Source organism: Procambarus clarkii, chromosome 48, assembly GCF_040958095.1.
Source record: "Procambarus clarkii isolate CNS0578487 chromosome 48, FALCON_Pclarkii_2.0, whole genome shotgun sequence".
Lineage (NCBI taxonomy): Eukaryota > Metazoa > Arthropoda > Malacostraca > Decapoda > Cambaridae > Procambarus > Procambarus clarkii.
The window spans coordinates 36,136,688-36,280,866 of NC_091197.1; the positions used below are offsets into that span (position 1 = coordinate 36,136,688).

At 44.8% G+C, this 144,179-nt stretch overlaps 1 protein-coding gene across 1 annotated transcript; it reads right to left on the minus strand.

The window, feature by feature from the left end:
* Positions 1-9,377: 9,377 nt before the first annotated feature.
* On the minus strand, positions 9,378-93,052 carry LOC123764819 (serine/threonine-protein phosphatase 2A 65 kDa regulatory subunit A alpha isoform). Its single transcript, XM_045753002.2, has 6 exons — positions 92,895-93,052; positions 83,272-83,463; positions 65,520-65,739; positions 25,591-25,748; positions 24,700-24,939; positions 9,378-9,545 (listed from the first exon to the last, which is right to left on the minus strand). The coding sequence occupies exons 1-6, from the start codon at positions 92,976-92,978 to the stop codon at positions 9,393-9,395; spliced, it is 1,047 nt and encodes a 348-aa protein (XP_045608958.2). The 5' UTR covers positions 92,979-93,052; the 3' UTR covers positions 9,378-9,392.
* Positions 93,053-144,179: the final 51,127 nt, after the last annotated feature.

The window sequence follows — 144,179 nt, forward strand, 5'->3', positions numbered from 1 at the left end:
GAAGAAGGAAAGATTGGGGAAGATGAAGACCAGAGCTAACAGAAGAAAACTGGGAACCCAGTTCGGTAGAGACCTGTAATGGGTCCGCCACAAGAGTACCACGGAGGTGAAGGACCGGTGAAACATCGGGAACAAACTTACCCGCTATTTTGCGAATACCCTTCCAGATCTGTGGCAGAGGAGTTTCAGACGTAATGGTGGAGACATAGGATGCCCAACATTCACGTTTAACCATATGGATGGCCCTACGGGCCACCGCACTTGCCTTCCGAAAGAAAAGAATCGGCCGTCTACCGACGGCAGTGTCTCTTCCAGGCTGCAAGCTTACAGCTGTCAGCCCGAGCACAGTCTGCATTCCACCAGGGAACACACTTCCGTGGACCCCGAGAGGAAGAGTGGAGGGCAGCGTCGAAGGCAGTGTCATGAAAAAGGAGGAGAGAGCGAGGGAGAGGTAGAAGGGAGAAGTCGGAGAGAGCAGCGCTGAGGGTAAAGAGGTCCCAGTCCGCTTTCGCAAACTGCCACCTAGGGAAGGAGAGGGGAGGGCGAAAAGAGAAAAAGGTAACAAGGTTGGGGAAATGGTCACAGCCATGGAGGTCATCAAGAACCTGCCACATGAAATCTAAGTAAAGAGAAGAAGAGCAAAGAGAAAGATCAAGACAGGAAAGGGTGCGAGTCCGAGAGTCCAAATGCGGGGCTCACCAGAATTCAGAAGAGACAGGGAAGAAGAGAGGATAAACGGCTCAAGAAGGCAACCTCGGGTGTTCGTCAGAACATCACCCCAAAGAGAATGACGACAATTGGAATCACCCAGCAGGAGCACAGGCTCTGGCAAAGAGTCCAGTAAGTGTTTCAGATCAGGAAGAGAAAGCGGGACACTTGGGGGGAGATAAATGGAACAAACAGTGTACCATTTCCCCACAAAGATACGAGCAGCAGAACAATGGAGGCGCGAAGGAAAAAGTAAGAGGACAAAGGGAACATCAGAGCGAATCAAGAGACCAGAAGAGCTAGGAGTTAGGGGAGAGAAAGGAATAGCCACGAAAGCGACCAGGACGAGCACCAAGCATCGGCTCCTGGAGACAGACACAAAGGGGCGAAAACCGCGAAATCAGAAGTTGGAGTTCGAGGAAGTTGGCGTAATAACCTCGAACGTTCCATTGAAGAATAGACATCGACGAGAAGAGAAAAGACAACAACAGAGAACAAGGAAGAAACAAAGGCGAAAGAGCAACATGGCACGTTAAAGAAGATCAGGGTCAGCAAAGTCAGGGTTAGGGGGCATGGGTAAACTGAGCAAAGATGGAGGGAAGGAAGCGGGAGAACAGACCAGAAGTGGGCGGGCGGGGTCCGGAGGAGGAGGAAGAAGAGGAGGAGACAATGGAAAGGAGCAGTCAAGGACAGCAGCACGAAGAGGGGAAGTAGAAAGAGAGGAGCGCACCTCAGCAAGGGCAGCAACCGAGAGGGAAGCAGGGGCCAAAGAAACCTCCATAGCAGGAACAGGGGGTGCAACCACCAAAACGGGAATGGAAGGAGCAATAGAGTCAGTAGTAGGGGCCGAGGAAGAGAGCGAAGCCTTCTTACCCACCAGGGAGGAGGAAGGAGAGGAGCCAGGCTTACGCTTCTGACTTAAAGAGACCGATGTCCCAGCAACTACGTACCGGGCAACGGATTCCAGCGTCTCAACAGGAGAAGCTGAACGAGAGCACACACGACGGCCGTTAGGAGAGCGATGGACATCAGCCCGCACCGACTGGTGGCGGGGAGAGTCAATAGACAGAGGAGAAGGATGGGAAGGAGGATCGGAGGGAGACGAGGAAGAAGACACAGGAGACATGACAGACCGGGTAGAAAGAAGGGTAACCCCAGACAGAGGACCAGGAGGGGGACCCTTCGGGACAAAACTCAAAGGAACAGAGGAGGGGGCAGTGGGCGTATCAGGGTCGAAGGCCTGGAAACGGTTGTGAGTCTGAGGAAGGTGGGAAGGACGAGTAGAGGAAGAGCGCAACACGCGAGCATAAGAGACGTTAGCATAAGGCGGGAGCCGACGAACCTGGCGCCTCGCCTAAGGAAAAGATAGACGCTCCCAGTACTTCAAGGTGAGGACGGCTGCCTCAAGCTTGTAATGGATACATGCACGGGAGAAGGTAGGATGGGCCTCACCGCAGTTGAGGCAGCGAACCTGGGGAGAAGTGCACTCCGACTTTGTGTGGGGGCGAAGGTCACTCTAAGGACAGAGAGAGAGACAGTCCCAGAGAAGCGAATGGCACCATGCCCAAACCTCCAGCACTTGTTACAGAGCTTAGGAGAAGGAATGTACTCCTGGACAGAGCACCTGGCACCAGCAAGAATGACAGAGGGTGGAAGGGTCCTACCATCAAAGGTAATCTTCACAATCCAAAGGGGTTGACGGTGACGACCACTAGGGGGACGAGTAAACATGTCAACCCGGAGGACAGAATGGCCCTGGGCATCGAGGATATGCCGAATATCAACGTGGCAGTCCTGCAGATTCCGAACACCGGTCGTAACATGGGGCGCTAGGAGAATAGTGCCAACACTGGCATTTAACTGAGCGTTCTTTGAGACCCGAACAGGGGTCTCGCCAAGGCAGGATAAGGCAGCCAAGCGGGAAGCTGCATCCTGAGAAGGAGCAGCAACAACACGTGTACCGAGACGAGTGGGGTTGAAGGTAACAGAGGCATCCACAGAATCAACAAGATGCCGATGGAGGGAGAAATCGTCAGGAGGCGCAGAATCAAGAGGGAGGAGATCAAAGTATTTGGCCCACCAAGCGGAACCAAACAAGGCTTGATAGGCATCAGAACGGGAAGGAATCGAGTGAGTGCGGCCATGTCGATGACGGCGTTGAGAACCCCCCAGAGAGAGAGGGGTTAAAAGGCGCATTTGTTACAACTAGAGATGGAGCTGTGCCAGGGGATGAGGTAGTCACCACTGGGGGCTCGGGGCTCGACCCAACCACAGAGGAGGGAAGGGAGCCGAGGGGAGTAGTCAGAGAGGCCAAAGGAGGAGCAAGGTCGGGGCCCAATGCAGCGGAGGCTACAGAGCCCGGTCATCCAACACGGACCGACTCTGGGGCTTGGTCGCCCACCCCACGAGCCTGAGAAGGTAAAGGAGGAACAGAACACAACATAGGTACGAACCATAAACATTCATTCACGAATGTGCCCCCACACCCACCATGGAGCCACAATTAGAGGAAGGACACCCAACAAGAAGTTATCGCCGATCATGCCGGGGCCTCCTAGGGGTGCGTCGTGAGTATACGCCCCACAAACACCACCTTAAGAACCGTCAGTCCGTCGAGATCGGGTTCAGTGACGAAAGGGGGAATGACAATAAAAGGTTCCCCCTCGCTCTCGACGTCGGGTACTACAGTTCTACGGGTGCAAGAGTATGCCTCCTCAAGCACCCGGGCATCAAAATAGAAGAAGTCCAAAGGAATAACCAAAACACGCAAAAGGTCGGCAGGAAACGACAAGCAGATAGGAGAAGAGGGGGGAGAAATTCAGAGTTCTTCATCGATGAAGAACTCTGTAGGGTAAGGCAGGTCCTAGTCAACACCGGCTTCTACAATGGTTTCGTTGAAGACATCATAAGGAGGAAGGTGAAACGCCATGCAACCTCTGAAGAGACAACTAACACAACACCTGTACCCCCTATTAGACTATTTTACAGGAACTTCTTTTCCACAGCTCATAAAACGGAGGAAAGGGTCCTGAAAAATATTGTTAATAGAAACGTTATCCCTACAGACAAAAATCAGAAGATACAATTGACGATCTATAAAACCAAGAAAACGGCCAACCAACTCAAATAAACTCTCCAGACACAAAGCAGAATGCTTCAAAAGACACCAATGGCATCTATGCCTTCAAATGCCCACTTGGGGAATGTAAGCTGCAAAAAACCCAGTATATAGGCAAGACAACAACATCTCTTTCTAGGCGTTTAACGATGCATAAGCAACAGGGCTCCATTAAGGAACATATAACATTCCTCCCTCCCTTCACTACCTCTCTCCCTCCCTAACTACCTTCCTCCCTCCCTTCACTACCTCTCCCCCTCCCTAACTACCTCCCTCCCTCCCTTCACTACCTCTCCCCCTCCCTAACTACCTTCCTCCCTCCCTTCACTACCTCTCCCCCTCCCTAACTACCTCCCTCCCTCCCTTCACTACCTCTCTCCCTCCCTAACTACCTTCCTCCCTCCCTTCACTACCTCTCCCCCTCCCTTACTACCTTCCTCCCTCCCTTCACTACCTCTCCCCCTCCCTAACTACCTTCCTCCCTCCCTTCACTACCTCTCCCCCCTCCCTTCACTACCTCTCCCCCTCCCTTCACTACCTCTCCCCCTCCCTTCACTACCTCTCCCCCTCCCTAACTACCTTCCTCCCTCCCTTCACTACCTCTCCCCCTCCCTTACTACCTTCCTCCCTCCCTTCACTACCTCTCCCCCTCCCTAACTACCTTCCTCCCTCCCTTCACTACCTCTCCCCCTCCCTTACTACCTTCCTCCCTCCCTTCACTACCTCTCCCCCTCCCTAACTACCTTCCTCCCTCCCTTCACTACCTCTCCCCCTCCCTTCACTACCTCTCCTCCTCCCAAACTACCTTCCTCCCTCCCTCCCTTCACTACCTCTCCCCCTCCCTAACTACCTTCCTCCCTCCCTTCACTACCTCTCCCCCTCCCTAACTACCTTCCTCCCTCCCTCCCTTCACTACCTCTCCCCCTCCCTAACTACCTTCCTCCCTCCCTTCACTACCTCTCCCCCTCCCTAACAACCTTCCTCCCTCCCTCCCTTCACTACCTCTCCCCCTCCCTAACTACCTTCCTCCCTCCCTCCCTTCACTACCTCTCCCCCTCCCTAACTACCTTCTTCCCTTCCTCCCTTCACTACCTCTCCCCCTCCCTAACTACCTTCCTCCCTCCCTCCCTTCACTACCTCTCCCCCTCCCTTTACTACCTCTCCCTCCCTAACTACCTTCCTCCCTCCCTTCACTACCTCTCCCCCTCCCTAACTACCTTCCTCCCTCCCTCCCTTCACTACCTCTCCCCCTCCCTAACTACCTTCCTCCCTCCCTTCACTACCTCTCCCCCTCCCTAACTACCTTCCTCCCTCCCTTCACTACCTCTCCCCCTCCCTAACTACCTTCCTCCCTCCCTTCACTACCTCTCCCCCTCCCTAACTACCTTCCTCCCTCCCTCCCTTCACTACCTCTCCCCCTCCCTTCACTACCTCTCTCCCTCCCTAACTACCTTCCTTCCTCCCTCCCTTCACTACCTCTCCCCCTCCCTAACTACCTTCCTTCCTCCCTCCCTTCACTACCTCTCCCCCTCCCTAACTACCTTCCTCCCTCCCTTCACTACCTCTCCCCCTCCCTTACTACCTCTCCCCCTCCCTAACTACCTTCCTCCCTCCCTTCACTACCTCTCCCCCTCCCTAACTACCTTCCTCCCTCCCTCCCTTCACTACCTCTCCCCCTCCCTAACTACCTTCCTCCCTCCCTAACTACCTTCCTCCCTCCCTCCCTTCACTACCTCTCTCCCTCCCTAACTACCTTCCTCCCTCCCTTCACTACCTCTCCCCCTCCCTAACTACCTTCCTCCCTCCCTCCCTTCACTACCTCTCCCCCTCCCTAACTACCTTCCTCCCTCCCTCCCTTCACTACCTCTCCCCCTCCCTAACTACCTTCCTCCCTCCCTTCACTACCTCTCCCCCTCCCTAACTACCTTCCTCCCTCCCTTCACTACCTCTCCCCCTCCCTTCACTACCTCTCCTCCTCCCTAACTACCTTCCTCCCTCCCTCCTCTCCTCCTCCCTAACTACCTTCCTCCCTCCCTCCCTTCACTACCTCTCCCCCTCCCTAACTACCTTCCTCCCTCCCTCCCTTCACTACCTCTCCCCCTCTCTAACTACCTTCCTCCCTCCCTTCACTACCTCTCCCCCTCCCTTCACTACCTCTCCTCCTCCCTAACTACCTTCCTCCCTCCCTCCTCTCCTCCTCCCTAACTACCTTCCTCCCTCCCTCCCTTCACTACCTCTCTCCCTCCCTAACTACCTTCCTCCCTCCCTCCCTTCACTACCTCTCCCCCTCCCTAACTACCTTCCTCCCTCCCTTCACTACCTCTCCTCCTCCCTAACTACCTTCCTCCCTCCCTCCCTTCACTACCTCTCCCCCTCCCTTCACTACCTCTCCCCCTCCCTCCCTTCACTACCTCTCCCCCTCCCTAACTACCTTCCTCCCTCCCTTCACTACCTCTCTCCCTCCCTAACTACCTTCCTCCCTCCCTTCACTACCTCTCCCCCTCCCTAACTACCTTCCTCCCTCCCTTCACTACCTCTCTCCCTCCCTAACTACCTTCCTCCCTCCCTTCACTACCTCTCCCCCTCCCTAACTACCTTCCTCCCTCCCTTCACTACCTCTCTCCCTCCCTAACTACCTTCCTCCCTCCCTTCACTACCTCTCTCCCTCCCTCCCTTCACTACCTCTCTCCCTCCCTAACTACCTCCCTCCCTCCCTTCACTACCTCTCCCCCTCCCTAACTACCTTCCTCCCTCCCTTCACTACCTCTCCCCCTCCCTAACTACCTTCCTCCCTCCCTTCACTACCTCTCCCCCTCCCTTCACTACCTCTCCCCCTCCCTAACTACCTTCCTCCCTCCCTCCCTTCACTACCTCTCCCCCTCCCTAACTACCTTCCTCCCTCCCTTCACTACCTCTCTCCCTCCCTCCCTTCACTACCTCTCCCCCTCCCTAACTACCTTCCTCCCTCCCTTCACTACCTCTCTCCCTCCCTCCCTTCACTACCTCTCTCCCTCCCTCCCTTCACTACCTCTCTCCCTCCCTCCCTTCACTACCTCTCTCCCTCCCTAACTACCTTCCTCCCTCCCTTCACTACCTCTCCCCCTCCCTAACTACCTTCCTCCCTCCCTTCACTACCTCTCCCCCTCCCTAACTACCTTCCTCCCTCCCTCCCTTCACTACCTCTCCCCCTCCCTAACTACCTTCCTCCCTCCCTCCCTTCACTACCTCTCCCCCTCCCTAACTACCTTCCTCCCTCCCTCCCTTCACTACCTCTCCCCCTCCCTAACTACCTTCCTCCCTCCCTCCCTTCACTACCTCTCCCCCTCCCTAACTACCTTCCTCCCTCCCTTCACTACCTCTCTCCCTCCCTCCCTTCACTACCTCTCTCCCTCCCTAACTACCTTCCTCCCTCCCTTCACTACCTCTCTCCCTCCCTAACTACCTTCCTCCCTCCCTTCACTACCTCTCCCCCTCCCTAACTACCTTCCTCCCTCCCTTCACTACCTCTTCCCCTCCCTAACTACCTTCCTCCCTCCCTTCACTACCTCTCCCCCTCCCTAACTACCTTCCTCCCTCCCTTCACTACCTCTCCCCCTCCCTTCACTACCTCTCCCCCTCCCTAACTACCTTCCTCCCTCCCTTCACTACCTCTCCCCCTCCCTAACTACCTTCCTCCCTCCCTTCACTACCTCTCCCCCTCCCTAACTACCTTCCTCCCTCCCTTCACTACCTCTCTCCCTCCCTCCCTTCACTACCTCTCTCCCTCCCTAACTACCTTCCTCCCTCCCTCCCTTCACTACCTCTCCCCCTCCCTAACTACCTTCCTCCCTCCCTTCACTACCTCTCCCCCTCCCTAACTACCTTCCTCCCTCCCTCCCTTCACTACCTCTCCCCCTCCCTAACTACCTTCCTCCCTCCCTCCCTTCACTACCTCTCCCCCTCCCTAACTACCTTCCTCCCTCCCTCCCTTCACTACCTCTCCCCCTCCCTTCACTACCTCTCCCCCTCCCTAACTACCTTCCTCCCTCCCTTCACTACCTCTCTCCCTCCCTAACTACCTTCCTCCCTCCCTTCACTACCTCTCTCCCTCCCTAACTACCTTCCTCCCTCCCTTCACTACCTCTCCTCCTCCCTTCACTACCTCTCCCCCTCCCTAACTACCTTCCTCCCTCCCTCCCTTCACTACCTCTCCCCCTCCCTAACTACCTTCCTCCCTCCCTCCCTTCACTACCTCTCCCCCTCCCTTACTACCTTCCTCCCTCCCTCCCTTCACACCTCTCCCCCTCCCTCTCTCACTACCTCCCTCCCTCCCTCTCTCACTACCTCCCTCCCTCCCTCTCTCACTACCTCCCTCCCTCCCTCTCTCACTACCTCCCTCCCTCCCTCCCTCCCTCCTTCCCCCTCTCACTACCTCCGTCCCTCCCTCTCTCAATACCTCCCTCCCTCCCTCTCTCACTACCTCCCTCCCTCCCTCCCTCTCTCACTACCTCCCTCCCTCCCTCCCTCTCTCACTACCTCCCTCCCTCCCTCCCTCTCTCACTACCTCCCTCCCTCCCTCTCTCACTACCTCCCTCCCTCTCTCACTACCTCCCTCCCTCTCTCACTACCTCCCTCCCTCTCTCTCACTACCTCCCTCCCTCTCTCTCACTACCTCCCTCCCTCTCTCTCACTACCTCCCTCCCTCTCTCTCACTACCTCCCTCCCTCTCTCTCACTACCTCCCTCCCTCTCTCTCACTACCTCCCTCCCTCTCTCACTACCTCCCTCCCTCTCTCACTACCTCCCTCCCTCTCTCACTACCTCCCTCCCTCTCTCACTATCTCCCTCCCTCTCTCACTACCTCCCTCCCTCTCTCACTACCTCCCTCCCTCTCTCACTACCTCCCTCCCTCTCTCACTACCTCCCTCCCTCTCTCACTACCTCCCTCCCTCTCTCACTACCTCCCTCCCTCTCTCACTACCTCCCTCCCTCTCTCCCTCTCTCACTACCTCCCTCCCTCTCTCCCTCTCTCAGTACCTCCCTCCCTCTCTCTCACTACCTCCCTCCCTCCTCCTCCTCTCCCCTGCCTGCCTGCCTGCCAGCCAGACAACCCAGCCCACCCACCCTCCGCCCTCCTTCCCTTCCTGGCAACCAGCCTGCCTCCCTCCCTCACTCCTTCCCTCATTCCCTGCCTCTCTCGCTCCTTAACCAGTTTTCCGAGAAATTTTAATAATTTCACAAGTGAAATTATCTAAACAATTGTGATGGGCTGCGAGAGTTATGAGAAGTGGTGTACAACAAATGTTAGGGCGAGGCTTTCAATTGTTTATCTCTCATTGAAAAAGATTCACATTTTATGTTCCGCAGACAAGTGAACTCAAGGTTTTAGATACATTATTTTAGGATTTAAATGTTGACTTATACACCAGCATATATGGTATTCCCTACTTCAAAAATTAAAAAATTCCTCATACTATTTAACCACTCTACAAATCACTGAAGTCCTATGATGGAAAGTTTGGTTGATTACAGTACATCACTAAGTCCAATGATGTACCATATACATACTGTTCGTTCACCTTAAAAGGTCACCTACCAACCATCTTAGCAGAGCAAACATACAGTGAATAAGGACCAACCTTATCATATGGAAGAATGTTGTTCATTATAATTTTTTCCTTGACACTGGGATCCATATTCTGACAAAATTCATCGACTTTCCTAGCTGCTGCTGCACGCACCTGTAAACACGCAAGACAACTTTAACATGGGCAAAGAACATATCACAATTACACAGTTGGAAACACAAAATTAAATGAACGTAACATTTCAGTCCATCCTAGGACCTAATCGAGTCGTGACATGATTATGGCCGGGAAGGGACTGAAATGTCCCAAAATGAAATGAAATGTAGGTGGTGTCAGTGGTTGGCACTGGAGGAAGGTGGTGTCACAAATATAATATTGAAATATACACTAAATTGTTGTAAATTTGAAATACATGAAGAAATTAAACTGTTTTATTATTAATCATCGCAGTGCGCAGAGTGCCTTGAGGTGCTAGGTCGGGGGTGCGTAGAACGCCTCGTTGCACTAGTAGGTATAGCGTAGCATTTAACACTTCCTTGTGGCTACACGGGGTTCACATCAGCTTCCTCAGGGCTCTAGTAAACAGAGGCCATTTTTTTTTAAATCGTGGACAACATTACCAGGTGTGAGAGCCTCAGTACTGAGTGAGCAACCAAGACTAGCGCACACAACATGAGCTAACAGCACTGCTGTTCAGCTTGTGACCACAACATAGCCTAAAAATGTAAAAATATATATGTAACTGGTATTATTTAGCCATGATAGTATTACAGAATGGCCTGACTGTGATAAAGACTGTGTACAATGTTCAGATATCAGTGAACACAATGTTGTTTAAGATGTTCTAGCCACAGCACACTGTCATTGTTTGGTCCATCTAAGAATCTTGAAATGACTTCTCGTGTTCCTTTACAAAATAAACTTGTAGAAAATTGTTCATTTACAGGATTTAGTGACCAGGATTTTGATAATAGCAGCATTGTGGTGATAATTAGTGATTTTCATAATATGGTGGGAGGAGGAATCTTGGTGATGAGGGAGGGAGGTAGCATTAGCTGCTTGGTGTGTGGCAGCCATTCTTGTTGTTTTGACTCCTACTGGTCCCCCTCCCCCCCACCCTCATTACTACTGGTCCCCCTCCCTCCCTCCCCCCACGTAGCTAGCTTAGTAGATTGCCAGCCAGAGATAGGCTGCAGAATTGCCATCTAATACAATAAAGCATTCATGAAACAAGTATTTTTATAACTTATTATCCTAATAATATTACTAAAAATCTCTAACCAAAAATATATATGATGATGTACATCCAGAATTTAAGAAACAAATATGGCAAACAGGGTCGAGTGTGATAGGCTTACTTGATTGAGCCCGTCCCTTCCCCACCACCACCGACAGACCTCCCCCCTCCCCCACCCTACATCCTATACACGCACTCTGCTTCAAGGTCATGTAGTTCAACTGTCCATAATTCATAAGTAAAAATGTAACTGAAAACTCACACCCCAGAAGTGACTCGAACCCATACTCCCAGAAGCAACGCAACTGGTAATGTACAAGACGCCTTAATCCACTTGACCATCACGACCGGACATAATGAGGTGATAGCCTAAGCTATTTGAACCACCCCACCGCCGGCACTCGGATAGTAATCTTGGGCATAGCATTTTACCAAATCACCTCATTCTTTGGGGCACACGTGAGGAACACAAATGCGAACAAGCCTGAATGGTCCCCAGGACAATATGCAACTGAAAACTCACACCCCAGAAGTGACTCGAACCCATACTCCCAGAAGCAACGCAACTGGTAATGTACAAGACGCCTTAATCCACTTGACCATCACGACCGGACATAATGAGGTGATAGCCTAAGCTATTTGAACCACCCCACCGCCGGCACTCGGATAGTAATCTTGGGCATAGCATTTTACCAAATCACCTCATTCTTTGGGGCACACGTGAGGAACACAAATGCGAACAAGCCTGAATGGTCCCCAGGACAATATGCAACTGAAAACTCACACCCCAGAAGTGACTCGAACCCATACTCCCAGAAGCAACGCAACTGGTAATGTACAAGACGCCTTAATCCACTTGACCATCACGACCGGACATAATGAGGTGATAGCCTAAGCTATTTGAACCACCCCACCGCCGACACTCGGATAGTAATCTTGGGCATAGCATTTTACCAAATCACCTCATTCTTTGGGGCACACGTGAGGAACACAAATGCGAACAAGCCTGAATGGTCCCCAGGACAATATGCAACTGAAAACTCACACCCCAGAAGTGACTCGAACCCATACTCCCAGAAGCAACGCAACTGGTAATGTACAAGACGCCTTAATCCACTTGACCATCACGACCGGACATAATGAGGTGATAGCCTAAGCTATTTGAACCACCCCACCGCCGGCACTCATATTGCATATTGCATATTGTCCTGGGGACCATTCAGGCTTGTTCGCATTTGTGTTCCTCACGTGTGCCCCAAAGAATGAGGTGATTTGGTAAAATGCTATGCCCAAGATTACTATCCGAGTGCCGGCGGTGGGGTGGTTCAAATAGCTTAGGCTATCACCTCATTATGTCCGGTCGTGATGGTCAAGTGGATTAAGGCGTCTTGTACATTACCAGTTGCGTTGCTTCTGGGAGTATGGGTTCGAGTCACTTCTGGGGTGTGAGTTTTCAGTTGCATATTGTCCTGGGGACCATTCAGGCTTGTTCGCATTTGTGTTCCTCACGTGTGCCCCAAAGAATGAGGTGATTTGGTAAAATGCTATGCCCAAGATTACTATCCGAGTGCCGGCGGTGGGGTGGTTCAAATAGCTTAGGCTATCACCTCATTATGTCCGGTCGTGATGGTCAAGTGGATTAAGGCGTCTTGTACATTACCAGTTGCGTTGCTTCTGGGAGTATGGGTTCGAGTCACTTCTGGGGTGTGAGTTTTCAGTTGCATATTGTCCTGGGGACCATTCAGGCTTGTTCGCATTTGTGTTCCTCACGTGTGCCCCAAAGAATGAGGTGATTTGGTAAAATGCTATGCCCAAGATTACTATCCGAGTGCCGGCGGTGGGGTGGTTCAAATAGCTTAGGCTATCACCTCATTATGTCCGGTCGTGATGGTCAAGTGGATTAAGGCGTCTTGTACATTACCAGTTGCGTTGCTTCTGGGAGTATGGGTTCGAGTCACTTCTGGGGTGTGAGTTTTCAGTTGCATATTGTCCTGGGGACCATTCAGGCTTGTTCGCATTTGTGTTCCTCACGTGTGCCCCAAAGAATGAGGTGATTTGGTAAAATGCTATGCCCAAGATTACTATCCGAGTGCCGGCGGTGGGGTGGTTCAAATAGCTTAGGCTATCACCTCATTATGTCCGGTCGTGATGGTCAAGTGGATTAAGGCGTCTTGTACATTACCAGTTGCGTTGCTTCTGGGAGTATGGGTTCGAGTCACTTCTGGGGTGTGAGTTTTCAGTTGCATATTGTCCTGGGGACCATTCAGGCTTGTTCGCATTTGTGTTCCTCACGTGTGCCCCAAAGAATGAGGTGATTTGGTAAAATGCTATGCCCAAGATTACTATCCGAGTGCCGGCGGTGGGGTGGTTCAAATAGCTTAGGCTATCACCTCATTATGTCCGGTCGTGATGGTCAAGTGGATTAAGGCGTCTTGTACATTACCAGTTGCGTTGCTTCTGGGAGTATGGGTTCGAGTCACTTCTGGGGTGTGAGTTTTCAGTTGCATATTGTCCTGGGGACCATTCAGGCTTGTTCGCATTTGTGTTCCTCACGTGTGCCCCAAAGAATGAGGTGATTTGGTAAAATGCTATGCCCAAGATTACTATCCGAGTGCCGGCGGTGGGGTGGTTCAAATAGCTTAGGCTATCACCTCATTATGTCCGGTCGTGATGGTCAAGTGGATTAAGGCGTCTTGTACATTACCAGTTGCGTTGCTTCTGGGAGTATGGGTTCGAGTCACTTCTGGGGTGTGAGTTTTCAGTTGCATATTGTCCTGGGGACCATTCAGGCTTGTTCGCATTTGTGTTCCTCACGTGTGCCCCAAAGAATGAGGTGATTTGGTAAAATGCTATGCCCAAGATTACTATCCGAGTGCCGGCGGTGGGGTGGTTCAAATAGCTTAGGCTATCACCTCATTATGTCCGGTCGTGATGGTCAAGTGGATTAAGGCGTCTTGTACATTACCAGTTGCGTTGCTTCTGGGAGTATGGGTTCGAGTCACTTCTGGGGTGTGAGTTTTCAGTTGCATATTGTCCTGGGGACCATTCAGGCTTGTTCGCATTTGTGTTCCTCACGTGTGCCCCAAAGAATGAGGTGATTTGGTAAAATGCTATGCCCAAGATTACTATCCGAGTGCCGGCGGTGGGGTGGTTCAAATAGCTTAGGCTATCACCTCATTATGTCCGGTCGTGATGGTCAAGTGGATTAAGGCGTCTTGTACATTACCAGTTGCGTTGCTTCTGGGAGTATGGGTTCGAGTCACTTCTGGGGTGTGAGTTTTCAGTTGCATATTGTCCTGGGGACCATTCAGGCTTGTTCGCATTTGTGTTCCTCACGTGTGCCCCAAAGAATGAGGTGATTTGGTAAAATGCTATGCCCAAGATTACTATCCGAGTGCCGGCGGTGGGGTGGTTCAAATAGCTTAGGCTATCACCTCATTATGTCCGGTCGTGATGGTCAAGTGGATTAAGGCGTCTTGTACATTACCAGTTGCGTTGCTTCTGGGAGTATGGGTTCGAGTCACTTCTGGGGTGTGAGTTTTCAGTTGCATATTGTCCTGGGGACCATTCAGGCTTGTTCGCATTTGTGTTCCTCACGTGTGCCCCAAAGAATGAGGTGATTTGGTAAAATGCTATGCCCAAGATTACTATCCGAGTGCCGGCGGTGGGGTGGTTCAAATAGCTTAGGCTATCACCTCATTATGTCCGGTCGTGATGGTCAAGTGGATTAAGGCGTCTTGTACATTACCAGTTGCGTTGCTTCTGGGAGTATGGGTTCGAGTCACTTCTGGGGTGTGAGTTTTCAGTTGCATATTGTCCTGGGGACCATTCAGGCTTGTTCGCATTTGTGTTCCTCACGTGTGCCCCAAAGAATGAGGTGATTTGGTAAAATGCTATGCCCAAGATTACTATCCGAGTGCCGGCGGTGGGGTGGTTTAAATAGCTTAGGCTATCACCTCATTATGTCCGGTCGTGATGGTCAAGTGGATTAAGGCGTCTTGTACATTACCAGTTGCGTTGCTTCTGGGAGTATGGGTTCGAGTCACTTCTGGGGTGTGAGTTTTCAGTTGCATATTGTCCTGGGGACCATTCAGGCTTGTTCGCATTTGTGTTCCTCACGTGTGCCCCAAAGAATGAGGTGATTTGGTAAAATGCTATGCCCAAGATTACTATCCGAGTGCCGGCGGTGGGGTGGTTCAAATAGCTTAGGCTATCACCTCATTATGTCCGGTTGTGATGGTCAAGTGGATTAAGGCGTCTTGTACATTACCAGTTGCGTTGCTTCTGGGAGTATGGGTTCGAGTCACTTCTGGGGTGTGAGTTTTCAGTTGCATATTGTCCTGGGGACCATTCAGGCTTGTTCGCAAGTAAAAATGTATTTGTTTAATTACTAAACAGGAAGCAATAAAACATGTTAATGATTATTAATGCACCGTAATACTGTAAACTTCAACATGAAAATCAAATATAATGGCATAAATATTATGCAGCTAAGATATAAATTTTAATATGGGAAGGAGGCTTTGGTCGCCTGGTACTTTGTTGGCAAATAAACACACTCACTTCATAACACATACATACATACATACATACATACATACATACATACACACACATACATACATACATAGCGAGACATGATAGCTTAGTGAGACAGCGCTCTCAACTCGTAATCTTAGGGTCCGGGTTAGATTCTGGCTGATGGCAGAAACAAACTGGGCAGAGTTTCTTTCACCTTGATGCCCCTGTTACTTAGCAGTAAATACATACCTGGGAGTTTGACAGCTGTTATGGGTTGCTTCCTCTGTAATTACCAAAGTGTAGTTACAGAATGAGAGCTACGCTCGTGGTGTCCTGTCTTCCCAACACTCTGTCATGTAACACTTTAAAACTACTGACGGTCTTTGCCTCCACCACCACCTCACCTAACTTGATCCAACCGTCTACCATTCTGTTTGCGACAGTGAATTTTCTTATATTTCTTCGGCATCTGTGTTTAGCTAGTTTAAATCTATGACCTCTTGTTCTTGAAGTTCCAGGTCTCAGGAAATCTTCCCTATCGATTTTTCAATTCCTGTTACTATTTTGTACGTAGTGATCATATCACCTCTTTTTCTTCTGTCTTCTAGTTTTTGCATATTTAATGCCTCTAACCTCGTAGTTAGGCGTAGGGGGGGACCTCGTAGCCTGGTGGATAGCGCGCAGGACTCTTAATTCTGTGGCGCGGGTTCGATTCCCGCACGAGGCAGAAACAAATGGGCAAAAGTTTCTTTCAACCTGAACGCCCCTGTTACCTAGCAGTAAATAGGTACCTGGGAGTTAGTCAGCTGTCACAGGCTGCTTCCTACGGGTGGAGGCCTGGTCGAGGAACGGGCCGCGGGGACACTAAAAAAAAAAAGCCCCGAAATCATCTCAAGATAACCTCTCCTCGTAGCTCTTGCCCTTCAGTTCTGGGAGCCACTTAGTAGCATGTCTTTACACCTTTTCCAGTTTGTTGATGTGCTTCTTAAGATATGTGACATGATGGAGGGTGCTGAAGTGTACCGAAAACAGTGAAGTGGACCAAGATGATGATTTTCCACCTTATCAATGTAACAATGCTGAAAAGTTACAACACGTATCTTGTGAAAACAGGTAGAAAACCATATTTCCGTTAGTTTAGTTTTCAAGTTGTGAAACAATTACTATATTGTAATCACCCCTGGCATACAAAAACCCATTCGGGACCCAATATTGGACCTTGCTCCTGCACTCTGGCTCGCTTACAGGGAGGCCTTTCTGGTACACCAAATCAAGAAATTACCACCAACTGGAGTGCGTGCAGCAGGCCAGCGTCTGTGCGTTGTGTGTTACAGCACAAAAATGAGGCTACAGAAACATAAATTGGTGTTAACATGGTGCGAAGCGTGTGCAGTCCCTCTGTGCCATGGCGACTGTTTCGCACAGTATCACAGTCTTCAGGACTACTAAATGTCTAATACTTGTGTAAAAACGTGTACATATCAAGTGAATTTTAGTGTATATATTGAAAAAAAAAACAAATATGTTGTATAAGTCCTGTAAAATATAACATTTTTGCGTGCATACTTGTGACAATAATATGTGAACGCATAGTGAATATATACCAGTTGTATTATAATACAACATCAAGTGACAGTAATTGGAACAATACTGTACTAGCGATTTTTTTTTTTGTAAAATGTGTCATAGATATTGTAAATAATGGCGCAGAAAAAAATTCGCAGCAACTCGGGCCTCTTGAGCTGCCGCAAGCGATGGCTCCCTGACACAGCACCTGAGAGCACTCTTTCTCAGTGACGTCATCGGCGAACTTGTCGGCTCAATTACGTTATTGGTAAGTACAATAGAATTTTTTTATTATTTTTTCTGTGCTCAGGGAAGACAAATGAACATTTTAAAAGGACGAAAAAAATTTAGAATTTGTTTTTTTCTTGTGCACAAGGTTGTAAAAGTCCTCAGGACTCCTTAGTATCTTAAGGAGTTAAGGGTTAATGGAAATAAAAAAATTGAAAAAACCAGCGTTGAATGTAATGAAACGCCATTTTCTGGGTGAGTCCCGGAGGCTCCCCGGAGCTATCCCAGGCTGATATGCTAATGTCAGACTTTGGCATCAGTCATGTGTATGGAGTTCTTAGGCCTACCAGGGACCACGGCCAGAACCGGGCCCCCTCAGAGAGGCAAGGGGAGCAATGGCCTATAGAAGCCCCCATGGGGTTGGAAGCATTCTATGTCTGCCATCGACCGGAACAGGCACCCAGAAAGGTAAGCGCCTCAAAACAAACCCCTATTCTGGTTAAAATTGCTACCAAAAGCCGAACTAGTGGATAGAACTCCCTAAAAGAAAACAAGCAAACTAGTGTGACGTCACACGCTCGCCGCTGTCTACACAGCTCCCTCCTCCCTGGGAGGGGGAAGGGGGAGCCCCAGACCCTCCACGCCGGCTACCCACACCTCAGTTCTTGAGGCTGGATGTCAAAAATGCGAAAAAAATGCCGACCGGAGGGAGGGAGGGATGCCGGGGAGCCTCCAGGACTCGCCCAGAAAATGGCGTTTCATTACATTCAACGCTTGTTTTCTGGGGGGAGCCCCGTCGGCTCGCCGGAGCTAACTACCTACAGACGGAAAAAGAGGGACTTACCCGGGAGGCGGTCGTCGCTCACTCCTCAACTCGCAGCAGAGACAACTGGCTGCAACCGCCGACCCAAAGCAACACAGGCCCAACGAGGCCCAGGGACATTCACAAGGTAACGAGCAGCCAGGACCCTGTTCGACCGTCAAAATCCCCGCGCCCGAATATCAGACCAAGACATATTCCCAAAGACGGCAGCAAGAGCCACGAACTTACGAACGTTATGGGCACAGGGATAGACCGCAGGCTGGCTGGACTTAATAACCCTGCGGGCGACCTGGGAGACCCGAACCTGCGAACAGGGAAGAAGGGAAACCGGATCAACCCACAGCGCGTCCCCAGACACAGAAGCCGTGGCGTGCAAATAACGGCGAAGCGCCACAACCTGACACAAAACATGATGCACCCCCGGCCTGACCAACCAAGCATCAACCACCCATGGACCCTTCCGGAACGCAGCAGTCTCATTCTTCGCCAGAGAAGAAGGAGACGGCTGCAAACGAACAAAACAATCACCACGACCAAAAGAGCAGAAACCCCTGTGCCGGGGGAGAGCATGAAGCTCCCCTACCCGACCCCCAGAGGCCAAAGCCAACAAGAAAAGTGCCTTGGAAAAACAATCCTGGACCGAAGGGGCCACAACGAAACGAGTAGACGAAAGGAAAGCGAGCACTCTATCCAAAGACCAGGACGGCTCAGGCGGCGCATGAGCAGGCCGGAGGTGAAACAATGCATGAGACAGCTTGCAAAACGGCGCAGACGTAACATTGATACCGAAGGCAAGCTGAAGCGGCTCCGCCAGCGCCGCACGATACGAGGCGACAGTGTTAGGCATAAGATGACGGTCCTGAAACAACCATGAGAGGAGGGACAAGACCACCCAAACAGACAAGGAACTAACACGACGAAGACGCAAAAAGAAACAGAAGGACCGCCAGGAAACTTCATACTGCCGCCGAGAAGAAGCCCTCAGGTGGGACACCAACAAGGAGGCCACCTGATCACCATAGAGATGATGATAGACTCTAGTAAAAAAAAACCCATATGCGAAGACTCAAGGAGAAGATTGAACCAGCCACGTGACGTACCGGCCCGATCTGCTGAAAGAGGCAGAGCCGCGGGAAAACCCTCGGGTTCGGACACCGAGCAACCAGCGCCTGGAACCAAGGTTGGGCCGGCCACCAAGGGGCCAGAAGGACAACTCTCCCCTGGTAAGTCTCTAAGCGAGTCAGGACCTGGAGCAACAGCCAAACTGGGGGAAAGAGGTACAGGAACCCCCACCTCGACCAGTCTAGCCGAAAGGTGTCGACCCCAACGGCCTCGCGATCGGGGAAGGGCGCCGCATAAACGGGAAGACGCCGCGACCACGCCAATGCGAAGAGGTCCACCTCGGGGCGCCCGAACGTCTGGCAAAGCCAATGGAAGGACTTGTCGTCGACCGTCCACTCCGTGGAGAGGGGAACGAAGCGAGACAGGGCGTCAGCAAGACGTTGGACACGCCCCGTACGTGAACCGCCAGGAGAGCCAAATCCCGAGAACTCAGCAGACGAGTCACCCGAAGCGACCAACCCCAAAGAGACAAGGACCGCATCGAACCCCCGCGGTTCAGGCAATTAACCACCGAAGAGCAGTCCGAATGGAGCCGAATTGTCGATCCGCGGGCCACCCGAATCCTCCCCAGGGCAAACCACACTGCCGCGAACTCCCGCACCGTGCTGTGAGCTCGACGGAAGGGCGGATCCCAATGCCCCTGGCCGGCCTGGTGAGCACTGGTTACAAAACCCCAGCCGAGAGACGACGCATCCGTGTACACATCAAGCGAGGGCTCCGGTAGGCGCCAAGGCACTGAACCCCGAAAAACCCGAAGAGGAAGCCGGTGACGCAGCAACCGACGCAAGGCCCCCGGGGGTCGAACTATGCGATCACGAGAGGCGGAAGGGGGGAACCCCGAAGGAACCAGAACAGCCGATGAACCTAAACCTGACCCGGCGGGTAGACCACCATCACGAAGTTCAGGCTCCCGCACAGCCCTTCGAGCAACCACCGGGTGACCCGAGGGCCCACCAGAAACAGACGAAGGCGGGACCGCAGGCGCAGGAGAGACTCCGGAGGGAGAGACAAGGTGGTGGTTCGAGAGTCCCAAACGAGACCCAGCCAAGTCCGAACCTGAGAGGGAACCAGATGGGACTTCCTCCAGTTCACCAAGAACCCGAACCTGGCGAGCTGGGAAAGAACCAAATCCCTGGCAAGCAAGCAAGCTGACCGGCTGGGAGCCCAAACCAGCCAGTCGTTGAGGTAGGCCAACACCCGAACACCTAGGAAATGCAAACGAGCCACCACAACCTGTGTAAGGCACGTGAACACGCGAGGTGCCAGGTTCAACCCAAATGGGAGACAACGAAAGCGGTAACTCAGATGCCCCACAACAAAACCGAGCCAGTCCCTGAACCGTGGATGAATCGGGACATGCCAATAAGCGTCCCGGAGGTCCAGGGACACCATCCAAGCGCCCGGCTCCAAGAGGAGCCAAACCTGAGACAGCGTAGTCATCCGAAAGGAGGGGCAAAAAACCCAGGGGGATTCAGACGGGACAAGTCCAGAATAAACCGCAGGTCCGCGCAGTCCTGTTTCGGAACCAGAAACAGACGGGAAACCCATCTGAGGGGCGACGTCGTTTCGACGACGCCCAAGTGTACCCACTCCAAGATGACTCGACAGAGCGCAGGGGAAGAAACCTGCCCTGCCAGCCCCGACCGCCCCCAAGGGGGGAGGGGCCACCCAACGCCACCGCAGGCCGCGAGACACGACCCGAAAGGCCCACGAATTGTGGGACCAGGCGCGGGTGAACAGTGCAAGCCGCCCCCCCATCGCCCTGTCAATGGGGCAAACCGCGAAAGGACCGGCGACCCTGACGAGACCCAGAACCCCGCAAAGAGCAAACACCGCGCCGACCAGACGAGGGAGGGTCCGCAGGAGGAGCTGAACCCGAACCCGACACCAGAGGCCTACCACGATGAGAGGAACCCCGAGCCCTGGCACGACCCTTTCGGGAAGACCCACCCCGGGACCCCCGGAAAACCAACAAGTCCGACATCGGACGACAAGCCGCTGACGCAGCCTGAATAAACTGCGCCACGGCCGACTCCATAAACAGAAGAGGACAAAAAGGTGAAGAACACCTAAGAGCCAGAGCCCAAGCAGATTCCACGGAGGAACCCAGCACCGTCTGCCGACACGCGAGACGGGAAGCATAAAACAGGGAAACCACATCCCTCAAAATCAGCGTGAACAGCTTCAACAAGGCAGCCGACGAACGCGCAGCCAAGGACAAGGTGCCGGACCCCGGGACGGACCCAAGCGTCCTCACATCCTCCACAAGCCAATCCGAGGACAGCTCCAGAAGGGAAAAGAACCGCAAGGCCGAAGCCAAAAGGCCCCGGGCGCGCAAGTCCTCCGCAACGAGCGCCACCGAAAGGGAGGGAACCTGCACATGGAGCTGAATAACGCCCACATCGCGGGGAAGGGCAGGGGCAAACAGGTACTCATTCAGGTACTCAAGCTCGCCCCCCAGGAAAACCTGAAGCACCGTGGAAGCTTCCCGCCACTCCAGCGTGCGGGAACGACAGAAGGAATGCCAGGAATCCAGAACAAACAAGGGACAGTCTGCTAGCCAGGACGACTGCGGAACCTCGTAACGGAGCCAGAAAGGGAACGAAGTCCCAAACCTGAACTCGGACGGATCCATTTCCGAGGCATAATCCGGGTCACGCAGGAGGTAAGATGCAAAGGCCGCTCGCACCACACCAGGTTGGATGCGATAAGCCGAAAATCTCCGGAAGGACGGAACCGACGTACCCTGAGGAACACGGAACCGAACCCGGGGAGGGGCTGACACCAAATCCAACTCGTACGCAGAGGGGGGAAAAGAAAACCCCACTCCTTGTAACAATAAACCCCGCTCAGAGGCAAGAAAACCCAGGCGGGGTCCAGCGGGGCCCAAGGCCCCCCAAGTCAGCCCCTCCCCAGCCTCGAGGCCGAGTCCTCTCCCCAAGCTCCGACCCCACAAGACAAGGACGGAGCAGCCGGAAAAGTTGGAGGAAGGGGGGTCCACTGGTCAGACCCAGAAGCTTCGACCAGGAGACAAGACTCGAATGCCTCTGCCGCCCCCCGGAAGGGGCACCCCCCGAAGCTGCCCGAGTCTCGAGATCAAGTAACCCCTGCTCCGACCCTGAAACCCTCAGACGCTTCGGAGCCAGAAGCAGGGGGAGGGGGGGGGGGGACCAGAACGAACAGTAGGGGAAGGACGAGGAGGTGCGGACTGAACCAGGATCAAAGCGACCCCCACCCCCAAGTCCGGGTCTCGAAAAGCAAAGCGGGGCAGCCCCGGGGCATCTGGGCGAGCAACCAACCGAGCGCGTTGCAACAGATGAAACCTAGACTGCAACGCACGCGCCGCCTGTACCCAAAGAGATTCATCAGAGGATTGGGTAAATTGAATCACAAGCAAGCAGCAACACTCACAGGACTCAGGGTCGAAAGTATCACCGACCCAACAGGCAGCATGGCAGGGGCAAAAACAATGAGGGTCACCCTGAGACAAGGGGACCGAGCAACCCTCAAACTCGCACACAGCGAGTGGGGACTCCGGGGGTCACATCCATCGAACCCACTCGCCCCCTAGGGGATTCCCAGGGTCCCGAGCGTTTACTTTAACACTTTCGCGCTTTCGATTAGAGATAACTCGTCACTGGTTTTTCTTACGATTCCGCATAACTGCCTACTTTTCTCGTCAATCGAAAAAATATTTCTATAAATTCCATTTTTTAACCGAAATGGATGGGGATACTTTTGTTTTGTAGAGAATTTATTTGCGAATTTTTTGGTACCAGAATGAATATTATATCACATAAACTTCTATGAGTAAAAAAAAAATACACAAAGTATGTTTGGGGGTGTTGCGAGCGTGTGGCAGTGGGTTCCCTTTAGCCGTTGATATATCCAACACGTGGGAAATATTTGTATGTTTTATGTATATGTCTGTGTAGGGAATTTTACTGCGATCACTGTCATAAAAATTATAAAATGTTTCAACAAGTATAAACATGACAAACATCAAACGAACGAAAACAATGCGTTCGTTTCTGCCGCGAACGCATACTGAGCGACGTGGTTCTATATTTGGCGCTTCTCTTATACATGCTTTGTACAAATGTTATACAGTTCATCTTATAGAAAATTTTATTGCAAACACATTGGTATAAAAAAGAAATACGTACATAGAAAAGTAGGGTCAGGAAACGTATAAATGTATAAACTTTCCAAGCATGATTGTGTTTTCGCCAGTGCGCTCGCGGCAAACTACTCTCCACTTCACACACTCTTGCGGGTGGGCAATTACCAATATTAAACATTCATATGCAAATGTCCGTGTAGAGAATTTTATTGCGATTCCAATGATACCAAAATTAGCGATGTAGGATAACTGTAGGCTTCGCAACCATTAAGAGAGTGGAAACATTTTGTTGCTGTTTGGCGCTCTCGGCGAGTGATCTGCATAGTTTTTTATTTGGTGTTGATACTCCTTATGCTTGGGCGGCAATTTATAGGTATGCTCTTATAGACAATTTCATTGCGAACACAGTGATACCAAATTTAAATACGTGCGCCTTCAATTATTGTCAGGACAGTCAAAAGAGTGTACACTTTTTCGGTCTTACCGCGTAGGCGCGCGAAGTGCCGAAAGCATCTGGGGTATTTTTTTTTTTTGAGCGCCGAGAGCGCGAAAGTGTTAAGAGGACTCACGCTCAGGTAGTCCCAGGCAGGGTGCTGCAAACCGGCGCCCAAAACTACCAAGCAAACTTCTATAGCTGTACCCCAGGGACGTGTACACTCACGGGGACCTAGCAGGGGGCGCCACCGAGGAGAACAGTGGAAGAGCAAAAACTAATGGAATAATATGACAGAATAACCCACCAGGCAAAAACAAAAAGAAAAACAAAACCCCGCAAGAGGACAGCGAACCCCAAGGAACAAAGCCGGCCGCTATGTCGGGAATACAAGCTGTGCGGCACACCCTTCGCCCCTACCAGTGCAAACTGCCTCTTACCTGCCGGTAACAAGGGAGAACAGAACACCCAAGAGCCCAACAGGCGGTCGAAAAACCGAAAGGTAAAACGGACCAGCAGAGGCAGACCCCGAGGAGCCTGTGGAAGGTGGCCCCAAGCCCCAAGGGCAGTACTTACAGGGCACCTAGGGAAGGCAGCCCTAGGCGCATGCAGCCCGAGTACTGAAGATAACTCCTGGCTCTCGCACCCACAAAACAAACACCACACGCAAAGCACAGTGCAGTAGCGACACCGGAGCCAGAGCACACGACCTTCGCCTATAGCATCAGCCTCAAGAACTTAGGTGTGGGTAGCCGGCGTGGAGAGTCTGGGGCTCCCCCTTCCCCCTCCCGGGAAGGGGGGAGCTGCCCAGACAGCGGAGCAGCGGCGTGTGACGTCACACTAGTTTGCTTGTTTTCTTTTGGGGAGTTCTATCCACTAGTTCGGCTTTTGGTAGCAATTTTAACCAGAATAGGGGTTTGTTTTGAGGCACTTACCTTTCTGGGTGCCTGTTCCGGTCGATGGCAGACATAAAATGCTTCCAACCACATGGGGACTTCTATAGGCCATTGCTCCCCTTGCCTCTCTGAGGGGGCCCAGTTCTGGCCGTGGTCCCCGGTAGGACTAAGAACTCCATACACATGACTGATGCCAAAGTCTGACATTAGCATATCAGCCTGGGATAGCTCCGGGGAGCCGACGGGGCTCCCCCCAGAAAATTATATTATTGTTGAAAAATTCCTAAAAGCAATGAATTGGAGAAAATTATTAATAAAAGGAATACTCATAATTTGGAACAATTATCAACTTCCTTACCTCTTCTTTAACATCGTTTAGTAAACTCTGCAAAATAGGAACAAGATTGGTCTTGGTGATTTCTGGTCCCACAGCCTTCTGGAGATCTATGAAGTGATCTACTACCATGTACCGCACCCTCCAAGACTTATCTTCAGTGGCCTGGCATAGTATAGGCATCACACGTATTTTCTCATCCTTTTGCTGGAGTAGGCCAGCCAAACTGATGCATGCCTCCACTGCCAACAACCGTACCGATTCCTGCCAGAGTTGCAGGGTGCTCATTAGGGTGTGTGTGAATGACTCACGCTCTGGTGAGGAATACAAGGTCACCGATACATTGTCGTGAAATGAGTGTGCCTAGCTACATTATATACCCATCACTAAATGAACATGGATATTTTCACATGAAAATAATTTCAAACCCTTCTTGAGCTTAACACAAACAAAAACACTAAATTGTTATCAACATATGCATGGCTTGCAATGCCACGACACCTCCATAGGACAGTTGTCTATCTTGAGGTAAACAGGGAAAGAATTAAACAATCATGGATCAAGAATGAAAAATCAATTACTGGTTGAGCTAGTTAACTTGATTACTAGTATAATTAAATTATCATGAGTATCTTGTCATTCAGTGGGTTCATAATACACATTAATTTGTTGTATTTTTATCTCTTAACATATTGTAAGAAGCCGTTTGGATAAATGGCACAAGATAATACTGTATATCTGTTTTCAAAACAATGGCGTGTGTAAGAATAGTCCCGAATTCAGGTGTCTACAATGGACTGAAATATTGTCCCTTTCAATTCATTTTATGAGTTATTTGTTTTAATCACATTACTCTGACAGTCTTTGTATACATTAATTAATTCCCCGACCAAATCCTTTCCATATTGAGCTCACCTGCCCATCCTGTGCCAATACTTGAAACATGGGAATGAGATACTCCAGGTACTCCACTTCAACCACTTTGGCAAACTCTCCCAGCTTCTCCGCTGCCACCATTCGTACTCTTGGGTTATCGTCCTGGCACAGCGAGCGGAAGTAGGAACGTAGCTCAGCTAAGAGGAGTTGTGTAAGAAAGATGTAATATTTTCAACAATAACATTACAGATAGTAAGAATAAAAAGCAAATTATATTACAGAAAATCTATTGGCCCATGCAGGTTAGGTCCTATTTATACCCAACCACACTTGTTCATATATCTGTCTAACCCTCATTTAAAACAATCCAGCAATTCAATGCCATTATAGTACCCAGAAATTTACTTTAGCAGTCTACAAATATATTCCTAAACCAGTACAGCGGTACCTCGAATAACGATCGCCTCAAATGGCGAACATTTTGGGTAATGACCGGCGACAATTCGTCTCGTGTGGCGAATGCTCGTTTGAGTAACGTCAACACCACATGGTGGGGTCGCGCTGCTTCCAGCACATTCCCGACCGCCACTGACGACAGTGTTGTATTGGTGTCGCACACAACCAGTATCCCTCTGCATAGCTCCACATATAATTGTGATATTCGTAGGTATTTTGTGGTTTTGTGACTACAATTCTGAATGCACGATGTCGTCCAAGAAACAGCCTGCGAAAGAAAGTGTTGGCAAGGGGGAAGAAAGAAGCAATCACTCTGGAAGTGAAGAAGGAAATTATAACAAAGCACGAGCATGTTGTATGTGTGGCTGATCTTGCCAGGGCTCCCTCAACAATTTCAACCATTTTGAAAGGGGAAGGATAAATTTAAGACGCTTGACATGGCCAAAGGAGTTACCAAGGATACCAGCAAACGTCCAAAACTCCTAGATGATGTGGAACGGCTACTGCTGGTGAGGATGAATAAACGTCAATTACATGGCGATAGTGTCTGAAGCTATCGTTTGCGCTAAGGCTAGGATGCTGTATGTGGACCTTATCAGGAAGATACCAGGTGCGTGATTTGAAGATGAGGAGGTATTTAAGGCAAGCTGTGGCTGGTTCGAGAACTTTTAATTAGAGGAGCGGTATACACAATGTTGTGCGACATGGGGAGGCTGCCAGCTCTGATAAAGCTGCTGAAGAGGCTTTTGTGCCACAGTTCCAGGAATTTGTTGATCGGGAGCAGTTCCTGTCCCAACAAGTTTTCAACTGTGACAAAACTGGGCTGTTTTGGAAAAAAAAACTGACGAAGAGGACCTACATCATGCAAGAGGAACAATCGTTGCTTGGCCACAAACCGATGAAGGATCACCTTACCCTCGTGCTCTGCACCAATGCAAGTGGCGATTGCAAGGCCAAACCGCTGCTCGACTACCACTCTGAAAACCCACGCGTGTTCAAGGCATTTAACACTTTAGTGCGCGCGGCACTTGCTGAAAATAAAGCGGGTTGTGCGCGCGGCGTTCTGGGCGCTCAAGCGTAAACACAAAAAAGTGTATAATCTTTTCACGCTCCTAACATCAATTCTCGAGCTACGTTTTTCATTTTGGTATCAATGCGTTGGCAATAAAATTCTCTACAAGATCATATGCATAAAATGTCACCAAAGCATTTGCTATCCCACCACGAAGTAAATAAACACGAAGATGACTCACCCTGACACCCAAACATGAAGTAAATGTTCATACTCTTTCGTTTGTTGCCAGCCTCACAGTCATCCTACAGCGCTTATTTTTATATCACTGAACTCGCAATAAAATTCCCCACCCAGACATATGCCTATCAATGTCTAATTATGTTCCGCACGAGTGTGGGAACTGGGCGAAGCGTTAGCTGTGATTTCAGCAGCGACGACACTGTTGTGATGCAGCGCTTTGAAAGTTTATACTTATTTCACTGTCCTGACAATATTTCTTGAGCTACGTATTTCATTTTTATAGCAATGTGTTCGCAATAGAAAGTTCTATAAGAACATGGGTAGAATTGGCCAACAGAGCGTCAAATAAATTTGCGGCGAATAAAATCTTACGCGTGTTTGTACCCGTGAGCGTAAAAAGTTTTTACTTTGCTCATGTTTTTTCAAGTTTATACTTGATTCACACCGTTTTTTTTGTTTGTATAGTGTTCGGAATAAAATTCTCTACACAGACATATGCATATAAATGTAGAATCATGATCGCGGCCAACACAAGAGTGTGTGAAGTGGGCGATTACCCTCGTTGTGTCACCAACTCAATAGTCTCTCCTCTAAGTTACAATACATTGCCGTTTTCTCAAATAGGCACTGTGCCTATTAGAGAAAACAAAAATTTATTGGCAAACATTCATACAAACCCCAAGTCGATCGAGTAGTAAATACCCAATATAAAACACGGTCCGTAAATTTACGTCGTGATCTGACAAGCGGTTAAGCAAAACGCCCGTAATTCCAAGTGGAAAATCCAGGAAAGTGTTAAGGGGGTCTAATCACGGGAAATAAAAAAAATTTCCGATTTTTTTGAAAATTTAATCATGGAATGGTTATAGAAGGGGCTGCAACTGGTCCAAGTTTCAGCATCACACCCTAAATAGAAATGGAGAAAAAAAAATACAGAACGTATTAAGCAACGAATTTTCAACATTTTCAAAAAATTTCAGGGAACACATGTCAACTAAAATCATTTTTATAACACTCAGATATCACATTAGCATGTAATAAAGGATTTCAAATAGGGGTTTTAGCCAAAAAGCGTTTAGTGCAAGTGCCTACTAGTGCCCATTGTAGTGCCACCTTGAGGACCCACAATTCGGACCAATTACAATGGGTTAGTATGTTTTAGTGTTATAATTGGATATTTTGTAATAAATAATTGTAATATATATGTGCAGGCATATATATATATATATAATATATATATATATATATATATATAATATATATATATATAATATATAATATATATATATATATATATATATATTTGCATTTTTTTTTTCCCAATTTTTTTTTCCGCTTGTTATCAGGGGATATGCATGGAACTTACACACCATGCTGAACGGATGCCTATCTGCAAGGGTGCCAATTATGAACGAAATTGGTCGACGTCAAGCTCGGCTACAGGTGGCCAAACTTTGATCTTATTTTACTCAGGTAAGTAATTTACAACTTCAAGGTGCTTCACAGGTTTCATTTATTAATCAATTTACATGCAAATCACACTTTATATGTAGAGTTTCTGCTTCTACAATGTCAAATAACATTGTAGTCCAAAGTCTATTTATTGATTTTATAAATATTATTTACCATCTTATATTGCATATTTTTGGAAGGGGGACTTTGAATAATTGTATTATTGCACTAAACACTTTTTGGCTAAAACCCCTATTTGAAATCCTTTATTACATGCTAATGTGATATCTGAGTGTTATAGAAATGATTTTAGTTGACACATGTGTTCCCTGAAATTTTTTGAAAATGTTGAAAATTCGTTGCATAATACGTTCTGTATTTTTTTTCTCCATTTCTATTTAGAGTGTGATGCTGAAACTTGGACCAGTTGCAGCCCCTTCTATACCCATTCCATGATTAAATTTTCAAAAACATCGAAACATTTTTTATTTTCCGTGATTAGACCCCCTTAAGGTGCACAAGACACGGCTGAATGTGATGTGGAGGTCGAAGAAGTCCTGGGTTATGCGGATCTTCTTCAGTGAATGGGTAAATGACATTTTCGGCCCCTCAGTGAGGAATTATCTCGTCGAGAAGCAGTTACCACTCAAGGCCTTGCTTGTGCTCGATAATGCACCTGCGCATCCTCCACAACTGCAAGATGATCTGTTCCCCAAGAATCAGTTCATCACCAAGTTTCTTCCTCCAAACACCACTCCACTCCTCGTACCCATGGACCAGCAAGTCATTGCTAACTTTAAGAAGCTCTACATGAAGGCCTTGTTGGAGAGATGTGTTCATGTGATTGACGCCACAGAGCTGACCCTCAAACAATTCTGGAAGGACCAGTTCAATATCATGGGGGCCTTGCGCTTGATAGATAAGGCCTGGGAAGGAGTGTCATGGAGGACCCTACACTCTGCATGGCGAAACCTGTGGCCTGAGGCTGTCCCTGAGCGAGACTTCGAAGGTTTCGGTCCTGCACCTGTGAATGACCCGGACGCTCTTTTAGTGGCTGATATTGTTGCTCTGGGGCACACTTTGGGTCTGGAGTTGGATGCTGCAGGAGTTGGTGGAGGAGCAAAGTGATGAACTGATCACTGAGGAACTCCTGGAACTGCAGAGAGAGCTGGTGCAACAGGAGGTACAGGAGCTCTCATCGGGGGAGGAGGAGGTCTGCGAGGATGCTATCCCATCCAGTGAGATCAGGGATGTGTTGGGCATGTTGGAAAAGTTGACCACATTCGCGGAAAAGCATCACCCTGATAAGGCAGTGACAACACGTTGTGTGAACTTGTTTAGTGACAATGTGCTGTCTCGGTTTAGGGACATCCTAAAACGTAGACAACACCAAGTGGCACTTGATACAGTCTGTGGACAGGGTGAGAAAAGACGTGCAAGTGATATTAAACCACAACTCCGTCCCAGTGAGGTTAAATTCCCAAAAAGAGTGAGCCCGCCTGACCCAGAGGTGGAGTCTCCCTCCTCGTCGTAACCCCCTCTCCTCCCTTCCTTCCGATCGTCTCCCTCAAGCCAGCAACGACTCTTCATAAGGTAAAGTGAATGTACACATGGGAACAAACAAAACATTTATTTTACATGTACAGTATCATATTACCAGTGTATAATGTCATATTGTTGTTTCAGGGGGTGGAAGGGATTATTTGTATTTACAATATTTTGAACGGGGAAATTTGTTTTGAATGACGTCGGTTTCACATGACGACGACGGCGCCGGAACAGATTAAATTCGTTATTCGAGCTACCACTGTATTTACCAAGATCTTTATCTAAACATATGTTTTGAATCCTTGTTTCAAGTTCTATTTTTTTATTAATACTTTTAGAACCAAGGATGGTAAAAAAATAAAGTTTTTTTTATCTATTTAGTCAACAGAAAAATCAGGGTTGAATGTAATGAAACACCATTTTCTGGGCGAGCCCCGGAGGCTTCCTGAAGCTATCCAAACTAATATGTGCAATATTAGTTTGTGGTCATCAGTCATGAGAGTTCTATGCCTACCGGGAACAATGAGCCAGAACCTAGTCCCCTCAGAGAGGTGCAGGGAGCAATGGCCAATGAGCACTCTACTTTTAGCGTATGTTATACTTGCCATCGACCAGGGAAGGGAATCCATAAAGATAGGCAAAACAAAACCACTAGCTGGTTAAAATTGCAACCTACTTTTGAACAAAGCAAAATAACTCCCCCCCAAAGAAAACTAACATGCAACACCTCATCCAAATAGTGCACTCACTCGTTAGCACATCCCCTCCCCCCTGAGGGGGGGGGGAATGAGCCGCCCTACAGTTCTTGAATGATGAAAACCAGATTCAAACCGAATGGGGAGACAACAAAAGCAGTAAGCCTGTTGCCCCACCACAAAACCTAACCAATCCCTGAACCCTAGATGGATAGGGACATGCCAATATGCATCTTGAGGTTCAGGGAAATCATCCAAGTGCCCAGATTGAGAATGAACCAGATCTGGGATAATGTGGTAATTTGAAAGGAGGGGCAAGGAATCATCTGGTTCAGACGAGACAAGTCCAGAATGTACCAGAGATCCGCACAGTCCCGTTTTGGAACAGGATACAGGCAGGAGATCCACCTGAGAGACGACGTTATTTCGACCACGCCCAAGCGAACCAACTCCGAGATGACCCGATGGATGGATGGGAAAGTGGCCGCCCTCTTCCCCCAGGAGCCCAAAATCCTATCCCCGAAAGGGGAGAAAGACCGACCAATGCCACCAAAGGCCGCAAGAAATGACTCGAAAAGCCCACGAATCCCAGGACCAGGCGTAGGAAAAAAAGAGCCAGTCCCCCCCCCCCCCCCCAACGCCCCATTAATGAGCCGGCTCAAACCCCTAAATGCCAACCTCCGAACAGAGCGAACACCGTGCTGATCAGACGAAGAAGGCACAGGGAAGCCCGCCAACTTGGAAACAGGCACCAGAAATCTACCCTGACCAAACAAGGCCCGAGCCCTGGCATGACTTTTCCTGAAGGGTCAGGCACAGTCCCCGCAGACAACTAACAAGTCCACAATAGACCGGCAACTAGTAGAAGCTGCTGACAGAAACCGAGTACTGTAATGTACCACCGTCCTCCGGGAACAAGAGAGGACAATACAGCGAAGAAGAATGAAGAGCCAGGGCCCAAGCCGAATCCAAAGACACCAACAACAGCTTGTTGACATGCGAGACAAGAGGTGAAAAACATGGAAACTGCCTCCCAGAGGATCGGCACAAACAGCTTCATCAGGGTAGACGACGCTGAAGCAGACGAGATCAAGACCCCAACCGATGGCCCCCCCCTCACCCTGCAGTCCCACATCTTCTGAAAGTCAATTGAATGTATGTTCCCAGAGCCCTGGGAACCCGTGACAAAGGCCCCGGGGCAATGCCCTCATCCATGCCCATCGCCCCTGAAGAAGAGGCGAAGTCCAGGGGAAAGCTTCGAAGATGGGGCAACGCCCCTTCTCCGTGCCCGCATCGGCAGCCCCAAAAGCCACCCGAGCTAAACCCTGCCCCGACTCAGAAACTCTCGGACGTTTGGTAGCCGGAAGCAGGAAGGAAAGGAGCAGGGCAACCAAACCTACCTGGGAAGGAAGAGGGGAGCACAGACAGAACCAAGGTCGAAGGAACAAACGCCCCTAAATCTGAGCCCCTAAAACCTAAACAGGGCACCTCCGGGGCCAACCAAGCAACCAACTTGGCCCGTTGCAAGATAGAGAAGTGCTCAAGCAATGCAGCCACTGCCTGATCCCTGAGATCATCAGATAAGGGATGAGTAAATTGAAGCATAAGCGGGAACAAATCCCACAACACTCCAGGTCGTAGGTATCCCCAACCCAACAGACACCATGATGGAGAGATGATCGTCTCTCTGAGGCAGGGGCGACGAACAACCTTCAAATTCACACAAGGCGAGAGTGGGCTCAGAAGAATTATCTATGGTATGACCACAGGGGGTTTCCTAGGGCCCGTAGAGTGAGTAAGTGGCCCTATTGCCTGGGCTCCCCCTACGGGAAACCCAGGCAATAGGGCCAGCTAAACCAGTAAACCCTGTCTGTAGCAGGCAAACTGACCACAAGTAGCAGTCGTGAAACCTCGGGAAAAACAGAGGACCACCACCACCACCATAACCTAGGCTAAGCCTAATAAGAAACAATGCAGACCACTTCTGCAACAAAAGGCAAAAAAAGCCAGAATGAAAAAAAAACAGCTTTGAATGTAAAGAAAACATTTTCTGGGTGAGCCCCAGAGGCTTCCTGAAGCTATTCAGACTGATGTGCGCTATATTAGTTTGGGACATCACTTACAGGAGTTCTTGCCTACCGGGCCCCATGAGCCAGAACCTGGCTCCCCTCAGAGGGACAGGGAGCAATGGCCATATGAGCACTCTACATTTAGAGTATGTCATATCTGCCATCGACCGGAGTCCTAAAGAAAGATAGGCATAATAATACAAACTTCCAACTGGTGAAAATTACAACCAACATCCAAACAGAGCCAAAGAACTCCCCCCAAAAGAAAACAATTATACAAGGAAACTGTCGTCCAAACTAGTGCGCCCGCTTCGTTAGTGCCCCCCCCCTCCCCAACAGGGGAGTGGGGGGAGCCTGCTTAGGTGAGCCGGCAGCTCAGCCCTCCAGTTTGTAAACTGATGTGCATTGGTGCACCACATTATCTCTGCCCTCGCTTTCATGTCTGGAGTTTTGCCATGTGGCTGTACCAGCTGTGTGGGGTGGTTGTGGTACCCAGGTGTTCTGTACGCAGGGCTGGATACATCTAGGGTTGGTTTCCCTAGACGCACTGTAAAGTAATACAGTGCTTCCTCAGTCTAACGAACCCCGCTCTATCGAATTCCCTGTCAATTATTGCTTGATAAAATGGTAATAAATGGTAATAAAATGGTAATAAAAGTGATAAAATGGTGTCAGGGGGGGAGGGGCAATGGTGAGAGAGTTGTTGTGAGGAGGCAAGTGGTATCAGTAGTTAGGGATTTTTGTTAGGGGGCAGGTGGTGTAAGTTATGAATTCTCATGGGAGGCAGGTTGTCAGCCAGGCAGCTGACAACCAGCTGAAATGGTGATAAAATGGTGTCAGAGGGGGGGGGGAGGGAGCACTGGTAAGAGAGTTGTTGTCAGGAGGCAAGTGGTGTCAATAGTGGCTGTAGAGGCAACACGTGACTGGCGCCTCCATGCTCCCCCACGAGCCCCCCCTCCCCCTCCTTCCTGCACCTGACCACCAGAGACCAGCCACTACCTCACTCTCCTCTCGTCGTCAGATGCCACGAGTCAATTTAATGATAATTATCGCATTATCTACACTGAAAATAGCCTTTTTATTAGAAAATTGTCATATTGGAGCAAAAATAATGGTGAAAATTGTGATATATACAGTAAATATTTTAAACAGTTTGAACACATTTCCTTTTCACAGAATTTTTAATACAATTGGGGTGTAGATAACAGCTGGCATTGTGTGGCCGGCCGGTCGCTCCCTGAGTCTTGGGGGGGGGGGGGGGGAGGGGGGGTTTGTTTCCTGGATCCCTCCCTCCCTCTAACAGCCTATGTACTGTACTGTAATACATATACATTAGGTATTAATACAGTACTGTACTGTATAAAATGAATAAAACTTCAAAACAGACAATATTTTATTAGTTATAACAACATACAATATTATTTGAAAACAATTTGTAAGTCTATTTAGATTAAATTTTGAGTAGGCCAATAAAACAAGCACAGGTCGTGTGAACGTTAGGCCTTGGTGAGGTGGCTGGCATCATTTCAGGTGGTGGCAGGGGGAGGCAGGTGGTGGCAGGGGGAGGCAGGTGGTGGCAGGTGGTGTCAAGGGAGGCAGGTGGAGGCAGGTGGGGTCAGTGGTGGAAGGGGAGGTGAAGTGGAGAGAGAAGGTTGCTGACCACGCATGGCTGCCAAACCTCTCATTCATACTCAATTAAAAAATCTCAATCTTACCTGTAAAATTTAACTAACAAAATTATGTAAAATTTAATTAACAAAATATGTTAATTTTTGTGTATTAATATACATTATTAATCATTAACATGTTTTATTGTGTCCTGTAGAAAACAATAGCTGACTTAACATTGTGGTTGGATAACAAGAACTTTTCACACTAGAGATGCTATACCGATGATGATACTTTTCAAAACGCTTGTGCTCTCTAGAGTGGAGTACTGCTGCACAATGACAGCCCCTTTCAAAGCTGGAGAAATTGCCGACCTGGAGAGCGTGCAGAGATCCTATACTGCTAGAATTCACTTAGGAAAACACCTAAACTATTAGGACCGACTAAAGAACCTAAATCTGTACTCCCTTGAGCGCAGGCGGGAGAGATATATAATAATTTACATGTGGAAAATGTTAGAGGGGCTGGTCCCAAACCTGCACACAGAAATAACATCACATGAGACCAGAAGACATGGCAGGATGTGCAGAATACCCCCGTTGAAAAGCGGAGGTGCAACAGGTACTCTGAGAGAGAACTCTATCAACATCAGAGGCCCGAGACTGTTCAACACGCTTCCACTACACATTAGGGGTATAACTGGCCGACCCCTCACAGTGTTCAAGAGAGAACTATCAACATCAGAGGCCCGCGACTGTTCAACACGCTTCCGCTACACATATGGGGCATAACTGGCCGACCCCTCACAGTGTTCAAGAGAGAACTGGATAAGGACCTCCAAAGGATACCTGATCAACCAGGCTGTGACTCATACGTCAGGCTGCGAGCAGCCGCGTCCAACAGCCTGGTTGATCAGTCCAGCAACCAGGAGGCCTGGTCGACGACCGGGCCGCGGGGACGCTAAGCCCCGGAAGCACCTCAAGGTAAGGCAAGGTGGTGGTGTGTATGGCCGGGTACCTGGGGGGTGGAGGGGGGGGTCCTGGAGGTGTGTGAGGAGACCTGTCAACCCATCAATTTTTTTTTGTCTGGCGAGTTGAGACTCTTCCAAGCCTGCTGCTTCAATACACCCCATGGATGGTGTGGGTAGTGTGGTGTGGGGATAGTGTGGTGGGTGGTGTGGTGTGGGTAGTGTGGTGGGTGGTGTGGTGTGGGTGGTGTGGTGGGTTGGTGTGGGTGGTGTGGTGGGTGGTGTGGGGGGATGATGTGGGTGGTGTGGGGGGATGATGTGGGTGGTGTGGTGGGTGGTGTGGGGGGATGGTGTGGGGGATGGTGTGGTGGGTGGTGTGGGGGGATGGTGTGGGGGGATGGTGTGGGGGGATGGTGTGGGGGGATGGTGTGGTTGGGTGTGGGGGATGATGTGGGTGGTGGTGTGGTGTGTGTGGGTGATGGTATGGGGGTAGTGTAGGGGTAGTGTGGGGGTGGTGTGGGTGGTGTGGGTGGTGTGTGGGTGGTGTGTGGGTGGTGTGGGGGATGGTGTGGGGGATGGTGTGGGTGGTGTGGGTAGTGTAGGGGATGGTGTGGGTAGTGTGGGGGATAGTGTGGGTGGTACTCACCTAGTTGTACTCACCTAGTTGTGTTTGCGGGGGTTGAGCTCTGGCTCTTTGGTCCCGCCTCTCAACCGTCAATCAACAGGTGTACAGATTCATGAGCCTATCGGGCTCTGTCATATCTACACTTGAAACTGTGTATGGAGTCAGCCTCCACCACATCACTTCCTAATGCATTCCATTTGTCAACCACTCTGACACTAAAAAAGTTCTTTCTAATATCTCTGTGGCTCATTTGGGCACTCAGTTTCCACCTGTGTCCCCTTGTGCGTGTTCCCCTTGTGTTAAATAGACTGTCTTTATCTACCCTATCAATCCCCTTCAGAATCTTGAATGTGGTGATCATGTCCCCTCTAACTCTTCTGTCTTCCAGCGAAGTGAGGTTTAATTCCCGTAGTCTCTCCTCGTAGCTCATACCTCTCAGCTCGGGTACTAGTCTGGTGGCAAACCTTTGAACCTTTTCCAGTTTAGTCTTATCCTTGACTAGATATGGACTCCATGCTGGGGCTGCATACTCCAGGATTAGCCTGACATATGTGGTATACAAAGTTCTGAATGATTCTTTACACAAGTTTCTGAATGCCGTTCGTATGTTGGCCAGCCTGGCATATGCCGCTGATGTTATCCGCTTGATATGTGCTGCAGGAGACAGGTCTGGCGTGATATCAACCCCCAAGTCTTTTTCCTTCTCTGACTCCTGAAGAATTTCCTCTCCCAGATGATACCTTGTATCTGGCCTCCTGCTCCCTACACCTATCTTCATTACATTACATTTGGTTGGGTTAAACTCTAACAACCATTTGTTCGACCATTCCTTCAGCTTGTCTAGGTCTTCTTGAAGCCTCAAACAGTCCTCTTCTGTTTTAATCCTTCTCATAATTTTAGCATCGTCCGCAAACATTGAGAGAAATGAATCGATACCCTCCGGGAGATCATTTACATATATCAGAAACAAGATAGGACCGAGTACAGAGCCCTGTGGGACTCCACTGGTGACTTCACGCCAATCGGAGGTCTCACCCCTCACCGTAACTCTCTGCTTCCTATTGCTTAGATACTCCCTTATCCACTGGAGCACCTTACCAGCTACACCTGCCTGTCTCTCCAGCTTATGTACCAGCCTCTTATGCGGTACTGTGTCAAAGGCTTTCCGACAATCCAAGAAAATGCAGTCCGCCCAGCCCTCTCTTTCTTGCTTAATCTATGTCACCTGATCGTAGAATTCTATCAAGCCTGTAAGGCAAGATTTACCCTCCCTGAATCCATGTTGGCGATTTGTCACGAAGTCCCTTCTCTCCAGATGTGTTACCAGGTTTTTTCTCACGATCTTCTCCATCACCTTGCATGGTATACAAGTCAAGGACACTGGCTTGTAGTTCAGTGCCTCTTGTCTGTCGCCCTTTTTGTATATTGGGACCACATTCGCCGTCTTCCATATTTCTGGTAGGTCTCCCGTCTCTAGTGACTTACTATACACTATGGAGAGTGGCAGGCAAAGTGCCTCTGCACACTCTTTCAGTACCCATGGTGAGATCCCATCTGGACCAACAGCCTTTCTAACATCCAGATCCAGCAGGTGTCTCTTGACCTCCTCTCTCGTAATTTCGAACTCCTCCAAGGCCGCCTGGTTTACCTCCCTTTCTCCTAGCACAGTGACCTCACCCTGTTCTATTGTGAAGACCTCCTGGAACCTCTTGTTGAGTTCCTCACACACCTCTCTGTCATTCTCTGTATACCTGTCCTCGCCTGTTCTAAGTTTCAATACCTGTTCTTTCACTGTTGTTTTCCTTCTGATTTGACTGTGGAGTAGCTTTGGTTCGGTCTTGGCTTTGTTTGCTATATCATTTTCAAAATTTTTCTCTGCTTCTCTTCTCACCCTGACGTACTCATTCCTGGTTCTCTGGTATCTCTCTCTGCTTTCTGGTGTTCTGTTATTCCGGAAGTTCCTCCACGCCTTTTTGTTCAGTTTCTTCGCTTCCATACATGCCCTATTATATGTGGGGTGGGGTGATAGTGTGGGTGGTGTGGGGGATGGTGTGGGTAGTGTGGGGGATGGTGTGGGTGGTGTGAGGGATGGTGTGGGTGGTGTGGGGGATGGTGTGGGTGGTGTGAGGGATGGTGTGGGTGGTGTGAGGGATGGTGTGGGTGGTGTGGGGGATGGTGTGGGTGGTGTGGGGGATGGTGTGGGTGGTGTGGGGGATGGTGTGGGTGGTGTGGGGGATGGTGTGGGGGATGGTGTGGGTAGTGTGGGGGATGGTGTGGGTGGTGTGAGGGATGGTGTGGGTAGTGTGGGGGATGGTGTGGGTGGTGTGGGGGATGGTGTGTGGTGTGGGGGATGGTGTGGGTGGTGTGGGGGATGGTGTGGGTGGTGTGGGGGATGGTGTGGGTGGTGTGGGGGATGGTGTGGGTGGTGTGGGGGATGGTGTGGGTGGTGTGGGGGATGGTGTGGGGGATGGTGTGGGTGGTGTGGGGGATGGTGTGGGTGGTGTGGGGGATGGTGTGGGTGGTGTGGGTGGTGTGGGGGATGGTGTGAGGGATGGTGTGGAGGATGGTATAGATGTGTGGAGGATGGTGTGGGGGATGGTATAGGTAATTACCTAAGTGTAGTTACAGGATGAGAGCTACGCTCGTGGTGTCCCGTCTTCCCAGCACTCTTTGTCATATAACGCTTTGAAACTACTGACGGTCTTGGCCTCCACCACCTTCTCACTTAACTTGTTCCAACCGTCTACCACTCTATTTGCGAAGGTGAATTTTCTTATATTTCTTCGGCATCTGTGTTTAGCTAGTTTAAATCTATGACCTCTTGTTCTTGAAATTCCAGGTCTCGGGAAGTCTTCCCTGTCGATTTTATCAATTCCTGTTACTATTTTGTATGTAGTGATCATATCACCTCTTTTTCTTCTGTCTTCTAGTTTTGGCATATTTAATGCTTCTAACCTCTCCTCGTAGCTCTTGCCCTTCAGTTCTGGGAGCCACTTAGTAGCATGTCTTTGCACCTTTTCCAGTTTGTTGATGTGCTTCTTAAGATATGGGCACCACACAACAGCTGCATATTCTAGCTTTGGCCTAACAAAAGTCATGAACAATTTCTTTAGTATATCGCCATCCATGTATTTAAATGCAATTCTGAAGTTAGAAAGCATAGCATAGGCTCCTTGCACAATATTCTTTATGTGGTCCTCAGGTGATAGTTTTCTATCTAGAACCACTCCTAGATCTCTTTCTTTATCAGAATTCTTTAAAGATTTCTCACATAATATATAGGTTGTGTGGGGGTCTATGTTCTCCTATTCCACATTCCATAACATGACATTTATTACATTAAATTCCATTTGCCAAGTGGTGCTCCATGTACTTATTTTGTCCAGGTCTTCTTGAAGGGCATAACAATCATCTAAATTTCTTATCCTTCCTATTATCTTAGCATCATCAGCAAACATGTTCATATAATTCTGTATACCAACTGGTAGATCATTTATGTACACAATAAACATCACTGGTGCAAGAACTGAACCCTGTGGTACTCCACTTGTGACATTTCTCCATTCCGATACATTGCCTCTGATTACTGCCCTCATTTTTCTATCAGTCAGAAAATTTTTCATCCATGATAGAAGCTTACCTGTCACCCCTCCAATATTTTCCAGTTTCCAGAACAACCTCTTATGTGGAACTCTGTCGAAAGCCTTTTTTAGGTCCAGATAGATGCAGTCAACCCAACCATCTCTTTCCTGTAATATCTCTGTGGCTCGATCATAGAAACTGAGTAAATTCGATACACAGGATCTTCCAGATCGAAAACCATACTGTCTGTCTGATATTATATCATTTCTCTCTAGGTGTTCTACCCATTTAGTTTTGATTAGGTAATTACCTAAGTGTAATTACCTAAGTGTAGTTACAGGATGAGAGCTACGCTCGTGGTGTCCCGTCTTCCCAGCACTCTTTGTCATATAACGCTTTGAAACTACTGACGGTCTTGGCCTCCACCACCTTCTCACTTAACTTGTTCCAACCGTCTACCACTCTATTTGCGAAGGTGAATTTTCTTATATTTCTTCGGCATCTGTGTTTAGCTAGTTTAAATCTATGACCTCTTGTTCTTGAAGTTCCAGGTCTCAGGAAGTCTTCCCTGTCGATTTTGTCAATTCCTGTTACTATTTTGTATGTAGTGATCATATCACCTCTTTTTCTTCTGTCTTCTAGTTTTGGCATATTTAATGCTTCTAACCTCTCCTCGTAGCTCTTGCCCTTCAGTTCTGGGAGCCACTTAGTAGCATGTCTTTGCACCTTTTCCAGTTTGTTGATGTGCTTCTTAAGATATGGGCACCACACAACAGCTGCATATTCTAGCTTTGGCCTAACAAAAGTCATGAACAATTTCTTTAGTATATCGCCATCCATGTATTTAAATGCAATTCTGAAGTTAGAAAGCATAGCATAGGCTCCTTGCACAATATTCTTTATGTGGTCCTCAGGTGATAGTTTTCTATCTAGAACCACTCCTAGATCTCTTTCTTTATCAGAATTCTTTAAAGATTTCTCACATAATATATAGGTTGTGTGGGGTCTATGTTCTCCTATTCCACATTCCATAACATGACATTTATTAACATTAAATTCCATTTGCCAAGTGGTGCTCCATATACTTATTTTGTCCAGGTCTTTTTGAAGGGCATGACAGTCATCTAAATTTCTTATCCTTCCTATTATCTTAGCATCATCAGCAAACATGTTCATATAATTCTGTATACCAACTGGTAGATCATTTATGTACACAATAAACATCACTGGTGCAAGAACTGAACCCTGTGGTACTCCACTTGTGACATTTCTCCATTCTGATACATTGCCTCTGATTACTGCCCTCATTTTTCTATCAGTCAGAAAATTTTTCATCCATGATAGAAGCTTACCTGTCACCCCTCCAATATTTTCCAGTTTCCAGAACAACCTCTTATGTGGAACTCTGTCGAAAGCCTTTTTTAGGTCCAGATAGATGCAGTCAACCCAACCATCTCTTTCCTGTAATATCTCTGTGGCTCGATCATAGAAACTGAGTAAATTCGATACACAGGATCTTCCAGATCGAAAACCATACTGTCTGTCTGATATTATATCATTTCTCTCTAGGTGTTCTACCCATTTAGTTTTGATTAGTTTTTCCAATACTTTCACTATTACACTTGTTAATGATACAGGTCTATAATTGAGGGGGTCTTCCCTGCTGCCACTTTTGTAGATTGGAACTATGTTAGCCTGTTTCCACCCGTCTGCTACGATTCCTGTACACAGGGATGCCTGAAAGATCAGGTGAAGTGGAATGCTGAGCTCAGATGCACATTCTCTCAGAACCCATGGTGAAACGCCATCTGGGCCAGCTGCTTTGTTCTTACCGAGCTCCTTGAGCATTTTTTCCACTTCGTCTCTAGACACCTCTATGTGTTCTATGTTGTTCTCTGGAATTCTTATTGTATCTGGTTCCCTAAAGATTTCATTTTGTACAAACACACTTTGGAACTTTTCGTTTAGTGTTTCACACATTTCCTTTTCATCTTCCGTGAATCTATTTCCCATTTTCAACCTCTGAATATTATCCTTTACCTGCAATTTGTTGTTTATGAATTTATAGAATAGACCTGGTTCTGTTTTACATTTGTCCGCAATCCCTTTTTCAAAATTTCTTTCTGCCTCTCTCCTCACTGCCGTGTAGTTGTTTCTCGCATCTTTGTATCGCTGGTATGTTTGGGGGTTCGGCCTCTTCCTGTATTGATTCCATTTTTGTGTCTTTCGGTCTCTAGCCCTCTCGCAATTTCTATTGAACCAATCCTGTTTCCTAGTTCTGCATCTCTGTTTTGGTATAAATTTTTTTGTGCCTTTATCATATATTTCACAAAACTTGCCATACATCTCATTCACTTCCTTGCCTAGCATCAAGTCTGTCCAATTATACTCACTAAAAAAATTTCTAAGGTCACCATAATGTCCTCTCCTGAAGTCTGGTTTTTCAACTGCTTCAACCTCCTTATTTTCTTCCAGCTTATAACGCATTGCATACTTTATTCCCAAAAAGACATGGTCGCTTTTACCCAAGGGAGGAAGGTACTGAATGTCAAATATCTCTTCCTCCTTCCTGGTAAATATCAAATCTAGCATGGAGGGAACGTCCCCTTCCCTCATCCTCGTAGCTTGTTTAACATGTTGATACAAGAATGTTTCCAGGATGAGGTCTACAAATTTACAGGTCCAAAAATCTTCTGTTTTAGCTTCATATGCTTCCCAGTCTATGGATTTCAAGTTGAAGTCACCGACTATCAACAGTCGTGATCTATCGTTATCCGCTCTCGCTATAATCTCTCTCATTATTGTTATAAGACCTTCACGTTTACTATCTAGCTCCTCCTTTGACCATGTGCTGCTTGGCGGTGGACTATATGCATTTATCATCATTAGTTTATCATCCTCATAGCAGATCTCTAGTGCTATTATGTCAACTTCTTGTGGATTGGCAGTCATTATTTCCTTCACCTTTAGGTGTTCTTTTACCAGCACAGCAACGCCACCGCCTTTCCTAATTTTTCTGTCCCGTCTCCAAATTGAGTAGCCCCTTGGGAATATGACCTCATTTAAAATTACATCTTCAAGTTTTGTCTCCGTGAGTGCAACAATGTCTGGTGTCTGCAGCTGTATTACATCACTTAACTCCAGTATCTTCGATCTCACTCCATCTATGTTGGTGTATGCAATCTTCAGGAACTTGTTCCCCCTCTCCTTATTCTTCACTCCCCCTCTCTCTATTGATTTTGTTGGTTTGCCTTTATGTACCACTTTACTGGTTTGCCTACCCCTATCACTTTGTAGAAAAAAAGAATTTATTTCTTCTTCATTCCTGCTCTCATTTAAATGTTTTGCCTCGGCGAGGTTCAGTTTCAGCTTCTCTCTATCTTCTTTTGAAAGATCTCGTCTTAATGACCTTAATGAGGTGTGTGGGGAATGGTGTGAGTGGTGTGGGGGGATGGTGATTCTCGCATCTCAGATTATTATTGACACCAAAACAGCATGAAAGATATTATAATGAAGCACCGCACAACGAAGAAACAAACTAAAATTCAAAAGTTTTTGGTACAGTTTCACAGTAGGCCTACAGGGCCAGCACTAGCAAGGACGCTAATGTGATCTTGGCATATGTAAAAAAAAAAAAATAAGAAGGTTGTTGGGGCCGGACGGATGGAACAAATTCCGCACTGGAACGAATCGGCTTCGCCCCATATAGTTCGTTCTAGTGAGGACACACTGTACCCTTGCATGTTCAGGGTTATCTTCCCTGGGACGTTCGGGACTCATTCCTATCGAGGTCTCCGTTGCTTGGCATTGGGCCTCGCCCTTGGGACAAGGCGGGGCCTTCGGTTTCCATCCTGCCCAGGGTAGAACGGGTTTGTTGCTGGGTGGGGCGCGAAGCAGTGGCCATAGTCTCTAGGCCATTATAGGCCATGTCACGAATCTTACTAAGATTCTGCCATGACTCTCGATATTACATATTACTTATTGTCGTGTTCTCAAATTAATATTGCGTCCAGTTGTATGATTCAAGAATTTGTATATATATATATATAGATAACATAGCGTGCTGTGTGGACTGTGTAGTGTGTAATTACCTAAGTGTAATTACCTAAGTGTAGTTACAGGATGAGAGCTACGCTCGTGGTGTCCCGTCTTCCCAGCACTCTTTGTCATATAACGCTTTGAAACTACTGACGGTCTTGGCCTCCACCACCTTCTCACTTAACTTGTTCCAACCATCTACCACTCTATTTGCGAAGGTGAATTTTCTTATATTTCTTCGGCGTCTGTGTTTAGCTAGTTTAAATCTATGTCCTCTTGTTCTTGAAGTGCCAGGTCTCAGGAAATCTTCCCTGTCGATTTTATCAATTCCTGTTACTATTTTGTATGTAGTGATCATATCACCTCTTTTTCTTCTGTCTTCTAGTTTTGGCATGTTTAATGCTTCCAACCTCTCCTCGTAGCTCTTGCCCTTCAGTTCTGGGAGCCACTTCGTAGCATGTCTTTGCACCTTTTCCAGTTTGTTGATGTGCTTCTTAAGATATGGGCACCACACAACAACTGCATATTCTAGCTTTGGCCTAACAAAAGTCATGAACAATTTCTTTAGTATATCGCCATCCATGTATGTAAATGCAATTCTGAAGTTAGAAAGCATCGCATAGGCTCCTTGCACAATATTCTTTATGTGGTCCTCAGGTGATAGTTTTCTATCTAGAACCACCCCTAGATCTCTTTCTTTATCAGAATTCTTTAAAGATTTCTCATATAATATATAGGTTGTATGGGGTCTATGTTCTCCTATTCCACATTCCATAACATGACATTTATTAACATTAAATTCCATTTGCCAGGTGGTGCTCCATATACTTATTTTGTCCAGGTCTTCTTGAAGGGCATGACAATCATCTAAATTTCTTATCCTTCCTATTATCTTAGCATCATCAGCAAACATGTTCATATAATTCTGTATACCAACTGGTAGATCATTTATGTACACAATAAACATCACTGGTGCAAGAACTGAACCCTGTGGTACTCCACTTGTTACATTTCTCCATTCCGATACATTGCCTCTGATTACTGCCCTCATTTTTCTATCAGTCAGAAAAATTTTCATCCATGATAGAAGCTTACCTGTCACCCCTCCAATATTTTCCAGTTTCCAGAACAACCTCTTATGTGGAACTCTGTCGAAAGCCTTTTTTAGGTCTAGATAGATGCAGTCAGCCCAACCATCTCTTTCCTGTAATATCTCTGTGGCTCGATCATAGAAACTGAGTAAATTCGATACACAGGATCTTCCAGATCGAAAACCATACTGTCTGTCTGATATTATATCATTTCTCTCCAGGTGTTCTACCCATTTAGTTTTGATTAGCTTTTCCAATACTTTCACTATTACACTTGTCAATGATACAGGTCTATAATTGAGGGGGTCTTCCCTGCTGCCACTTTTGTAGATTGGAACTATGTTAGCCTGTTTCCACACGTCTGCTACGACTCCTGTACACAGGGATGCCTGAAAGATCAGGTGAAGTGGAATGCCGAGCTCAGATGCACATTCTCTCAGAACCCATGGTGAAACTCCATCTGGGCCAGCTGCTTTGTTCTTCCCGAGCTCCTTTAGCATATTTTCCACTTCATCTCTAGACACCTCTATCCGCTCTATGTTGTTCTCTGGAATTCTTATTGTGTCTGGTTCTCTGAAGATTTCATTTTGTACAAATACACTTTGGAACTTTTCATTTAATGTTTCACACATTTCCTTTTCATTTTCCGTGAATCTGTTTCCCATTTTCAACCTCTGGATATTATCCTTTACCTGCAATTTGTTGTTTATGAATTTGAAGAATAGGCCCAGTTCTGTTTTACATTTATCTGCTATCCATTTTACAAAATTTCTTTCTGCCTCTCTCCTTACTGCTGTATAGTTGTTTCTCGCATCTTTGTATCGCTGGTATGTTTGGGGGTTTGGCCTCTTCCTATACTGATTCCATTTTTGTGCCTTTTGGTCTCTTGCCCTCTCACAATTTCTGTCGAACCAATCCTGTTTTCTGGCCCTGCATCTCTGTTTTGGTATGAATGTTTGTGTGCCTTCCTCGTATAGTTTTAAAAATTTGGCATACATTTCATTTACTTCCCTACCTAGCAACAATTCTGTCCAATTACACTCATTAAAATAATTTCGAAGTTCCCCATAGTTGCCTCTCCTTAAATCGAGTTTATCAACTGTTTCAATGTCCCCATTTTCTTCTAGATGATATCTTAAAGCATATTTAATGTCTAACAGGACGTGATCACTCTTTCCCAAGGGAGGAAGGTACTGGATGTCAAAAATCTCTTCTTTCCTGGTGAATACTAGATCCAGTACTGACGGTACATCTCCTTCCCTCATTCTTGTGGCTTGCTTTATGTGTTGATACAAGAATGTCTCCAGAATGAGGTTCACAAATCTGCATGTCCAAAAGTCCTCCGTTCTTGCTTCATAGGCCTCCCAGTCTATTGCTCTAAAGTTGAAGTCCCCCAGTATCAACAGTCGTGATTTATCTTTATCTGCTTGTACAATAATATCTCTCATGACCATTATGAGGCCCTCTCGTTTGTCATCCAGTTCTTCCTTTGTCCAAGTGTTGCTTGCTGGTGGGCTGTAGGTATTTACAATTATCAGCTTATCATCCTGATTCCAGACCTGCAATGCCATTATGTCAATATCTCGAGGGTTTTCAAATATTAACTCTTTTTACCTTCAGGTGTTTTTTCACCAGTACAGCCACTCCTCCTCCCTTCCTAGTTTTCCTGTCACGTCTCCAAACTGAGTAGCCTCTTGGGAATATGACTTCATTTATTATATTTCCTTCAAGTTTCGTCTCTGATAATGCAACAATATCTGGGACCCTAAGCTGGATTATATCTTGCAACTCCAAAGTTTTTGACCTCACTCCATCTATGTTGGTACAGTATATACAATTTTCAGGAACATGTTCCCTTTTCCTTTGCTCTTTACTCCCCCTTCCACTACTGATCTTGTTGCTTTGTTTTTATGTACCATTTCACAAGCTTTCCAGTCCCTGTCACTTTGTAAAAAAAAGAATTTCTGTCTTCTTCATTTCTATCCCCATTTAGACGTTTTGCCTCAAATAGGTTCATTTTCAGCTTTTCTCTGTCTTCCTTGGAGAGGTCTTGTCTTATTGACCAAAATTTGCCAACCTCATCACTCTGCAGTTTCCTGGCATTTCTTAGCACTTCCATCATGTTTTTCACTCCATTAAACGTCACCCTCAAGGGGCGGTTCTTTTCTTTCTCATATTTTCCTATTCTTCTAAAATCACTGACATTTTCCTTTGAGCCTTCTCCTAAACCTACTATTTTCTCTATGATTTTCATCTCTTGTAGATGTAGATTGTGTAGTGTGTGTGAAGTATTTTGGTGTTAGATTTCGCTGTAGTTACTCCGTGTGGGCGGGTGACCATATTTGGATATGGCCGGTGTGATTGTTGTCAATCGAGTGTCTATAGTTTTATCTTTATTTATTCTCATGTTTGGTGGCCATATATTTGTATGGAATGTTATACCAGTAATTACTACTATTTAGTTTACAATGTTTTAATTATTAGTGCTGCATTTTTGGTATTAGAACGTCCACAATGTTTATGTGGACTGTTAGGCGATTTCTTGGTAGACGTTTAGTCGACGTTTGGCCTGTTTGGCCTGCGGACCAAAGCCTGGGCAGTAGCGTGGTGGCTGCGGTCGAGAGCAGTTGTGTTTTAAGCTAAGTCATTGGTCACTGTTATTTTAGCCCATATAAATGTTAATTATCTGGTTAGATGATTTGAGAATTACTATTGATTACTCCATGTTCTGGTGATATTGCTCATGTCTCAGTACTTAATTTCATTTTATGATATTGCATGCTGATAAATATTTCTGGCTACCATTTATACACTTAATTGTTGTTATGTTGTTCCCCTTAGCAAAATATATTGTTCTCCTTTTTATACAGTGATGTAATTATACCCCTAGACATCTATTGGCAAGGCCAATTTCTTACCCTTTCTTTACACTGTGGGGAGAAGAACCTTATTTAGTCTCAAGGGTCACGACCTTTGATAGTCTCTAGGCAATCATCGTCGCAATTGATAGTCTCTAGGCAATCATAGGCCACAGTCACAGTTTCTTTGTGAGATTTCTGGGGTTTTTGCTTTAATTTCTAACCATTTTGTCTGGAGGTCTGTCTAGCTTCCCATTAAGTCCACCTAAATTGTGTTTGGTAGTCTTCCTTTGCTGCCCTCGTGGTTCCAGGACTACTGCTTGTAGTCAGTTTGCCTGATATTAGACAGGCTTCAACCAGCTTCGCTAAAACCCAGCGCCAGTCCCAGTACCCACCCTGTGGGCCCTGGAAAATCCCTGAGGGCTTGGGGTGACAGGGACGTGCCTTCCGAGTCCCTCGTGCGATGTTGAAGCTTGTTTGTTGTCCCCTGTCTTAGGGTGACTATCATTCGTGCTGCTTCCATCATGCTGCCTGTTGGGTCGGTGACACCTTCGACCCGGAGTCATGCGGGACTGCTTCTTCGCTCGTGCTCCAGTTTACCCATTCATTGTCCGAAGATCTTGGGGATCAGGTGGTGGCTGCATTGTATGCTAGGTATTCTTTGTTGCAATGAGCCAGGTTAGTTGTCAGGTTGGAAGCCCCTGGAGCTGCCCCGCCTGGGTTTTAGGGTCCAGGATTTGGCGGCATTATTCATGTCGACTTTGGTATTGTCAGCGCCTTTGCTTCCTTATCTGGTGGGCATGGTTTTCCCTGCTCCTCCTCCCGGCTGCTGGCTCCCAAACATCTGAGGGTTTCGGAGTCACAGCAGGGTTTAGCTCGGGTTGAGACTCGGGTGGCTTCAGGGAATGCCCTTTCCAATTCGGGTACTGAGATGGTTGAGCCAAAATTATCTTGCCAAGGCTTCTGGGTCAACCCGGCACACTCTTCTTTGAAGCCTTTCCCTTGGACTCTTTAATTCACTCCCTTCTGCTTTGGTTTTACCACATTTGCTAGTGTGATTTAAGCACCCTTGGCTTGAGCACATCCATTTTTGGCTTGGATGTTTTGCAGCGATTTCGTCGTTTGCTTTGGAGGCCATGTTGCTTTACCAGTAGCGCTTCCATGCCCAGCCACTAGAGTGGATCTGTGCGTCTTGTTTACGTGGGCAATTAGGCATTTGCGCTTGCTTTTTGGGGGCATTTTTTGCCTCATTTTCTGGGGTGAGCCCCATCAGCTTCCCTGTGCTTTCCAGGGTGATATGCTAATGTCAGACTTTAGCATCAGTCATGTGTATTGAGTTCTGTGGGCCTCCTGGGGACCACAAGCCAGAACCTGGCCCCCTCAGAGTGTGGCAACACACTGAGGGGGCCAGGACCAGAGACACCAGTGTGTCTCTGGTCCTCCGTGACACGCCTTCCCAGGCCTTATCAATCAAACGCAAGGCCCCCATGATATTGAAGTGGTCCTTCTAGAATTGTTTGAGGGTCAGCTCTGTGGTGTCTATCACATGAACACACCTCTCTAACAAAGCCTTCATGTACAGCTTTTTAAAGTTAGCAATGACATGCTGGTCCATGGGATGGAGGAGTGGAGTGGTGTTTGGAGGAAGAAACTTGGTGATGAACTGATTCTCCGGGAACAGATCATCTTGCATTTGTGGAGGATGCGCAGGTGCATTATTGAGCACAAGCAAGGCCTTGAGTGATAAATGCTTCTCGACGAGATAATTCCTCACTGTTGGGCCGAAAACGTCATTTACCCATTCACCAAAGAAGATCCGCGTGACCCAGGACTTCTTGTTGAACCTCCACATTACATTCAGCTGTGTCTTGTGCACCTTACAGGCCTTGAACACTCGTGGATTTTCAGAGTGGTAGACGAGCAGCGGCTTTACCTTGCAATCGCCACTTGCATTGGCGCAGAGCACGAGGGTGAGCCGATCCTTCATCGGTTTGTGGCCAAGCAACGATTGTTCCTCGTGTGATGTAGGTCCTCTTCGTCAATTTTTTCAAAAACAGTCCAGTCTCGTCGCAATTGAAAACTTGTTGGGGTAGGAACTGCTCCCGATCAACAAATTCCTGGAACTGTGGCACAAAAGTCTCGGTAGCAGCTTTATCAGAGCTGGCAGCCTCCCCATGTCGCACAACGTTGTGTATACCGCTCCTCTTTCTAAAGTTCTCGAACCATCCATGGCTTCCCTTAAATAACTCCTCATCTTCCGACAACACACCTGGTATCTTTCTGATAAGGTCCACATACAGCACCCTTGCCTTAGCACAAATGATTGCTTCAGAGACACTATCTCCAAGTAATTGATGTTCATTCAACCACACCAGCAGCAGCCTTTCAACATCTAGGAGTTTTGGACGTTTCTTGGTAACCTTGGTAACTCCTTTGGCCACGTCAAGCGTCTTAAATTGTTCCTTCCTCTTCAAAATCGTGCTAATTTTTGAGGAAGACCTGCCATACTCCCTGGCGAGATCAGACACACGATCTCCTTCTTCACGTCCACAGTGAGCGGCTCTTTCTTCCCCTTGCCAACACTTTTTTTACCAAGCTGCTTCTTTGCCGACATCGTGCATTTAAAACGTGTAGTCAAACCCACACAAAACCCACGATTATCACAAGTATATGCGGAATGATGTAGAGGGATATTGGTCATGCGCGACACCACAAAAACACTGTTGTCGAAGGTGACAATCGGGAATGTGCTGGAAAGCGGCGCGACCCCACCATCTGGTGTTGATGTTATTCAAACGAGCGGTCGCGTAACGAGACGAATTGCCGGCAATCGGGGTGCTCATTACCCAAAATGCTCGCCATTTGAGGCGGTCATCACTCGAGGTTCTACTGTATTTGTCCTTGGGGTTCTACTACACAAAATCATTTATGTCCTCTAATTACTCAACACAAAGCTACTATTAGAACAATATATAACTCTGGCCCCAGACAGCACTCGGTACCCTTACTCAAATCTTTGAATATGTTAGATATTAAGTCACTGCACATCCTCTCATGTGTACTCTATATATTTAAAACTCTGAACTGCAATGTCAATCCTGACCTTAAAAGTTTCCGAGAAGGTTGTGACAGAACTCACAGGCATCACACCAGAAACAAATACCTATTTAATATTCCAAGAGTGCGACTTAAGCAAACTAGAAATGCTCTACAAATGAAGGGAGCCAGAATGTGGAATGACCTTCCCAAATCATGTCAAAGGCTGTACCTCTCAACCAGTTTAAGAGTAAAACCAAGCATACCTAATTAACTCCATGTAACCTACCTTACCCTCTAAATGTCAACCCATGTCTTGCTTTTTTAAACAATGCTGTTTGTTCTCCAACTTGTACAATTGATGATTTCTGCCATGTGCCCCTCCCACTTTTTTTTTATTCCTTTTTTCAGCACAATTTATACCTAATCCCAATTACTATTAAGTTTTTGTCTAAGGTTTTTCCCTCCACACCTTGCCCAAAACGCTATGCGTATTAGTGGCTTTAGGTATTGTATGTACTGGCTCTATGTATAAATCCAACTTTATGTTTGCAAATCATCTATGCATGTACTTTCCTGAATAAAAAATTTGTATTTGAATTTGAAATCTCCGTGTGGTTGGAAGCATTCTATGTCTGCCATCGACCAGGTCAGGCAGCCAGAAAGGTAAGCATCCCAAAACAAACCCCTATTCTGGTGAAAATTGCTACAAAAAGCCGAAAAAGTGGACAGAACTCCTCAAAAAGAAATGAGCAAATGAGCATGACATCACACGTCGCCGGGCCGCTGTCTACGCAGCTCCTCCCCTCCTCACCGAGAGGAGGAAGGGGGAGCCCCAGACCCCCTGCCAGCCATCCACCCGTCAGTTCTGAGGCTGGACATCAAAACACATGAAAAACCGCCGACCAGGGGCAGGGAGGGATGCCAGGGAGCCTCCGGGTCTCACCCAGAAAATGGTGTTTCATTACCTTCAATGCTGGTTTTTTGTCTTGGCACTAATTGATCAAAGTTACTATGAAAACAAAAAAGTTATTTAAGAAAATATTTCACAAATGGTACGACACTGTGGTATAATATAATGGTGCGACTCTGTCAGGAACACATGGCCTGTTTAGCTTGACCAGGCCTCGACGGGTCTACTTTGGGCAGGAAGGCACATTACATAGGCAGCCAGGCAGAAAAAAAAACAGCGTTGAATGTAATGAAATGCCATTTTCTGGGTGAGACCCGGAGGCTCCCCAGAGCTTATCCAGGCTGATATGAAACTATTAACCACCATGCTGCGCCGAGTTTATTGTGAAATTCCCCCGGTGCGCATGAAATAAAGTAGTGTTCCCAAAAAATTCTTTTTTCTTCGTAAAATGATAAATTTCCTTCCCTGAACACGTCTGCGTAAAAATAAATACCAAATTCCACTTACTTTGGCTGTGGGGACGTGGACAAGGTGTGCTGTGACATCATCAGGGCCTGGTCGCCCGAGGGTGAATCGCCCAGACACGGTCGCGCGGGCCATTCAAGCACCGGGTGTTGCCACAAATATATTTTCAATTATTTGTTTTATGTATTTCCAATGCGGATTTGTTTGTTTGTTTTTTTATCGTATATGATGCATATTTGTGTTCTTTACAATATGTATACAGTAGAACATTCATAATGTTCCATGGAACTGTGATACATGTCTCAGTAATGTGTCCACAATAAATGTTTATTGTCGCAATATTACTTGTTGAAAATTCACTAAAATTACAATATGTACAGTTTCACACACTATTTACACAGTAACACTGTATTACACACTCAGTCTTTCGGAAGTGAATAATAATCAATGAAGTAGTCCATGGTACACAGCGCGACTTCGCTCTCAGTGCACTAGGTACAGATAAATTTTTGCTTCCTGTTTCTTCATTCTGTGCGCTTGCAAATAACACACTCACATACACCCTTGCCTTTAGTACTTGTAGGTTGTATATAGCCAAGCTTGTAAAGCATAAGGTAGTATTGAAAAGATTATAGGAAAAGATCAATTTGTAAGGTAGTCTTGAAAAGATCGCTTTGTTTGGTCCCACACAGGAAGAGATTCAGCTTACCTCAAGAGTGTCCGTCAGTCAGAAAGAGATTCAGCTAGCCTCAAAGAGTGTCCATCAGTTAGGAAGAGATTCAGGTATTCTTGAAAATATCTATGGAAAACACCACCATGGAAGCCGCTAACACTGTTCATCTATGCTACTTGTATCAGATGCATCATCACTGAATGCAGAAAATGATTCATCAATGTATCATATAAATAAATTGGACATAGCATAGGATTGCAAGGGTAACGCTCAGAGCTACAACTGGATACGCTCGCTGTATCATCCTCATAGGTGCTGTATCACTTGCATCCGACCTTTGTGTTAGGTCCTTATTGCGCCTAGCTTCATCAATATTATGACCCTCATGTTCTTATTTATTTAATTTATTTATTTATTTATTTATATATATATATACAAGAAGGTACATTGGGTTTGTGAGAATACATTGGATAGTACAGTATTTACATTCTTGTAAAGCCACTAGTACGCGCGCGTTTCGGGCAGGTCCTTAATCTAGCAGATGATTTTAAGTAGGTAATTTCTATCAGAATTGATAAATGATAAAGATACATTGCAAGAGAAAAATGAGATGAGAGAGCTTAGTACTTAGTCTTCAAACAATAAGGTTTGAATTTCACCGACAGAGCGTTATCTTTCAACACTGCGTCGGACAGGTGTTTGGGAGCCAGAGGCGCGTGCGCCACCCATGGTTGCTCATTCAGTACTAACTCAGCCAGCAGCCCTAGGGCATTCTGGGAATTTTTTCCAAGATGGCTGCCTCTCACTGGAGGTCCTAAGAGTCCATTTCGTACACAACCAACCTCGTACACATTTAGAATTGGTACCGAAAAATCAAAGAGAGTTTTTTCGGTTGGCGCAGTTTCCCGCCGACCAAAAATACTCGGTTGGTGCAGTTAAGTGGTTAAACTTTGGCATCAGTCAGTGTGAATAGAGTTCTTAGGCCTACCACAAACCATGAGCCAGAACCTGGCCCCCACAGAGAGGCACGAGGAACAGTGGTCTATAGAAATACACTGTGATTTGGAGCATTCTATGTCTGCCATTGACCGGGCCAGGCACCAAGAAAGACAAGCATCCTAAAACAAAACCCTATTCTGGTTGAAACTACTTCTGAAAGTCAAACGAGTGGACTGAACTCCCTAAAGAAAAACAAGCAAACAGCATGACATCACGACGTTGCCGCACTGCCGTCTGCACAGTCCCCCCTCCCTGGGAGGGTGGGAAGGGGAAGCCCCAGACTTCTCGCGCAGGAGACCCACACCTCCAGTTCGAAGGCTGGATGTCAAAACACACAAAAAAACAAAAAAAACACCGACCAGAGGGAGGAAGGAAGGGATGCTGTGTGCTGGGAAGCCTCCGGGTCTCATCCAGAAAATAGTGTTTTATTACATTCAATGCTGGTTTTCTGGGGGGAGCTCCTTCGGCTCCTGGAGCTACTTACCAAAAGACGAAAACAAGAGGGACTTACCGACGAGGTGGCCGGCACCCGTCCCTCAATGCGAAGTCAAGATAAATGGCTGCAACTGCCGACCCAAAGCGACACAGGCCCAACTAGGCCCCAGAACATTGACCAGGTAGTGCACAGCCAAGACCCTATTCGACCGCCAAAAACCTCGCGCCCGAATGTCAGCTCAAGACATGTTACCGAAGACGGCAGCAAGAGCAGCAAACTCACGAACGTTGTGGGCACGGGAATAGACCGCAGGCTGGCTAGACCGAATAACCCTGCAGACGACCTGGGAGACCCGAATCCTGGAACAGGGAAGAAGGGAAACCGGATCAAACTCGGACACAGAAGCTGTGGAGCGCAAATAACGGCAGAGAGCTGCAACCAGACAACACATAATGCACCCCTGGTCTGACCAACCATGCATCAACAATGTGAGGGAATGAAGATTCCCTCAGCTAGTTTTTCTAGTTTCTAGATTAGGCTAGAGTTGTTCTAGGGACCCTAGACAAGAAGTTTTCAAACTACATGCACTTGTGTGGTGTTGGGTGAAAGCTTATGTTAAGGACTGTCATTTAAGACTGGCTAGAGGTCTGTGATTGCTCTGTAGAGAGAGTTACAGAATTTTTCCTGTTTCTGTGAAATGGGATGAGATTTGAGAGTGAAGTGGTATGAGAGGGTATTTGACTCAATAGTTTTAGAGGTGGGGGGACAGTGGGGTGAACGTCGCTTCCCCACCCCCCCATGTGAGACATCGTGCCAGTCCTAGGCCTCCCCCTCCTTGTGACGTCACGGGACGCCTCAGGGTGAGGGCGCCTGTGATTGGTGGCGGTACCTCCGCCTCTAGGTGAGTTTTGGCGTGAACAGGACAAGGTAGGGGGGAGATATGGGCATTTGAGTTCCCTAGCCCGCCAAAATCGTCAGTCTGAGCTGGATGGCAAGCTGAGGAGCAGGTGGCTGGGTGGAGGTGGCAGCTGCCACCCCCCCCCCCCCGTTAATCGCTGTGTCATCCTTATTACACTTTGTGCAGGGCATTCCTGCCATCATGGGTTGTGTCGAGGCTCAATTTGTGTGTAATGGGGCCAAGGAACACGGCAGGAACAAATGAAATCTAAGAGATAGTGTTCATCACCCATGAGGCAGCTGGCACGCCTCATGGTGTTCAGATGGTTCGAGTATCCTGTTTATGTTATGTACTATTGGTGGAATAAGGGCAGGGCCTCCTAGTGTAATTGTGGTGATATTACAGGCCCCTGTTGAACTTTGAATTCCACCTGGCTGTGAACATGTGGTGACGCCGGCATTATCACACCCGGTGTACGAGCGAGGCAGTAGGTGATCTCCCATCCACGTGTGTATGCCTGTGGGCGCCGCCCTGGCCGCCCCCCCCCACCCCCCGCCACCCCAGCCCGGGTGGGGCGCTGTGACGCCCCACACTACTCGTGGCCACCCACTTAGGGCCACGCGGTGGCCACATGCCTTGGCCACCCCCTTCGGCCACGCTTGGCCACATTCCCTGGACACCCTAGGGCCACACCTAGTCGATGCACGTGGAGCGAGCTAGGTGTTCTGCAGCCAGCGAGGTAGTGACTGGGGAAATGAATGTGTTGAGGATTTAAGGAGCCGTGAGTACAATAATAGTTGTTACAGTGTCTCAGCTGAGGACTGTGGGTTAATTTCGGTAACAGCTGTGTGGTCCTATAGCGCCAGGCGAGGGAAGCAGCTGAGAGACAGCTGTCTGTACTGATGCCCAGGTGACTGGTTGTAATGTACCTGGAGATGGATGTTGTACACAGTACCACATGTAGATGTATATAAGTATATGTTGTGTGTAGACTGACTCGAGTAGGTAACCGGTCAGTGTAGAGATTTACCATATAAGTGATCCAGTTCTGTCGATTCTATATAATCATTCAGTCTAGATTAATGCCATGTTGCCGCATGTTAATTATATCATTGCAGAGGTAGGCAGGCCAGTGTTGCAGGGTTGTCAGTGGATACCCTGAGGTCTGTATAAGTATGGATAATTTATCTGTGATATAATTTTCATTGATTATGTGAATGCTATTTCCATGTGTTTCATTTGCATGTATATGTATGTACTGTGTTGTGTGGCGAGTCATTAGACGAGATTGCTGACCGATTGCCTAATGATGTCATTAGTATGTGGGGTATGCTGACGGCATCATTATGTGTAGGTTTGGGCAGCGTTGTTGTTGGTATACGTATTATTACTGCCCCTAGGAGCTGTGTTGAGGATTTGAGGGGCCCCTTTGAGTTTCAGGGGAATTCACAGTACTTAATGAGTGCAAGCAATTGATTAGTTAATTGCCTAATTACGAGAATTAGTGCCAGTTGTCCGCGTAGCGACGGTATTTTATATCAACGTAAATTGTCTTGCTGAAGTAGTCGTGATTGCTCACAGTAGTCCCTTGCAACGGTTGCAAGATTAGGGGGGGGGGCAGTAATGTAGGTATACTTTTGTTGTTGCCTAACTGTGTGTCATTACTGTGTGGGTCCAGTAATTAACGTGTTGAAGCTGCAACCGTAGGTGGGCTGTGCATTTATGTTGTTACGCACGCGTTAGTGTTAGTGTTATGTTAGTGTGATGTAATGTAAGAGACTGAGTTATTGTTAACAGGATGACTTGTGTTAAGAGAGACAAGTGTTAATGATTAACGTAGTACTGTGTTGCTGACTGCTGTGATCATTCAATTAATGTAATTAATCACAATCAATTTTGTAATTGATTAAGGCAATTTCTTTTGTTTATCGTCTGGTGATGAGAGTAAAATAACTTAGGGATTACTGGAGCTGTCTCAGAATCCCACCTTGCCTGGCTTTGTTTACTGTTTACAGTGCAACTTCTTGCAGGAAGTTGGAAAGAGTGTTCACATTAGGTTGTGATGGGGGAGGTCACTGTTGGACTACCCGCCTAGTTACGTGGGTCTCTCCTGTTATGGTTGGAGGACCCGTAAGACTGTGATCATAGTATCGGTTCACCGTGAAGCTGTGACAATATTGATTGCAAGCTTGTGTCATCAGTGAGCATCCATCATTGTTCAGTTAGTTCATGTAGTCAGCCCGAAGTGTCAGCAAGATGGAGACTGCCGTCATTTCTCGAGGGGCTGTTGAATAGCTGTGTTGCAATTGCCACTGGATGGACATTAACGTAACGAATCACTCTCTGTAGTGTAACTTAGTCCGTGATATTTTTTTGATTTGCAATATTGCGTCATCAGTGGGCACACCTGTGTTCAGGTTAGTTCAGTATGCAGTCGCACAGCAAGGGTTGCTATGTAGCTGTTTGTTATAGTGCCACTGGATGGACATTAACGTAGTGTAAACTCGATAGAGTAGTAGTTTAGTCTCTTGTTATTAATAAATTGATTATTTTATAGAAAACGGTCTTTGATGTCAACCCTTCAACCATTCTTTTCCACCCATGTTCTGCTTTATACGATTGAATGTTGATGTGATCTTTTGATATGATGGCTGTTCTTGGGAATTCAAATTCAAATTCATAGCACCACATAAAATATAAATATTTGATTGTGAGAACCCGTCAGTTACCCTTTATTAGTTTAAAGTCCTGTTTAACTAGGAGGAACCAGCGGCCTATGTGGACAGGTTTTCACCCCTAGTGGTGGAAGCCTGGCGGTTTGCTCCCGCTTTCCCTTTTTCTATTGGATTCATGCTTAACTGCCGTGAGCAGCCTTTAAACTTGTAGTCCACCTCCTAAGGGAGGTAGGCGTAGAAAAAAATCTCACAAACAACCCAAGGATCCCTTTGGAAAGCAGCAGACTTATTCTTCGCCAGAAAAGAAGACTGCAAACGAACGAAACGACCACCAGGACTGAAAGTGCAGAAACCCCTGCGCCAGAGGAGAGCTTAAACCTCCCTGACCTGACCCCCAGAGGCCAATGCCAACAAGAAAAGAGCCTTAGAAAAACAGTCCTGAACTGAGGGGGGCCACCACAAACCGAGGAGAAGAGAGAAAAGAGAGCACCCAGTCCAACGACCAGGACGGCTCGGGCAGCGCATGAGCAGGCCGGAGGTGAAACAACGCCAGAGAAAGCTTGGGGAACGGAGCAGAAGTGACATCCACCCCGAATGCAAGCTGCAGTGGCTCCGCCAGTGCCGCACGATACGAGGCGACAGTAATTGAAACAACCTAATTGTACAATACTTGGCGACAGTCCTGAAACAACCAAGAGAGAAAGGACAAAACAACCCAATCAGAAATCGAAGTCAACCTATGAAGAGACAAAAATGCCAAAAGGACCACCAGGAAATTTCCTACTGCCATCTAGACGAAACTCGCAGTTGGGACACAGGTGTCCTCTCCTACCTTGAGGTTACCTTGAGGTGCTTCCGGGGCTTAGCGTCCCCGCGGCCCGGTCGTCGACCAGGCCTCCTGGTTGCTGGACTGATCAACCAGGCTGTTGGACGCGGCTGCTCGCAGCCTGACGTGCGAGTCACAGCCTGGTTGATCAGGTATCCTTTGGAGGTGCTTATCCAGTTCTCTCGAACACTGTGAGGGGATTGCCAGTTATGCCCCTTATGTGTAGCGTAAGCGAGTTGGTCTCGGGCCTCTGATGTTGATAGAGTTCTCTCTCAGAGTACCTGTTGCACCTCCGCTTTTCAACGGGGGTATTCTGCACATCCTGCCATGTCTTCTGGTCTCATTTGATGTTATTTCTGTGTGCAGGTTTGGGACCAGCCCCTCTAATATTTTCCACAGGTAAATTATTATGTATCTCTCCCGCCTGCACTCAAGGGAGTACAGATTTAGGCTCTTTAGTCGGTCCCAATAGTTTAGGTGTTTTACTGTGGATTCTAGCAGTAAAGGATCTCTGCACGCTCTCCAGGTCAGCAATTTCTCCAGCTTTGAAAGGGGCTGTCATTGTGCAGCAGTACTCCACTCTAGAGAGCACAAGCGTTTTGAAAAGTGTCATCATCGGAATAGCATCTCTAGTGTGAAAAGTTCTTGTTATCCAACCTGTCATTTTTCTTGCAGTTGTGACGGATACTTTATTGTGTTCTTTAAAGGCAAGGTCTTCCGACATGAGTACACCCAGATCCTTTATATTGCCTTTACGTTCTATGTTATGATTTGCCTGAGTTTTGTACGTGGTTTCCGTTTTTATATTTTCATTTTTTCCAGAGCGCATGAGCTGGAACTTATCTTCGTTAAACACCATATTATTTTCTGTAGCCCATAGAAAGACCCGATCTACATCTGACTGGAGGTTTGCCGTGTCCTCTATGTTGCCTACTCTCATGAAGATCCTAGTGTCATCTGCAAAGGATGATACAGTGCTATAGGTTGTGTTCTTGTCTATGTCCGATATGAGGATGAGAAAAAGTACTGGAGCAAGCACAATACCCTGGGGGACTTAGCTCTTCACGGTTGATGGGCTGGATTTTATTTTGTTGACTATTACACATTGGGTTCTGTTGGTCAGGAAATTGTAGATCCATCTGCCTATTTTTCCGGTAATTCCTTTTGAACGCATTTTATGTGCAGCAATGCCATGGTCACATTTATCAAAAGCTTTTGCGAAATCTGTGTATATTATATCAGCGTTTTGTTTGTCTTCCATAGCATCTAATGCCATATCATTGTGGTCCAGCAACTGCGACAGGCAAGAGCGCCCTGTTGTGAAACCATGTTGTCCGGGGTTATGGAGATGCTATGATTCCATGTATTTTGTGATCTTACTTCTTAGCACTCTCTCAAAATTTTTTATTATGTGCGATTTTTTTGCCTCTGCCTTATTTCCTCCTTTATGAAGTGGTGCTATCTCTGCTGTTTTTAGTATATCAGGAATAACGCCAGTATCTAGGCTTTGTCTCCACAGAATGTGGAGGGCCTGCGATAATGGTTTTTTACAGTTCTTGATGAATATGGAGTTCCAAGAATCCGGGCCTGGTGCAGAGTGCATAGGCATACTGTTTATGGCTTCTTCAAAATCCAGTGGGGATAGGGTGACGTCTGATATATGATTTGATGTTGGTATCATATCCATGAAAAATTCATTTGGGTTATCAATCTTTAGTGCGTTTAATGGCTCACTGAAAACAGAGTCGTACTGCTTCCTCAGTAGCTCTCTCATTTCTTTGTTGTCATCGGTGAAAGTTCCATCTCCCTTTCGCAGGGGCCCGATACTAGATGTGGTTTTTGATCTTGATTTTGCATAGGAGAAAAAATATTTCGGATTTCTCTCTATTTCACTGATGGCCTTTTCCTCTCTTTGCCTCTCCTGGGTTTTGTATGATTCTTGTAGCTTGCGTTCAATTGTTTCTATTTCTTTACCTAACCACCTTCGCTGTTCTTGAGAGAGGGTGCGACTCTCAAGTTGTTCCGCGATTCGTTTTCTTCGCCTATATAGGGAACGACGTTCCCCTTCCAATCTGCATCTCTTCCTCTTTTTTCTTAGGGGTATGCGGTTTGAACATATTTCTAGTGCTACTGAGCTTATTTTTTCCAGGCACTGTTTCAGGTTTGCATTTTCTAGCTGTTCTTCCCAGTTTAATTCTGTGAAGTCCTGGTTTATTTGCTCCCAGTTTATCTGTTTATTATTGAAGTTGAATTTGCTGAAATCTCCTCCACCGGGAATCTGGACTGGTTTTGAAGGTCTACTCCCCATGGTTGTCATAACTTCAATTAAGTTGTGATCTGAGTAGCAGGTATTTGTAATCATTATGTTCCTGATCAATTCATCATTATTAGTGAAAATGAGGTCCAGCGTGTTCTCCTTCCTAGTTGGTTCTACTATTTGCTGGTTTAAGGCAAACCTGTCACACAACCGTAGCAGGTCATTTGCATGTGCCTGTTCATTTAGGCTACTTCCTGGTATTCTTTCTGATATTACTGTATTAGCCAGGTGCTTCCATTTCAGGTGCCGTAGGTTGAAGTCCCCAAGCAGGATGATGTTCGGAGCTGGATTTGTGAGGTTTTCCAAGCAGTGTTCTATTTTCATTAGTTGGTCTTTAAACTGCTGAGGGTTTGCCTCCGGTGACTTATATACAAGGACAATAACTACATTTAGAATCTCTATTTTGATTATCAGCACTTCCACCATATCATTTGAGGTGTTTAGCAGCTCAGTACATATGAGTGTGTCTTTGATGTAGAGGCTGACCCCACCCTGAAGCCGGTGTTTCCTATCACATCTGAAAAGATTGTACTCTGAGATCCATATTTCACCATCATGGTAGTCCTTTGTGTGGGTTTCTGTTAGGGCTGCAAACACTGCATTTGCCTCATGAAGGAGACCATCAATAAAGTGAACTTTGTTGGATTTGCGTGTTTTTATAACCTGGATTTTGGCAAATATAAATGATGTTATCGTGTTAGTGGAAGTGCTGGATGCCTTACTTGGTGTTAATATCTGAGGCTTTGGTAAGGAGGCTACTGTGTTTGCGTCCAGGGTGTGTTGTTTTGGAAGTGATTCGTCCAGTTTTGGTAGTAGGACGGGTGTTGTGTGGTGTAGCACCTGTGTGCTTGTTGATAGTTTGTATTCCAGTCTTGTGGGTATCTCCCTTCCCCTCTGTAATCCTGTAGTGGTTCCATCTGACTGTTCCTCTCTCTTATATTTATTACTCTGTTTCTGCCTTCCTCTAAAAAATTTCCAGTAGTGTCATATTGATCTTCCCGTCTATAACGCTGTGTACCTCTCACGTGGAATTCCGGACACTGAAGATTGTAGCATTTTTTGTCCCTAATTGAAAATTGACATAATTTAGGGTGGAAGTATCAACACCCTGTTCCAAAACGGCATGTACCCCTCGCCTACATGTTCCTGCATTTTCGAGGATGCAGAAAATGGCATTTTGCTCCTAATTTTCCATATTTGCATATTCCTTTAGCATAGAATTTGCAAATGTGTTCCAGTTTTTGCATTTTTCAAGGTTTATATCAGATATTTTCATATCTGTGTCTGTCTTGTCTACCTCTTTATTGGAGCCATCTCCATCTTTTGTCCCAATTCCTTCATTTATGCACTCTGTCTCACTGTTGCTCTCATCGTTTATATTACTTGACTCTGCAATATTGCTGTTATTTTTTTATCCTAAAGTCAGGTTTTTCAATAGCATCAACCTTCATATTTTCTTCCAGATTATAACGCATTGCATACTTTATTCCCGAAAAGACATGGTCACTTTTACCCAAGGGAAGAAAGTACTGAATGTCAAATATTTCTTCCTCCTTCCTGGTAAATATCAAATCTAGCATGGAGGGAACGTCCCCTTCCCTCATCCTCGTAGCTTGTTTAACATGTTGATACAAGAATGTTTCCAGGATGAGGTCTACAAATTTACAGGTCCAAAAATCTTCTGTTTTAGCTTCATATGCTTCCCAGTCTATGGATTTCAAGTTGAAGTCGCTGACTATCAACAGTCGTGATCTATCGTTATCCGCTCTCGCTATGATCTCTCTCAGTATTGTTATAAGACTTTCTCGTTTACTATCTAGCTCCTCCCTTGACCATATGCTGTTTGGTGGTGGAGGACTATATGCATTTATGATCATTAGTTTATCATCCTCATGGCAGATCTCTAGTGCTATTATGTCAACTTCTTGTGGATTGGCAGTCATTATTTCGTTCACCTTTAGGTGTTCTTTCACCAGCACAGCAACACCACCGCCTTTCCTGATTTTTCTGTCCCGTCTCCAAATTGAGTAGCCCCTTGGGAATATGACCTCATTTAAAATAACATCTTCAAGTTTTGTCTCCGTGAGTGCAACAATGTCTGGTGCCTGCAGCTGTATTACATCACTTGATGTAATACAGTATTATATACAGTATTATTATATACAGAGCCACTGCAGTATTATATACAGTATTGTATACAGTATGTAATACAGTATTACATATTAATACATACAGTGATGTATTACATCACTTGATTACAAAATGAGGGCTGTGATCAGAGGCAATGTATCGGATTGGAGAAATGTCACAAGTGGAGTACCACAGGGTTCAGTTCTTGCACCAGTGATGTTTATTGTCTACATAAATGATCTACCAGTTGGTATACAGAATTATATGAACATGTTTGCTGATGATGCTAAGATAATAGGAAGGATAAGAAACTTAGATGATTGTCATGCCCTTCAAGAAGACCTAGACAAAATAAGTACATGGAGCGCCACTTGGCAAATGGAATTTAATGTTAATAAATGCCATGTTATGGAATGTGGAATAGGAGAACATAGACCCCCACACAACCTATATATTATGTGAGAAATCTTTAAAGAATTCTGATAAAGAAAGAGATCTAGGGGTGGTTCTAGATAGAAAACTATCACCTGACCACATAAAGAATATTGTGCGAGGAGCCTATGCCACGCTTTCTAACTTCAGAATTGCTTTTAAATACATGGATGGCGATATACTAAAGAAATTGTTCACGACTTTTGTTAGGCCAAAGCTAGAATATGCAGCTGTTGTGTGGTGCCCATATCTTAAGAAACACATCAACAAACTGGAAAAGGTGCAAAGACATGCTACTAAGTGGCTCCCAGAACTGAAGGGCAAGAGCTACGAGGAGAGGTTAGAGGCATTAAATATGCCAAAACTAGAAGACAGGAGAAAAAGAGGTGATATGATCACTACATACAAAATAGTAACAGGAATTGATAAAATCAATAAGGAAGATTTCCTGAGACCTGGAACTTTAAGAACAAGAGGTCATAGATATAAACTAGCTAAACACAGATGCCGAAGAAATATAAGAAAATTCACTTTCGCAAACAGAGTGGTAGACGGTTGGAACAAGTTAGGGGAGAAGGTGGTGGAGGCCAAGACTGTCAGTAGTTTCGAAGCGTTATATGATAAAGAGTGCTGGGAAGACGGGACACCAGCTCTCATCCTGTAACTACACTTAGGTAATTAACTCCAGTATCTTCGATCTTACTCCATCTATGTCGGTGTATGCAATCTTCAGGAACTTGTTCCCCCTCTTCTTATTTTTCACTCCCCCTTTCTCTAATGATTTTGTTGGTTTGCCTTTATGTACCACTTTACTGGTCTGCCTACCCCTATCACTTTGTAGAAAAAAGAATTGATTTCTTCTTCATTCCTGCTCTCATTTAAACGTTTTGCCTCGGCGAGGTTCAGTTTCAGCTTCTCTCTATCTTCTTTTGTAAGATCTTGTCTTAACGACCACACTTTCCCATCCTCATCACTTTGTAATTTTCTAGCATTCCTTAGTACTTCTTCCATCTGTTTGGTACCATTTAGGGTGATCTCAAAGGTCAATCTTTCCCTTTTACATATCTGCCTATTCCCCTGTAGTCGCACACATTCTCTATGGTTGTAAGACCTTCCACGAGGCCAACAATTTTATCTACTACTTTTGCTTCTTATACAGCTCTTTCTGACCTAGATGTTATCTCCTTTTCTTTGCAGCCAAAAATGATCAGGGACTTACTCTGATCAACTGTGTTTTGCACCAACTTCGGGTTAGATGCCAATTCTTTTCTCACTTCCAGCCTAATGTTTGTTTTATCTTGGTTGCTGCAGTGTTTGACTTCCTTTACTGCTTCTTCAATTTTTTCCTTCTCCTTGGCCACTTGTGCATAGGTGAGTTGCATATCTTTCTTGCACTGTTCTATTCCCTGTGTAACTTCCTCCATCTGTGCTGACAAAAGCTGTTTCTCCTGTTGAATTTCCTTACCTAACCTATTGTAGTCATTTATGTTTAAATGAAAGGTGAATTTTATGTGGAGGTTTTCTGCTCCAGATGACTGCACGAATGGTGATGATAGGAGATGTGTTATGGTGGAGCATCAATGCATATTCAAATCTATTATGACGAGATTATTTCTAGCTGGATTGAAAATAGAACATTCATCAATGAACCAAAGGAGCTGAGCACTTCAATAAAGTTCAAATATCAGAATATAATATAGTATATTGCGAGAATTGTAGCAAATATGTAAAATTTTGCATTAATTCCAAAATTAAATTTCCATATTTAGCAAATACTGTAGTTGAAAGTTCTACTAAAATTAAAATTACTATAAATTGTTGATTATGGATCGTCATCACTATAAGTACTATCTAAACAGGAGGATGGCTTGCTGGACAACACTCAAAACAGAAAAGGAAATGTTGCAATAATAAAAAATCTTACCCTTGGTAGCCACTGATAATCTTGGGTAACACTCAGAGAACAGGCCACAGGCAGAAGTACGTGATGAAAACCAGTCACCGATAGCCAAGCGTTTAACTACAGGTACAAAATGAGTTTCAAGGTCTTCCGAGTTGTGTTCCACACAAATTTTCCTCAATGAATCAACTGCTTTATCTCGCACATCTTTCTCTTCAACTGTAGCTAAACCCTCAAGAGGCGGCTGCAAGAAAAGAACCAACAAATATATGAAAATGAGGCAAAAAACCAGCGCTGAATGTAATGAAACGCCATAATTTGGGCGAGACCCGGAGGCGCTCAGGAGCTTACTAGGCTGATATGATAATGTCAGACTTTGGCATCAGTCATGTGTATGGAGCCTACCTTCTGTGGGCCTATCGGAGACCACGAGCCAGAACCTGGTTCCCCTCAGAGAGGCATGGGGAGCAATGGCCTATACAGTATCCACTCAATTTAACAGCCTATATGGGGCTGAGCCCTAGTCGTTATTTACGGAGCTCCGTTATTTCCGAAGTTAAGTCGGGTCGGGTAATTTTTCAAGTAACATTCAGGTAGGATATATTTTATACTGTATAACTAAAATTAAATAAAGTTCATTGTGTAATTGCATTCCAATTTAGTGCCACACCGACGATTAAGCCAGTTGTTGGCTGCTGCATGGATGTGTGAACACGGTCTGATCAAGCCCAGATGGGTGGGAAAAAATTGATTCATTCCTTTGTATTGCAAAATATTTCATGTATCAATCAGCAAGTTAATATTTTCTCAATAATATTTTAGAGATGTGTTTTGATTTACCCTGAACAGTGCAGGTAATGTATTTTTAATGTTACAACACAGGCTGTGGCGGCCATGCCATAACAATGGCGATCGAGCCTTGCCACTGAGAGCTAGCCAAGGCGAAATATTTTGAGCTCACCTATTCTCTGCTGACGATAGAATATACATTTGCAGAGACTAATATGTAGCTTTTGTTGAAAAAAAAAACAATTAATATCTTGTAATACTATAATAAAATTGGTAAATTGACTTACTTTTAATGAAGCTGAAGATTACGAAGCTGTGAAGATTACGTCATCCTCTGCAGCGCTTGTTTTATATTGTTTATATTGTATACAGGGTACATACTGTATGTACACTTATTTTCAGGCATATTTTAATAGAGTATCCTTCTGTTTCTTGATGTCACTTACTGTACTTTTCCCGATGTTAAACTCTGCTGCTGCTCGTGCATGAGAATATCCTTTATCAAGTTTCTTAACACTTTCGCGCTCCCTGGGAATAGGCTGACGGTAAGCCCTAAGTGGGCCGTTCGTGTCGGCCTACTGCGCGTCAGCACTAAAATGTTTATAATCTTTTCGGGGTGGGGAGCTTAATTTTGGCGGCATGTATTTAAATTTGGTATCATTGTGTTCGCGAGAGAATGCTCTAGAGGAATATATATATAAAATGTCACCAAAGACAACATGAGAACCACACCGAATAACAAACTGTGGCGGTCGTTAGCTGTGAGCGTAAAACCGGGCATCAATGTTTACGATGTTTTTATGTTTGCGAACCCCAGAATTATTATTCGTGGTTTATTTTGGTATCATTGTGACCGCAATAAAATTCCCTACACGGACATATAAATATACACAATAAATAATGGTGTCGCCCCACCCACAGGAATGTGGGAAGTTGGCTTAGGGTTACCCGCCGGAGCGCGCCCAGCTGCACATGCGCTCAACCACAACTGAAAAGTTTATACTCTCCTCATGTCTGTGACCCTCATTTTCGATGTACGTGTTTTTTTTTGGTATCACTGTGTAGCTAATGAAATGTACTATAAGAACATATGTATAACATTTCACCAAAGCTAACATTAGGCGACCAGCAACCAAAGAACTGCGTGCTTTGTTTCGCGCTCACGCTAAACTCCGCTAAACTCTCCCTATATGTTGCTACTCTGATTGTGTTTATCAAGTCAAAACTTGTTGCATATGGTTTTGTTTGGTATCACGGTGATCGCAATAAAATTGCCTTCACAGACATATGCATAAAAGTGGGTTACACGTGCGCGCCTCACCCCCAAACACCCCCAAACACGTCGATGCCTCACCCGCCCAAACACCCGTTTCCACGCCCGGTACACCCAATACACCCGACAAACAAAAATATTGTTCCAATGGAAGTTTTTGTGCTACATTGTTCATTTTGGTGTCAAAATACTCGCAAGAAGATGCACTATGTAGACATACCAATCTGAGCACTAAGAACTGGAATATATATAGAGCTACCCACAGCAAAGTATGAAGAAGTAATAACCTCAAAATGTGCATTGTTAGGAGTCGTGCAATACCCATCAAGATTGATAAAGCCAAATACCTTGCCATTTCCTTCGCAGATACCTCCTTCCACAACCTCATAGTGCGCCTGGAAGCATTCTGAATAAACTGCCTGGCATACCTGTTAGTTTCCACTGTGATGAACTCAATTAGGGCACGGGTCAGAAATAATTGAACAAATTGCAGGGGGGTAATTGGCACTGGGACAGTTATGCCTGGTGTGGCACTGAAACTGCCTACAATATGTGGTGTATTGTCAGTTGACCAGGCAGCATCGGGATTAGGCTGTTGAAGACGTCCTGCACGCCTCCTTACAGGTGCCTTGGGGCGGCCCACATCCGCTGACTCATCCTCAATCCCCTCGCTACTCTCCTCACTCGATGATGAATCAAACTCATCAGACGACGCTGTCCCCTCATTATCACTACTGAAATCACTCTGACGCTCTTCCCCTTCAGCATCTGCCTCCACATCTGACAAACGATCCAACAAATCAGGAATTTTACTAGGGGTAAGCTTCACATTGCTGAACATTTTGTACAGCTCACTCAACTTATCTCCCTTGGTCATTTCACTATCCTTCTTGGGGGTAGAGGTGCTCTGTCCTTTACCACGATCCATGTTTGCAAGTAATAATGCGTTGTAAGGAGACAGGAACGAATAAACACTGCTACACAGGGCAGAGAGTGGCACAGGTTCTGGACGCGGGAGCGCGGTAGTCCGGTCACGAGAGACGTTTGACAAAGGACTAGGCCGACCGCATGGCGTGACCCAGAATCCCATGCGGCCTACGGAGGATTGTGGGAAAACAATGGCGCTCATTTCAAAAAAAAAAAATTGAAGATCGCATAGAAACTTTTTTTTTTACAAATTTTTATATCGAGTGACGCAAAAATGCGTCACTGGAACACATTCAGTAGAAAAAAGAGTGACGACTTATTAAGTCTGTGGAACGCGAAAGTGTTAATTAACTCCAGCTTCTGTGCAACCGTCAGGCGCTTCCTTTGGGTAACTTTTGGCATTTTGTAAATTAAAAAGATCACAATTACAGTACAGTAATATCCTTCACAATTGAAGCTAGCCGCGCAAGTTCACGGTAAACAATGGGAACACATGGCCCGGCGGAGTACATACTAGGTCAGTGGGGAAAAAAATACCTAGTGCCTATACATACTATAAAAGGTATTTAATAAGAAAACAAAGACTTTTGCTTAATAAAAACTGTTTCAAAATATTTTATTAATAATAATTTACAATTTTCTTCATTAAAGTGAATCATTTTAAAAGAAAATTAAGATGTAATATATGACTCTGGACGATCCAGGTCGGTGGCGGCCTGGTCGCCATGTGAGGGGACGCTGATGCCACAACAAACCCAATACCGACTGTCGGTAATATCGACCGCAGACCGGTATAGCAGGCTCCAGATACTGGGCTCCCAAACCGGTCGTTAATACCGGCAGATCGGTATAAAAGAGGCCGTTAAATTGAGTGGATACTGTAGAAACCCCCGTATATTTGGAAGTATTCTATGTCTGCCATCGACCTGGTCAGGCACCCAGAAAGGTAAGCATCCCAAAACAAACCCCTATTCTGGTGAAAATATTGCTAACAAAAGCCGAACAAGTGGATATAATTCCCCTAAAAGAAATGAGCATGACATCACACGTCGCCGCACTGCTGTCTGCGCAGCTCCCCCCTCCCTGAGAGGGGGAAGGGGGAGCCCCAGAACCCCTACGCCGGCTATCCACCTGTCAGTTCTGAGGCTGGATGTCAAAAATACGCGAAAAAAATGCGGACCTGAGGGAGGGACCTCAGGTCCGCAAGGACCTCATCGAATCACCCCGGTTCAGACAATGAACCACTGGGGAGCAGTCCGAATGGAGTTGGATCGTCGATCCACGGGCGACCCGAATCCTCAGAAGAACGAACCACGCAGCTGCAAACTCCCGCACCATGCTATGGGCTCGACGGAAGAACGGACCCCCACCGTCCCTGGCTGGCCTGGTGAGCACTGGTCACAAAGCCCCAGCCGAGAGACGACGCGTCCATGAACACATCGAGCGAGGGCTCGGGTAGGTGCCAAGGCACTGAACCCCGAAAACCTGAAGAGGAAGCCGGCGATGCAGCAGCTGACGCAAGGCCTCCGGGGTCCGAACCCAGCGATCGCGAGAGAGGTGGATGGGACGTTCCCGAAGGAACCAGAACAGCCAACGAAGTCAAACCTTACCCGGCGGGTAGACCATCATTGCGAAGTTTAGGCTCCCGCACAGACCTTCGAGCAACTGCTGGGTGTTCTGAGAGACCCCCATAAACAGGCGCAAGTGGGACCACAACCGCAGGAGAGACTCCAGAGGGAGAGATAAGGAAGCGGTCCAAGAGTCCAACACAAAACCCAGCCATGTCCGAACCTGGAAGTGAACCAGATGGGACTTCCTCCAGTTCACGAAGAACCCGAAACCGGCGAGTTGGGACAGAACCAAATAACTGGCTAGCAGACAACTGGACCGACTGGGAGCCCAAACCAGCCAGTCGTCGAGGTAGGCCAACACCCAAACAGACGTAGACACACGCCACTACGACCCGTGTAAGGCATGTGAACACGCGAGGTGCCAGCTTCAACAAAATGGGAGACAACGAAAGCGGTAACCCTGATGCCCCACAACAAACCCGAGCCAGTTCCTGAACCCCGGATAAATCGGGACGTGCCAATAAGCGTCACGGAGGTCCAAGGACACCATCCAAGCACCCGGCTCCGACATAAGGCGATCCTGGGATAGTGTAGTCCTCCGAAAGAAGGGGCAATGAACCCAGGGGTTCAGGCGGGAGAAGTCCAGAATGAACCGCTGGTCCGCACTGTCCCGTTTCGGTACTGGGAATAGACGGGAAACCCACCTGAGGGACGTCGTAGTTTCGACCACACCCAAGCGAACCCACTCCAAGACGACTCGACAGAGCTCAGGGGAAGAGGCCTGCCCCCGCCAGCCTCAATCCTCCCGAAGGAGGAGGGGGCCACCCAATGCCACTGCAGGCCTAGAGAAATGACCCGAAATGCCCACAAATTGTGGGACCAAGCGTGAGTGAACAGCGCAAGCCTCCACCCAATGCCCCTCAATGGGGCAAACCGCGAAAGGACCACACCCAAGCGAACCCACTCCAAGACGACTCGACAGATCTCGGGGGAAGAGGCCTGCCCCCGCCAGCCTCAATCCTCCCGAAAGAGGAGGGGGCCACCCAATGCCACTGCAGGCCTAGAGAAATGACCCGAAATGCCCACAAATTGTGGGACCAAGCGTGAGTGAACAGCGCAAGCCTCCACCCAATGCCCCTCAATGGGGCAAACCGCAAAAGGGCCAGCGCCCCTTATGAGACCCAGAACCTCGCACAGAGCGACCACCGTACCGACCAGACGAAGGTGGGACTGAAGGCGGGACTAAAGGCGGCGCTGGACCTGAACCCGGCACCTGTGGCCTACCACGACGAGAGGAACCCCCGAGCCCTGGCACGACCCCTCCGGGAAGGCCCCCCCGGAACTCCCAGAGAACCAACAAGTCAGACATAATAGGCCGACAAGTAGCTGAAGCAGCCTGAATATGCTGCGCCACGGCCGAATCCTCAAAAAGCAGAAGACAAAAAGGAGAAGACTTCCTAAGAGCCAAGGCCCAGGCTGATTCCAGGGAGGAGACAAGCACCACCTGCCGATACGCGAGCCGGGAAGCATAGAACAGGGATACCACATCCCGCAGGATCAGCACAAACAGCTTCAGCAAGACAGCTGACAAGTGGGCCACCGAATCCTAGACACCGGACCCAGGGACGGCCCCAAGTACCCCTACATCCTCCTCAAGCCAGTCCGAAGACAGTTCCAGGAAGGAAAAGAAATGCAAGGCCAAAAGGCCACTGGCGCGCATGTCCTCAACAACCTGCACAGTTGAGAGGGAGGGAACCTACACATGGAGCTGCACCACGCCCACATCCGGGAAAAGGACAGGGGCAAACAAGCACTCATTAAGGTGCTTCAGGTCACCCCCCAGGAAAACCTGAACCACAGTCGCAGCCTCGTGCCATTCAAGCGTGCGGGTACGGCAGAAAGAATGCCAAGCCTCTAAAGCAAAGACAGGACAGTCTGCCAGCCAGGACGACTCCGGAACCTCGTAACGGACCCAGAAAGGGAAAGTAGTCCCAAACCTGAACGAAGACGGATCCATCACCGAGGCATAATCCGGGTCACGCAGGAGGTAAGCCGCAAGGGCTGCCCGCACCACAGAAGGTTGGATACGAGAAGCCGAAAACCTCCGGAAGGACGGAACCGATGCACCCAGGGAACACTGAACCAAACCCGGGGAGGGGCAGACACCAAATCCAATTTGTACGCAGAGGGGGGGAAAAGAGAACCCATCTCCTTGTAACAACAAGCCCCGCTCAGAGGGTAGAAAAACCCGGGATGGGTTCAGCAGGGCCCAAGGCCCCCAAGTCAGCCCTTTCCCCACCCCAGGATCCTCCTCTGCAGGACCCGGGGGGCCGAGTCATCTCCCAAAGCACTGGCCTCAAAAGACAAGGCCTGCGCAGCCGCGTAAGCTGAACAGAAGGGGGCCCACTGGTCAAACCCGGTGGCTTCGGCAGGGAGACTAGACTTTATTGCATCCATTGCCACACTAGAAGGGGCATCCCCCAAGACTGCCCAAGTCTCAAGACCATCTAAATCCTGTTCTGGCTCTGAAGCCCTCAGACGCTTCGGGGGCTGGAAGCAGGGGAGGGGGGGGGGGGACCGAACGAACTACAGGAGGGCAAGGATGAGAGGAGACTGAACCAAGGTCGAAGCAACCTCCGTCCCCAAGTTTGGGTCCCTATAAGCAAAACGGGGTAGCCTCGGGGCATCTGGGTGAGCAACCAACCGAGCGTGTTGCAACAACCTAAAACGCGCATGTAACACCTTTGCCGCCTGTACCCTCATAAGATCCGAGTCCTGTGAGCAGAACTCACAGGACTCAGGGTCAAAAGTGTCACCGACCCAACAGGCAGCGTGATGGAGGTAAAAACAGTGAAGGTCCCTCTGAGACAAGGGGACCGAACAACCCTCAAACTTGAACGAAGCGAGGGGAATCTCCGGGGTCACATCCATCAGACCCATGTGCCCCCAAGGGTTTCCCAGGGCCCTGAGCACTTAACGAGACTCACACCCAGGTAACCCCAGGCAGGGTACTGCTAACCAGCACCAAAACTATCAAGCAAACTCACTAAAGCTGCACCCCAGGGACGTGTACACTCATGGGGGACCTAGCAGGGGACATCACCAGAGAACTGTAATAGGTCAAGCACAAGTAGGCAATAGGCAGGTCAGATCCCCCTACAAGGCAAAAAGAAAAAGAAAACCCCGCAAGAGGACAGCGTTCCCTAGAGGAACAGAGCCGGTCGCTATAATCAGTGAAAACAAGCTGTGCAGCACCCCGACCTCCGAACCAGTGCAAACTGCCTCTTACCCTAAGGTAAACAAGGGAGACAAAATACCCAATTACCCAAAGGGCAGCCGAAAAACCGAGCAGTAAAACATGGCCAGCAGAAGCAGGACCCAAGAAACTTGTGGAAGGTAACCCCAAGCTCCAAGGGCAGTACTTACAGGGCACCTAGGGAAGGGAACCCAAGGCGCATGCAGCCTGAGTACTGGAGAATAACTCCAGGCTCTCGCATCCCCTAGAAGACAGCCATAACACTCAAAGCACAGTGCTGAAACTATGTCTGGAGCAAGAACACACAACCGTAGCCTCTGGCATCAGCCTAAAAACTGACCGGTGGATAGCTAGCATAGGGGGTCTGGGGCTACCCCTTCCCCCTCCCGGGGAGGGGGGAGCTGTGCAGACAGTGGCGCAGCAACGTGTGACGTCACGCTTGTTTGCTCGTTTCTTTTAGGGGAGTTCTATCCACTTGTTCGGCTTTTGGTAGCAATATTTTCACCAGAATAGGGAGTTTATTTTGGGATGCTTACCTTTCTGGGTGCCTGACCTGGTCGATGGCAGACATAGAATGCTTCCAACCACATGGGTTGTGTGATGGTGTTCCCCCCCTTATATTTCTCCCACGCCTGCAGTAAGAGTCATGTCCACTTTACCCAAGCGTTCTCTACGTCGCAGGCATCAATTTGATATATGTGGGAGAGTGGAGTGTTCTCGGAGAGCCGAGAAATTTGTGAAATAGTAATATTTTGGCCTGTGGTTTAGGCCCTTTAGGAAGCCAAGATGGCGCTGGCTCTCCTGTTTCCCCGCCAAAACCGTGTGACGTCAGTGACACCGGATTGGTCACCGACAGCAATGTGGCACAGGGAGCCAATGAAAACCTCCCGTGGCGAAAGTGACGTCACGAAGGAAGGGGGTCCGGGCAGCGCGCCGCGTTGGCGCCATCAGTCAGACACGATACGTCAAGGAGGTCGGACGTGCGACGATTGGTCCTGTCAGTTTGACAGTTGTTTCCCGCACCCGTGGATTTACGCGTCACCTGAAGTCTGCCAGTACTCTGTGAAGTCTTCTTTAGTTCATGTGTTGAACCAGAGAAGGAATCGACGGTTATTGAGCAACAAGTGCTCCAGGACAAGTACTGTGCCAGAAGAAGTGAAGTCTGTGCAGTGACGTAGGCGACGTCTGAGGCAGTTCACCAGTTCGTGATGGCGTAGTGGCTGACCAGAGCCACTGGGTAGCAGAGGAAGAAGAGGACTAGTTGGGAATCCGTACGACTCCAGCCGAGAAGTAGGCGGACAGCCGTAGTTGGGAGAAGTCGACGGCCAGGAGACCGACTCCAACCCTACAAGAAGTCGAGGAGGAGCACGGACCTGCTGGGAAGGAGGCACGGAGACGACGTGCTAAACGGTGGGACAGCGAGTGGTTCCTGGAGGACACGACAACGTGTGTGTGGGGGCGTTCCCGACACCAGGACCAGGAGCTACAACTCAACTCTCATCGGAGGATAGGTGAAAGTAGGTGGTTCTAGTATCCCTCCCCATTCCCCTTTAGTCAGCTATATTATTCGGCTATATTATTCAGCCTGAGGATTTTGTATGTCGTGAGCAAGGCTCACCAATGTCACAGTAAGGCACCAGTGTGCAGGTCAGTACTATCAAGAGTACTCACGATACTTATATATATATTATTGGTGTGTACAGGCACCAGGAACAATTGGTGAATTTACTGTGTTTTGAATATCTTTCATGATACTTTAATGTGAACATATAGTGAGAAATTATATATAATATTATGCCAGTATTCGGAAGTTAGGCTAAGTGCCCAGTATCTATTTATTTACCATTTACTGATGTCTGATTTATTTATATTATATATGTCTATGTTCGTGCATTGAATAACCATTTGTGGGTGCAGTGATTTATTGTGTTATCGCCCACGAAAGGAAGTACTGAGAACTCCAGTGTTAAACAATCCATAAGATATCATTGAATGAAGGGCAGTGTAAAACCGTTACAGTGAATTATTGTCGCAGTGATTATAGAAACGACTGTTTAAGCCCGAGTACAGTGTAGCTAAGTAATACGTGCTATTGTTGCAAATATCGAGTGTGCAAGATTCTAGTAATAGTGGAGAACTTAAAGAAACATCGCGCGTGACGCCAGGAAAACAAGCAATAAACTTTCGCGCAGAGGGGGCGCTCAGCTGATCGTGACATTGACAAGAGGGGGGGAAGTGTTGCCACCGTAGTGAGTGTATGATATACGTGGGAACGACCGACTCCTGCCTGGATCAGCTGATTATTTATTGAGATGACCTTGTGATATCTTTGAACGAATTTTAAGTAAATTACAAAATACTTCTGTGTTTAATATCATCCCCTCCATTTATCTTGTGGCTATATTATACTTGAAAGCAAAGAGTGATAAGAGTAAGTACCTGCCCGATCCCTGATCTATTGAGTGTGACCTTGCCAAGGCTACCACAATTCATCCAGTCCACTGAGGTGTTACTGGATACCGAAAACACCAGTTGGCGACCTTGTGGTTAACAGTAAAGCCCAATTGTTGGGGCGGGCACACGACAGTTACGTGAACGAGTCGTGTTCCCACTCCTTCTCAATCAGAGGCCGGTTGGGATTGACTGGGATACTCTCCTGGCGTGCAGTGGCGCTGTGAGGATAGAGTGAAGACCCGCAGGGCTACGGTGAGTGACATTGAGATAACTGTTGTTCACCACCAGAGAGTGGAACTATATATACCTTAAACCCCAACATTGGCGACCTTGCCAGGATAAGTTCTGATACGGTTGCTCACCGAGAATAACAATAATTATAACACCTGTTTAAAAACCCCAACAGTTGTTAGTGAATGATTGATAGTCGAGAGCTCCTTAAGCTTGCGACTATCAATCATTCACTAACAAAGCTAATTAGAATGTGGTAGTGGGAGTAGGTAAATTATATGGGGATGGCGGTCGGCCGAGCAAACAGCACACTGGACTTGTGATCCTGTGGTCCTGGGTTCGATCCCAGGCGCCGGCAAGAAACAATGGGCAGAGTTTCTTTCACCCTATGCCCCTGTTACCTAGCAGTAAAGTAGGTACCTGGGTGTTAGTCAGTTGTCATGGGCTGCTTCCTGGGGGTGGAGGCCTGGTCGAGGACCGGGCCGCGGGGACACTAAAAAGCCACGAAATCATCTCAAGATAACCTCACGATGGGGGTTTCTATAGGCCATTGCTCCCCTTGCCTCTCTGAGGGGGCCAGGTTCTGGCTCATGGTCCCCAGTAGGCCCACAGAACTCCATACACATGACTAATGCCAAAGTCTGACATTAGCACATCTGCCTAGTAAGCTCTGGGGAGCCAAAGGGGCTCCCGCCAGAAAAAAAAAAAAAAAAGGCTGAGTGAACTAATCCATGCTAAGAACCAAATTTATCCAATCTACCAAAATGATGTAAATAAAGAGCTTTCTCTTTGTCACACCAGACAGTGCAGTACACTTAACCCTTAACATGCTCGGGGTCTAATATCCTGCCATCCGCACAGGCGCATGTCATTTTGAAACAAAAAAAAATTTTTTTTTTTTGCTAATCTGTTAAGTTCTGTTCACTGATCACGGGAAAAATACAAAAAAAATTCTATTGTACTTACTTTTGTTGCAATAGAGCCGAGAAGCTCGGTGATGACGTCACAATCTGCATGTTCGCTCATGCAGTACACGCCCGGGAGGTGTTGCGCGCGGTCCTCAAACAGCCAGAGTTGCCACAAATATATTTTCGCGCTATTTATTTACAATGTCTAAGCGCATTTTATCTAATTTTTTTTCACTAATTGTGTTTCAAATACTGTTTGAACATATTTTGTATCAATAATTGTTGCATATTTGAGTATACACAGGCGCACACAAATGTTTTCAATTACGGCAATATAATATGTCATTATAGTCTATTATATTGTATGTTCTGCTAATATTTGTATATATTTACACACACGCACACGCTATCTGCTTATATGTTTACATATTTACACACTCGCACACGCTGTACACACTTTGAAGCACACTTAGAAGATTTCTAGACTGTGGTAGTCATTGAAGCAGTCAACAGCACATAATGGGATACCACACGTTTCACACCATGTTTGCACAAGCTTCCATTTCTTGTCTCTACGTGTCGTTGTTTTACACACCAAGCAATCACGTTGGGCTATTGCACGCTTCACACCAGGTGGCAAATACTTAAGTTTGTGTGCTAGGAAGCCTTCAGTGTGAGCGAGGCGTGGAGTACCAGCATGCTGCAACAGTGGGTTTATGATGGGCCGCTGAATACCTGGGACATCTTTTGCAAACTTTCCTAATAACTGTATTGCAGCATCAAATACAAAGTCACGGAAAGTGGGCTTACGTCCAGTTCTCACAAGGTACATGTTGAAACAGTTCAGCATGCTCATGTCCACAAGATGGAAGAACACTTTTTTCGTCCACCTACATGTCTTCCGCACACACTCTGCAGTGCCAATCATCATGTCTGATTTATCAATCAACCGCATGTTGATATTATAGTCTAAAACACAGTCTGGCTTATATAGTGGTGCGTTTGTTTTATGGCTCACTTTCCCACTGTTCACCATTGTTCCATCATGAATTGTTGTCAACAAGTTCACCTCTCTTTTGTCTTTCCACCGAACTGACAGAATGTTATCACTTTTCCTTCTCTGACACTCACCAACTGCAATGTCGTTGTCAAACACAGGCATTTCCCTTCGTTGTGGCTTTACTGTACCAACCAATCCGGTTCTATTTTCTAGCAAGAACCGAGCTAGCAAGGGACTTGTATAGTAATTATCTGTGTATAAAATGTGTCCCTTGTTCATCCACGGAGCCATGATGGTCTTCACTACACTCCCCGAGAATCCATGTTCGTCGTTACCGGGAATGTCTACATCACTAGCCGAGTACAGAATCATGTGTAACACGTATCCTGTCTCACAATCACAAAGAACAAAAAATTTCAGGCCAAATCGGTTTCGTTTTGAGGGAATGTACTGTTTGAATGGAACACGTCCCTTGAAAAGTATGAGAGATTCATCAACCACCAGCTTCTGTGCTGGTACGTAAAAATCTCTGAATTTTCCAATAACATCGTTCATGTAGTGCCTCACTCGCCACAGTCTATCATCAGGTGTTCAGTCCTGAACACTTCCAAAATGTAGACACCTGAGGAGTATCTGAAACCTGTCTCGTGACATATATTTCCCGAATAAAGGTGTTGGTATTGTCTTGTCCTTGCTCCAATAGTCATTTATTGCATGTTTATAACAGTGCTTCAGCAACAAACAGAGTGCCAAAAACACATACATTTCCGCCACTGTGGTATTTTTCCAACGCTGCAGTCGTGAAAATTCTGTGATTTCCCTCTCAATCAGGTAAGCAGCATGCAGGTTTGTTTGGTGTACAATGTATTCCATGAGTGGTTCATCATAGAATGCTGTAAAATATTCCATCTCAGCCATGTCCTCACCTTGATTAGGGAAAAGGTTTGTAATCCCTACATCTTTATCGTCAAAGTGAGGAATATTAGGAATAAAATCGTCACCATCACTCCACTCAAGTACACCAGGCGTCCTGCGAGATGCAGAGGAAAGACGGCGAGGAAGCGATGCATACCGGCGACCAGGAGCTGAATACCGTCTGCGAGAAGCACGGCGGCTACGTGCACGTGAGGTGGGTGCACGTGAGGTGGGTGCACGTGAACACGAGGGTCTTGGTCCCTCATGTGGTGCCATGCGGTGGCGCTTGGCCGGGCGAGATGCTGCTGACGCGACAATTTCTCGCCCAGTTACACCACTGGTACCAGCCACAGGCTCAATAAAACTTTGATCTGAGTCACTAAACCCAGAAAAGGAGTCACCTCCCTCTGACTCGTCACCCTCAAACAGAAAATATCCACAGGAACTGTGAGGTCGTGGTAGAATTGGGGTAGAAAATGGGCGAGGAGGCATGGGAGAGCGTATAGGCCTCGCCATGGCATGGCGGTCATTCTCACTTTCACTGCTGCTGCTACTATCACCCGACAACTGTGTATAATCCTCATCGTTGTCTGAATCGTCAAACACACTTTCTTCACCTTCAGAGAATAATTTGTGGGCTATTTGCTCTGGGGTGAGGGACTGAGTGGTGCGTGCCCGTGAGGCGTTTGACCGTGCGCTCGCCATGGTGACTCTCGCTAAACTGAGGCCTCCCATGCCTTCGGATCGTGAGCAGGAATTTTTTTCAAAATGGCCGCTGTTTACTAGAGCCCCTGGGCAGCGTATGGGACCCCCAGCTACACCGCGGGCCATTCAAATCGTGCGCGGTACCCATACACTTCATATGAAGTGAAGCGCAGTTGACTGGTAAAACGATTTACACTTCATATGAAGTGATGCGCACTTTAAGGGTTAAAGCAGCTCTGCTTATCATTCAGCATGACAGACAATTCCAGTGTTTGCCTGTAATTTCACTCTCGGTAATTTTTTGTTAAAAACTTTATTTGATAAACAATGTCATTTTCTTAAGCATTGTTTTGGTTGGTTACTAGACAATCAAGGTATAAATAATAATAATAATAATAATAATAATTTTTATTTAGGCAAAGGTACATACATAAAGAGATTTTACAAAGTTTGTTGGCTTTATAGATAGAGCTAGTACATACAATGCCTAAAGCCACTATTACGCAAAGCGTTTCGGGCAGGAAAAAACACTAATGACTAAAGCTTAAAACTAATGGGTAAAAAGAAAAAAATGCGTTGAGTACAAATAAAAAAAGAGGTAAAAGAGGGGGGAACATTGTTGAGAAAACAGCACAAATACAATTACAAATTATTACAGAAAATTACATTAAAACAGCGTTGATTTGAAAAACAAAAAAAAAAAAAAACATACATGGGTTGACAATAGAGGGGTAAGGTAGGTTACAGGGAATTTATTAGGTATAGCTTCGTTTTTAACTTAAACTGGTTGAGAGAGGTACTGTCTTTAACATGGTTGGGAAGGTCATTCCACATTCTGGGCCCCTTGATTTGTAGAGCATTTCTGGTTTGATTAAGTCGTACTCTAGGAATATCAAAACTGTATTTATTTCTGGGGTGGTGCTCATGGGTTCTGTTACAACCTTCTATGAAGCTTTTGAGATCAGGATTGGCATTACAGTTTAGCGTTTTATATATGTATAATACACATGAGAGAATGTGCAGTGACTTAACGTCTAACATATTCAGGGATTTGAGTAGGGGTACCGAGTGATGTCTGGGGCCAGAATTGGATATTGTCCTAATAGCAGCTTTGTGTTGAGTAATTAGAGGACGTAAGTGATTTTGGGTAGTAGAGCCCCAAGCACAAATACCATAGTTGAGATATGGATAGATAAGGGAGTAATAGAGAGTCACCAGGGCAGGGCGTGGTACATAATATCTGATCTTAGAAAGAATGCCCAAAGTTTTTGAAACTTTTTTTTATATGTTTAGAATGTGTCCCTGGAAATTCAGCTTGTGGTCAATGAGAATGCCAAGGAATTTGCCATCTAATTTGTTACAAATTTGGGTATTGTTTATTTTGAGATTTATTTGATTAGAGGATTTATTGCCAAACAGAATATAGAAAGTTTTGTCAATGTTAAGGGTGAGTTTGTTGGCAGTTAGCCACAGATGGACTTTATTTAGCTCAGTATTTACTGTGGCATTTAGAGCAAGGGGATCAGGACTGGAGTAAATGAAGGTTGTGTCGTCAGCAAATAGGATTGGTTTGAGGTGTTGGGAGGCATTTGGAAGGTCATTAATGTAGATGAGAAAGAGGAGAGGGCCAAGTATGCTGCCCTGGGGAACACCAATGTTGATGGGTAGGGTGGAAGAAATTGTATTATTCACAGAAACACATTGGAGCCTGTCAGTAACGTAGGATTTGAGGTATTGTAGGGAGTGACCTCTGACACCATAATGATGTAAGTTAAGAAGAAGGTTTTGGTGGTTGACAGTATCGAAAGCTTTACGCAGGTCCACAAATAACCCAACAGGGAACTCATTTTTATCAAGAGCTGTATGAATCGAGTTAAGCATACTAATAAGTGCATCGTTAGTGCTTTTTTTGGGCCTGAAGCCATATTGGCAAGGGCTAAGTATATTGAGTTTGGCTAGATATGAGTAAAGCTGCTTATAGATTAGTTTTTCAAAAATTTTTGACAAGTTTGGCAGGATTGATATAGGTCTGTAGTTGTTAACATCTGTGAGATCACCACATTTGTGGACAGGCGTTACTCTCGCTTTTTTTAGAATATCTGGAAAGGTTTGGAGTTCAAGTGACTTGTTGAAGAGCAAAGCAATAGCAGGGGCTAAAGATCTGGAGGCTTTTTTGTAGATTAAAGTTGGTATCTCCTCAAGGGCACCAGACTTGGTTTTAAGGGAGAGGATTATCTCATTGACGTCAATGGAATTAATAGGCTTTAGGTACAGAGACTGGGGATAGTTCCCTGTAAGATAGTCCTTAATGTCAGTACTGGAAGATGGAATATCATTAGCAAGGGATGAACCAATGGAAGAGAAGAACCTATTGAACTCAATAGCAGAATCAGAGGCTGAAAGCTGACCATCGTTATTAGACAGGAGAGTCGGTTTGTTATTTAAAGACTTCTTTGATCCCAATATTTGTGAAATTGTTCTCCATGTTTGTTTAATGTTGCTCTTTATTTGGGTAAATTTATCTTCGTAGTATTTAGTTTTGGCTCGTCTAATTATCTTAGATAGCAATAATGAGTAATTCTTTGAGAATTCTTTGGAGACAATTCCTAACCTATACTTTTTCTCAAGGTCATGTTTTTTATTAATAGATTTAAGTATTCCCTTTGTAAGCCAGGGATTGTTAAGCCTTTTGGTTGTGACTTGTTTTGTAAGCATAGGACAGTGGGTATTATAAAGGCTAAGAGTTTTTTGAAGAAAAGATTGAACTGCTAGGTTGATGTCCTCTATGTTACCTAACTCGGACTCCCAGTTGACATTATCAGTAGCAGTTATAAAATTGTCTATAGCAGTTTCATTGTGTAGTCTAAAACGTATCTCTTGACTCAAGAGGTGGTTTGCTAATGTTAGTTAAGAGAAATGTGGGGTAATGGTCTGTAGTGCTATCGGTGATTATACCTGAAGTAAGCGGAGAGGTTATATTTGTCCAGATGTGATCTAGAGTCGTGGCAGTGCTATCAGTGATTCTAGTAGGTCTAGTGATTAAGGGTATGAGGAAGCAGGAATTCATACAGTTGAGGAAGCTAACAGCAGTAGGGTGTTCTGGCTCGCAGAGGTCAATATTAAAGTCCCCTGCGATAATTAGGTGGTTTTTGTTCAGTCTGTTATCAAGTATTAGATTTCTAAGGTTTGAGTTGAATTCGGACACATCAGTGTTAGGAATTCTATAAACTGCACCCACAGACAGGATAGACTCGGCACCCTTGACTCTGAAGCTGGCGAAGATATACTCCCCATAGCAGTCTCCAGTTCTAATTTCTTTTAAGCATGTTAGTTCTTGGTGGTAGTAAAGAGCAGTGCCACCACCTCTCTGAAGTTGACGACAGTTGTGGATTGCTGAGTAGTTAGGCATGTTAAAGAGTTGAGTAGTATCATCTTTCAACCATGTTTCAGTAAGTATAATAAAAGAGAATTTGTTGTCAATAGCTTCAATCAAGGCACTAACATCATCGAAGTGTTTACCTAGGGATGGCTACTTAGTAGTTAACTCTAATACTCATTAAACAAAATTCTATACAAAATTAAATCAAAGAAATTAGACTATATTAAAATATATAAATTTAAATATATATGGATCAAAACATGCAATAAAATAATTGTACAATAAATAAACTCTGCTCCTAATTAAATACATAATGTAAAATGTGTTTAAAGTTTCTCATTCAAGAAGATTGAATAATTAAAACTTACTAGTAAACAGTGAACATATTCTGACCCGCCAACCAGTGGAGTGAATGAACCCAGTTGTTCAGCTAGTGCCAGCAAGACTTCACCTTCATCATATATTCCATTTGTCAGGAATGGGATCAACTCATTTCGTGTATGCTCCACCCCCAATGCAAGAGCGAAAGTGGAAAGTTTTTTGATAGAATCAACACGCAACTGTAAATAAAATACTACATCAAAATATATACAAATCACAAATAAAGCTATATACTTGAAACCTCAATTTGGTGAGCTATATGGGGCCAACCCATATAGATCGTTGTTTTGAACCCATAGATCGCGCAATACATACACATATGATTTGACAAAAAAAAATTTAACAAAGTTTTTAAAAATGACACAAACACTTTCCAATTTTTTTGGAATAATCAACTAAGCAAATGCTCCAACTTTGTCTAAATGATCACAGTGTAACTTAAAAAACAAGAGAATCAAAATTAATTTTAAAATTGAATATTGAAAACTTCAGATTTTCAATTCAGAATAAAAAATATGAACTATCACCAATTGTTCATTTAATGTTATTATTCTCTCAGAATAGCATATGATCTTCATTTTCATAAAAGTAGAATATAGGTTTCAGTACAGTTTACTGTAAAAAAAAAAAAAAATTGTTAATAGGGCATTTGAAATATGAGACAAAATTAGACCAAAAAAAATTATAACTCCAAATTTATAAGGTTTATGAAAAATCTATTCTGAAGGGATTATAGAAAAGACAGCTGAGCACATAATATGTCTAAATAGTGAGAATTGGTCAAAACTAGAATTTTCGAAGCCACTCAAAGTTGAAACTCTAGTTTCAGAGATAAGTGAAGTTATCAACAATGAATAAAGGTACAAAAGTCTTAATTCGTTAATTTAATTGAATGTTTGAATAAAAAAATTTGGCATTTGTACTCTAATATGTGAAAGTTGTAGGTCAATGTGTGTTGAAATGAAGTCACGAAAAAATAATCCCCCAAAAAAACACAAAATATATGGATAATTATAATAACCCTGGTTTCCAGACTTAGGGGGTATATTTAGGGTATACTTTATATAAGTGAAAAAGCCCTAATATGGTCCCTAATCCTCAAAACAACTTAAAGAGACAAAGAAAATAGTTTGAAATCAGAGAAAAAATCAGCTCCAAAAATTAAAAGTCCCAAGTTTTGCGAGTTGTGACTCATTTATGTTAGTCCATATGTGATCCAAGGTAGTGGCTGATGTTTGAGTGACTCGGGTAGGTTTGGTGATTGTGGGGATTAGCATACAGGAGTTCATGCTGTTAAGGAAATAGTCAACTTGAGAGCAATTTTGTTGACCCAGGTCAATATTGAAGTCTCCTCCCAGAATGATGTGGTTTTTGTTGAGATTGTTGTTTATAATAAGATTCCTTAGGTTATCTGAGAATGAAGCTATGTTAGTATTGGGAAATCTATAGATGGCTCCAATAGTCATGGAGGATTTAAGGGATCTAATTGTAAACCGAGCAAAAGTATATTCACAGTAGTCATCTCTATCACTAATGACACTGTTGCAGATAAATGTATCTCAGTAATATATAGCTGTGCCGCCACCTTTTTTATTCAACCTGTCCTCTTAACCCTCGAACCGCTAGGGGGCCCAAATGGAATTCACACCCACAGGCGCAACAAAAAAAAAAAATCCAAAAAATTCTTTCGTCTTATAGAAGTGTTCATTTTTGTTCCCTGATCACGGAAAAAATAACAAAAAAATCGTAGGTGGCATATTTTAGCCGCAATAGGGTAGGGAAGTGTGGCAAAAAAGGGGCGTTGGCAGAGCCTTCGCCAGATGAGGTCTACTCCGTCCGAGCTGTCAGACGGCAGTTGCCACAAATATATTATTACCTAATTATTTCAATGTCTCTGATTTTTTCTTAGTTTTTTGCAGTAATATTATTCCATACAGTGAATTGTGGTATATTTATATAATAAAATGTGTGAACCATCGCTGTACTCAAAATTATGGTGTGCATATTAGTGATTCAATTATTATGTTCATAAAACAATAAACAAATAGTTTTGCTGTTGTTACACTATATACACAGGTTATATATAAGTATCTGCATGTTTTGTTCACCATAACGAACTACTAAGTTGGTCTTGCGAGTCAAAAAGCAACGAGGAGTGACCGCCATATAACCCAATCTCGCCAAACACCAGCGAGCCACTCGCTGCCACTCCCTCCCTCAACACAACCTCACTCACCATCATTCTCCTCCCACAATACTGTTTTTGCATTTATTCACTATACACAGACGTTATATATACCTATTTACATGTTTTGTTCACCATAACTGTACATCTAAGCTTGTATGGTGAGTAAAGGCACAAAGACGTAGCTACTCACACAGTCAGCTGATCGGTGGCCGTCCTCAAGGCCAGATGCACTAATATCTCTCCTCCAACAATATTGTTTGTGGTGTTATTACGCTATATACACACATTATATATAAGTATCTATGTTTTATCCACCATACCTGTACAAATAAGCTGGTATGGTCCCCAAAGACCATAGTGGCCATCAGTAAACAACATGCCAAGTCGTGCAGACAATGCTCCTCCCTCACCAAAATGGCGGCTCCCAACCTACTCCTCTTCCTGTTATCTCACACTATACACACGTTATATATAAGTACCTACATTTGTGTTCACCATAGCGAACCACTAAGCTGGTATGGAGAGTGCAGTCAATAAAAAGTGGCCACATACAGTCAGAAGACGACGCCACAACCATCCCTCCCACAGTTTTACTCCTCCCTCCATGGAGCACAGCGCTAAATATCACCACAATCCTGCTATTATCAGAATCCTGGTCAGTTTTATCACAATCAGGGGGCTTCAGCAATACTATCACTGCTAAATAATAGCATGAACAAGTATATTATGGCATTTGTAGGCGATGCTGTGGTCACAAGTTGAACAGCGGTGCTGTGAGCTCGTACTGCGTGCGCCAGCCTTGGTGGCTTGCTCAATACTGACGCTGTAACACCCAAGAATTTTTTTTCTAGGTGGCATCTGGCAACTATCGGTCGTGGCTATACTATAGCTGCCCCTATCCCAGGCGGGGCGTTTAATTTAAATTATAGCGCTAGACACAAAATCATATATATATGATGTGCGCGGTTTCGGTTTTGTCACCGATATCATTTATATATGATATGCGCGGTTTGAGGGTTAAAAAGAACGTCGCTTTTGGCCATTTGCCCGTATGGCCGAATATGGACGTAATTTGAAAATGAAAAAAAACATGAATATAAATTTGGGATTTTTTTTTGACAACAGTAAGTTAACCCTTAAACTGCGCAACGCGCCAGCAGGCTCACGTCTGGTTTGCGCAACGCGCCTCTGGGTATTTGTATTTTTCACGTTCCATTCAAAACTCCCGCGGCTACATGGGGTTCACATCAGCTTCCTCAGGGCTCTTGTAAACAGACACCATCTTTAAAAAAAATCGTGGTCCACATTCCCAGGTGTGGGAGCCTCAATAGTGTGTGAGCAACCAAGGCTGGCGCTCGCAGCATGAGCGCACAGTACTGCTGTTCAGCATGTGACCACAGCATCGCCTAATAATGTCAAAATATATATATATATAACTTGTTTTATTTAGCTATGATAGTGTTATATTAGAGCCTGAGTGTGATAATGACTGGGTACAATGTTCAAATATCAGTGATTCAATGCTGTTCACGATGTTCACAGCGCTAGCCACAGCACCACAGCATTATTTTGTTCATCTAGGAATCTTCAAATGATTTCTTAGGTTCCTTTTCAAAATAAACGTGTAGTCAATTATTCATTTACAGGAATTAGTGACCAGGATTGTGATAATAGCAGGATTGTGGTTATAATTAGCGTTGTGCGTAGTATTGTGGAAGGAGGAATTTTGATGAGGGAGGGAGGGCCAGAATTGAGGTAGCCTCATTGTGTGTGTGTGTGGCTGCCACTCTTGTTTTGCTCACCATACTAGCTTAGTGGTTCGCTATGGGCAACACATATGTACATGGGTATATATAGTGTGTGTATATAGTGTAAGAACAGCAACAGGAGAATGTTGAGAAGAGCTATTTTGGTGAGGGAGGTGACGTAATCGTAGCGTCGTCTGCTGTGTGATTTTTCATGCAGTGTATGGTGGCCACTGTACTGTTTGGACACAATACCGGCTTACTTGCATACTTCTGGTAAATAAAACATGTAGATAGGTATATAGAACATGTGTAATAAGAACTATAACAATATGGTGGGAGGAGCAATGTTGGCGAGTAAGATGTTGGAGTGAGGGAGACTGGCTGGGTGTGGCTGCTCTCACTCGAGGTGTTCTGAATGTGTTCATGGCCAAATGCTCCTATTGGCCCATACGAGGCAGCTCCTGTTGGCCCATACGAGGCAGCTCCTGTTGGCCCATACGAGGCAGCTGCTGTTGGCCCATACGAGGCAGCTGCTGTTGGCCCATACGAGGCAGCTGCTATTGGCCCATACGAGGCAGCTGCTATTGGCCCATACGAGGCAGCTGCTATTGGCCCATACGAGGCAGCTGCTATTGGCCCATACGAGGCAGCTGCTATTGGCCCATACGAGGCAGCTGCTATTGGCCCATACGAGGCAGCTGCTATTGGCCCATACGAGGCAGCTGCTATTGGCCCATACGAGGCAGCTGCTATTGGCCCATACGAGGCAGCTGCTATTGGCCCATACGAGGCAGCTGCTATTGGCCCATACGAGGCAGCTGCTATTGGCCCATACGGGGCAGTTGCTATTGGCCCATACGGGGCAGTTGCTATTGGCCTATACGAGGCAGCTGATATTGGCCCATACGAGGCAGCTGATATTGGCCCATACGAGGCAGCTGTTACGCGGTGTTCTGAATGTGTTGATGGTGAATGTATAGTGTGTGACAGTGTATAGTGTGTGAATAGATTGTATATATACACAAATTAGCATGATACATAGTAAATATGTGTACACAAGTTTCATGCACGTAACACAGTGTCTACGGACAGTACGGATGTTGTACTGCGATATTATAGTGTACGTGTTCATTATACATTGGATTGCCACATAAAAACAATGAAAATGTATTTGGAAAGGTGCGCAAAAAATGAACGAAAATATATTCGCGGCAACTCACGTGCCCCGCCCCGAGCGCCCCACCGCCCCCGAGAGCTTACGGCACGGGCGCACGGGGAATGATGACGTCACGCCCCAACTTCCGGACCCCATAGCAGCCAAAGTAAGTACAATTTCGACTTTTTTTTACATACCCATACTGAGGGAAGGGTTTTTGACACTTTAAAAAGAAAAAATAATTTTTTCCAGAGAATTTATTTCCTGCGCACTGCGGGGGTGTCACATTTGGAGGCAACGCAGTTAAGGGGTTAAGGGTCCTCTGATAGGTTAGGTGGGCAGGAAATTCTCAAAGTTTCAAAAGGTATGAAAAATGTTAATGGAAAGAATCCTCTTCTAAGCTTGCCGAGTAAGCCGGACGACTCAAACAGAAAACGGAACAGTACGTCACTTTGGCGAGTCGATTTCATTTCAAATTACGTCCAAATTTGGACATAGCGCACATGCGAGCAAAAAGTGACATTATTTTTAAGACAACGGGTTGTTTTATTAGGCATACAGTTGTGAATGGCTTTATAACCAGCTAAGTAGTAGAGTTGGGTATAGTCTTTACTTAGCCAAGTTTCTGTTAAAATAATGAACGATAAGTTAGTACCTAGTGCTGTGAGTAATGCATTTATATCGTCAAAATGTTTACCAAGTGATCTAACATTTTGGTTGTAAACTGATAAGCAGGTGCTATTTTGGAGTTTGTTTCTTTGCCTGGTGCGCTGTGTAATACTTGCAATAATGATGATCAATATGCTGATTGGTGTAGATATGAGAGAAGATTTAGATCAGGATCAATATCATTGTGCATGGAAATGCAGGGGATCACGATACAATAAGACAAGCAATTACAGAAACAGTTAAATACTAAATCTGCTGTAAAAAAAACAAGGTAATTATAGCAAAACACAAGAATAGAAGCAAATACACATAAAATAGTAACAAATTAGAAGTAAAATAAAAATCCAATAGATAGCCAGGAAGGACACAGAAGATAAAAGAAAAAAAAATTCAGTAAAGACCTCTTTTAAAGTAAAGACCAGTAAATCATACCAGAATGACAGATACAATTACACACCAAAAGGGAACTACAACTACGACAGGCAACTGCCCTGCAACAATCAGCACTGGTCAGAACAAACTCAATACGTCCAAGCATAATGGGCTTGCCGAAAAAGTCTCCCAGTCCAAATATCCCTAATAGAGTAACCTCATTCCTCTTTGCAAACATACAAGGACTAAAACCAAGAACAAACAACAAAGTACAATTCATAAATGGTCTCCTCACGGAGTCAAACGCAGTATTTGGAGCTTTCACAGAAACCCATGCAGGGGAATTCTTGGACGGTGAAATCTGGATTCCAGGATATAACCTATACAGGTGTGATAGGAAAATTAGGTCACATGGAGGAATGGGTCTGTATATTAGGGAAGACCTTGTATGCTCAGAGCTCCTTAATGTTACAAATGAGGTGGTAGAGGTACTGGAAATAAAAATAAGAGAAAATAAACTTAGTGATTATTCTAATATACAAACCACCAGATGCAACGGCCGTGGAATCCACAGAACAGATAAACAAAATAGAGAATAGCCTTGATAATTTGGAGAACCCGATACCTGATATTATCTTCCTAGGTGACTTCAACTTTCCTAGTCTCAGATGGAGAATAACAAACAATATTATACCAGGGAATCTATCGGGACCTAACCAACCACAAATTAGAGAACTACTTAGATTCTGTGACAAATTTTCACTCAATCAGCAGATATCAGAGCCAAAGAGAAATGAAAATATTCTAGATCTGGTCTTTACGAACAATGAAGACATTATCAGGGACATTACGATATCAGATACCACATACTCAGATCACAAGCTCATTGAAGTGCAAACGACCATCAATACTCAGAATAGACCTAAAACGTTGATCAAGCGAGAGGGGTTATTAAGTAAATTCAATTTTAATAATAAAAGGCTAGACTGGGAGAAAATAAACAGGGAACTTGCAAACATTCCATGGGAACTGTTCTAAGTAATACAAGTCCTACAGAAGGAATAGAAAAACTGATTTCAGAAGTGTATCAAGTCTGTCTGAAACATGTTCCTTTGAGGAAAGCCAGAAAGAGATCCAATGTAGAAAGAGAACGCAGACGACACTATAAAAGAAGGAAAAAAGTAACGGAAATGCTTAAGCAGACACGACTTTCCCGTCAAAGAAGGAATAATTTAAATAGGGAGATTGAAGAAATCGAGCAGAAATTGAAACACTCGTATCAAACTGAAGAAAGGCAGTTAGAACAGAAAGCAATTCAGGAAATAAACAAAAATCCAAAATTTCTTCACATATGCAAAATCAAAAGCAAAAACCACTGCCAGTATTGGACCTATTTGTACAAGTGAAGGTTCATACACAGAGGATGACAAAGATATTAGTGAAATCAGTAGGAAGGAAGGATGGAAGGAAGGAAAGGAAAGGAAAGGAAAGGAAAGGAAAGGAAAGGAAGGAAGGAAGGGTAGGAGGCAGGCAGGAAGGAAGGGAAGGAGGCAAGCAGGCAGGAAGGAAGGAAGCAGGCAGGAAGCAAGCAGGCAGGAAGGAAGCAGGCAGGAAGGAAGCAGGCAGGAAGGAAGCAGGCAGGAAGCAAGCAGGCAGGAAGGAAGCAGGCAGGAAGGAAGCAGGCAGGCAGGAAGGAAGGGAAGGAAGCAGGAAGGAAGGAAGGAAGCAGGCAGGCAGGAAGGAAGGGAAGGAAGGAAGGAAGCAGGCAGGCAGGAAGGAAGGGAAGGAAGGAAGGAAGCAGGCAGGCAGGAAGGAAGGAGGCAGGCAGGCAGGAAGGAAGCAGGCAGGCAGGCAGGAAGGAAGGAAGGAAGCAGGCAGGCAGGAAGGAAGGAAGCAGGCAGGCAGGAAGGAAGGAAGCAGGCAGGAAGGAAGGAAGCAGGCAGGAAGGAAGGAAGGAAGCAGGCAGGAAGGAAGGAAGGAAGCAGGCAGGAAGGAAGGAAGGAAGCAGGCAGGAAGGAAGGAAGGAAGCAGGCAGGAAGGAAGGAAGGAAGCAGGCAGGAAGGAAGGAAGGAAGGAAGCAGGCAGGAAGGAAGGAAGGAAGCAGGCAGGAAGGAAGGAAGGAAGCAGGCAGGAAGGAAGGAAGGAAGGAAGCAGGCAGGAAGGAAGCAGGCAGGAAGGAAGGAAGCAGGCAGGAAGGAAGGAAGGAAGGAAGGAAGCAGGCAGGAAGGAAGGAAGGAAGGAAGGAAGCAGGCAGGAAGGAAGCAGGCAGGAAGGAAGGAAGGAAGCAGGCAGGAAGGAAGGAAGGAAGCAGGTAGGAAGGAAGGAAGCAGGCAGGAAGGAAGGAAGGAAGCAGGCAGGAAGGAAGGAAGGAAGCAGGCAGGAAGGAAGGAAGGAAGCACTGCCTCATCTTCCTGCAGGAAGGCAGGCAAGCAGATAGGCAGGAAGGCCAGCCCGTTCTCGCACTTTAATGTCAATATTGACTAACGAAATACGTGCATATGTGACATACTTAACATACTAGTTTACCTTGAAAATCTTCAACACCGACCTTACCTAACCTTCTTAATATGTTAAGATAAGCATCTTATTGCTTCGTAATTACAATTATTACTTAACCTATTATAGGTATAGGTGAAGTAATAATTGTAATTATGAAGCAATAAGATGCTTATCTTAACATACTAAGAAGGTTAGGTAAGGTCGGTGTTTTCTATGAAGCTTTTCAAGGTAAACTAGTATGTTAAGTATGTCACATATGTACATATTTAATAAGTCAATATTGACTAACGAAAGTGCGAGAACGGGTTGGGAAGGCAGGCAGGAAGGAAGGAAGGAAAGGAAAGGAAAGGAAAGGAAAGGAAAGGAAAGGAAAGGAAAGGAAAGGAAAGGAAAGGAAAGGAAAGGAAAGGAAAGGAAAGGGAGGGTGGGAGGGAAAGAAGGAAGGAAGGAAAGTGAAGGAGGCAGAGGGAGAGGAAGGAAGGAAGGAAAGGAAAGGGAGGGAGGGTGGGAAGGAAAGAAGGAAGAAAGAAAGGAAGGAAAGGAAAGGGAGGGAGGGTGGGAGGGAAAGAAGGAAGAAAGAAAGGAAGGAAGGAAAGGGAAGGAAGGAAGGAAGCAGGCAGGCAGGCATGCAGGTAGGAACGGAAAAGAAAGGAAAGGAAGGGAAAGGAAAGATGGAAGGAACTTAATGAATGAATGAATTATTATTGTTGTTGTTGGATGCAAGAACGATGTGAGCGGCCCACTATAACACGCTTATTTCACGTGCAGACGAGGAGTCACAATAACGTGACTGAAATATGTTGACCAAACCACACACTAGAAAGTGAAGGGACGACGACGGCGTTTCGGTCCGTCCTGGACCATTCTCAACTCGATTGTAAGAATGGTCCAGGACGGACCGAAACGTCGTCGTCCCTTCACTTTCTAGTGTGTAGTCTGGTCAACCCTTATTTCACACCTTCACCGCCCCCCGCCCACCTGCACATCGTCGTTCTTCAGCCCGTCGATGAGCTCGACAATAGGGAAGAGAGAGTTGTCTGTGGTGGTCTGGCTGAGAACCATGGCGGGTGTTGTGGTCCGTAGCGTCTCTTGGGCGATACTAGTCACTTGGTACACACCAGCAGGTTGTTGCTGTAGGGGCGACCACCAACGATCCCACACATATTCCTACCTTTTCGGACATAAAATTTATACGTTTCGTATATGTATTAACGTTCAATAATATTTTTTTTTTTTTTTTTTTTTTTTTTTTTTTTTTGAGATATATACAAGAGTTGTTACATTCTTGTACAGCCACTAGTACGCGTAACGTTTCGGGCAAGTCCTTAATCCTATGGTCCCTGGAATACGATCCCCTGCCGCGAAGAATCGTTTTTTCATCCAAGTACACATTTTACTGTTGCGTTAAACAGAGGCTACAGTTAAGGAATTGCGCCCAGTAAATCCTCCCCGGCCAGGATACGAACCCATGACATAGCGCTCGCAGAACGCCAGGCGAGTGTCTTACCACTACACCACGGAGACTGTTATTTAGAATAAGCACGGAGTATTTAGAATTACTTTGAGCTCTGTAATTACCTAATACTCAAGAATATTGGAAGATATGCTTATGCTGTACCCAGACTTGCTAATGTGGGCTAATTGATCAGTCTTAAATTTTATGTTCTCACTTGACTTTTAATCAGCTTTGTTTGTTTGAAGCGGGTCAGTAGGCACAAACGGATACAAGACACTTGGTACATTGACTACATCGCACACTAATATTTTTACCATTTCGGACACCAGCTATAGACGTTTCGTACATGTGCACATATTCAATATTAAAACGACAATATAATGCTACTAACAGTTACAATCTTCTTCTTAACAGGCATATAGTTATTAAATGAAGTTTAGTGATGTGATGGTTATAATTCAGGCTTGGTAAGAACGCCGCCCGCCAGCATAAACACAACACACCCGCATGCCCACAAACATGATCGAACGCACAAAAGTTAGTTTAGTTCATTTATTATGCACCCCATACCCATCTTGTGGGCGGTAGTGGAAAGGGTTACAGAGGCACATAATGGGACTGAACCCCACAGCTCATTTAGCTAAGCAAGTTACAATTTTGATGAGCTAGTTACAAAATTCAATATAAGTCGTTACATCAACAATGGGTTCGATATCGACCACAAGTACAATTTCTAAATTAAGCAACTGACATATGTGGAGAGCTAGTGTCACAATTATCACAACTAAAAAGTACCTAATTTCATCTTCATAGTTTTTTACCTTTTGCTTTAAAACTGCACTGTATCTATTGCTACCCAATCTCCCAATTTTTATGTACCCAATCTGAACATCTTTACCATTGTGATCATTGCTGTCTTATATGTGCTGTCAATCTGCTGTATGGTGTCTATTAATCTTGTTTAAATTACCAATCAAGCTGTCAATGTAATCAATCAGAGCTTTAATATATCAATGTGCTTTAATATACTTACTAATCTCTCTCATCTCATTTTTTTTTCTTGCAATGTATTTGTTATCATTTTATTAATTCTGATAGAATTTACCTACTTAAAATTATCTGTTAGATTAAGGACCTGCCCGAAAAGTTGCGCGTACTAGTGGCTTTACAAGAGTGTAATTACTGTACTATGCTATGTATTCTCACAAACCCACTGTACCTTCTTGTATATAAATAAATAAATAAATAAATTTATATGTTTGTCCTGCACACCGCCCCCCCCCCCCAATCCAGTGGGCAGCGGTGGATAGATTACAATCACTTAATTACTACCGACAGTTTGCAAACTGGGGATATTTGGCTAAAATTTCTGGTAGCAGATCATTTTGAATGAAATATTTGCACATCGCTGGAACATTGGTTATTGAATCGTCTCTAAATTCACTAAATCTTTTCGCACTCCATCACATAGTGACGGAGGGTCAGAAAACATAAGACTTTTGCCAGTTTTTGGATAAACTCCATTCACATTTATTATGTGATCATTATACTTGTTACTTGTATATAATAATAAGCATTAAAGGTAAGCGCTTAATATGTAATATTAATAAATAAAAACGAAGTCAGAAGCCACACACCTGTCTGTACATGTCTTTTGTGTAAAAGTACTTTTACACAAAAGTACAAACATAAGTTTACAATCTTTTCCTTGATGACTGTGGGATAACAGCTGAATAACCAGAATATAAATTAGTCTCATCTAACTACCAAAGTGTACTATATAGCTCTGCCTTTCCTTTCAAAAGTTATTTTTGTTTATCTTTGTTATTGTCTTTTTTCTTGTTTTTTTTTACTCTAATTATTTTGTATATATTCCATACTCCCTTCTTCCATTGTACACTGGCTTTGTCTGTGTCCTCTAGTATAAACTTTATCTCTCAGTGTACCTGAGTGTATCTCTAAGTAATCTACCTCATTTTTGTTTTAGTGTAACTTTAAACATTGACTATAGTGTAATTATAGCCACTGCTTTTCCAAAAAGTGGTGAGATTTATGTGAGAAGAAAACGTAATTGTAAGAGTTGCGTCTAACCGTCTAAGCTGCAAGTGCACCGAGCGGGGGTACTTTAATGCGCGCCCGCATACTCGGCGACGACGGGAAACATTTCCCGTCATGCAGGGTGCAGTCGCACCTCCACAGATCTCCAGTATCAGCTCTTGATACTGATAAGGGCTCAAAAGGGCCACCACTTACGGGCTATTCATGCCCGTGCCACCTTTTGGGTGGCTTAATCTTTATCAATCAATCTACTCGGCGACCTCTGTTTCGCCGCCCTCTGCAGCCACTTCACATACAAAACAACGCTCCTCCGCCATCCTGATACATGTGGACTATGACGACAAGTACCTTAGAAGCCCATTTGCTCACCTTTGACTTATAGCCTTCCACGCCGGCCCACGTCGCCTCCAAGGGCGGCCCGCACGTCGGGACTCCCGATTGATTTGAGTTGTCGTCATTGGCCCATCGACGTCTCAGAGCAGTCCACCCTGAGGCGGCCTGCCCATCTCAACATGTCCTAAGGTACAGTGGTGCCCATGTTTTCCCCACCACACTCAATGTGTGGGGCGCCCTGTTTAGTTAAGATGTCCCCAGTGTTCGGCGTGTGCCCAGGGCCATGTCCTTTGTAATGAGTGTTGTGCCGCATTAGTTAGATTTCTCCCAGGTCTATTTACCCCTCTCTAGGGCGCTAGCAGTGCGGGCTGTACGGCGCGGTCCTTTTCCGCCCTCAGGGCCGTGCCCGAGCATGCGTGCCGAGGCATGCACGTGTGGGGCTCCTTAATTTAACGCCCGAAGGTGGGCAGCGCCCCGTCTGGTGGTGTTGCCCACGTGGCCAGGCTCTCAGTGGCTTGCTTGCTCTAGGCATTGTCCCTAGGGGCCCTGCTTCGCCCCTTGCCCTGGTGGGCACCCGGGCCATGAGGCGTGCACGTGCGGGCTCCTCTACACCCGTGGGCCAGAGTCGCCCCACGCCTGGTGGCGTAGCTCGCATTTTCAGACACTCTGTGGTTTCCTTGCCCTAGAGGCCGTCCCTCGGGGCCCGGAGGTGTGCCCGGCGTGTCCGGGGTACGGCGTGTGCCACGTGGCCAGGCACCTCGTGGCTTTTTTGCCTCTAGGGGCCTCCTTGGCTCGCCTCTCGCCCTGGCCTGAGGGCCACATGGTGTGCGTGTGCTGGGGTCCCTTCCGCCCGCGGGTCGGTGCCGCACCACGCTGGGGGTTTCGTCCGACGTGAACAGGCACTCTGTGGCCCCCCTCGCTTCTATGGGTTTGTCCCCAAGGGCCCTGGTTCACCTCACGCCCCGGAGGGCCGCCCGCGGGCGGCGACCTGGCCTGTGGGTCACGTGGTGTGCACGTGCAGGACTCCCCTACGTCAGTAGGTAGGTTCCGCATCGTCGGGTGATGGGCCCCCCCCCTCCCATGCGGCCTGGCGATTCGAGGTACTCTTCCTCTGTGGGCCCCTGCAGCCCCTTTGGATCTTTACTGGCGCCTGGCTCGCCCTAGTCGGGCGGGTAGCCTGGGATCAGGCCCCGGGCCACAGGGGCCAGGCAGTGGTGCCTGTTAGGTTCCTCATGCTTGTGGGCCGCGTCATGTGAGTGGCGTTTTTTTTTTTAAGTCCCAGATTGGAGCCTCTTCAGTTTTATGCCCAGGCTGGGGTCTCTTCAGTTTTATGCCCAGGCTGGGGCCTCTTCAGTTTTATGCCCAGGCTGGGGTCTCTTCAGTTTTATGCCCAGGCTGGGGCCTCTTCAGTTTTATGCCCAGGCTGGGGCCTCTTCAGTTTATTATGCCCAGGCTGGGGCCTCTTCAGTTTTATGCCCAGGCTGGGGCCTCTTCAGTTTTATGCCCAGGTTGGGGCCTCTTCAGTTTTATGCCCAGGCTGGGGCCTCTTCAGTTTTATGCCCAGGCTGGGGTCTCTTCAGTTTTATGCCCAGGCTGGGGCCTCTTCAGTTTTATGCCCAGGCTGGGGCCTCTTCAGTTTTATGCCCAGGCTGGGGCCTCTTCAGTTTTATGCCCAGGCTGGGGCCTCTTCAGTTTTATGCCCAGGTTGGGGCCTCTTCAGTTTTATGCCCAGGCTGGGGCCTCTTCAGTTTTATGCCCAGGTTGGGGCCTCTTCAGTTTTATGCCCAGGTTGGGGCCTCTTCAGTTTTATGCCCAGGCTGGGGCCTCTTCAGTTTTATGCCCAGGTTGGGGCCTCTTCAGTTTTATGCCCAGGCAGGGGCCACTTCAGTTTATTATGCCCAGGCTGGGGCCTCTTCAGTTTTATGCCCAGGCAGGGGCCACTTCAGTTTTATGCCCAGGCTGGGGCCACTTCAGTTTATTATGCCCAGGCTGGGGCCTCTTCAGTTTTATGCCCAGGCAGGGGCCTCTTCAGTTTTATGCCCAGGCTGGGGCCACTTCAGTTTATTATGCCCTTGGCTGGGCCACTTCAGTTTCTATGCCCCTTGTCCGGGTCACTTCAGTTTCTTGCCCCTGGGTCGGGCCATTTCGGTTTCCATGCCCCTTGGCTGGGCCACTTCAGCTTTATGCCCCTGGGCTGGGCCACTTCAGTTTCTATGCCCCTTGGCTGGGCACCCCGCTCCCCCCTCCCCCCCCCCGTATGCGGGACTCCTTCGTTTCTAGGCCCTTGGGCTGGGCCTGGCTTTCCTCCATGATAGCTCCCAGTTCCCTTAAGAAGACATTAAGATTGCAGCTCGATGCGGTCCTAGTCTGCTGCCTGTTATGTGTCGAAGCTGTAGGGTCTTGGAGACGAGTAGAACTGCCTATGCCGAGTGCTACATTCTTGACTGGAAATTGTACTGTTGTCTATTCTCATATCGCTTCCTTATATTTGGTGACTACCCCTCACCTTTCTCTACTAGGATAGTAGGATGTGAGAACTGTTACCTGTAATTAGGGATAGGATTATAGCTTGTGTAGTTAGTGCTAATTAGCTACGCAATTAAGATAATGAGATAATGGAGCGAGTATAAGGATTACTCGCTACAGGACTCCCTCTGCCACGGAATGAAAGAAAAGCAATACAACACAAAATACGAGACTACTGTTCTCTGAGTCGCTGTGGAACATTGGCACATGAAGTCCTAACAAAATTAAAAAAAAATAAATTCAAATGTTTATTCAGGTAAAGTACATACATGCAAGGGGTGATACAAATATTGATGAATTTATAGATACAGCTAGTACATACAATGCCTATAATAAAGCCACTATTACGCAAAGCGTTTCGGCAGGAAAAACACTAAAGACTAAAACTTAATACTAATTGACATTAGAGTATAAAATGCGTTGAGAAAATATAATAATATAAAAAGGGGGGAACATGGCAGAAAAACAGCAAAAAAATACATTTGGTCGACAAACAGGATTGTTTAAAAAAAAGCAGACATGGGTTGACATTATAGGGGTAAGGTAGGTTACAGGGAATTAATTTGGTAGTGTTTAGTTTTTTATCTTAAAGACTGTACCTCTCTCAACCAGTTTTTAACATGATTGGGAAGGTCATTCCACATCAAATCCTACCTTACTGACAGGCTCCAGTATGTTTCTGTGAATAATTCAATTTCTCCCACCCTGCCCATCAACATTGGTGTTCCTCAGGGCAGCATACTTGGCCCTCTCCTCTTTCTCATCTACATTAATGACCTTCCAAATACCTCCCAACACCTCAAACCAATTCTATTTGCTGACGACACAACCTTCATTTACTCCAGTCCTGACCCCCTTGCTCTAAATGCCACAGTAAATACTGAGCTAAATAAAGTCCATCTGTGGCTAACTGCCAACAAACTCACCCTTAACATTGACAAAACTTTCTATATTCTGTTTGGCAATAAATCCTCTAATCAAATAAATCTCAAAATAAACAATACCCAAATTTGTAACAAATTAGATGGCAAATTCCTTGGCATTCTCATTTACCACAAGCTGAATTTCCAGGGACACATTCTAAATATATCAAAAAAAGTTTCAAAAACTGTGGGCATTCTTTCTAAGATCAGATATTATGTACCCCGCCCTGCCCTGGTGACTCTCTATTACTCCCTTATCTATCCATATCTCAACTATGGTATTTGTGCTTGGGGCTCTACTACCCAAAATCATTTACGTCCTCTAATTACTCAACACAAAGCTGCTATTAGGACAATATCCAACACTGGCCCCAGACATCACTCGGTTCCCCTACTCAAATCTCTGAATATGTTACATTAAGTCACTGCACATTCTCTCATGTGTATTATACATATATAAAACGCTAAACTGTAATGCCAATCCTGACCTCAAAAGCTTCATTGAAGGTTGTAACAGAACCCATGAGCACCACACCAGAAATAAATACAGTTTTGATATTCCTAGAGTACGACTTAATCAAACTAGAAATGCTCTACAAATCAAGGGACCCAGATTGTGGAATGACCTTCCCAACCATGTTAAAGACTGTACCTCTCTCAACCAGTTTAAGATAAAAACGAAGCTATACCTAATAAATTCCCTGTAACCTACCTTACCCCTCTATTGTCAACCAATGTCTGTTTTTTTTAAAGAGCGCTGTTTGTCGACAGAATTGTATTTGTGCTGCTTTTTCAGCTATGTTTTCATTTCATGTTTTCATTTTACTCTTTATGCTCAATTAGTATTAAGCTTTAGTCATTTAAGTTTTTCATGCCCGAAACGCTTTGCGTAATAGTGGCTTTAGGCATTGTATGTACTAGCTCTATATATAAGTCCACCAATCTTTGTAAAAATTTCTTGTATGTATGTACCTTACCTAAATAAACATTTATTTATTTATTTATTTATTTATTTTGGGTCCCTTGATTTGTAGAGCATTTCTAGTTTGATTAAGTCGTACTCTTAAAATATCAAAAAGGTATTTGTGTCTGGTGTGGTGCTCATAGGTTTCTGTTACAACCTTCAATGAAGCTTTTAAGGTCAGGATTAGCATAACAGTTCAGCGTTATATATATATATATATATATATATATATATATATATATATATATATATATATATATATATATGTCGTACCTAGTAGCCAGAACGTTCTTCTCGGCCTACTATGCAAGGCCCGATTTGCATAATAAGCCAAGTTTTCCTGAATTAATATATTTTCTCTAATTTTTTTCTTATGAAATGATAAAGCTACCTATTTCATTATGTATGAGGTCAATTTTTTTTTATTGGAGTTAAAATTAACGTAGATATATGACCGAACCTAACCAACCCTACCTAACCTAACCTAACCTATCTTTATAGGTTAGGTTAGGTAGCCGAAAAAGTTAGGTTAGGTTAGGTTAGGTAGGTTAGGTAGTCGAAAAACAATTAATTCATGAAAACTTGGCTTATTAGGCAAATTGGGCCTTGCATAGTAGGCTGAGAAGTGCGTTCTGGCTACTAGGTACGACATATATATATATATATATATATATATATATATATATATATATATATATATATATATATATATATATATATATATATATATATGTCATAGTAGCCAGAACGCACTTCTCAGCCTACTATGCAAAACCCGATTTGCCTAATAAGCCAAGTTTTCATGAATTGTTTTTCGACTACCTAACCTAACTTTTTCGGCTACCTAACCTAACCTATAAAGATAGGTTAGGTTAGGTAGGGTTGGTTAGGTTCGGTCATATATATATCTACGTTAATTTTAAATCCAATAAAAAAAATTGACCTCATACATAATGAAATGGGTAGCTTTGTCATTTCATAAGAAAAAAATAGAGAAAATATATTATTTCAGGAAAACTTGGCTTATTAGGCAAATCGGGTCTTGCATAGTAGGCTGAGAAGTGCGTTCTGGCTACTAGGTACGACATTATATATATATATATATATATATATATATATATATATATATATATATATATATATATATATATATATATATATATATATATATATATATATATATATATACACACAGAGAGAGAGATTATATATTCCTTAATGGAGCCCTGTTGCTTATGCATCGTTAATCGCCTGGAAAGAGATGCTGTTGTCTTGCCTATATACTGAATTCTTTGAGGCTTACAGTCCCCAAGTGGGCATTTGAAGACATAGACGACATTGGTCTCTTTTAAAGGAACATGTAATCTCTTCCCATAACCAGACCATCACCAGAGAAGTCTTAAGAAAAAACACGGAAATCATCGATAGATACAGCGATAGCAGGCAGCTAGATATCTGCGAGGCACTACACATTAAGAAGTCGACAACAGCAATCAACAGCCAATTAATGCACAACTATATTCTACCTACTTCAAGACTCCGCACCAATATAGAAGCATCAAGAAATATGGGCCAATAGGCCCTTTGCAGTTACTTCCATTCTTCCCTTTAACTTACAAAATATTATACCCATTGTTTCGTGTTCTGTCTTGTGTTGAAAGTTTGTTTTCACCTCATCCAGAACTGTTGTAACTTATCACCTCACCCAAATGCAGGTATAAAAAACCGAAGATGTTTAAGCTCTGTTCAGTTCAGACCCAGTAGAGGCTGTTAGTCTCTCCACACAAGACAACGACCCTCCTGCTCCTGTTTATGCGTCTTACAATTGCCCTAGAGACCTGAAATATACTATTTCTCAGAAACGTGTCACAGCTCGGGAGTGGAACATCGACTACGATAACGGACTGAACGATGACGGAACCCGCAGAGAGTTTTGGTACGTTGAGGCTGACACAGTTCGTTACTGCACTGATGTTACCATGCTCCACCCTGCCATTATTGACCCTCAATACTACGTGAAATATCCGAAACACGCCGCTATGATAAAGAAAGAAATTCAAGAACGAACGGGCAATGAACCTTCAACCCAGCAGAGTCACCCAGCACCTCTTCATACCAAACCTTCAGGGACCACTGTGCTAGTCCCCGACCCTTCAAACCCATTGTCGGATGATGCTCCAGCTCCTGGTCCAGCCTCGGACATTGCTGTGAACGATACTGAACCTACTGCAGCTGCAACATCTGCTCCTGGCATGGTAGCAACCCAGAAGCCGACGACTTCTCATCCACCATCTCACATGGAGATGGAGATGTAACATCCACCTGTTACATCTCCATCCACAGTACATACATCCACTGAACCTTCTACATCTGCAGTAAGTCCTACCGCTGCTACTAAACCATCAGGAACACTACTTCCAAGACCCACATCTCCTGGTATGTACTCATCTGACTCATCAGATGAGGATGTCTCTGTGGGAACGACATCTCCACCTTCACAGAAATACAACTATTCATCTGCCAATTTTCTTTATGACGCTATTGATCCCACAGCAATGTCAACACGAAGTCGGACCGCCAAGAAAGACAAGCCGAAAACAAAGACCAAAGATCAGACCTTGCTCCCACCATCAAGAAAGAAGTAAACCAATGAAGTAATCAACCTTCAATTACCATCAACTGCCAGCTGCTTGCGTTCCTGGCCTCTGTGTGGACTGCAAATGACGCCCTACTCAATTCTACTTCCATCTACTCAAGTTCTAATCCGCGGTGGTTGGGCCACCGATCTTTCATCTCCCCTTTTCACCTCATCTCCAGATCCTCGCTCAAGATTTCTGCAACCTCGCCCCGTTCTTCCATCCCCTGGTTGCCAGCTCTATGGACATTTTCGCTTCGCTTCGCTCTGTTCAGTTATAGTTGTGTGTGTGTAAACTAAAGTCTTTGAAAATGTAATAAGTTTTACGAAACGTGCTCAAGTGTCGCATCAGACTAGAAATAAAAATGAAGTTTGGAGAATTGATTTTTCAGTTACCATCAACAGTGAAGAAAAATGTAAGAAACTGAGAAAATTCGTGTTAGAATTATTAATCTTACTTTTTCGGTCATCTTTAATAATATATGTCTACAGGAAAGACTGCTAACAAAATATACTAATATTAAAACGCACGACCCAGCAGCAAGGAATCAAGCCTTCACGATAAAATATCGCCAGGATCTGATTCGTAATCAGATACATAAGGCAGAAAATGAAATCAAAGACAACAAAACGCAACTACTTCATGCTACAAACCAATGGAGAAACAGCAACATCGACGAAAGTCTCCGTACTCGTATCGAGCAACACTTCGACATCCTTACGGATCGACATCACCTCAGCACCGAAACTAGGATAATCAAGAAACTAACAACGTTATATGGAGGACCTATGGCAATTCCACGACCAAGAGACGGCTTCCTGAACCTTGCAGGAATCAACCTCACTGAGGACCAAGTCACTCTCCTAAATCTGGGTATAAACTGTCACGTTATGTCCAGACCAAGTGAGATGGCCAGAAAAGTGGAGTTGGAGATCCTGTTGGACGACATATTCGACCTCGAGACACAGAAAAAGGTCACCACCAAAGACACCTTACAAGCAGAACTTATTGCGGAAGGAGGAAAGAATCGAGGCAATTACAGAAGCACCATACTGTCCCCCGAGCTCAAAGCGGCAGCTAAAAGCCTTCGTGAGAACAAGGAGATAGTCGTCAGAAGAGATGATAAGTCGCCAATATACGTCATTCTTAAAAAAGACGAATATCTGGCGAAAATGAACCTCATTCTCTCTGACCAAACTAAATTCCAAAGGGTAACGAAGGACACTACAGCCGAATTGAAGGCTGTCAACAAATTGATCAAAACTGTGAACGCCAAGAAATCCGGACTCCACCTGCCAAAGATTATTGGGGAATATAAGCCTGGATACGCGAATGGAAATGTCAAGACACATAAGCCTGGAAACCCACTTCGGCCAATCATTAGCCAGATACCCACACCCACGTACAGACTGGCGAAGCGACTCAACGGCCTGCTGACTCCTTATATCCCTTGCACCTTCAGCCTGAAGTCTCCAAAGGAATTTGTTGACTTACTGCGGGGAACACGGGCCACAGGGATAAGAGCCTCGTTGGACGTAGAATCACTGTTTACCAACGTACCTGTGGATGAAACAATCGGGATGATAGCGGACAGAGTGTATCGTGATCTGGCCTGTACTCCTCTTGACATACCAGAAAACATTCTAAGGAAACTACTCCAAGCTTGTACTAATTAGGCACCCTTCTTGAGCCCGGATGGGCACATGTATAAGCAAGTAGATGGGGTCGCCATGGGTTCTCCCCTAGGTGTCCTGTTTGCGAACTTCTACATGGGTACCATCGAACAAAAGGTCTTAGTCGACATGAACTTGAAACCAGCCATATACTGCAGGTATGTTGACGACATTTTTACACAGGTACCTGATGTCAGACATCTGCAGGAGCTGAAGGAGGCATTTGAGCGGAATTCTGTGTTGCGTTTCACTTACGAGATGGAGAAGGATGGGAAGCTGCCCTTTCTAGATGTAACAGTCATGGAAAGGAGCGGAGGTTTCCAAACCGCAGTCTACACTAAGGAAACAAACATAGGAATGTGCCTCAATGCCAACAGTGACTGCCCAGGCAGGTACAAGAGGAGTGTCGTTAACGCATATGTCGACTGTGCTCTCAGCCACAGCTCAGGATGGAAGCAAGTCGATGAAGAACTCTGTAGGATAAGGCAAGTCCTAGTCAACAACGGTTTCTCCAATGGTTTCATTGAAGACATCATAAGAAGGAAGGTGAAACGGCATGCAACATCTGAAGAGACAACTAACACAACACCTGTACCCCCTATTAGACTATTTTACAGGGAATTCTTTTCCACAGCTCATATAACGGAGGAAAGGGTCCTGAAAGATATTGTTAATAGAAACGTTATCCCTACAGACAAAAATCAGAAGATACAATTGACGATCTACTATAAAACCAAGAAAACGGCCAACCTACTCATGAGAAACTTCAGACACAAAGCAAAACGCTTTTAAAGCGACCAACGTCGTCTATGCCTTCAAATGCCCACTTGGGGACTGTAAGCCTCAAAGAATTCAGTATATAGGCAGGACAACAACATCTCTTTCCAAGCGATTAACGATGCATAAGCAACAGGGCTCCATTAAGGAACATATAATCTCTTCCCATAACCAGACCATCACCAGAGAAGTCTTGACAAAAAACACGGAAATCATCGATAGATACAGCGATAGCAGGCGGCTAGATATCTGCGAGGCACTACACATTAAGAAGTCGACACCAGCAATCAACAGCCAATTAATGCACAACTATATTCTACCCACTTCAAGACTCCTCACCAATATAGAAGCATCAAGAAATATGGGTCAATAGGCCCTTTGCAGTTACTTCCATTCTTCCCTTTAACTTACAAAATATTATACCCATTGTTTCGTGTTCTGTCTTGTGTTGAAAGTTTGTTTTCACCTCACCCAAATGCAGGTATAAAAAACCACAGATGTTTAAGCTCTGTTCAGTTATAGTTGTATGTGTGTAAACTAAAGTCTTTGAAAATGTAATAAGTTTTATGACACGTGCTCAAGTGTCACATCAGACTAGAAATAAAAATGAATTTTGGAGAATAGATTTTTCAGTTACCATCAACAGTGAAGAAAAATGTAAGAAACAGAAAATTCGTGTTAGAATTATTAATCTTACTTTTTCGGTCATATTTAATAATATATGTCTACAGGAAAGACTGCTACCAAAATATACTAATATATATATATATATATATATATATATATATATATATATATATATATATATATATATATATATATATATATATATATATATATATATATATTAGTATATTTTGGTAGCAGTCTTTCCTGTAGACATATATTATTAAATATGACCGAAAAAGTAAGATTAATAATTCAAACACGAATTTTCTCAATCTTTCGTACATTGCTTTTCACTGTTGGTGGTAATTCAAAAATTAATTCTCCAAAATTCCTTTTTATTTCTAGTCTGACGCGACACTTTGAGCGCGTTTCATAAAACTTTATTACATTTTCAAAGACTTTAGTTTACACATACACAACTGAATAGAACTTACACATCTCCGATTTGTTTATATCTACATTTGAGTGAGGTGGATGGGGTGAGGTGGTATTAATAGGGTATTAAATTCATCAACACAAGACAGAACACGAAACAATGGGTATTGAATGGAAGTGATTGTAGAAAGCCTATTGGTCCATATTTCTTGATGCTCCTATATTGGAGCGGAGTCTTGAGGTGGGTTTAATAAAGTTTTACGAAACGCGCTCAAAGTGTCGCGTCAGACTAGAAATAAAAATGAATTTTGGAGAATTGATTTTTCAATTACCATCAACAGTGAAGAAAAATGTAAGAAACAGAAAATTCGTGTTAGAATTATTAATCTTACTTTTTCGGTCATATTTAATAATATATGTCTACAGGAAAGACTGCTACCAAAATATACTAATATATATATATATAATATATATATATATAATATATATAATATATATATATATATATATATATATATATATATATATATATATATATATATATATATATATATATATATATATATATTAGTATATTTTGGTAGCAGTCTTTCCTGTAGACATATATTATTAAATATGACCGAACTAATATATATATATATAATATATATATATATATAATATATATAATATATATAATATATATATATATATATATATATATATATATATATATATATATATATATATATATATATATATATATATATATATATATATATATATATATTAGTATATTTTGGTAGCAGTCTTTCCTGTAGACATATATTATTAAATATGACCGAAAAAGTAAGATTAATAATTCTAACACGAATTTTCAGTTTCTTACATTTTTCTTCACTGTTGATGGTAACTGAAAAATCTATTCTCCAAAATTCATTTTTATTTCTAGTCTGACGGGACACTTGAGCGCGTTTCGTAAAACTTATTACATCTTCAAAGACTTTAGTTTACACTCACACACAACTATAACTGAATAGAGCTTAAACATCTTCGATTTTTTATACCCGCATTTGGGTGAGGTGATATGTTACAACAGTTTTGGGTGAGGTGAAAACAAACTTTCAACACAAGCCAGAACACGAAACAATGGGTATTGAAGGTAAGAATGGAAGTAATTGCAGAGGGCCTATTGGCCCATATTTCTTGATGCTTCTATATTGGAGCGGAGTCTTGAAGTGGGTAGAATATAGTTGGGCATTAATTGGCTGTTGATTGCTGGTGTTGACTTCTTGATGTGTAGTGCCTCGCAGATGTCAAGCCGCCTGCTATCGCTGTATCTATCGATGATTTCTGTGTTGTTTGCTAAGATTTCTCTGGTGATAGTTTGGTTGTGGGAAGAGATTATATGTTCCTTAATGGAGCCCTGTTGCTTATGCATCGTTAAATGCCTGGAAAGAGATGTTGTTGTCTTGCCTATATACTGAGTTTTTTGAGGCTTACAGTCCCCAAGAGGGCATTTGAAGGCATAGACAACGTTGGTCTCTTTTAAAGCGTTCTGCTTTGTGTCTGGAGAGTTTCTCATGAGTAGGCTGGCCGTTTTCTTGGTTTTATAGTAAATCGTCAGTTGTATCTTCTGATTTTTGTCTGTAGGGATAACGTTTCTATTAACAATATTTTTCAGGACCCTTTCCTCCGTTTTATGAGCTGTGGAAAAGAAGTTCCTGTAAAATAGTCTAATAGGGGGTATAGGTGTTGTGTTAGTTGTCTCTTCAGAGGTTGCATGGCGTTTCACTTTCCCTCTTATGATGTCTGCAACGAAACCATTGGAAAAGCCGTTGTTGACTAGGACCTGCCTTACCCTACAGAGTTCTTCATTGACTTGCTTCCATCCTAAGCTGTGGCTGAGAGCACAGTCGACATAAGCGTTAACAACACTCCTCCTGTACCTGTTGTAACATATCACCTCACCCAAATGCAGGTATAAAAAATCGAAGATGTTTAAGCTCTATTCACGGGAGACATCTCCCGTCACACAGGGTGCAGTCGCACCTCCACAGATCTCCAGTATCATCTATTGATACTGGAAATGGCTCAAAAGGGCCACCACTTATGGGCTATTCATGCCCAAGCCACCTTTTGGGTGGCTTAATCTTCTCTCTCTCTCTAAGCTCTATTCAGTTATAGTTGTGTGTGAGTGTAAACTAAAGTCTTTGAAAATGTAATAAGTTTTACAAAACGTGCTCAAGTGTCGCGTCAGACTAGAAATAAAAATAAATTTTGGAGAATTGATTTTTCAATTACCATCAACAGTGAAAAGAAACATAAGAAAGATCGAGAAAATTCGTGTTTGAATTATTAATCTTACTTTTTCGGTCATATTTAATAATATATATATATATATATATATATATATATATATATATATATATATATATATATATATATATATATATATATATATATATATGCGGAAAATCCACAGAGAAATATGAAATGAGGTGAACGTTTCGGCTTTGTTAAAGCCTTTGTCAACACCAGACTGACTAAGGAGAAGGGAGAAGGGGGGAAGATATATAGGCCGACACCTGACCACCCCATCCCAAGGGTTGGTCAGGTGTAATTAACCAAAAACAGGTATAGCTTAGCTTAGAATGGTCAAAGAGGATTAAGCGGTCAGAGAATAAGGATGAAAGATTAAAGAAAAGCCTCATGAACACACAATATATGAATATACAATTATAATGAGACATTGTAAGCCTCTCTATCAGAGTTGTTTCTTAAACTGTTGTGCAATATTATAACTTAAAAATGGATCAAGTTTGTACATTCCAGTACTAACATTAAGAAGATTTGGACACTGACTGATTAGAGCAGACTCAATCAAATTCCGTTCCACGAAATCCCCACAATTGGTAATGCTTTTTGCCCCATTCCAGTTAATATTGTGATCGCATAAACTCGTATGTAGATATAATGCATTAGACGTTTGGGCAGTTCTAATACTATAAGCATGTTGTGACAACCGCAATTGTAAGGACTTTCCTGTTTGTCCAAGGTACAGATCACAATCATTGCAGGGAATCGAATACACACAACCTGCTGTATCAGGGGAGTTTTTTATTAAATTGGATTTGATCGTACTATTAGTGAACACCAAATTTATATTAAGTTTCTTAAAAATCAGAGACAATTTTTCAAGTCCACTCGCATAAGGTACCACCAATGAGTTAATAATTTTTGGTTATTAGAAATAAAAGACAATTATTTTAGTTTTAATGGAAAATTTTTCAAACAAACATTTGGTATGGCGATGGGCAATCCCCTGTCCCCAGTTTTAAGCAATTTGTATATGGAATTCTTTGAAACAAAAATCTTATCCAGGATTATCCCGGCTAATGTGGTTTGGTATAGGTATGTTGATGATATTTTGTGCTTATGGCCGTGTGACAAAGACCAGATAGTTTTTCTTAATGAACTCAATTCTTTGGTACCTTCAATAAAATTCACTTGTGAGACTGAGGAGAATGGTACTCTTCCGTTTTTGGACATTATGATTCATAGAGTCACTAGAAAGTTCAAATTTAATGTGTATAGGAAACCTACCAACGTGGGGTCGTATGTTCATTTTTATTCGAATCATCATAGTAAAGTTAAACAGGCAGTATTTTCAGGAATGTTTCTACGAGCTTTGAGGGTTTGCAGCCCTGAGTTTTTTGATGAAGAGATTGCTAAAATATATGAAATTGGGAAGAGTTTACAATATCCTAAGAGGTTTTTGGATTTCTCGTTTGTACAAGCCAAGCGTACGTTTTATAATCACGTCCCTAAGGCGAAACCAAAAATTATTAACTCATTGGTGGTACCTTATGCGAGTGGACTTGAAAAATTGTCTCTGATTTTTAAGAAACTTAATATAAATTTGGTGTTCACTAATAGTACGATCAAATCCAATTTAATAAAAAACTCCCCTGATACAGCAGGTTGTGTGTATTCGATTCCCTGCAATGATTGTGATTCTGTGTACCTTGGACAAACAGGAAAGTCCTTACAATTGCGGTTGTCACAACATGCTTATAGTATTAGAACTGCCCAAACGTCTAATGCATTATATCTACATACGAGTTTATGCGATCACAATATTAACTGGAATGGGGCAAAAAGCATTACCAATTGTGGGGATTTCGTGGAACGGAATTTGATTGAGTCTGCTCTAATCAGTCAGTGTCCAAATCTTCTTAATGTTAGTACTGGAATGTACAAACTTGATCCATTTTTAAGTTATAATATTGCACAACAGTTTAAGAAACAACTCTGATAGAGAGGCTTACAATGTCTCATTATAATTGTATATTCATATATTGTGTGTTCATGAGGCTTTTCTTTAATCTTTCATCCTTATTCTCTGACCGCTTAATCCTCTTTGACCATTCTAAGCTAAGCTCTACCTGTTTTTGGTTAATTACACCTGACCAACCCTTGGGATGGGGTGGTCAGGTGTCGGCCTATATATCTTCCCCCCTTCTCCCTTCTCCTTAGTCAGTCTGGTGTTGACAAAGGCTTTAACAAAGCCGAAACGTTCACCTCATTTCATATTTCTCTGTGGATTTTCCGCATAAAATGATCAGTGTTTTGTGATCGTCAATTGCATATATATATATATATATATATTATATATATATATATATATATATATATATATATATATATATATATATATATATATATTTTATATATATATATATATATATATATATATATATATATATATATATATATATATATATATATATATATATATATATATATTTGGAGTGTATAAATACTCCGAAATTACCATCTCTTTTAAGGGTCTGAGCAGGTGGTCGAGTGGGTTAAGGCGTACCTGTTATGCCAGTTGCTGGAAGGCTTCTGTGCTGGCTAGGGTTCGAGTCTCCTGGTGGGAAAGTGTTCTAAAGTTGTATACTTCACTCTCGTGTTTAGGAGAGTTGTGCCTTAAGCATAGACACTGTGTCTTCCCATATTAACAGGGACTTGATGAAATAAACGTATAAATGACCCCTCACTTGCTCTAGTGCTCTTGGGAGGTGGTGATCTTTGGTGTATTTAAATACTTCGAAATTACCATCTCTTTTAAGGGTCTGAGCAGGTGGTGGAGCGGGTTAAGGCGTACCTGTTATGCCAGTTGCTGGAAGGCTTCTGTGCTGGCTAGGGTTCGAGTCTCCTGGTGGGAAAGTGTTCTAAAGTTGTATACTTCACTCTCGTGTTTAGGAGAGTTGTGCCTTAAGCATAGACACTGTCTTCCCATATTAACAGGGACTTTATGAAATAAACGTATAAATGACCCCTCACTTGCTCTAGTGCTCTTGGGAGGTGGTGATCTTTGGTGTATTTAAATACTCCGAAATTACCATCTCTTTTAAGGGTCTGAGCAGGTGGTGGAGCGGGTTAAGGCGTACCTGTTATGCCAGTTGCTGGAAGGCTTCTGTGCTGGCTAGGGTTCGAGTCTCCTGGTGGGAAAGTGTTCTAAAGTTGTATACTTCACTCTCGTGTTTAGGAGAGTTGTGCCTTAAGCATAGACACTGTGTCTTCCCATATTAACAGGGACTTGATGAAATAAACGTATAAATGACCCCTCACTTGCTCTAGTGCTCTTGGGAGGTGGTGATCTTTGGTGTATTTAAATACTCCGAAATTACCATCTCTTTTAAGGGTCTGAGCAGGTGGTGGAGCGGGTTAAGGCGTACCTGTTATGCCAGTTGCTGGAAGGCTTCTGTGCTGGCTAGGGTTCGAGTCTCCTGGTGGGAAAGTGTTCTAAAGTTGTATACTTCACTCTCGTGTTTAGGAGAGTTGTGCCTTAAGCATAGACACTGTGTCTTCCCATATTAACAGGGACTTGATGAAATAAACGTATAAATGACCCCTCACTTGCTCTAGTGCTCTTGGGAGGTGGTGATCTTTGGTGTATTTAAATACTCCGAAATTACCATCTCTTTTAAGGGTCTGAGCAGGTGGTGGAGCGGGTTAAGGCGTACCTGTTATGCCAGTTGCTGGAAGGCTTCTGTGCTGGCTAGGGTTCGAGTCTCCTGGTGGGAAAGTGTTCTAAAGTTGTATACTTCACTCTCGTGTTTAGGAGAGTTGTGCCTTAAGCATAGACACTGTCTTCCCATATTAACAGGGACTTGATGAAATAAACGTATAAATGACCCCTCACTTGCTCTAGTGCTCTTGGGAGGTGGTGATCTTTGGTGTATTTAAATACTCCGAAATTACCATCTCTTTTAAGGGTCTGAGCAGGTGGTGGAGCAGGTTAAGGCGTACCTGTTTGTTACGGCCCTCTCGGGACGCAACGGGGTTCTTACTCTGATGTTGTTAGAGGAAGTTATATCCGACCCCAAGCCAGCAGTGGCTTTCAAGGGATGCGATCCGTGACGCAAGTAACTTAAAGGAGAAGGGAAATAAAGGCAAAAACTTAATATAATATAATGTCCGTCACCAATAAATAATATATAAAACGGTTACACAAAGGGGGGGGGGTATTAACACTATACAAGGGGATTAATCCATAATCGTTGTCTTCTGCTGAAGACGCCGGTGCTACAACTCTCGGTGCTGAGTCCTTGGTGCTTTCTTCGTGGCCTCACGACGTGTCCTCTGAGAATGCCGAGCCTACCCGGGCCACAGGTCAGCCAAAACACAGGTCCACTGGGAGCACCGCCGTGGAGGCCGTCAACCACACGTCCAGCTGGTCTGCTGGCAGGTTCTGAGCCAACAAGGCTGGTACGGCCACCCCACGAACGATAAAAGGGGAACGCCCTAGACAGGAGCCTCGTGTGACAACACCAGTCACTCTCCTGTCTTCAATACCCCAGTGGATGATCGTCTCCAACAGTCGGTCCCGGGTAAATCCTTTCACTGCCACTCCACTGGCAGGCTAACACACCACAGTGTTCTTCCGGGGGGACGACGTCACAACAGCTGCAGCAAAGTTCAAGGTATGGAGACTGGCTGCCTCGGGTAGACTGACTCCACTTCCATCACAGTGGTCCCAGGTCGGCTCTGTAAGCAGACACGTCATCAATAACCGGGACACTAATACACCTCACTTACGGGCTCGGGCACAAACACCTGACGTATCCAGCCCATAGATGGCGCTGTCGTCGGAGCACCACCTCACCAGAGGTCAGGAGCGGCGGTGTTGAGCGCGGAACCAGACTGGAAACTGGTCCTCGAGGCCAGTACACGCTGTCCTCACCAGGTGTCGTCGTCCGTTTGGCGGGGGTTTCGGGAGCTGACCCACAGATGGCGTGGTTGTCACTGCTCCAGGCTCGGACGCTGGGTCCGGGTTCGTAACACCTCCCCACCAAAAAGAATTTGGTTTGGGGTTCTATAAAAAGAAACACAAACCAAATTAGTACGGCGACACAACTCCAAATGGACTTACTTATACTATGAACTGGAGTGATGAGGCTGTCTTGTCCACAGAACTTTTCTACTGAGAAACCCTGGCACAAAGGGAGCTTGAAAATGGCAGGCGATGACCTGCCTGACGTAATTTTCCACACCTCTGCGATGGCAAACAGGGGCATCATCTCACATCTCTCGAGTACGGATTGGTTTCGACACGATCTGGGGTGACTCGACACTTCCTTATGTCGTGGCACCGATGATGGCTGACCACAGACGGCATTTCTGGTGCCGGTCCGATGGTCCTTCAGGGAGACAGGAACCTGGAATACAGGGGTCTGATAATTCAGAGTGATAGTGACAGCGGGTAAAACAGTACTTACAGCATACTCTACTAGGTCCACACCTAGTCCCAACGGGGCTGTTCGTACGTCGCAGGTGGCATTCGCTCTGCCACCGTCAGGTCGACCAACGTTCCACATAACGCTGCATTGAGGCTCAGCAGTCACGCGGGGGGTGTCAACCTGTCGGAAACAGTCACTCATATTATCATTTCGCGTACCTCCTGTATCAACCATCACCTTCCAGGTCCCTTCTTCAACTGCAACACCTGCAGTACAAATCGCCAATCCCTGGGACCTCTTCACGATGTTCATGGGAGCCATCATTCGTCGGGTCGTCCACCGGTCCTCACCGAGAGCACAAACGAGAACACATACGAGAATCAAACAAAATACCGATAGGAAACATTTGGTAAGTCGAGGGATAAGTTTCCCGAGCTTGTCATGTCCATAGCCGGCACCATCCACTAGCCTGGCTTGGACAGAAGAGGGCACTAGACCTTTTGAACACACCTCACATACCTCTGACGTCTGGGGAATCTCTGGCTGGTCCACTACACGCTGTAACTTGCCATACCGCAAGCACACCTCAGCCTTCGCTCCAGACTCGTTGGTATCCGTGGGTGTCTGCACACAAGGCCTCTCTTCTAGCTCAGGTACTTCTGCCTTCGTAACCTCATGTTCCTTGTCGAGAGAAGAATCAGGAGACACTGCTAGATAACTGTCGATCTGCGGGGGAGAGGACAAATTAGACATGTTCAAATCCGGGTCTGTCTTTACCTGGACATTACCATTGCCTGTTACCTCAGACCGTGCTGTTCCGGTAGACTCGTCCGCAACCTTGGGATGATTGGTGCTCCAATCGGTCACCAAGTCGTTGGCTAGTACCACGTCAATCCCAGCCACAGGGAGGGTATCGACTACTGCCAACGCACATGTGCCGCTAAAATAAGGCGAGTCGAGATGTACTGGCACTAAGGGGGCGATGTACTGCGTCCTTGGAAACCCAACCAGGACAACCTCTTGTCTCCCGTCCACACTTACTCCCTCGGGTACCGAGCTCTTCATGATCAGGGACTGGGCTGCTCCACTATCTCTGAGCACTACTACAGATCTACCAGTATGATTACTCGATACATACCCGCCTGAAGTGTGAGGGGAAAACAAACGTGGTCCTTCCTGCGTCGTCGTCGACTGGCTTCCTGCTGGTGGTGTAACACAACTCATCATCACCACCTCCCTACGTGCGCTGCCACCTCTTCTGCCTCGGCACCTAGCAGCTATATGCCCTTTCTGCCCACAAGTCCAGCACACCATATTCCTCCTTGGACTACGGTGTTTCGGACTACTAGGACTTGTTCTTCGGGGGCTACTTGGGGGCGTCTTCTTAGCGCTTCGTGGGACGGGAGTCTCTTCATCGTCCTGAGGTCTGTCAAACCGGCGCTGGTAATTCCTCGGGACGTACTTAGCAGACGGCCTATGAGTCAGGATATACTCTTCAGCCATGGTGGCTGCTGCACTCAAGGTCTCCACCTGCTGTTCCTCTAAGTACGTCTTGAGGTCTCCAGATAAACAATCCTTGAAGTCCTCGAGCAGAATCAGCTGCTCGAGGTTTGCCTTGGTCTCCACCTTCAGAGAGGCACACCATTCCTGGAAAAGTCGCTCCTTGATTGTGGCGAATTCGGTGAAAGTGTGCTCTGAGGTCTTCTTCAGGTTTCGGAACTTTTGCCTGTACGCCTCAGGTACCAATTGGTACGCCATGAGCACAACTTTCTTCACCATATCGTAATCGCCGGAGTCGTCAAGGGATAACGTAGAGTAGGCGATTTGGGCCTTCCCAGTCAAGACTGACTGTATCATGATGGCCCAATTCTCCCTTGGCCACTCCAAAGAGGCAGCGACTTTCTCGAAGGCTGCGAAGAACTTCGAAACTTCTCTCTCGTTGAATTTGGGGACCATTTTGATATTCCTTACCGGATCGAAACCGCTTACTCCAGTTTGTCTCTGTCCAGCGCCTAATCGTAATACTTCTAGTTCATGTTGTCTCTGTCTTTCCTTTTCTTCTCTTTCTCGTTCTTTTCTTTCTTCTCTTTCTCTCTCTTCTCTCTCTCGTTTCTCTTCTCTTTCTCGTTCTTCTCTTTCTCGTTTCTCTTCTCTTTCTCGTTCTTCTCTTTCTCGTTTCTCTTCTCTTTCTCGTTCTTCTCTTTCTCGTTTCTCTTCTCTTTCTCGTTCTTCTCTTTCTCGTTTCTCTTCTCTTTCTCGTTCTTCTTTCCTTTCTTCTAATTCTAAACGCCTCATCGCCAATTCTTTATCTTTTAATTCTCGTTCTAACTCTAACTTCTTCCACTCTATCTCGCGATTTATTTCTAAGGCGCGCATTTTGACTGTAAGAAAGCTAATGTTCAGCTCACCTGCATCACTGTCAATGTCGCTGCCTTTCTCTTCCTTTTCCGTGGAAGCTATTTCCTCACCTTCCTTTGTACTAGGAGTCTTGCCTTCCTGTTTCTCTTCTGCCTTCAGGTGCCGGTGAACCTTGGACAAGATCTCTACACGGGAATCACTGGCACGGATCTTGATCTCCAGGTAGGCGCTCACTAGTACAAGCTCTGGTTTGCTCAGATATTTTAATCTGGCAAGACAGTCCTCTCTGTTCAGGAAAGCCTGGACATCGTCCAGATCATCGATGGTAGCCTTGTCTGCCATTGTCACAGATGGAACACTTAACGAGCACTTAACACACCGTTTACACGTTAGCACTTAACGCACCGAGCACTGTTCTATGTCAATATTGCACTTTATCGCACCTGGCACCTCACTTGCCAATATTGCACGTAATTACTTCGAGCACCGTACTACACAATATTGCACTAAATCGCAACGAACACTTCGCTCTACAATATTGTACTGAATCACTGAGCACCGCACTAGTCAATATTGCACTTAATCGCTTAATCACAGCGAGCACCGCACTGCACAATATCGCACTTAGTCACTCTGAGCACCGCACAGGACGTATAACGTCACAATCGTCACACACAGGGGGAATTATTTACAGGGATTACGCCACTTCACCACCCCTGTCAAACATACTTAACAAGGGGACGGATCCCGCTGGGGATGCCAATTATGTTACGGCCCTCTCGGGACGCAACGGGGTTCTTACTCTGATGTTGTTAGAGGAAGTTATATCCGACCCCAAGCCAGCAGTGGCTTTCAAGGGATGCCATCCGTGACGCAAGTAACTTAAAGGGGAAGGGAAATAAAGGCAAAAACTTAATATAATATAATGTCCGTCACCAATAAATAATATATAAAACGGTTACACAAAGGGGGGGGGGGGGTATTAACACTATACAAGGGGATTAATCCATAATCGTTGTCTTCTGCTGAAGACGCCGGTGCTACAACTCTCGGTGCTGAGTCCTTGGTGCTTTCTTCGTGGCCTCACGACGTGTCCTCTGAGAATGCCGAGCCTACCCGGGCCACAGGTCAGCCAAAACACAGGTCCACTGGGGGCACCGCCGTGGAGGCCGTCAACCACACGTCCAGCTGGTCTGCTGGCAGGTTCTGAGCCAACAAGGCTGGTACGGCCACCCCACGAACGATAAAAGGGGAACGCCCTAGACAGGAGCCTCGTGTGACAACACCAGTCACTCTCCTGTCTTCAATACCCCAGTGGATGATCGTCTCCAACAGTCGGTCCCGGGTAAATCCTTTCACTGCCACTCCACTGGCAGGCTAACACACCACAGTGTTCTTCCGGGGGGACGACGTCACAACAGCTGCAGCAAGGTTCAAGGTATGGAGACTGGCTGCCTCGGGTAGACTGACTCCACTTCCATCACAGTGGTCCCAGGTCGGCTCTGTAAGCAGACACGTCATCAATAACCGGGACACTAATACACCTCACTTACGGGCTCGGGCACAAACACCTGACGTATCCAGCCCATAGATGGCGCTGTCGTCGGAGCACCACCTCACCAGAGGTCAGGAGCGGCGGTGTTGAGCGCGGAACCAGACTGGAAACTGGTCCTCGAGGCCAGTACACGCTGTCCTCACCAGGTGTCGTCGTCCGTTTGGCGGGGGTTTTGGGAGCTGACCCACAGATGGCGTGGTTGTCACTGCTCCAGGCTCGGACGCTGGGTCCGGGTTCGTAACACTGTTATGCCAGTTGCTGGCTAGGGTTCGAGTCTCCTGGTGGGAAAGTGTTCTAAAGTTGTATACTTCACTCTCGTGTTTAGGAGAGTTGTGCCTTAAGTATAGACACTGTGTCTTCCCATATTAACAGGGACTTGATGAAATAAACGTATAAATGACCCCTCACTTGCTCTAGTGCTCTTGGGAGGTGGTGATCTTTGGTGAATTTAAATACTCCGAAATTACCATCTCTTTTAAGGGTCTGAGCAGGTGGTGGAGCGGGTTAAGGCGTACCTGTTATGCCAGTTGCTGGAAGGCTTCTGTGCTGGCTAGGGTTCGAGTCTCCTGGTGGGAAAGTGTTCTAAAGTTGTATACTTCACTCTCGTGTTTAGGAGAGTTGTGCCTTAAGCATAGACACTGTGTCTTCCCATATTAACAGGGACTTGATGAAATAAACGTATAAATGACCCCTCACTTGCTCTAGTGCTCTTGGGAGGTGGTGATCTTTGGTGAATTTAAATACTCCGAAATTACCATCTCTTTTAAGGGTCTGAGCAGGTGGTGGAGCGGGTTAAGGCGTACCTGTTATGCCAGTTGCTGGAAGGCTTCTGTGCTGGCTAGGGTTCGAGTCTCCTGGTGGGAAAGTGTTCTAAAGTTGTATATATACTTCACTCTCGTGTTTAGGAGAGTTGTGCCTTATATATATATAATTATATATAATTATATATATATATGTTTCATGGAATATGACTGCATATTCTGTATTTATTATTTTCTGGTTTAGGGCTTCTATCCCTCTAACTATTTTCTTAGCATCAGGTCTTAGCTGAAATAGGAGTTCTCCAAAACTCATTTTCGTAATTTTAAGGTGAAGAAAAGAAGTGAATTACTATAGAATGTATTACACTTATTTATACAATTTGCACGTTTCGAACCTCCATGGTTCATTCTCAAGTGAAGAGATCTTACTTGTTATAATAATAATAATAATAATAATGTTTATTTAGGTAAGGTACATACATACAAGAAATTTTTACAAATATTGGTGGACTTATAGATAGAGCTAGTACATACAATGCCTAAAGCCACTATTACGCAAAGCGTTTCGGGCATGAAAAACTTAAATGACTAAAGCTTAATACTAATTGAGCATAAAGAGTAAAATGAAAACATGAAATGAAAACATAGCTGAAAAAGCAGCACAAATACAATTCTGTCGACAAACAGCGCTCTTTAAAAAAAAACAGACATTGGTTGACAATAGAAGGGTAAGGTAGGTTACAGGGAATTTATTAGGTATAGCTTCGTTTTTATCTTAAACTGGTTGAGAGAGGTACAGCCTTTAACATGGTTGGGAAGGTCATTCCACAATCTGGGTCCCTTGATTTGTAGAGCATTTCTAGTTTGTTTAAGTCGTACTCTAGGAATATCAAAACTGTATTTATTTCTAGTGTGGTGCTCATGGGTTCTGTTACAACCTTCTATGAAGCTTTTGAGGTCAGGATTGGCATTACAGTTTAGCGTTTTATATATGTATAATACACATGAGAGAATGTGCAGTGACTTAATGTCTAACATATTCAGAGATTTGAATAGGGGTACCGAGTGATGTCTAGGGCCAGAGTTGGATATTGTCCTAACAGTAGCTTTGTGCCGAGTAATTAGAGGACGTTAATGATTTTGGGTAGTAGAACCCCAAGCACAAATACCATAGTTGAGATATGGATAGATAAGGGAGTAATAGAGAGTCACCAGGGCAGGGCGGGGAACATAATATCTGATCTTAGAAAGAATGCCAACAGTTTTTGAAACTTTCTTGATATATTCAGAATGTGTCCCTGGAAATTTAGCTTGTGGTCAATGAGAACGCTAAGTAATTTGCCATCTACTTCATTAAAAATTTGGGTATTGTTTATCCTGCGATTTATTTGATTTGAGGATTTATTGCCAAACAAAATATAGAAAGTTTTGTTAATGTTGAGGGTGAGTTTGTTGGCAGTTAGCCAAAGATGGACTTTATTTAGCTCAGTATTTACTGTGGCATTTAGAGCAAGGGGGTCAGGACTGGAGTAAATGAAGGTTGTGTCGTCAGCAAATAGAATTGCTTTGAGGTGTTGGGAGGCATTTGGAAAGTCATTAATGTTGATGAGAAAGAGGAGAGGGCCAAGTACCTCTCTCTTAAAGACTGTACCTCTCTCAACCAGTTTAAGATAAAAACTAAGCACTACCTAATTAACTCCCTGTAACCTACTTTACCCCTATAATGTCAACCCATGTCTGTTATTTTGAAACAATGCTGTCTGTTATTATAGTTTGTGGGTTGGTGGTGTTGTCGTCGTTGTTCCTCCTTTGCAGACAACCCAACCCACAACTCGGTAGAGTGCTTATACCTCGCTAGGAGATCACACTAGGCGCTTCTGGCCCTTGGAGAGGGGCTCAACGTCACACGTTTAGGGGATGCGGCTCCAACACTTAGCCTCGTTGTCACGTGCACACACCCACACAAGCCGCTGTGACTCTCCACTCTCTCCTTAGGTGATATGATCTCCTCAATCCCCTTTTGACTTATTAGTATTACCTTTTACCCTGTCCACAGCAGTGGTTCTTGGTTCTCTCTCTCTCTCTCTCCTTCTGTACTATTTCATGGGGAAGTCTCACTAGGACAAGGTCAAATACCAGCAAATTTGAATACATTTACTGGACAAAGCACATACACACATGTATGTAAACGATTCTTCGCGGCAGGGATCGTATTCCAGGGACCTGCCCGAAACGCTACGCGTACTAGTGGCTGTACAAGAATGTAACAACTCTTGTATATATATATATATAAAAAAAAAAAAAAAAAAAAAAAAAAAAAAAAAAAAAAAAAAAAAAAAAAAAAAAAAAAAAAAAAAAAAAAAAAATAATAATAATAATGAATCCTATACTCTATATTATTACAATCAGGTTGCACTCCAACACCATCAGAACTCTATCATCAGCTTATCAAGTGGTATCCTATCTCCTGGTTCACCTGATACTATCAACCTCCTCAAGTTGACCAAGTCTACATACACTGTTGCACCATCAGCAAGAGGAATATATATATATATATATATATATATATATATATATATATATATATATATATATATATATATATCTATAAATGTGTACAATGAAAATCAGCCTGTGAATGCAATAACATATATCAGTATAAATGTTCCTTGATACGCAACAATGATCAATCGATCACTCTATCAGTCCTAGAACACATACATCTGTAGGTAATCCAGCCTACGACCGTAACTCTAAACTTCAGAATAAAACACTCCTTGACATAAGAATGCAAACAACCACTCACCTCTCACTGCGTCTTGCACACTAATGACAACCAAACACTATCAACTCCCTACAAGTAATCCACCAGAACTTCCCTTCCACCTCTGGAAGTTCACTACCCTGATATCTTTAGGTTCTTCCGGGCTTCACTACCAGGATCCTCTGCAGCTCCTCCAGGCTGCTATCATGAAGTTTCCTTGAGCAACTACGGTGCTTCACCCTTCTGCTAGGTTCCTCCACAGCTCTCTTGGCTGCTACACCATGAAGTTTCCTCGAGCAACTATGGTGCTTCACCACCTCTACAGAAGCACGTGACACTCCTCTTCACTGCTTTTCCTCACAGCTCGAGGTCCTCTGCTCCACTACCTTGGAGTCTCATCAACTACTTCATCTGTGCTGGCTTCGAAGTTCTCAGCAACTTCTTCCCCAAAGACAAACCTGCAACCCATCGACACTCCAATAAAATGTTTCCCCTTTAACACATAAACAAAAATAACCACACAATATGCTTGCCTCAAACCTCTATCTGTCCTCTACATACAGTGAGAGTGGACTCCCCCGTTTTGGGCGGGTCCATACTCCACTTCGCCCGGCGGCGGTCCTCACTCACTCCGCCTCACTCACTCAGGGAGGGGCCTCCGCCGTCGGGAGCCGGGCTCACTCAGTTGCCTGCCAGCGCTCAGAGGGGACGGACGTCGCTCCGTGTTCCTCCCTCTCCACTCTCTTATTTCAGGCTTTCTGCCTTATTAAAACATGTCTAACTTATCAATAACTGTTGCTACTGTCGCTGGGCACACGACCAACTACAAGCAATCACTATGAACTGGCGTATATCGTGCTTACCACAGATCGTCTGGTCGAGGGCGCTCCTTCCTCTGACAAGGCTTGGTCAGGGCACTTCCACGGCCCACAATAATGTCTCTGGCCGGCTTGATACTCTCTTCTTCGACCAGGACTTGAGACCACAGCGTTCCCAGCTCAGTTCCACAGCTGGCATGTCTACACACTTCTCTTCTCTTCGAGATATATCACTAGGGGTTCCCTTCTGACGGGAGCTCAACGGAGCGCGGCTTTCCCCCTGCAATGTCTGGCACTCAAGTGAGGTCAAAGCCCCTCCAGAAGCGAGCCTCACGCCTCCAGCAAAATGTCCACATCTTTTAACCAGTCATTTATCTGTTTTCTTCTTCACTGCCCATAATCTCAAATTGTTTATCATATCCGACCAGCTATTTTACATATGTGTTATCACCTCTATATTTCTTAGACCTTCTGGTTAGGTCAGGCTTGATGGAATAATTCTCAAAGAGGGAGACTCGTTTCTCCTGCAGGCTGAGATCATAACACTGTCGACCAAATTGTATTTTTGCTGTTTTTCTGCCATGTTCCCCCCCTTTTTAATTTTTATATTTTTCTCAACACATTTTATACTTTAATCTCAATTAGTATTAAGTTTTAGTCTTTAGTGTCTTTCCTGCCCGAAACGCTTTGCGTAATAGTGGCTTTAGGCATTGTATGTACTAGCTCTGTCTATAAATTCATCAATACTTGTATCACCCCTTGTATGTATGTATTTTACCTGAATAAACATTTGAATTTGAATTTTTTTATTTGAAAGTATGCTGCCCTGAGGAACACCAATGTTGATGGGTAGGGTGGGAGTTTTTTTTTTTTTTTAGTGTAGTTCATTTATTATGCACCCCATACCCATCTTGTGGGCGGTAGTGGAAAGGGTTACAGAGGCACATAATGGGACTGAACCCCACAATTCATTTAGCTAAGCAAGTTACAATCTTGATGAGCTAGTTACAAACTTTAATATAAGTCGTCACATCAACAATGGGTTCGAGATCGACCTCAAGTACAGGTTCTAAATTAAGCAACTGACATATGTGGAGAGTTAGTGTCAATATTTATATGTTTGTCCTGCACACCGCCCCCTATCCAGTGGGCAGCGGTGAATAGGTTACAATCACTCAGTTACTACCTACAGTTAGCAAACTGGGGATATTCGGCTAAAATTTCTGGTAGCAGATCATTTTGAATGAAATATTGACACATCGCTGGAACATAGGTTATAGAATTGTCTCTAAATTCACGTTTCTTTTCGCACTCCATCACATAGTGACGGAGGGTGTGCGAATAATTTTGTTAACACAGTTTACATTTGGTCAGGTCTACATCAGCAGATAATGAGAATTCCCAGAGATACTTGTAACCGAGTCTAAGCCGAGCAGTAGTAACATCTAGAAGTCTGCTGATTTTATTGGATGATCCATAGATGTGTGGCTCCTCTTGCATGATAGTATGATGATAGATGGAATTACTGGTGTCAATTTCACTTTGTCTCAGATCTACAAGATCTTGTTGAAGTTCTCGGTGTACTGCTGCTCTCAGATTGCTCATTGACAACCCAAGGTTACACTCAACGGCTCCTTTAAAGGCAGATTCTTTAGCTAACTTATCAGCTCTATCATGTATTCGGAGGCCAACATGAGATGGAGACCACATGAAATGGACTGTTACGATCCTTAATAATTTTGTTGTATTTGTGTCTAGCTTCGGACACGAACAGACTGGCGGCGAGTCCTTTCCTCCACTTATTTTTGGTGGTCAGGTGATCTGCCCAGGCGGATATAAAGGTCTGATCAGCAATCTTATCTTCATTCTACTTTGCTCTGATGAAGGCGAATTAGCCGAAAACGCGTTAAGCATTTTCTATTTTTCACATGTGGTTATTCTGCATACTTGGATCAGTGTTTTTGTGATCATTGTTGCATATTATATATATATATATATATATATATATATATATATATATATATATATATATATATATATATATATATATGCACAGACTACCCTATTCCAGTAGCTGAACTTTTTAGACACTCAACCCACCAGGGGACTCGAACACTGGCCAACAAGGTGGCAGTTGCATGCTGTATCCACTACACCATACTTCAAAGCCATAAGAGAGGTAGGAATTCTGGGGTATTTAACCAACCAGAACTCCAATCCTCTCCCAGGCAATGAGATAGTGTGGGACCTCTAATGCTCTTTCATCGGTTCCTGTTATATGGGAAAACTCAGTGCCAAATGCTTAATATTGCTGTTAAGCATTTGGCACCGAGTTTTCCCATATAACAGGAACCGATGAAAGAGCATTAGAGGTCCCACACTATCTCATTGCCTGGGAGAGGATTGGAGTTCTGGTTGGTTAAATACCCCAGAATTCCTACCTCTCTTATGGCTTTGAAGTATGGTGTAGTGGATACAGCATGCAACTGCCACCTTGTTGGCCAGTGTTCGAGTCCCCTGGTGGGTTGAGTGTCTAAAAAGTTGTGTGTATATATTATATATATATATATATATATATATATATATATATATATATATATATATATATATATATATATATATATATATATATATATGACCAAAAAGGTAAGATTAATAATTCTAACACGAATTTTCTCAATATTTGTGTTTCTTTTCACTGTCTATAGTAAGCCCTTGCATCCTCTGGGAGGAGGATGCAAAATGATCTGAACAGACTGGCGGCGAGAAGGACAAAGAGCGGAGGGCTGAGATGAAGGAGTGGGGTGAGAAGGGAAGGAGGGCACAGGAGACAAGGAAGGAATGTCGTAAATTTCAGACACCAAATTACTAACCCCTGACATACCAGATTAGAGTAGTTATGTCAGGAAATTACTAACTTTGTTAAGAAAATGTTCCTAGAGACTCCTCGGAAATAATAGAGCAGCAGCATTGCGTCAGCCAATGTCGACGAATCTAATAAACTAGTGAACGTAACTCTTCCTGTATACAAATTATATTTACTATAAAACTATTAAAATCAGATTCAATAGAAATCTGTAAATAAATATCTTCCTCTCCCCGCTGATAATAAATTTAGCTGAAAATTAGACACTATCAGAATCTAGGGGGAGGATAGGCGGGTGATGCCCCGACACACGCGCTACACAGACCTACAAGCCGGCAGACGTGTCAGTACGCGCTCCTGATTAACACTTCCATACCTAGTATTTCCCGCGATTTGTGCCACAGGATCTTCAGAATCCACCTAATCCATGAATTCGCTACTTGGGGAGTATTGTACCCGGACCACTAGTATGACTGATATTGCTTTGGCCATTGTAATAGATGTGGTTTCGGTTATGAAGCCGGCAAGCTACCCCATCAAGGGTAAGCTCATTTCTCACTAGAGAGGTCTTTTCTAGTAATAACTTTAATTTAATGCTGGTATTATGGTGTAACCATTTCCCAGGTACAATTAAGGAAGAAGAGATTACCTACAAGCATCGTTTTGGCCCCATTGTTCCGACGCCATGATATTCTAGGATCTTCGACATGGCTTCTCTTGATCAGGACGGGTGTAGTGTGAATGCGGTACTAATTAGCCTGACACAGATGGATCAGTAGACCAGCAGGGACAAGAAACCGGAGCTGCAGTTAAAGCAGGAAACTCTGTAAATAGTTGGAGGCTCTCAAATGGGTGTTCGACTTTACAAACAGAGATGCTAGCCATTCAAAAGGCTTTGGAACATGCTCTTGCTGAACACCGACAACATGTTATCATACATACAGATTCGAGAACCGTAATTGAAACCTTGCAACAAGAACACATATGTGATAACATACATCTGATCACAAATGTCATATCATTCATGCACTCAAACGACAAGGCCGACGGGTATTTATCAACTGGGTGCCAAGTCATGTGGGAATAATAGGAAATGACATTGCAGACGAAGCTGCAAAACTTGCTACTAAGAGGAGAAATGTAGACATTTACATACCACAGAGACTATCACAGATTAAGAAAGTAATTAGAAACAGAGCAATGCAAAAGATGTACAGTGACCACAACACAGCAGTTGCAACATCAGGATCTGCGGGTTGGTACAAGAATTCAACCAACTACGAACCACTTAGTTTGATGAAAGGGAACAGTAGAGCAACAGAAGTACACTTACATCGCATCAGGCTTGGATACCCATGTGCATGGGAAATAGGCTTACAGGTTCCGGAAGATGAGAGGAAATGTCAACACTGTGGAGAAATGCCCGACAGACCACTGGAACATTATCTAACACAGTGCACAGTTACAAACCCATTAAGATTTCAACTTAGATTCAACAGAGCAGAAGAAGTTGTTAAACACACATGGCAAAATCTAACTGAAGCGACCATACGAGTCATAAACACTCATACTCCGCCCAAGTAAAACAGAAACAAGCAACACTTAGTGGTCCAGCCAGAGGCTTAGGGCCCGCGCAGGAATATCCCTGCAAAAAAAAAAAAAAAAAAAAAAAATTAACCTGACGCTTATTCCATAAAGATTTCTTGAGCTTGGAATCAGGCCATTCCTATGTTTAAGCTAAGGCTTTAAATTCTCCATACTAATAAGTAGATTAACCAGTAGTAATATATCGTTACTCGATTTATATTGATATAGACTATATACACAATTATATAAGTAACCTCCCCAGAAAATATGTGCAGAGTATAAACCCAGGAGGAAATAAATTTAATACACTACCCAATTATACAGTCCGCTTAACTCAATAAATAAATACAATAACTACCTGCTGGGAAAACCCCCATAAGGAAACATCAGACGGAGAACCAGGAAGAACCAGCCCTCTGGCTCAGAAGGTAAAGGAGCAGACGTGGTGTATGGGTGGTAGTGGTGGTGGGGGGTTGTGACGTGGTGGTGGTGGGGGGTTGTGACGTGGTGGTGGTGGGGGGTTGTGACGTGGTGGTGGTGGGGGGTTGTGACGTGGTGGTGGTGGGGGGTTGTGACGTGGTGGTGGTGGGGGGTTGTGACGTGGTGGTGGTGGGGGGTTGTGACGTGGTGGTGGTGGGGGGTTGTGACGTGGTGGTGGTGGGGGGTTGTGACGTGGTGGTGGTGGGGGGTTGTGACGTGGTGGTGGTGGGGGGTTGTGACGTGGTGGTGGTGGGGGGTTGTGACGTGGTGGTGGTGGGGGGTTGTGACGTGGTGGTGGTGGGGGGTTGTGACGTGGTGGTGGTGGGGGGTTGTGACGTGGTGGTGGTGGGGGGTTGTGACGTGGTGGTGGTGGGGGGTTGTGACGTGGTGGTGGTGTAACAAACTAGGCTGTTGTAAGAATTATCCAGAGTGGTTTATCGACAAAAGAGAATGGGAAGCTGAACCCGCATGGTGACCTGGGAACCAGGACCCCAGGGGAATTCGCGGTGGAAATAACCGACGCTTTGTTCATAGCTGCGTATAATGAACCATCCTATAGTATTCAGTAATTTAGAGAAAATTAGCCTTTATTCATTTTGCATTAAAATTGTATTGTATAATAGTACTGGATACAATATCAAGAGTATTCTAATTATTGAGTTTAAGTCACCATCAGTGACGTCACGAATCAGATCTAACTTGTAAGGCGGAGTGACCGGCGGTCATAGGTCATCAGGGTTGACATGTCTACTATTTCTCAAAGTTCAATTAACCATTTTTGGGGGATCGGGAACAGCTCTGCCGTTAGAGGCTTGTGTAATTTAATTTCAGTAAAATAATTCAACCAGTCTGGATCAATTAAGTACAACAGAGGTTAATTGTTATAACTTAAACCTGGCTAGTAACTTGGTAAAACTTTGACTAGGTGGAAGGATACAATGTTCTAGTCTGGGCTAGGCCAGACGAGGACAGATCAGTGTGATCTGCAGAGCAGCTGGGAGAGGTCAAACATCTTACCTCTCCCCAAGACCAGCCCAACATCTTTAGCTGGTAAAACATAGAGGTATAGTTGCTATGGTTATTTATAGAATAGTCTTCATTGCCATTCAGGTCAAGTAGGGAGTGTTAAAGTGACATGGAGTGAACATATTTAGATTTTGTTTTAGTTTTTCTTTTAATAAATTAAATTTGCTGATATTTTGCATTTTATTATTTCCATGTGTAAACTTGTCCTGGTCACGTGGTCCACACGAGGTAGAGTTGGATTGGGCGCCGATTCTAACATCGAATCATTCCCGTGTAATTAATTTCACACTCTTAAGTTCCACGGTCATCGGTTATAGTGGGGATCAAGCCCCAAGGTTGATTAATTAGCGTGATCGATCCAGACCTCGATCATTGCTCGGTGTTGCTGGTCTGGTGGTGGCAGCGTAGAGGCGACTCTAGGGTTTTACTCAAAGCCTAGGTCACGTCATACTGGGTGTAGAATCCTAAGTCGGTCAATCGTCTTAGGACCACGTGGCGTGGAGTTGGCTTTGGTAAAAGTTTTGGAGTCCCTTGGTAGAGAATAAAAAGTAAGAATACGGGTAGAGGGAGTAGAAGGTAGATAAGTAGAGAGAAACCCCAAACCCGTGTTACAATGGTGCACAGCAGTGGTTTCAACAATTTTGTTTGAAATTGTTGAAAGGCTCACGCGTCTAGCCGTTCGAACACGTGCGCGGATGCTAAGGAGACAGCCGCGGGCCAGGATTAGCAGTGCGCCCCACAACAGTGCGTTTGAGTGGGGATTGGCGAATCTTGGGTCATGCGGGCTGATATGATTAAGGTTTAGTTAGTAAGATTAGGCTGTTAAAATAGATTTATTGAAAAGGAGACCGCTCCGAGTTGATTGGACTGGGTACCATACTCGACCCATTGCAATTAATTCAGAGGTGTTGGGAGCCGCCATACTCTCAACAGCTGTGGGAACCGACCTGTGAGATTTATATTTATTTAATTTATATGAATTTATATTTACGTTAATTTATATACTTCGATAGCAATTTGTATAATGATAAGTGGACTGTATTTCTGCAATAATCTCTTAATCTCACAAATCGATCCTCTACACATTAGGGGGGGTTAAATTAATATATATGCAGCCAATCAAACTACAGAAATAGACTACATACTATTAAACATTGAAGAGGTTCCTTCTCTTATAGTACAGCAGGTTAGTCCACCAGGTATAACTAGAGTGTAGACACCAAATTATCCTCTTTGAGGTAGCTTCTATCACCCAGTAACTGGTGCACATAATCTTGCATCCTCGTCTTGACCTGTCAAAAGTGCGCTAGCTGTGAAGCCAGAATCCTATATATGACAAGCTATATCAGAGAAAACACTATACAGTACATGGAACATTAAAGACCTGGCTTAATTACCTTTAGTATGAGGCGATTTCGCGTTCTAACCGGCTAACCCTATATCCTGACATTAATGGCCATAAATGAATGATAAACGGGTTTCGGATAGACACTTAACTTGTATTTGTAGACAGCGTGTTGACAATGGTACACCTTTGGGTTCCATAACACTACGTCCAAGTAAATTTAACAGGAGCCGAATTTGCTCCCGTGTGAGCCTCTGGTCTCGTATAACAATGGCTGCCCTCCTTCCCCACTGACGCCTGGCCTACTTTGTCCAGATTTCAGAAAGTGATAGAAGGGTCACATTTACTCTACTTTAATATTGATAATTAAGTTAATTTATATAAGATGTTTTTATGATGGTAAAGTCCAAAGACTAATGTATTTAAGAATAATTCCCAGCAGAATAGCTGGTGAATTATAATAGTATGTGGTGATGATATCCCGTTTTCTATAGACGGTAATTCCTCTACAAGTTACGTTTTCTATGGGTAACTTGTTGGTAATACAGTTATTATCTGTATGATTATTAAATGGTGTCGGATTTTCCGACATAATTCCCCAGGGGCTGCTCACGGGTCGAAGTCCTAATTAGAACAGACGAACACCGATACTCCTCCTTCGAATTATTAGATTAATTTGATGTTAGTAGTTAGTAATCACACATTTGTGCGTCTGTTCGTACAGGACGGATGTCCCGTACTAGAGTTGCAGGGGTTAGAAGTCTAATGCGATTTCATTTCCCTGTCAACTCTTGAAAGGCTAATATTCAAGCCTTATTACATATTATTTAACCCAGAAGACTGAATGTGATCAAGTACTACAGTCAAGTATGATTCAGGGACTGCAGTGAGATCAGTGACATTAGATATAACTTGAAGTTTCTTCAGGTAACTGGTCACTGATATATAAACACTGAGGCCCATGGAATACATCTTGATTAAATAATAAATGTATCAAATCAGTCATCAGATTTATTGGGGTTTAATTTAGTTGATTCAGAAGATTGAATAGCTCATCATTAAAGTAAAGTATGGTTCTGAGACTGCAGTGGGTTCAGTGACATTGGTCGCAGTGACTTGTAGCTGTTTTAGGCTACTGTTCACTGATTTGCCACTGAGGCCTCATGAACTCATCTTCAGCTTTAAATGATGATACTAACATCAACCTCTGTTGGTATAGTCAGCTGTAATCTCCTTAGTATAATGCTACTGGAGAAATATAATCAGCTGACAAATTTAGATTTCTACTGGTATTGTTTATCTGCAGGCATAGGTCTCCTCAGGCTTGATACTGGGCCTGAGAGTAATTTACCTCCTGCAGAGTTTAACATGGTTATACCCTGATATTTAGTAGGGCTACCGATGAATCGATGGCAATAGTCTGTCCCTACAAGGAGACCGAAGTCGGTGAGGTGATCAGACTTAATATTATCTGCCAATTTTATTCCTCTATTTCTCAGGAATTTGGCTGTTGCTCTCAGACCTTGAACTTGTAGGTCTACTGGTATTTTGTCCACCACAATGGCTTGTACTCGACAGACGTACCTGCCTAAACGTACTGATGGTTGTACCACCTGGTAGACTTGAGGTCCTGCATCTGTTACAAACCCTGAGATGTTGAATGACATCTGGGCTACAGGCCTTAATTGTAATTCATCTGCCAGCCTTTTAGTGACATATGTTCTCTGGGATCCTTGGTCAAACAACCCACGGGTATGGACCTTGGCCCTCTTATTCAGGATGGTAATTTGGGCAGTAGGCAAAGTCGTATTACCTTTAGACTTTGCCGATTGGACACTCTTTGTTGGTTGCACCTTGCAGTACTGTACTGTGGTGGGAATGCTATCTTCCACCTTGGGGTTTGGAGACGTTGTTTTGGTGTCTCTGCACAATGCTGCATGGTGCTGACCTTTGTTACACCTATTACAGGTGTGTAATTGGGTCTCACAGTCGTTGATGTTATGTTTCCTGAGGCACCTCGTGCAATGTTGCAAATCTTTGAGTCGCTCAACACGGGCGTCACTATCAGGAAAATTAGGGCAGTGGTACATTGAATGTTTTTCATTGCAGAACAAACATGTTCCATAGCTTCCAGTACCCTTTGGTGTCACGTTCTTGGATGACACAGTAACTATAGGCTTGGAGGGTCCCACTGCATATACGCCCACACTGCTACTGTTCCACTTTGGTGTTGAATTATATTGTCTAGATTGATTTGGAGTACCTTTGGTACTCTGTGGTTTACTATTATTGGTTTCTGATGGTTTACTTGGTGGTTTTAATTTGTCATGTGTTCGTAATTGATGAACTACTGACTTTAAACCTTCAGATATTTCATTCATGGATAAGATACTTTTATTGTAATGAGCACTCATTTGTCTCAATATGTCCCTAGGTATTTTCTCCTGGACAATTATTTTCAAGACCCACTCAGCCCCGTTTGTATCTGCTGTCAGGCTGAGGGCATTGATCAATGATTCTACCTCCAGCTTGAAGACTTGGAGTGAATCAGCTGAAGCCTCCGGTGGGGGTAAATGCAACAGCTCATGAACTAAATGTGATGTTCTTACTTCTGGATCAGCATAATTATCCTTGAGGAGTTTTACTGCCAGATCATAGCCGTCATTAGTTAATCTCAGATGGGATACTACTGTTATAGCCTCACCTGATAATTGGCCTTGCAAATAAGAGAATTTACTACTCTTTGGTAAAGATTGTTTTGAGTCTACAAGGTCAACGAATTTGTTCCAAAATTCGTCCCAATCTTCCTCATCTTTTCCTGAGAAAGTGGGTAAATTAATTGGAGGGAGTCGAGCTTCTGCTTGACTCGTATTAGATGCAACTGTTGTTGTTGTTGCTGTTGCCTTGTTCTGGGCAATTAATTTGACATAAGGCTGTAACGTGGCCTGAGTGTGATCTTCATAATTCGCAAGATCAACCATAATGTCGTCTATTTCTGTTTCTGATAAATTAGTGTTGGCAAGTTCAGCCACATATGTTGCTATTTGACATTTGATTTGCTCAAATTTACCTGCAGCTGCTTGATAATAGCTTTCCAGGTCAGCATAATCAACTGTTGATTGTTGTGACAAATCTTCACATTTCTTGATCTGTCTTGTTAAGTGGCCTTTAAGACCTGCAAGGGTTCTTTTCATTCTCCCTGCATTATCCATACTGGCTCGTTGGTGAAGCCTTGTGGGGCTTGTACTTGGGCTGCTCATAATACTGAACAAACACTAATGGTAGCCTAGGGTAAATTCTGCACTCACTAGGCAATAATCCTACCTCTACTAGAGGTTAGCACTTAAAATTAATACACATTATATATATACAATCATCCACACTAATGATTTGAGTGATAAACCAGTGTCATGGAAGTACCTTTAGGTTAGCTCTTCTATATCACCCCAGGATGGTAGAGACACTAATTAATCACTCAAAGGTGTAATGATCATAAGTAAATTATTATATATACACAACTCAATTCGAGTTGATAAAAATTACACCCAAAATAGGGTCTGGACCATTCATTAATGGTGTTAAGTTGTTTAATATAGTGCAACTGACTATAGTAATAATGGGACTAGGATGAACAATAATAGTTCAACTAGTCAATGGTAATATCCTACCCTGTTGTGGGTTGGCAATTAGTAAATATTATACTGTGATCACTAGTGCAATATATATTAAATAATTCTCTATTTGGAGAAATAATATACACAATTATTGATAATAGCCTCTTAATTAGCCTCTATGAAACTTCTAATATTATCTAGAAGTATTAAATATTATTAGTGACCTCGCGAAATAAACTCCACAAAATTCGTAGATAATCTCTCGCGAAATGTAACACCACGAAATCCGTGAACAATCTCGCGAAGACACAGTCACTAATTTGGCTGGATTCTATATTAGCGCTGTCATTTCACGAAATAACACGCCACCAAATATCTGTGGGTGTGCATGAAACCGCTGACGAAGCTGAACTGGGCTGAGGGAGGCTCCTGAGCTCCCTCGAGGCTACGCTGCCGTCTTGACTGCTGGCTTTGTTTAAATAACACTGCACTAGTATATTTAATGAATCCACTGGTTAACTGGTTCATCCGGTACTAAGATGACCAAATGTGGGTTCAAAGGATCAAATAATCCGTCATCCGGTTCGAAGATGACCAAATAATGTGGGAACCGACCTGTGAGATTTATATTTATTTAATTTATATGAATTTATATTTACGTTAATTTATATACTTCGATAGCAATTTGTATAATGATAAGTGGACTGTATTTCTGCAATAATCTCTTAATCTCACAAATCGATCCTCTACACATTAGGGGGGGTTAAATTAATATATATGCAGCCAATCAAACTACAGAAATAGACTACATACTATTAAACATTGAAGAGGTTCCTTCTCTTATAGTACAGCAGGTTAGTCCACCAGGTATAACTAGAGTGTAGACACCAAATTATCCTCTTTGAGGTAGCTTCTATCACCCAGTAACTGGTGCACATAATCTTGCATCCTCGTCTTGACCTGTCAAAAGTGCGCTAGCTGTGAAGCCAGAATCCTATATATGACAAGCTATATCAGAGAAAACACTATACAGTACATGGAACATTAAAGACCTGGCTTAATTACCTTTAGTATGAGGCGATTTCGCGTTCTAACCGGCTAACCCTATATCCTGACATTAATGGCCATAAATGAATGATAAACGGGTTTCGGATAGACACTTAACTTGTATTTGTAGACAGCGTGTTGACAATGGTACACCTTTGGGTTCCATAACACTACGTCCAAGTAAATTTAACAGGAGCCGAATTTGCTCCCGTGTGAGCCTCTGGTCTCGTATAACAATGGCTGCCCTCCTTCCCCACTGACGCCTGGCCTACTTTGTCCAGATTTCAGAAAGTGATAGAAGGGTCACATTTACTCTACTTTAATATTGATAATTAAGTTAATTTATATAAGATGTTTTTATGATGGTAAAGTCCAAAGACTAATGTATTTAAGAATAATTCCCAGCAGAATAGCTGGTGAATTATAATAGTATGTGGTGATGATATCCCGTTTTCTATAGACGGTAATTCCTCTACAAGTTACGTTTTCTATGGGTAACTTGTTGGTAATACAGTTATTATCTGTATGATTATTAAATGGTGTCGGATTTTCCGACAACAGCAGTTCCTTGAGGGCTGTCGGGGGCGGATATATCTGTGGGACGCCAGTAGATAGTCCGAGGGCGTTATTAGACGACCCAAAACGCTAGGAAAAACGGAAATCCGTGAAGGGCGTTGCGGCCTCCGAGGGACGGACTAGTAACCTACCTAGCAGCGATTCAACAACTAAGTGATCGCACACTTAGTGGAGGTTGAGTCGTCCCTAGTCATAATTGTTGCTGAAAGCTGCGTGTCGCTCTGTTGGAACCTAGATGGTGTGGCCTCTAGGCTAGGTGTGGTACGGCGAGCCGGTAGGAACAATTATAAGATTAAGTCGAGTGCATTTTTGAATTAAGTATACTTAAATTTATAAAGTAATTTCCGTTTATTTTCGTTGTTCTAGAGATTAATTTTTTTTCCCTTACATTCAATCCCCGGTTAAATTTTTTTTTTTTTTTTTATCAAAGTGTTTAGCATTTTCTGGCATATTAGGCTAAGTGCGTACATTAAGTTTTGCTATTCCCTGTTGTATTAGTCTAAGTCAGAGGTGTTGTTACTAGAGTGTAGTTAATCCTCTGGACTTAGGGCTATTGGTCGGTCACTATAGTAAGTGAAGGAGTTTAAGGGATAGTAAGTTGCGTGTAAATGTTATTTGTCCGTGGAATATTTCTAAGTATTTTGGGATAAGTTTTCGGCTAAGTCAACGTCGGAAAGTCGTTAACTGTAATTAATTTGTATTCGTGGGTCACGTGTATGATCTGGGTATCATTAGGATTCCCCAGTCGATGCGAGTGATATTTTCTAGTTTTTACCAGTAAGACGGTAAAATTGTGTTTGTAGACTTAGAATTCTGTTTTCAGTAGAAACGTAGGTGGAAAATTTTCTAAGTCCAGCTTGGGCTAGAATCTGACTTTGGCGAAAATTTGAATTTTCATGTTTTGTGTATATTCTGGGGCCAGTATTACTCTCTAGTGCGCGCAAGGGACGTAATTCTGTTCGTAAAGCATTAAACAGTGATAATTACATTTTTGCCGAATTTAGTTATTTTTCGAGAAAATCGTGTTGTAATTTTGTCAGAGTCCATTTGAGGTGAAAATCTCGGATTTGGACGAAAATTCGAATTAGTGAGTGTTGAAACCGCCCGAAGTGTCAGTATTGTTCTGTATACAACGTCAGTAGTAAATAATAACGTATTTATATCTGGGAACGAGAAACCCAAATTGTTGTGAATTGAAGGAGTTTTGTGATATTTGGGGTGATAGAATATTTTTCCCTCGGAGTCAGAAAAATTGGCAGAGTCCAGCAATTGAGTAAAAAACGCAGTTTTTTTTTTTTATAAAATTCAATCTTTAGTAAGCAAATATATGTCCTGGGTGTCTATATTAATCGCTAGAGCGGTTTATTAACGTAAAACTAGTTATTTTCCTTCAGAACAAAAATTTTGATTTTTCAGCGTTTAAGCGAAAAAGCGCGGGACTTAGTTTTTTCAGCGCAGCTGGTCCCGCTCCATCAGTCATCAGTGGCCACGCTGCTCACTTCAAGCGCGCTTAGTATTCAAGTACAGGAAAAATTCTTTATTATTCCATCACGAGTGCTGCGCGTTAGTTGCGTTATCATTTAAATTGTTTTATATAAATTAGATTCTTTAATTTTTTTTAACGTAAAGGACTTAGGTTTCAGCAATAGAACTGCGGGATATTTCACGGTCAGACACGAGTGCGGGGCAGACACTCATTCATTGGATTCACTTCAGCGATTCTCTCGATAAATCGGTGTATTTCCTATTTTGGGAATTTAGTAGTTTTCTCTTAGAATAGAGTTGTGATTTTTTTTATTTTGTATAAGGTTACGGTTGTAGTGAGTCCGGGTCGAGGGTGTACTAAAGGGTAGTTTAGAAGAGACATGGCACACCTGGAATCACAGAATATGTTTAACCCAGATAATGACCAGTCAGTAGGGACCAGTGGAAGTGGAAGTGTAGAGGACAGCACCTCTTCAGACACCACTGGGGACCACCTAGGTACACCTCATCCGTCACTACAACAACCCCAACCCCATCCTCAATTCCCATACCAACCCCATCCTCAATTCCCATACCAACCCCATCCTCAGTTCCCATACCAACCCTTCCCCCAACCCCAGGCCACTCCATACCCATTCCAACCCCAGGCCACCCCATACCCATACCCATTCCAACCCCAGGCCACCCCATACCCATTCCAACCCCAGGCCACCCCATACCCATACCCATTCCAGCCCCAGGCCACCCCATGCCCACCCCAACCTCAATCCACACCCCAGCCTGAGGTCACCCACACCATACCTCAACCCCAACCTCCATCCACACCCCAACCCGAGGCCACCCACACCATACCTCAACCCCAACCTCAATCCACACCCCAACCCGAGGCCACCCACACCATACCTCAACCCCAACCCCAATCCGCACCTCAACCCCAGGCCACCCACACCATACCTCAACCCCAACCTCAATCCACACCCCAACCCGAGGCCACCCACACCATACCTCAACCCCAACCTCAATCCACACCCCAACCCGAGGCCACCCACACCATACCTCAACCCCAACCTCCATCCACACCCCAATCCCAGGCCACCCACACCATACCTCAACCCCAACCCCAGGCCGCCACAGCCTTAGACAGGCAGATGCGCACGGAGACGCCGGGCACTCAGTTGTCGCCATACGTAGAGGCGTTAAGTAAAGGCGAGGGAGCCAAGCCGAGGAACTGTGGCGCGGGTTCATCAGGCGGGAAGCAGCCCTCAGCTGCAAGTTCGAGCCACCCTGCGCGGGGTAACAACAGAGATCCGCGGAGGTGTTACTCCTGCGGGATGCGTGGACATATACAGAGGGACTGTAAAGTCACTATTACGAGAGCATGAAAGCAGTCTCCTAGTGATGGTAGGCCTACTTTTGAGGTGAAAGTGGAAGGTGTGAGATTGACAGCTTTTGTTGATACAGGAAGCCAGGCAACGGTAATTAAAAAGTCAGCCTTCAGCAATTTTAAGTATGCACGTCTTTAACGTTGCGTAAAGACATTAACAGCAGTCAATGGGGAAAAGATTGAGATCGTAGGTCAAGGTACAGTTAATTTTGAGATTGATGGGGAATTGCAGCCTCACACATGTACGATCGTAGAGAACCTTGATTTTCCTGGTCACATCTTAATGGGAACTGATTTTCTGTCGCGATTTGATTATTCCTTGTCTGCTCAAAAAGGGGCTAGGAACTGCAGGTTGCAGTTGAGACAGACTTCCTACCCAGTGGAGATGATCGACCATCCCCCAGTTGTAGCTTCAATTAAGAGGAAGCTGAAATATAATGCGCACTATCCAAAATTGATTTTTAAGTCTCTTCCAGACACAGTTAAGAGGTCATGCGCCTTGCATGCATTGACCAAACAGAGTTGCCCACCACATTCTGTTAAATTTATTAAAGTAGCCGTGGGACGTCACATACAACCAGGTACCACCCTTCAGGTGGCTGGGAGATGTGATAGTTTATTAATTCCTCATCACTTAGTTGTAGTGCTCGATAAAGGTGCACTCATTCCAGTTGTCAATCTTTCACATAAGACTTTTCGCTTCAGGGCAGGTGATAGGGTATCTCAGGGAACCATGGTGGAGGACACAGAAATCTTTCACCATGAGTCAGCTGAGACGCCAGCCGTCACTGCACAATGTAGTGCACTGAATATGTTGAACACTAAAACACCATCCAAAGTACAATACGAAACGAGAAATGTTGCACAGAATGTAGAGGAAGTGGAAAAATTAATTTCAGCACTTGATTTGCAACATGTTGCACAGGCGGATAGGAAGGCACTGATAGGAGTTTTACGAAAATTCCCGAAATTGTTTGCGACAGAGGATGACCAGATTGGTCTCCTTGATAAGATCGAGCACACCATTCCAACTGGTGACCATTTGCCTGTGTACACGAGACAGTGGAGGTTGCCGGAACAGGCAAAGAACATTATCAGGGAGGAGTGCCAGAAAATGTTGAGACAGGGCGTAATAGAGCCTAGTACGTCACCATGGCTCTCTCCTGTTGTGCTAGTTCGGAAACCGGACGGTAGTTATCGTTTCTGTGTTGACTACCGGAAGGTGAACGAACTAACTAAGGGTGATGTGTATCCGTTGCCCCGAATACAGGAGATAATAGATCAATTTGGTGCTGCTAAGTATTTCTCAACTCTTGACGCAAAATCGGCGTATTGGGCGATTCCGGTGGCAGAACAAGATAGGGAAAAAACAGCATTCTCGGATGGTAGGCACACTTATCAATTCCGTAGGATGCCGTTTGGTTTGAAGACAGCGCCTTCGTCGTTTCAGAGGGCCATCAACTTTATCCTTAGTCCGGTACTGGGTAGGCATTCTTTAGCGTACCTGGATGATGTTGTGATATATTCCAGGACGTTTGAGGAACACCTACAGGACTTGACTGAGACTTTGAAGTTGTTAGATCAGGCAGGTTTCAGGCTGAATGTTCAGAAGTGCACCCTGGCGGCTCAGAAATTCAAATTTCTGGGGTTCCAGGTGTGCCCAGACGGTATCCGACCTGACCCAGATTCTTGCCGCGCCATTGCTGACATGCCTACTCCAAGGACGTGCGTAGGTTTTTGGGGGCGGCCGGATATTTTCGTCGTCATATTGAAGGTTTCGCTGGCATTTCAGCACCCCTGACTGATCTGACAAAGAAAAATGCGAAGTTTGTGTGGAAATCTGAACATGACGAGGCCTATCGCAAACTGAAAGACCAACTAATCACGACACCGGTATTGGCTATTCCTGATTTTGAGAAAGAGTGGGAAGTGCACACTGACGCCAGCGGTATTGCTATTGGCGGGTGCTTAATTCAGCGAGACGCAGATAATTTACCCCATCCAGTAGCCTATTTCAGTAGGAAGGTCAAAGGACCTGAAGTTCGTTATTCAGCTACGGATCGGGAGGCACTGGCAGTAGTAGAATCAGGTATTTCGAGCCTTACCTATTTCAGCGGCATTTTGTAATCTACACAGACCATCGTGCGTTAACACACACATTTAAAAAGCGAACGAAATGCCCACGAATGTCACGCTGGTCTCACGAACTTTCGGCTCACTCATTCCAGATCTTGTACAAGCCTGGTCCAGCACATGTTGTGCCAGATACGCTAAGTAGAAATATAGCGGCAATGCAGATTAATGAAAATATTGAAACCATTCCATCGGATAAAATGAGAGAATACCAGATGAACGAGCCGAGATGGAAAGAGATTATTGAGTATTTAGAGGGAGGAAAATACCCGAAAAAGAAAAAGAATTTACCTATTCATGATTTTGAGATGAAACAGGGCGTCCTGTATTATGTTAACAGCCAGAATGATAGGGCAGTATTTCAGCTAGTTATTCCGGACGCGTTGCGGTCATCAGCGTTAAAGCTTGCACATGCTTCAAAAATTGCAGGGCATCCGGGGATCTTTAAAATTCACTTAAAAGCAAAGTCTCTATTTTATTTTCCAGGATTACTTTCTGAGGTAATCAATTTTGTGAAGTCGTGCCCTCGTTGCCAGAGGAGGAAAGGCACCCTTAAGGTACAAGCCCCACTTCAGGAATTCCCTGAAATTCGTGAACCGTTAGATCGTGTGGGGGCCGATTTGATTGATTTACACCACAGTCATTCAGGTAACATATGTGTTGGTGCTAGTTGACCATCTGTCGAGATACACTACACTAGTTGCATTACCTCAGAAGGATTCTCGTACGGTTGCAGATGCGTTCTTGCGTAGGTTCGTTACTGTATTCGGACCTCCTAAAGTTTTAGTCTCTGACCGGGGTCAAGAATTCAATGGGAATATATTTAGAGAAGTTTGTAAGATTTTAGAGACAACTTCGGCTTTTACAACGGCCTACCACCCACAAGCAAACGGAATGACGGAACGGACTAATCGTTCAGTCAAGGATATGCTTGCAATCCTTGCTGAACATGATGCAAACACCTGGGATGAACACCTACCCTATGTTCAGTTCGCCTTGAATACTGCCATCCACCAATCAATTAACACCCAACCACTTCATTTGTTTACTGGTAATTCATGCAATTTCCCGTCAGGTCTGCTTAACAGACAATGTTGCATACGGGGAGGACTATCCTTCAGAGGTCCTTGGAAAAATGAGAAATGCATGGAATATTGCAGCTGAAGCGTCCAAGAAGGCACGGACTCGGTATGCTCATTTTTATGACAAGAAAGTGCGCCCTCTTGAGTTGACGGAAGGAAGCCTCGTATTGAGAGTGAATGAGGCTGCGCCCGCCAATCAGAGCAGGAAACTAGCTCCGAGGTGGTGAGGACCCTATAGAGTAATTAAAAGGGCGGGGCCGGTTAATCTTGTTATAAAAGGAGTGTTCGAGGACCAGGTGGAAAGGACAATTCATGTGAATAAATTGAAACATTATCATGCTAGAGAGGAATTAGAACTGCCTTCAGCGGGTCTAGTTCTTGACTCAGCAGTGCTGACTCATGGCTTCACCGACGAGTCAGAAGATGAGGATGACCCTCTGTCATCGCTCATTAGTAGTCAGGTGCAGTCTCGCCACCCTATGGTGACGAGATCTCGCGCTGTACAGTAAAGTAACTTCCTTGGTTAGTATAATTTAGTATTCATTAGATTTTCCTGTAAAGGCAATGAGATGTACTATGTCTATACTTGACTCAGGTAGCAACTTTTACCGTGCTCTGGGGTTCCACCTCCACCAAACCCAGAGTATATCTATGCTTCCGCTGTGTTGTGTCTGTCTGTTCCCAGGTCTGATTGGTACACCGACCCAGTTGTTCCAGCCACACGTGAACCCTTGTCTGTAAAGACCGAGGGGGAAGGCACGTTACACAAAGCCCTCCCCCCCCACCAGACCCAGTAACCCATACATCAGTTACTTTGGGGATAAGTGACTGTCCAAGAGTCACCCGGCCGACGCCTCACGTCACTAACGAGGTTGTCAGGGCCAGCGAGCTGTCCACATTATAGCAGTCACCGGAGGTGCCATACAACGCCGGGGTAGCTGTCTCGAGATCACCACTACCCACCTGCTGCGTCATCAAGACTGCAGCCATTCCAGCAGTGTTGGAGGAGAGGTCAAGAAATGGAAAGCACGTAGCAGTACTCAAGAATTTCGCCGGAAGATTAATGATTACGTCATCTGAAGTAACAAGAAAGCGGAAGTAAGGCGGTCACAGGTGGAAGGCACGGTTTCCCTACAGAGTACCGGGACTCGCCAATAGAAGGTCGCAAAATTGTCTCCTTTGGGCCTAAAGTCGGCGGTACGAGGGTATACACAGTTGGTGTTTGTTACCTATCGTACGTTACGGCTCGTGATCCTACAGCAGCCAAACTTTAATAAGTCTAGGGATACGACACAACTGCTGTTCTCAATAGCGAATCACCAGTATAACCCCTTAATGGGTAATGAGCATAAAATAGAATCTTCATAGGACTGAAGAATAAAGACTAAGCATATATATATAATTTATATTACATAAATCTCAAAGGCAAACAGATGATTATATGGTCACAATATATATCACATTAAAAATATCACTAACTTCCAGACATTAAATCAATACTTAAGAATAATTATGGCTATGACAGAACAACTGAACTTAACTTCAACAAGTGTTATCTCCCTGGTTTCTGCTCAGCTACTGAACTACAATATGCGAGTCAAAAAACACATTGCCTTGCCCCGCGAATAAATTGCCAAAGTTACAATATTTATTATTTCAACAATGGAGCACTATATTGTGACAAGAGTAATCTTAAACTAACTTAATGAATAATTAGTACATATTGATATAGACAACAAAAGTACGTGTTTCTTTACATAATAATTAAAATATGCATACAGAATAGCATAATGGCATGCACACCCCAGCAACGGACGATCCCACGACAATTTGCCAGATACAGTTCACTCAATTATTATTTCACTCTGTTACCCACTGATGATCACATATAAATCATTAGTTCCCGTGGGAAAACTGATCACACAAAGAAATAAACAATCATTCCCACGATACGTTGGGCCTAACGCCAACACTGTAACATGAATGTGCATTTGCATAGAACATATAAGTATAACAATATACATGCTTGTAATTTACATACAATTATAAATGTACATATTAATATATTCACTTACGTATCTTATAAGGGTACGTAACACTTCCACCTCCAAGAAAAAAAATGCAATGGATTGAAGATCAATGGCATTTTTTCAGAAGTAAAAATGTTAAGTAAAAAGAAACATTTCATTTATGGTACATCAAAACTTCTTGACAAAGCATCAGCAATAACATTTTGTCTGCCTGGAATATGTTTGATTTCTACATTAAATTCCTGCAAAAACAATGACCATCGCAGAATTCGTTGGTTCTTGACTTTCATCATATTTATAAAGATAAGGGGGTTGTGGTCTGTAAATACTAACACTTTATTTCCTGATAAGTAAATCTCAAACTTCTTGATTGACAATATAAGACCCAACGCCTCCTTTTCTACCACGGAATAATTTCTCTGAGCTGCATTAAATTTTCTGGAATAGTAATACACAGGATGCTCAATCTGGTCTAAACCAACTTGAATAAGCACAGCACCTATCCCAACATCTGACGCATCAATGTGTAATATAAATGGTTTATCAAATTGGGGACTAGCAAGAATAGGTGAGGTGGACAATATGCCCTTTAGGTTCTGAAAAGCATTCTGACAATCTTGTGTCCACTGAAACTTTACTTGCTTGCGTAACAAGTTTGTCAAAGGAGCAGCTACTGTTGAAAAATTTCTACAATAACGCCTATAGTATGCACACATACCAATAAACCATTGGACTCCTTTCTTATTGGTCAACACTGGGTAGTCCACAATGGCTTGAATCTTATCTTGTAAGGGGATAATCTTACCTTGTCCCACCTCGTGGCCAAGATAAGTTATCGTACCTTTTGCCCAACTACACTTATTCATATTTATGGTTAACTTTGCGTTTTCCAACACTGTAAACAAGTTCTTAAGGCGTAAGAGATGATCGGCCCAATTCTTACTGTACAAAACAATGTCATCAAGGTAGGCCCTACAATCTGGCACATCCTTGAGTAAGAAATTCATAAGTCTTTGAAAAGTAGCAGGTGCATTTCTCAAACCGAATGGCATGACATTAAATTCATACGCACCATCAGGTGTAACAAAAGCAGTAACCTCTCTAGCATACTCTGTTAATGGAATTTGATAATACCCTTTTGACAAATCAAGCTTACTTACATATTCGGCATGACCTATGGACTCTATACATTCTTCCAACAAGGGTAAAGGAAAAACGTCCACTGTAGTGTT

What these genes read in the sequence shown, in the direction of transcription:
- LOC123764819 (XM_045753002.2), bottom strand. Translation starts at nt 92,978, where the DNA reads ATGGTTCTCAGCCAGACCACCACAGACAACTCTCTCTTCCCTATTGTC. An exon ending in TATTGGCACAGGATGGGCAG is followed by an intron (nt 24,940 to 25,590) that starts GTGAGCTCAATA and finishes CAACTCTGGCAG; the next exon opens with GAATCGGTACGGTTGTTGGC. An exon ending in TAAACGATGTTAAAGAAGAG is followed by an intron (nt 9,546 to 24,699) that starts GTAAGGAAGTTG and finishes GCGTGTTTACAG; the next exon opens with GTGCGTGCAGCAGCAGCTAG.